This window comes from Hetaerina americana, unplaced genomic scaffold (assembly GCF_022747635.1).
Source record: "Hetaerina americana unplaced genomic scaffold, ioHetAmer1.1.p SCAF_4, whole genome shotgun sequence".
NCBI classification, from domain to species: domain Eukaryota; kingdom Metazoa; phylum Arthropoda; class Insecta; order Odonata; family Calopterygidae; genus Hetaerina; species Hetaerina americana.
This window is the reverse complement of record NW_027286985.1, coordinates 60,222,716-60,366,894: the sequence shown is the minus strand read 5'-3', so window position 1 is coordinate 60,366,894 and position 144,179 is coordinate 60,222,716. Positions and strand designations below refer to the sequence as shown.

General features: G+C 36.3%; 5 protein-coding genes across 9 annotated transcripts in view; 1 reads left to right on the top strand and 4 right to left on the bottom strand.

The window, feature by feature from the left end:
• Positions 1 to 29,372: 29,372 nt before the first annotated feature.
• On the bottom strand, positions 29,373 to 51,735 carry LOC139692133 (ATP-dependent RNA helicase DDX42). The gene is made up of 17 exons (XM_071590180.1): positions 51,630 to 51,735; positions 51,278 to 51,503; positions 51,047 to 51,197; positions 50,821 to 50,933; positions 50,443 to 50,545; positions 50,198 to 50,338; positions 48,912 to 49,068; positions 43,391 to 43,530; positions 42,964 to 43,192; positions 41,501 to 41,631; positions 40,488 to 40,628; positions 39,228 to 39,378; positions 37,667 to 37,759; positions 35,935 to 36,068; positions 31,882 to 31,998; positions 31,592 to 31,759; positions 29,373 to 30,946 (listed from the first exon to the last, which is right to left on the bottom strand). The coding sequence occupies exons 2-17, from the start codon at positions 51,481 to 51,483 to the stop codon at positions 30,791 to 30,793; spliced, it is 2,331 nt and encodes a 776-aa protein (XP_071446281.1). The 5' UTR covers positions 51,484 to 51,503; positions 51,630 to 51,735; the 3' UTR covers positions 29,373 to 30,790.
• A 2,821-nt stretch (positions 51,736 to 54,556) lies between these two features.
• Positions 54,557 to 80,536, top strand: LOC139692457 (neprilysin-1-like). Its single transcript, XM_071590672.1, has 14 exons — positions 54,557 to 54,625; positions 56,415 to 56,576; positions 57,783 to 57,866; positions 60,256 to 60,461; positions 61,989 to 62,234; positions 64,216 to 64,468; positions 73,040 to 73,254; positions 74,528 to 74,704; positions 75,435 to 75,535; positions 76,238 to 76,296; positions 76,391 to 76,442; positions 76,773 to 76,989; positions 77,081 to 77,245; positions 80,168 to 80,536. Exons 2-14 carry the CDS (start codon positions 56,429 to 56,431, stop codon positions 80,342 to 80,344), a joined length of 2,100 nt encoding a protein of 699 aa, XP_071446773.1. The 5' UTR covers positions 54,557 to 54,625; positions 56,415 to 56,428; the 3' UTR covers positions 80,345 to 80,536.
• Positions 80,537 to 80,682: 146 nt separating this feature from the next.
• Positions 80,683 to 88,816, bottom strand: Pym (partner of Y14 and mago). The gene is made up of 4 exons (XM_071589837.1): positions 88,767 to 88,816; positions 88,597 to 88,693; positions 88,327 to 88,472; positions 80,683 to 81,621 (listed from the first exon to the last, which is right to left on the bottom strand). The coding sequence occupies exons 1-4, from the start codon at positions 88,801 to 88,803 to the stop codon at positions 81,284 to 81,286; spliced, it is 618 nt and encodes a 205-aa protein (XP_071445938.1). The 5' UTR covers positions 88,804 to 88,816; the 3' UTR covers positions 80,683 to 81,283.
• Positions 88,817 to 92,692: 3,876 nt separating this feature from the next.
• Positions 92,693 to 137,698, bottom strand: dre4 (SPT16 homolog, facilitates chromatin remodeling subunit dre4). 5 transcript variants are annotated; one of them, XM_071590211.1, is made up of 26 exons: positions 137,543 to 137,698; positions 132,450 to 132,542; positions 131,900 to 132,085; positions 131,312 to 131,464; positions 129,771 to 129,917; positions 129,505 to 129,656; positions 129,279 to 129,393; positions 128,234 to 128,382; positions 127,343 to 127,529; positions 124,752 to 124,958; positions 117,924 to 117,938; positions 113,368 to 113,566; positions 112,783 to 112,981; positions 110,677 to 110,915; positions 110,224 to 110,366; positions 109,909 to 110,091; positions 108,542 to 108,673; positions 106,428 to 106,597; positions 104,659 to 104,848; positions 102,910 to 102,985; positions 100,441 to 100,538; positions 99,131 to 99,201; positions 98,955 to 99,029; positions 96,160 to 96,228; positions 93,870 to 94,004; positions 92,693 to 93,545 (listed from the first exon to the last, which is right to left on the bottom strand). In XM_071590211.1, the coding sequence occupies exons 1-26, from the start codon at positions 137,609 to 137,611 to the stop codon at positions 93,539 to 93,541; spliced, it is 3,459 nt and encodes a 1,152-aa protein (XP_071446312.1). In that variant the 5' UTR covers positions 137,612 to 137,698; the 3' UTR covers positions 92,693 to 93,538. The 5 variants fall into 5 exon arrangements, with proteins under 5 accessions (XP_071446312.1, XP_071446313.1, XP_071446317.1 ...); XM_071590212.1 differs by having other exon boundaries at positions 124,752 to 124,955; XM_071590216.1 differs by lacking the exon at positions 96,160 to 96,228.
• A 6,287-nt stretch (positions 137,699 to 143,985) lies between these two features.
• Rpt6 (26S proteasome regulatory subunit Rpt6) overlaps positions 143,986 to 144,179 on the bottom strand; it is a 9,707-nt gene continuing 9,513 nt past the window's right edge. The window contains exon 8 of the mRNA XM_071589967.1: positions 143,986 to 144,179. This exon is cut by the window's right edge and continues 790 nt beyond it. The gene's annotated coding sequence lies outside the window, so the exon portion shown is untranslated.

The following is a 144,179-nucleotide window of genomic DNA, read 5'->3' as shown; positions in this document are numbered from 1 at the left end:
TTTTCCATCAGTTTTATTTCACATTCACGACTACTATTTATGGCATTTACGACTTCTATTAAAGATAGTTTATGTAATTTTTTCTCTACCTCATCAGGTAACCCATCATATAAAAGCTACCTGAATTTCCACATTCGGGATCGAGATGGTGCGGGGGCTAACGTACTGGCTTCCCACCCTCAGGGCGCGGGTTCAAATCCCGGCGGTGTTGAATATTTTTCAGAGGTATCTCGATCCCTACTTGAGGTGCTTTGTGGAGGGCACTTTGAGTGAGTACGCCGTCCGTCGGATGGGACTTTAAGCCGAGGACCCCTTGGCGCCTTTCGTAAAGAGTAGGCCAATGCCGACGCCGGGTTTCTCTCCACCTTTCATCCTTTCCTGTCCATCCCCCATGGCGAAAATGACCTTAGCTGTCGGTCGCCTCCCCTAAAAACTACTACTTTCCACATTCGCCAATAGTGGTTAGCACGAGTGGCTCGTTTTCAAACAGAACATGAATAAATCAAATGAACTCACCGCTTCCAGTGGTTCCTCAGTGAATACTGCAATCGGCTGCCGTTGGTGATTTCAGGGTTCAACACCTCAAACTTTATTATGAGGAAAACGGTCCCTTTCCTTCGCTGAAGCCAAGATTTTCCAACGCCACGCAGCATTGGTAATAAGATAGGCGAGTTTTCACTTATCAAACCAACCATCGAGTTGATAATCTTGGTGAGGTGCAATAATTCTCCCTGAAAAACGAAGAAACGTTTGAGGACTCCTTAAACAAACGGAAAAGGCTTTCTTACCATTCAAAAATACTGACTCTAAGCTATTAGAAGAGAAATGATTACACTGAATACATCATTAACCCCGAGGGATAAGCTTTATTTTTGCGGCATCTTTAAAATAATAACCGGAGAGCATTGCACCCTTTAATGAATTGTGCAATAATAGTCCATGTGACTCTCTCTTTCAAACACATGAAAGCCGAAAAATCACAAATTTACCAGTTATTACTTTGGTACCACGAGAAATGGCTATTATATGCACCCGTATTGGTAGAAAATCGATGACGAAATTAAGCAGCAGTTGCATTTGAGGCATTTGTAAACAAAAGTTGCCAAGATGGTACGAAGATGGTAAGTTTTGAAAAAATGCAAAATGAATGAATTTCCGAATAAATTTTCTAACTTAAAATTTATTTTTTTATCGTTGCTCTTTTTCATTGTATATATCTGACCGCACATCAAGTCACGGAAGTAACTAGGAAGCCATGAATTGTAATACATAAGTCTTAGTTATACAACGCTTCAAGTATCACTTCTTTGAAATGATTTAATTTCAGGTTTCTGAGATACATGAGTTAAACAGGGAAACACCATAGTAAACCAAAGGTTAATGCATATAACCACGCAGCTAATTAAAGACGAGGAGATGTTTCGTCATCGACGTTACGTTGTGTTACGTTTGGGGTAGTTGATACTAACCGAGTGTCACGATGTCATGCAATACACATCAAATTCTCGTAGATGAAAGGTTTGAGGGCTACCTTTTAAAAGATTTATACTTAAAATAATTTGATGTTCAAATGGCCGTAGCACATTTCTTGTTATAGGTTTACGCAATTTTTCCTGCGGGAAGCAATAAAGCGTCTTCAATTCCTATATTTCACCACTCAAGATTTCTCTGAGCTCCTTTAGCATTCACCTTGACCGGGATCTGAACCCGAATCCCTCAATGCCAGCCGAGTGCTTCACTGCTGGGCACAAATATCACTTATGATTATGAGATAGATGCCTAGGGCAATGTCAAGAAAGAATTTCGGTAAGCGTTAAGGGAATTCAAGGAGAAAATATTAGCAGACAATTTGAAAGAGAATCCGAAAGCATTTTGGTCGCATGTCAGAGAATGATTTTTAGAATTTCATATAAATGATCCAAGCAGCCAATTTTTGTTGAATTGAGAATAGTTAAAGATACCTCCGCGCTGAATAGCTACATTTGTAAAATGCCGTCATGAGAAAATGAATAGCGTATCAAAATTATCAGAGGAGCTAGGGAATCACTTACGGAACGAATATTAGATTACAGATTAAATCTCTTGAATAAATTCGAAGGATACCCTTTTGGCGATAATGTTGAAAAGTGTTATAACCTCCATCGTACTAGGGTAGAAGAGATCATGTAAATAAAATTAGAAAGATTAAAAGGCGACAAGATAGATTTAAAGTGTCATTTTTCCCACGAACGATAAGGGATCGGAATAACGTTGTCCGACCGCGATAAGGTGAAAAGTATTTTGGGTTAAAAGTAGTCTGGTGTGTAATCACCCCCTGCCATACACGCTAGTGGTGGCTTGCAGGGTATTATGTAATAATTAAAATAATAAATAATAATAAAATCAAAGTTTTGACTAGTATTTTTTAAACATCCTAACTTATCCCACCAGGGTCCTTGTCATCAACTACCTCCCCCTGGCCAAAGCTTCTATGCCTAACGAGTCTTCTTCTACTATTTTGATCACTTTTTTACCATCTGAAAGTCCTACTTTGACCACCTTAGTAAAATCCAATATCGGCAAGCATTTTCATCAGCTCTAGTGTTTACCCTCTTATTTTAACGTCAACTTAGCTTCCCTCTATCTCGAAAATCGCATAAACTTTGTTTTATTAACATTTATTTTCATTCAATTACTATCGTATTTATTCTCTAATACATTCAGCAATGATTGTAACCCCTTGGTTGGCAGGTTAACTAATTTATCATACACAAACAACTGATTTAATGAATTCCCCGCCGACTTCCATTCCTATCTCCACTTCTCCCAGGCATTTTTACCAATTACTCTACATATAAGTTCCAAATCATGGGTGACTATGGACATCCTTACTCCTCTTCATTACCCTACCCACCCGACTGCTCATCTGCCATTAGGACCTGGGTATTTTAACTCATGAACAGGTTACGGAGAAGTCGCTTATCTCTCCCAGCTACTCCTATCTTCTGTGATACATTCCCTTATACTACCAAGTTAATTCTATCAAACGCCTTCTAGAAATCTACGAAACAACAAATACATCCTGATTGCTCTCTATGCTCCTTTCTATTAGTTACCTCATGACTGCTATGGCATTTCGTAAACCCTTCTTCCTCAACCCAAACTGATTAATTTATTCAAGAAGTTCTTCCGGATTTCCCACCGGGTCAGGTTGCAGCACACCGACGTTTCGAAGGCTGACTCTGCCATCGTCTTCAGGGTGAAGTTCAGAGCATAGTTCAGTTTCAGTTTTATAGGTTTTTATTTCCGTATTAGAACAGTATACAAGAGATATATAAAATATATGGAAACATAACAAAAACAATACGGAAACCCCGTTTTAGGATAGACTCCTCTTCGGGGTGGAAAAAATAAATATTGATAGGCTACAAAGATGGTAGCGTTTGCGGAAAATTCAGAGCATAAAAAAGGCCTGGTATTTATACACTCCGCCGAGGCTCAGGTGTGCCCTGATTGGCCGGAAGCGTTAGTGTGCTCCGCTACGGCCAATCGGGTGCGTTCCCGTGCATTCTTTATTTTCTTTAGCACTGGCTTCCAAGTGTTACTGATTTGGAAGCCGTTGTTTAATTTATGTAATTATTATCCCTCCTCTACATCCTTTTATTGATGATCAAAAATACCAATTTTGCTGCGTGTGAAAACAAGCCTAGAGCTCTTTAATCATTTCATACGGCTGCCTTTCCCATTTTTGGGATGAAAACAAACACTGATATAACGAAATTTGCCGGCCAAATTCCTTTCTCAGAATTTCTATAAATTAGCCCATAAAAACTCTTCCTTCCACGTTTTCTTAAGCCCTTAAGTCGTTTCGGGGTATTGTCACATCCCCACGGCTTTATTTGATTATAAATTCCTCAATGCCGTTATCAAAATATTCAGGCAAACCCTGAACGGCGGAAAATATTTTATACATCTACATAATACCCCGCAAGCCGCCACAAGGGCGTGTGACGGGGGTGTTAGGTCACCACCCGTAAATAGGAACAATACCACATGCAAAATCAACAACATGCAAAACTACACCCACAGCGTCGTACACACACATGCAAAAATCCCTTAATCCAACACTCATGCAAACACATATACCATAAACCAACAAACAATTGAACCCCAGGATGCAGCATGAAATTCATCCAGCAACGCGCAAACCAGAATATGATGTATATCGCACATATATTATATACGATACATAAAATATTTAAGTATTTGCGGACAGCTAAGGGAAAGAAAACTTAATTTTCAGAGGTTTAAATCCAATTTTTCAAATTTATTCCAAGTCGTTTCAAGCTACTTTATATTTTAGCAGCATTGCTCAAAAATTTGCATAAAATATTTATCACTTAAATATAACAAAAACTACGAAGAATAAATATCAGACAGGTATGCCGATAATCGCTATTTCCACTTCAGCGACCTACGTTTCCACAAATTCTGTCATCGCCAAGTGTCAATATTTGCCAAAATCTAGGACGTGGAAATAGGAAGAAAATTTATCGGTGGAATAAAACACCACAAAGCTCTTCTTTACATACTCATTGTTACACAACACAAAATTACCTTAAATTGCGTGAAAGCCCCCATAAGCGAGTGTAAATACGAGATAGGTGAAAATAAAATGTTCGTTAGGAACTTCTCCCGATAAGAGTATCTTGATAGGTTACATAATTATTGCTCAATCCTTAAATTATCTAATCATTGCTTGCTCGCTATTTTAATATATTCTTCGGTCACAACTCGCATGTTTGTGATCCATTCATTTTCACGAGTAAAATAATTCCATGGGCCAAAATTAGACTTGTATTTCATATGTATCTATTATATTATCTAATAAATCACATGAATGTACCTGGAACAAAGTAAATTGCGCGGGAGCGTTTTATTTTATTTTCATGTACGGTCACGGTTTGTGACTATTTTGCGACCAAGTAACACGAGAAAGAAAACAATATATCAATTCTCACTGTTATGCTGAAACATGGGCAAGCAGAGTTACGAAGTCATTTCATCAACATTTTCGGGTGTAGATTTTGCATATCTCTAAACTTTTAAGAACTCAAAATGTATCCACGCACGCCTACCATGCGCCGGCAGCCTGTATTGATCAAGAATTCCCGACTCGTTCACGAAAGCACCTCCAGCTAGTCTATTCTCTCCCCCCCAACTAGCGCCGCCTAACGCCCACGTCTCCAAGCTGACCATGCTCTCTGATACACCACGCGAGCGCCTTGGAGGGGTCCACTTCAGTACCCCTTCCCCTCAAAACCCCTCCCCATTCACGTATACAACTATCGACTGGTGGCGGGAGAGAGAGTGTGTCTGGCGCCTCGCGTCGGGAGTAGGCTGGGCGAGAAGCAGGCCGTTCGACCGGGGCGGGGCGGCTAGTTGGGGGAGGGGGCTTGGGAGCTGTCCGGCCGAGCTGGCCTCGCGCGCGCACCTACTACACAGGAGTGTGAGGGATTTGGAAGTGGACGTTCCACGCACTCGACGGAGGAGCTCGGGAAACCTCTCGCCACGCCGTGTGCCCGGATACCGGAATAAGTGCACGGGGTCCACGAGGGAGTGCGAGTTCCGACGACGAGGAGGGACAGACAGACAGAGAGAGGGAGTACAGCGGAGAAGGAAAGAAGGCCCTTGTGCTCCTCCGACTTCGCTTTCACCATTTGAGGGGAGGGATGGGGAAACGAGGGACGAGAGTTGGGGAGTGGGGAGGGACCCTTGGCATGCAAGGGGAATAGGGATGGTCAGTCAGAAAACTGGAGGGGGGAGAGGAAGTCTTGAAAGGGAAAGGAGGAAGAGGGGGGGGGACTCTCGGGCCCTTTGACTTGGTGTGAGGGGTGGTTACGTGCGTGCAGTGGTCAGTTCGTCCTCCCTTATCCCCCCTCTCTGTCCCTCCCTCTCCCCTTGTAGCGCTCGCGTGGTCAGCTGTGTGCCCGGTGGGGAAGGGGAGGGGATAAGGGTGGATCGGTGAGTGACCATGAGGGGGAGTGGGGTGAATGGTCATCCCCTGAATCGGCGCACGCAGGCACACATGCAAGCTACTACCAGGGAGCGTAAGAGACTACCTCCCTCCCTCCTCTACCTTCCTCCTATCCGACCCTTCCTCGGCAAACGGACGCTGGCCCTTGCTTACCCTGCGTATCCTTCCGCTCTCTCTCCAAGCGAGCGGGAACCGTCCTTTCACGATCGCTCGCAACGAAATTCTAACTACTGGAAGAATTCGTTGCCGGACCACTCGACTGGGCGATGGGTTCATAATTTATAGAAACCAACAGGACTTTCACTCAGACGCTTGACTACTTCGAAAATTAATCAAACCTTTCCGTTTCAAAATGCATACGACAAAAGAATTATCCCCGTACTATAAAATAATGGTTTGGAGTGAGAGAAAGGAGAACGCAAAGATAGTTTTTCAAAAAACCAACGTTTTACTGCGCCAAGTTAGCTAATGAAAAAGTCTAATCTGAATTCAATTCCAAATGTCGATTCGAATCCGAGAAATTCAGCCAGCAAGAAATTACACTTTTCGTATCCTAATGGAGATATTTCTTCAAGAGTGTGATTTCTAAAAAAGGTTCGTAGCCTTATTGGGTTCGATTAGACTAATAATTGTTCTTGGACAAATTGTTCGGTTAATGCAAATTCTCAAGAATATATGAAACACTGCCTTTACCCTGCCCATAATAAGCATATTAGTCTCATTACCGCAGCAGCACATTCACTATTTCGTTCATTGGACTTAATAAACATATATTATTAAGCCTTTACTTCCGAAAATAATCTCGGTAATAGCAAAAAGCAAGTGAGAATTTCAAACATGAAAATAGATGTCACAAAGCAGGAATGCTAGCAGAGGGAGTATTTCTAAAAGCATCTCGTTCACAAGCAAAGAAAAAACGAATTACAGAAGCGTGAAGACTTGATGACGTGTTATATTCATTAATTGGCCGGTGGAATTAACGCAAATGAGAAAATACTATGATGAACGAAGTAAACATTTGAAGATTTTAGAGAGGATGAAATACGGCGATGTTAAGAAATGGGTATCATACGAGAGGAGGTATACCTCGTATTGAGGTCTGGAATCGGGGAAAAGAGAGAAGCCCTAAAGGTTGTAAGGAGATGAAAAACATTTTAGGGATCGTACATATCAAGAAGTTATTGAACATTGGAGCAGTAACAAGAGAAAGACAAAAAGAAAGGCAATAAAGAGAAAAAAGAAATTGAGTAATATAAGGGAAAGAAAAAATTACAGGACGGTAAAGATTGACAATAGGTGGGGCAGGATGGATTCTTCGTCAAAATTCAAAGAGATAAATTCTTTGTAACTCGTGATGAGAAAACCGATAAGTGTCCATTAATTTTGAAATCCTATTTTAGGGGTGCCTTTACAGGGTCACGGTGAATCTTAATCGTAGGGAGGAATTTTAAGCAAATATGACGCGAAATTTTCTCTTCCTTTAGGGTAAAAGAAACCAACGATGCAAAAAACTTATACAATATCTTCGCCCATGAAGTTTTAAATTCGGAGAAACAAGAGAAATATTTCACGCCAAAATCCAAAGTACATGGAAACCATTTAACACCCGTTAGGAGTGACAGTATTATGCAATTTCACATTTACAATATCTAACAAGGTAATATTCACGTGATACAATGATAAATTAAGACAATATCGCAGAGCATCAAAAAATGTGAATAGGGGGTTAACATTTTTTCTCGAAAAGTATCGGGGATTCAGTTTCCGACAGTATTTTTGAAGTTATGAAACAAGCCACTTGAAGTTTGTTTAAATAATAAGCAATAGCTCAATATACATTCTGCCTGAAGAGGAAAACTAAAGCATATATACTCCTGCGTTTTCCTATGAGGCACCACGAGATAAGGAACGCCAGAGGCGCCCAAACACCTCATGAGGCACCAAATCAACGCCGAATGCTGAGTTCCGTGCCGTGCTATATAAAAAATCCCACACGGCTTTGCTTGCCGAAATTAAGGTTACGTCTATCAGTTTGGCGTACGATCGTGACGTGTATGGATATTCGGTAGAAAGTGGCATACAATTCTCATTGTAAGTACGATGTATTGCGTTTTGGTTTTCGCGACTTCGTTTTCAACTGTGAAGAGAACAAGACTGCAAGGATATGAAAACTATTCATTCGTTTCTCGATTTCAGTAATTTGTTTCAGTCTCCATTTTTCCCTGTCCAATGCTCTCTCACATCCTAAGTCTTTCATTCTCACATATCTCATCTCAAACGAAAACTCATCACTGGTCCCATTCTCTTTGTGAGGGAGCTATTACACGTATTATATTGTTAACAAAATTTATTGTCGCAAAAATGTGCTTAACCAACAGCCCCTTCTTTTCGGCACGGTTTCTCTTAGTTTCCGGTGCGATTCTTGTCTCTCATTGTATCCGTTCGATTATTAACATCAGCTTGGAAGCATAAGGTTTCGAAATTTCTTGTACTTCTTTCATTCGCTTTTCCCATTGTCCATGTCCCCACCTCTAAGTGTCTTATAGAGAATCTACCGAACATGCTTCCTTCCCCGAATTTACAATGTGCATCTGTCTCGAGTCCGATAAGTTTTTACTAGTTCATTGAAAGTTGATTTTTTTCTGTAGTGAGGCTCATGCATTATGCGTCACTTCGTCTGTTTGTGTGCTGTGCATTCCTGTTATAGACATACCCCGTGCCACACACCTTCCCGGTGGCCTACAGGGTATTATGCAGATGTAGATGAATGTGCGAATTTCATATCACTTAAGACCGAGAAAGAGGTGAAATTTACCCTTAACCTATCCCACCCGATTTTATAAAAACGTACGTAAAAATATTTATTGAATAAGGAGGCCAATTTTAAAGTAAATTTGCGATTAGTCACCTGGTATTTGACGGAGGTGGCTTCACAATAAATTTAAAGCCTTAGTACCTATGAACGATAAGCATTTAAAATAATTACGTCAACCAAAGAACAGCTGCTCATCTATTTCAATTTTCTAAAGGAAACACGCAGGGGCGTATTACTCCTATAATTCGACATTTTCGAAGCACCTCGAAATATCGTGATTTTCAAAGCCCATAGGGATTTCGTAAATTCAAAAAATCGAGAACAACACATTTGCAAGCCGCCGCCGTATGGCAGGGGATTTCAGGTAACCAGCCATGAGATCGTTTGGTTATGTGATTAATGGTATTCGAGGAGTTCACTTAGCTGTCAATCATGCCTTGTGCTGTTACGTTCTCTAATTGTGCACGGGAAAATGACTTATATCGACAGTAAATTTCCTTTATCTTCTCATCGAGATCTAACCAATCAATAAAATGTGGCGCTAGGATGTTTCTTGGGTCACCTATGAACTCATCTGACTTATACTTATGTAAAAGCTTAAGTTAAGGTCATGCCTGTAATCTTCGTCGTTTCAGTATCTCCTAACCCAGAGTTTCTAGGAATCACGCGTACATGGATGGCGTTTTCTGCGCGCTCATAACGACTTCACGAAATGGGCAGATTTTCTTTACTTCCTGTAATAATTGCATGACAACTATGACCTTCAATATTTCCTGGCGATATAGTAAGTAGATCTTCCCACCTCCTTTATCTTTCCTGGTTACTGAGCAGAAAATTTTGATTACCGAAACCAACATGCATTTTGCACGATGGAAATACATGCTGGAATCTCTTCGGGTCTAAAGTTTAGACGGAAAAAACTATAGACGCTTGCATTTCAGAGGCAGAGAAATGCATCCCGGCTATCGATCAGGACGGGGCTAATATGATAAGGATTGATACCCAAGGACGAATTCCTCTATTCGAGACTAACAATAGTTCCAGCTCTCTCCGAAGGACTGGACGTTAGCGCTGGCCACGCGGCCTCCTTCCAAAAGCCTCCCTCGTCCAGGCGCAAGAGCAAAAACTGGCTTGCCTCAACTCGCCCACTTTCTCCACACGAAACCTGCCCACCGACCAACCGCCGGGCACTCCATGCGAGCCTGATATCAAGCGGAAATAAACTGGAAAGCAAGAAAAGACAAAAGTTTATGTTCTCTCTCTCTCTCTTTTGCTATCCTCCCTCCCGCCTTCAATTATATGTGCGGTGCTGCTTAAACATTTTGGTTGCCAAGGCAAGTGGGCCGGAAGGCGGTTCAATGCTTGGAAGGGCAAAGGGGACACACACAGCCGAGAAGGTGTCTTGAGAAAAAACCTGCCCACCAGGCGTTAGGCCTAGGTTGGCCAACAAAACAACAGTAGAGCGGGCGAGCTTTCGAGAGGGGAGGACGGAGCAGGCTTGACGAAGGCGCGCGTCGGGTCGAGAACACCGCCGCCGCTGCCTAGCAACGACAAACAAACGCCAGGCAGCGAGTCATTGAGAGAGCGCGTGTTGTTTCGTCCACCTTCTACAAACCAATGTCTCCCTGTATCAAAAAAATTCATTCAGCATTCCCCTACGAGTTTTCCCATTCCTTACGCAAATTCAAGCAGCCTCCGACAAATTGGGCGTACTGAATGAGCCATCTTAATTGTTTACGACTGCCATATTAAAAGAACGAATTGTTCCTTTAATTTTGAAGGGTGAAGTAGTAACACTTTTTAATAAAATAAAATTGTCCAAGAAAAATTTTCGCATACAGTTCATGTCCATTATTATTTCAATTGTTTTGTAACCCAAAAAGACGCTTGGCGGCTAAACGAAAAAATAACTGATGAAAGCATTAGGTATACTTATTAGGTTACTTTATACTTATTTAAAAACATAATAAGAAAATATTAATATACTTATGCAATTGATTGTGAATCTTACGTTTCACAGTTCTTCCCTATTTCGCGACAAAACATTTTACCAGAAATGATATTTTAGTTCATCATTGACTCTAGTATTCTGTTTTCAAGTTTAATATTAAACATATAATACTTAAATATTATAATATTGGACATTATGGCGGGTCAAGAAAAAATAAAATAAGAACACAAACTAGCACACAAGCAAAATCAAAACTTGTCCAACTGCAGGAAAATTAGTATAAAATAATATCATACTTCTAGCGAGTTCTACTCGTATCAGAGTTTTAGTTAGGGAGCACTATCGGAGCTTATAATATAAATGAAGAGGCTACCAAGTTCCAGGTATATTCTTTAAACATGAAGGACGCATAACTGGCCTAATAAATATTGAAAATTAAGAAATACTTATACAATATTTTCATCGACATCCTAATCTCTCAGCACCAATCTATAGATTAGAATGTTCTTACATATATGAGAATCTGAGGGAAGACACACAGGTCACTGTCAAAGAACGAAAGAAAGATGGAAATTATAGCTTTGAAAAAGAATAAAGGTAGTGGAAAAGACTTCAAAACCGCTGACCTCTTAAAATGACCCCAACCGAAGATGGTGAAAACTCTACAGATGATTTTTGAAGATATTTATAGAACACAAAAGATTCCATGAGAATGGGGAGTGGGCTTAACACTTGCATTGCACTATTCAGGAGACAAACAAGAGGTCAACAACTGCAGAGAAATTTCCCTTCAACAAGTTGCATATCAAATGTAAATATTTTATTGAATATATTAGAAAAAACACTGGATATCCATTTAGGTGAATTCCTAGGTGGCTTTAGAAAAAGCAGAAGATCTTGCGCAGAACAAATATTCAATCTCAATCCAATAATCAATCACAGGCTCCTGAACTCTAAAAACACAATTGTAAAGTTTGTAGATGTAAAAAGAAAGCATTTGATTCTGTTGGCAGGTAAACCTTAGATAAAATAATCTGAAATTTTGATGCTAAATTCAAATTGGCAAGACTAAGTCGTGAAGGAGCGTGGCAGTCCAGTGGGTAGAGCGTTGAACTATTAACCGGAGGGCCCAGGTTCGACTCCTGGATACTCCTCTGGGAACCCAAGCTGTGTGACTCTTCGGGTACCAGAATTTCCTCGAAAAACATTGGCAAAGAGAAAGGAACGGGCCTCCCTATCCTCAGTGGTGAATTTCACACGCCGTTGGGCTTGGTAATCGGTACTGTACCCTCCCCCTAACAAACCGACCTTTGAATTGATAACTGTAGTTGGTAATTCCTGAAGCACGAACAGACACTATCTCAAAAGTAAATTTTACAGGAGAAATATCTCAAAATTTCAAAATAAAAAAAACACGTGCGAGGCAAGGGTGATGGTTTATCACTATCCTATTCCACTGTGCCTTAGAAAATAGAATTGGGATTGACAAATAAGAGTAGTATGAAATATCACCAATAATATTAGGGAGAAAGAACAATGATTTGAAATAAACTGCTTAGCCATTGAAAAAGTTTCAATAGTATTAATAACAGGCATTGGCCAAATAGAGAGGGCAAAAAATTCTGGTGTTTAGTAAAAATAATACAAGAAAAATATTTGGAAAAATCTGTCACCGAGGAAAGGATTTACGAAATTCAAAGAGCATATAATGTAACCAGTGATATACAAAACAAAAAGTGCATATCTAAGAATGCAAAAATTATATGCAATACAGAAAGGAAGCCAGAATGTCTATATACAAGCGAAAGCGTAGCATTGAACTATTATTTAGACAAGTTAGAAAAAACTACAAAGAATGGATCGCAAGTAAAATACTACGAACATGAAAAACGAAATAAAAAGGTAAATTATGAAGAAATGAGTAAATACGTCAAAGTATAGAAACTACAACGGAAACAGTAAAAAAAAGAAGGTTGAATTTTTTTTGGCAGTTGCACAGGATAGATGACAACAGGTTAACAAAACGGATTTTCAAATATCCTTGGGGAAAGACAAGGACAGCAAGACAAACAAGAAGTATCTCTCCGATACTCGTATCTCATTTCATCGGCGTGATGAAACGAGGCATCGGAGAGAAACTTCTCGTCGGTCCATTAGTGAAGTCCATTCAACGAACCACGTCACCATCTCTCCACAATTAAAGTCAGCAGTAGCACGAGTAGAGCGTCAATGGACAATCTTATCTTGACAGTTATTAGGATTAACCATGAACTCGTCTATATAGATCACTGAACAAAGTACAATAACAATTCCACAAGAGATCACTTTATTTTTTAGGCATAATTTTCAGTGTATGAGGTACGAAAGAATTGCTGCATTCAAATGTGTAACCTTAAAAGGGTGAAAATATTTACGATTTCAAAATAATTATTTATCTCAAGGAACATCAACACATATTTAAATATATCATAATTTTACATGTAAACACATTTAGTGCGATTATTTTGGACAGTTTGCCGGGAGCGGATGTCGTAGGGAAGCGGAAGACGATAATTTAGCAATAATAAAGTGTAGAGTCGGATTCAAAAAGATACGGTGAAGATGCGTAAGGCAAGGAAGACGATTTAGGAAACGGAATGTAGGAGCATTAATAGGAACGATAAGAAATGAGCAACTGGCTTCAGAGAATATTGTGGGGAAAGGGAGCTACGAGTAGTCTATAGAGGAAAAACGGGAATATATAAAAAAGGAATATCGAAAGCCACAAATGTAACTATAGGAAGAGTAAATAGGAGCAGCACAAGGAAAATATGGACTTTGGACAAGATGTTTAGAAAGATAGGCCAGAGAATAAATGGAAAAATGTAAACACAGAGTTAGGTAGAAGGAATTATAAAGAGTTAAATAATAAACTGAGGCGGGAAACAAACTGAGCACAAAAATCGTGGTGAAAGATGCAGTGTGAGGATATGGAAAGTTTACTAGGGTTTAATCGGTGCGCTATGCAGGAAGGTCAAAACACTGTCAGGAAGTAAGAAAGGAAAATCTGTGAAAACAATCAAAGATAAGTCAGGAAAAATATTAGATGAACCATAGAAAATTCCAGAAAGATGGAAGGAATATATAGAAGAAAGACATAAGACCAGCAAGCTTAGACATAGAAAGAGAATATGGCATAGATTAGGTCACTAATAGAAAGGAACATAGAATACAATAAGGATCCATTCATTTGTTTCGTAAATTTCGAGAAGGCGTTTGATAGCATTACTTTGGTAGTCAGGCAGTGAATGTTCTACAGAAGATGGGAGTAGAATGGAGGGATAGGCGACTGATCCGTAACCTGCACACAAACTCCCTCCCTAGGCGTGTCTGGGGATGGGCAGTGTTCGGAAGAGGATTGAGTGAGAGGACGTTCATTAACATCCATTATTTTGAACTTAGCTGCAGAGAAAATTGAACACATATTTGCATTATCAAATAACTTACATATGTGTTATCATCGTGCAAAATTCCTAAGAGGCAATAATTCGAATTGTTCTCATCCATAGAAATGTTACGACCATAAGAGTACCTACATCCGAATAGTAACCTAGGAAATATTCAGAGCATATCTATAAAAAAACTTGCGTCGTTATGAAACATGATCACGTAATTTTACCATTTCTCAGGGTCGATAGCATACGAAAGAATTCCCACAGTGCACAGTCGTTCACGAAACATCCATATGAGCTTTGCGTACATCTTAAATCTGATCACGTAATTTAACCATTTTTCAATGCTGGTAGGGTACGAAAGAACCCCCAAATTACATAGTGTTCACGAGATCCTTTTATTCGAACACCGCTGGTAAGCAATACCTAATCTTTTTCTCATCATAGCTGAGATGAATATCCTCACATGTGTTTCAGATGTGGCATTTTCAATTAAACCTTAATTGGTTTACATTCCATGAATGTATTTTACCTATATATACCATTCCTAACTGAATGTGCATTTTAGAAAAGTTAATTTTTACCCCATGAAATTAGTGTTCACATCGAACGCATTGCTAGGTGTACAACGCAGTGGAAAAATTAAAAATTCATTCAACTTTCTCTAAAACAGAATCGTGTGAGGTATAACTTAAAATCGTCCAAGTTCTCGTGGAATTCAAACTTTCAATTAACATAGACCTCAATACGAGACCTTATTAACATAGATCTTTGGTAACTTACGTGCCTTAATAAAACCGTGACAATACTGATTATTTTAAGTGGTTTAGAACATCATCGTTACGATCAATTTCACTTGGCATACTGATACAGGTAAGAACTCATAGAAGTACAACATTGGTATGATCCAAATTATTTGTGTATTGGTCCCTACAATTTACAACGTATGAAATAATAAGATGAAGTTGTTTATTTCTTGACACGGATGCATTCAGAGACAGTCTCGAAAAAGGGTCCCCTGGTTCTCAGGAAATGTTAATAAGTAGATGATTTTTGAATCAATACGATCTTTCGGTTTCAGGAGATTTTATAGATGAAGTTTTCGAAGTTTTTTTCAAGCTCTCGAAGTGTAGAAGAATTCTTTTCATTGTTGGCGCGAGAAGAAAATACGAGGGTCATCCGGAAAGTAGTACCCGTTCGTGAAATAAAGACACAAAAGTAAATATTAACAAACATAAAAAATTTTATTTGAAAGAGGATACTTTAAACTACTTCTCAACATAATCTCCAAGCAAATTAAGGCATTTGTCATAACGTGTGACAAGTTTCTGTATTCCTGCTGCATAGTCCTTCGCCGCCAGCTCATTGAGATACGCGAGGGACCCATCTTGCACAAATTTTTGCATAATGCAGATGGTGTTTAACAATTTCATGAACAATTGTTCGAGAAACATTGGGAAAATGCTCACAGATGTCATCAATTGTGACGCGCCGATCGTTCCTCACGAATTCGTCAACTGAGCTCACCAGTTGGTCTGTAATGACAGACGGTCTCTCCGAACGCTCATCGTCGTGTGTGTTCCCCCTCCCCATGTTGAAGTTGCGACACCACCGCCGAACAGACGACTCGTCCATTACATTGTCTCCATACACCTCCTTTAATTGGCGATGAATATCACATGGGCGAACGTTTCTTGCATTGAGGAATTTAATCACTGCCCTCACTTCACAACTGGCGGCGTTCTCAATTTTTTTAAACATTGTAAACAATCACAGAAACAACACAGGCAATGCTAGCGTCACGCAACTTGGCTCAGAGAAGGCAGACAAGCCACTGAAGCTATCTGACCTCGTCCAGCGGCTACTCGCGTCGTCAGCACTTCATGCGGCACGAACGGGTACTACTTTCCGGATGACCCTCGTACATCGGAAGCCAAGTTCTCTTCCGCCGGCCGGAATCGCGGTTGGGGAGACAAGTCGAGTGCGGCCGTGGCGCCACCTCCTTGCTGGGCATGGGATCCGCGTACTTGGGCACTACCCCGCGGAGTAAACACGAGAAACGGTCGGGGCGGAACAACAACCAGACGCACCGACGTCAGATGATGGACGGACACGTTGGCTAAGGAATCTAAGTTGCAGCCCCTGACTGAGCTCCGCTAAAGAACATTTAGAGACCGAAGCGACACGCTATATCGTTAAAAAAACATCGACGTCATATCTCTAGCATTGAAATTTACTACATTCCGCTTCGATATCGAGTAAGTATCGATATTTCATAGAAAATAATGCATGCCTCCGCAGAATTTTCATTTACCTAGGGAATTCCGAATTAGGTTCAGATTCCAGAAAACCAAGTTTGTTATTTCGATGTTTTTAAGACGGGATATTTTTTACTTGTTCATTTTTTTTATCCACGCACCCTGCAAGCCACCGCTAGGGTGTGTGGCCGAGGGTGAATACACACACCAGATTAATTTTTATCCGAACATGACACTACCGCGGGCGGGTAATGTTATTATGATCCGCTATCGCTCGTGGAAAAAATTACATCGTAAGTATTTCTTTTCTACACTTAATCTTTCTAATATTATTACCATGATCTCTCCGACCGTAGTACGATGTTAATACATTTTCAACATCACTGCTACAGAGACTCCCTTCCAATTTATGCAAGAGCTTACTTAGGTGCATCTTTCTTTATTGTTGAAGACGATATCAATTGCGCATTAATATACTTATTACTTTGGCTAGCGATAGGCACGATCGTTTGTCTATTTATAATGACAACACGTTAATTAATAATTTTCTTATGGGCCGTACGCCCGAGACCCTATTCCGAATTGAAGAGTTTTTATCGCAATCCTCATTCCATAGATTTCCTTTTGAATATCTCGCGGACTAATTAAAATTCGCAGTTTATTGCGTAGTTTACTTAATATTCTAACGTCAAAAATGATGCATTCATAGTAAATTCAGGGAATTATTCAACAAAGTGCAGGTACTTTGATTCTGACTTGACAGTCGGTTCAGCCAACAAAATGTCGCTCCACTTTTTCGACCGGATACGTCACACGAAAAGACGCATGCTCACCCGGAAAATTACAGAGGAAAATGAATAATGGAACAAAAGATACAAATTATGACAATAGAAAGATCGATGAACTATAAAAGCAAGCATAGGCTAGTTGTGTGAACCGAGTGGTAAGCTGAGACCAACCAATCTTGGGACTTGAACTTTGTCGACGCCTAGAAAATAAAACTTCGTTTAAAGAATTTCATCCGAAAATACGGCGGATCGAAATTCAAATTGTAAGAAGAATGTCTTCCAGTCAAATAATACGCAACGGAAAATTTTCAAAACTTCGCGTCACGTGTAACTATGGTTATTTAAACTAGTGTGTCACTAAAACACGATGAAATCATAGCGCAGCGAGCAGTTTAGTCTAGATCTACCCAAATACCCAGCGGTTCTCCGAAAAGATGTGTGGCAGCGGGTGCAAACACCAGGTGGAAACGGCAAGGGATGAAGGAGGACGTTTAAAGGGCGAGGGAAAGGAGATACATCACTTAAAATTCCTCAAAAACACGTGTAAGGTGGCAATCAGAGGGAGGTCCAAAACGAATGAATACATATATAGTACATGTTAGCGCCAAGCTAAGTTTTAAACAAGTGATATTTTTACCCACTACAGAATTTTGCTAGCATATTAAATAGGCTGGGATACAAAAGTAACATCAGCCACTAATATGAGAGACCACCACCATAGTAAGATCATGCAGAACTGGAAAGCATAAAGGAGAAAATATTCTTTAATACTGTACACTCTTAATAATAGCCTATTATCCTGCGTTATATCGTATTTCGTAAGGTAAGTCAGCGCTCATATTGTTAAGAACAAATTTTCCCAAATAAAAGATTAGAAAATAATTATATTTGATGATTTCACCAACGGCAAAAAACACTGCTAAGATCGATACATGCTGATCAATAAATTCTTGTCTGGACAAAATTGCCAAAAAATACTTGTCTGGACGTCTAGACAATGTATTGTGACACCCAAGTTACGAGTCCATCATAACAGGAATGATGCTGCTTCAAAAAGAAGTACCATCTATGCTAGCTAGCCCTAATCTATTAATTAATCTTAGGGAAGAAGTAGAAAATCATATTAGCAGTTTATAATTATTAGCACTTTATATAATTATATAAGCACTTCATCACAGCAAAACGTAGAAGAAAAAAATTTGCATTAATACGAGTATGTGATGCAGTATACCAAGGCTAAGATCTTACGCGACGCCAAAATGTAACGCAACCTCAACTATTTTCGCATTGACTCGTTTATCTTAGGTATTTCTAAACCACCCAAGCAACGATAGGGACGAAAAAGAAAGGAAATACGTATAAATTTCACTCAGTTGACTGAATTTCTTACTTAACGGAAGCTATATATTCATAATGGCAAGTAATTTCTATATTAAAGCAGTGCAAACTATGTACACATTTATTACACTTGAGTAGATAAAGTGGCTATAGCTACAACTCAGTTAATATTCCTGACATTTGCAACGGCATTGGCTGAGTTCTGCCGTGACATATGGAATCAAAACATTTGTTCTTAACACATATCAGTAAAAGTATGTGGATTTAAGTTGTTTAACTCACTACCAAAGGTCTTCAAAAGAAAGAGAAAACATCGCAAAAAGGGAATGTGTTAATTTTGCAAAAATATATTTGTAAAATATTGTTTTAGCCAGTTTTATGGCGGTATGAATTATAGATAATATCTAAATAAATGTCTTATCGATTATATAAGCTAAAAAAATTAAATTACGTACCTTTTACAATCTAAAAGCTGATTAAATAAATTTCAATTTCTAAATTTCGCCTTATTCGTGAGGAACTTGGGCCATAAGTTATGTAAATGCACTATTTTATGCACAAATCAATCCAAGATTGAATATTTTCATCAAGGTCTAGTCCCACCAAGGAACTAAAGTCCAGGGACTGACCGTCACAGGATCGATCGTGTACTGAAGAAATTTCATCCCAGAAGCCAGTAAAAAAATTCAAAGATTTCTTGTATGAACATGAAATTTCTTTTTTTTCTCGAAAATCAAATAATGAAACCGCTAAACAATATTTACACTTTTAACTGTGATAAATATACTAGCCGAAACGCCCGGATTCGTTCGGAGAAGGGAGCCTCTCAGTGTTCAAGATTGTAGCACTTAGGCTAGTCGACATGTAATTAGTGGTCACACTACGAATTCTACAAGCATGAGCAAAATAATAAATTAGCACATATTTGTCCTGTATTGAAATGAGGTCCAGAAAACGAAATACTAGCATGTCCAATATGGACACTTGAACGCCAAAGTCGACTCGTTAAGTTACCATCTCGCAGGGAAAGACGGGAGTTACTCATCTTCCCACAGTCGATGATGCAGCACGCTGCTGGCAAATTTGTAGTACCATACTATAATACAACCAAATGATACGAAAAATAGTCACGCCGGGGAATCAGCATACAGGTATTAACCCTAGAACGGTAACTTGGGCAAAAAACACCCCAGAGCGGTTAAAAATATCGCTATATAAAATAAATGCTCTCTCATCCGACAAAATCTTGAAAAAAATCCTTGTGTCATGCGATTCTACATTAAAAAACGAAAAAAATGAGCCACCATAGGACTCTCATAGTCATAATGGGTATGAATACGAATTTTTTTAAATTGCTACCAGAATAAGTAAGTTAATAAAAAAGTAATAAAAAATAGCGTTACCGTTCTAGGGTTAATCAACCCGAAGGATTTTTTCGTCAAGTGAAAGTAGGCCACGCCTTGAACAAAGGTGTGTAAAATAAAATACGTACATTCAAGTGAGAGCAGCCAGATCCTTTCCCTGGACACCATTTATTTTCCCAAGGAGCCCTAATAAATTATTGGTTATCAATATATCGAATCAACAAACGGGTTTGTCGTAAGACAACAACCCAATCAGTAACCACCAGGCTTTTTAGACGCCAGACGTCTAGATAGATATATGTGGGGCTGTCCCACATTAATATTCCGCGGGTACATCATCAGTTTTTTTACAGTACGGGACACCATCGAATAATTGGAGACCAGAAAAGGGTACACACCTTCCTAAACCACGAAAATAATACAAAGACGGAGAAACGGCCCCTAAAAAGCGGCGCAGGAAAACCATAGTACGCATCATACCTACCCAGATACATGAAACTGCATTCGCGTTAGGTATAATGTCACGTCAACTTTATAGGGATTGAAACATCACTGAAAATATTTCAACAAGGACAAAAATTTCCCCTTCCTCAAACCAAGCCATTTCTTCAATTCGTCCAATGAGGCTTAGGGTACTTTCAACTCATGCATTTGCACTAGTGTACAAAGCAGAGAGCTGCTCCTATTTCTTTTTATTAGTGCAGCCTAATCGCCTTTACCACCAACTGTGATGAGTTCTGCAATGTATTAAAACGTGAGCGCCGATAACGCCCGTCGTTTTTCATTAGTGTCACGGAAGTGCTTTATTTTAAGCAAAGCAATGATTCAGGTGAAATAATTCAATATCATTTAATTAAGAAGATTATCAAATCAAATTTCAGCGAAAGAATACAATTTTAAAATATTTCTTATCACATCTAAAGAAATATTTGTAACTCCCGTACACTGTTAATATTTCGAACTACTATCAAGGTTGAGTTGTGATGAGAAATGAGAAGTTTATTGTTTAGAAAACTATAAATATTAAGCATATACTAAATTCCAGGAAAGCAAAATTTAGGCATTTGAGGAGTATCGGGAGGCAGTTGATAAAATACTAATGAGGATAAGGACATGGGCATAGTAGAAGAAAGGTGGAAATAACTCAAACCAGAAATAAAAAAGCGCAAACGAACTGATAGGAAGAGTAAATATTAAAATATTTAGGAAGCCACGGATTACAGAAGATACGATTAGGAAGATGAATTAAAGAAAAAATTAAGACATTATTAATGGCAATGTAGTCTAATTCCACCATGTCACTCATGAATCTGCATAATTCAAAATCGATGAACGTGAACACGGAATTTGGCAGAAGGCAAACAGAGTTTATCAATACTCATAAAGTGATGCAAGAAACGAATATGGTAAAGGACACGTGGTGGAAAGATCAGTGCGAGGATATGGAGGGTTTAGCGAGACGGCAAAATGAGCCCGCTATATAGGAATGTGAAGGAACTGTTTGGATATAGCAAAGGAAATTCCGGTTGAGTGGAATCAATCTACTCAACGTCCTCCAGGTAATTAATGGAAGAGATGTCTATCGAATATTCGACAATGGAAGATCTGATCCAGTGGAGAACCTAAACGGAATACTTTATGTACGGAAGCAATAAATAATTTACGTTTATTATATGAGATATATGAATACAAGTCCTAAAAAAATGTCTTGAACGAAAATAAAAATTAATTGTACATAGGCCCAAGACAGAACTAATCGCTCAGATTACAGGCAAAAGTACTGCAACCTGACACGCAGTTCCGCTCCATTAAATATCGTTCGTTTTCTATTTGACAACTGCACATTAATATGATTAAGTAATCCGGCGAAGTTCTCAGGTAAAATCAAACAAAAGAGACTCATTACGATATTTCCCACGGGACAATGAATTTTATTTCCCGATGGATAAACGACCGTGTTTATCTGTAAAACGTCACGAATAGAAAATCCTTTTGTAGATTAATTGATGTCAGGTATTTATTAGCATAATAATGAATAAATTATCCCGCCGGTAGGAAAATATCTTTGGAATCTTCTGATTCAAGCGCTCTTGCACACCGTCACGATGCATTTCCTTCATTATTTAGGAAATCTCATCAACTCTTTGGTCCCGCCACCATATAGACATCTCTGCAGTGGAGTGTGTATTCCAGCCATCATAACGAGGGTACACTTGTGTTTTTCTATCTTTTGCAGTGTACGCTACCCTGCGCAGATGGATTGGAAAGCACCCCTCCTCTAAAATCTAGCATTTCTACTACAAACGCTATTCAAAAACACGGAACAACAAACTTTTAAGCATGCAAATATCACAGCGGGAAGGACAGATACTTTCCTAGTGCCACCTGTTTTTTCCCAGTAAATTCTAACACACAGCAAAACACTTAGTTTGTTCACTATTAGCAGGCATTATACCAGAGTATCACACTAATTTCAACCATTGACATATCCTAACACAGTAAATCAATGCGATAACCAATGGACTGTGAATTAAATTCTTTCGTAATTTATTGACCTTGATAAGCCTTAAATTGTAAATAAAACAAGTACAACAACATAGCAATATGAGACTTTTTGTGTCATTCCTATGTGACCTATTTGTTATAGTTCATGTTCTCAAAACTTAATGCTTATCTTAGACTTTCCTACCTCTTGATAATCTCATTATCTTCGCTTTCTCGTGATTAATTTGCATCCCATACCTATCACATTGATTCTACAACATGCTAAGTCATATTTGCAACCCTTTGGCCGACAGGTCAAATAACCTTGTATTCGAAATATACTTATGCTAAAATGTCCACTGTGTAAGTATATAATTAGTATTTGGAACTAGACAGTAAAGAAGCATATGGACAATTCGGATGATCATCTAAAGGGAAAAAATTCAAACTCATTACTCTCATTTAAGCAAAACAAAATATGCTAAAAATTTGAAGAATTACTCTTTTACACGTAAATATTCACAAGTACTATCACAAATGAATTTTGGGAAAATAAAATAGGGATACAGATATTAGGTACGGGAGATGAGCTACTGTGTATACATAGTAACACAGAATAATTTCACTGCACACAATTCTAGAAGTTGTAGGTAGAATTGTCAGTAAGTACAATTAAAAATCACATAAATATTATCCCAGTTGTATATAAGTACATGTGATGTTCATATTTGTACAGAGCCACAAAATATGCATGAAGTGCATCTATAAAAAAAATATATCCCAAATTTTTTGCACATTCTTTTTGCACATTGTTCTTCATTCAAGAACACAATGAGTCACAGGATGCTCATCTGGTCTAACAATAAGTTGCGCCCGCTGGGAGGTAAAAGAAACGGAGCACGTGGTGTTGAGCAAGGCCGCCCCCACAAGGATCCGGAGCACTGGAGGGGGTAGTCCCCCTCCCACGCACCTCGGCGGAAGAGAGAGAGCGCGCGCATGTGCCGAGAAGGAAAATAGCGACAGGTAGGCTCCGGAGCCACCTCCTGCGATAACATGTTCCCCTGGCAATGGAGGCGCACCTTTCGCCTTTTTCCACTCTTCTGAGGGTGAGCCTACTTACTGCATGTACATACATTTTTTATTTATTTATAAAGCCTCCCAAAACAATCTCCCACCACCACCCCTGACAGGGCTCCATGCTGGAGGATAGGATAGCTTCGGCTTCCCGCTTTCACCACCTTTCTCCGCTCAGGTGGGTAGAGAGGGGGGAGTGACAGTGCGACGGCGTTCCACCAGCCTCAGCGCCACGTCGAGGCGGTCGATGAGACGGCCTACGCTACCCCCACCGACCTCCCCTCAAGTACCACGTGGGTGAGGCGGCCGGAACACACACCTCGCATCCGAGTTCGTATGCAGTGCGGATTATATACGGTGTACGAGGGACGTGCCCGTCTCCGCCAAAAACAGCGTCCAAATGGAAACACACACTTGAATAGCATTTCGGGTGCGCCGCATCTCGTTCGACCATAGCTTAAGTTCGTATTAGTCGTTTCTCGCAAATTAAGGGATCATATTTTGTTTTGAAACGAGCAGACGTAGAGTGAATTCCTCTAACGATGTTCTCCGGAGCGTTAAGGTTGACTATTGATCGAGGCTTTTGACTGAAAAAGGCCTCATTTGGGATATTGAGAAGATACAATGCATGGAAGCCCGTTTAGTTAAAAACTGTAACGATAAATCGAAAAGATTCACAGATATGCTTTTGGAGTTGGATAGGGAATCATTGGAAGAAAGGCTATTCAATGATAGGAAAAACTTATTAAATAAATACAGTGCCGCATGTTTCAGCGCCAAGGTCTCGAAAATTATTCCCACTCCAACATACATTTGCCGCATGGACCATGAATATATAATTCGGGAAATAGATGCTAGAACTTGCAGACTCAAGGACTCCTTCCCACGGACAAGGCAGGATAGTAACTCCATGGTTATGGATAGCAAAAATCCCACTTGCCACCCAGAGCGTCTAGGGTATAATTAGTTTTAATCAAATGCACTTTCAATAATCTCGTGTGATTTATTGTGAAAACCTTTCCTGCATGGGACTGCTATTAGAGAATTATGTGCTCTTTCCAGTATTTCTTGCCCTGCTTTGTTTTCAAGTTTCTCCTTCCATCCCTTGTCTCTCTCGGTGGGGGAACACTTCTGCCGCCTGCAGCAGTGTGTCACATTCCCTACCTGTTGGTGCTTTGCTGCTGGGACCATGATTTGCATGTCCATGTGATACTTTTGCATGTCCACTTCTTACTTTTCAATTCCAATTTGCACATTATTGGATACATTTTTACTACATTCCCAGGTGCATGTGTACATTAGTTGATATCATATGTATTTGCATGAATGAAGTTAAAAAGGTTTTTGAATATATGCCATTGTGGGAGTAGGTTTGCATGAATATGTTGTCTTGTAGATGGTTTTATTCTCTTTCATTATTCTACCTAACACCCCCTGCCACACGCCCAAGCAGCGGCTTGTGGGGTATTATGCAGATGTAGGTTCTTGCCTCCTCCAAATTTCTTAGTTTTTATTCGCACATTGAGGCCGTGCCTAGAATCTACTGTAGTTTGCATAATTCTCAGGTGCCCGTTCCTCAAAGATACAAGTCAATTAAAATATAAAAGCAAAAAAACCCTTGAAAAGTGGTGAGAGAAATGACAAATTGCATAATGCAAATTTCACCGCCAGATGCTGTACCAGATATTGTTGCCGCTGGTGCAAAACCTATCAGTAAATTTGAACACTTAAAAACATTTTACTGGGCATTTTTCAAATTCAAAAATACCAATACAATAAACTGTGAGACAATCTTGCACATTGGAATTGGATTGTTACTTCACAGCTTAATTTACATTTGAACCTCTAATAGACATACATTGAACAGCAACAATTTGCAATTTAAGTGCATTGCATTTAGTAAAGTGGTTTCACCAGCGAAAAATATTTCTTGCATAAGGAAAAAACATAATTACTAAAGCAATGGAATTCTTTCTCAGATTCATTCTCTATTCACCCTAGCAGCTGCAAGCATGTAATTCAAGTAAGCCACTACCCTATACATTGCCCTATTGATTTCAGTAAGAGTTTTTCCAAAGTTCTGAGTTTTAAATAACTTTTAGTATAAACCAAGATATAAACTTTAATACCTAAATTCTATTGTACTAGAAACATGAAGACATGGCAGTAACCCTCACCAAAAATAATATAAAGAGATAGTAAATTAATAATAGTCAAAGAACATTCTAAGTGTTATCAAAACTATCATGTTCATTACCACATCTCTTGTCAATTTTCTCATTTCATTACCTCCATTAAATAAAATTGTATGGAATACTTGACCATACCATTCTAAATCATCGAGGAACAAATTTTTTGCCTTATGTGACTGAATATAAGGAAAGCACTCTCTCCCAATAATATATTAAGTTAAGCTAAAAAGTAGCCATTCCAGCAAAAAATGAGTACATTTCATGGTGCTTTAGTAACTGAGCAGTACACATTCAGAGGAAAGCCACTGAATTCCAAAAAAAATGTCAAAGTAGAGACAAACCTGTAATCTGTTTGGTTAGCGAGTGAATTATACAGCAAGCTATAAAGATAGGCACAAAAATATTATTAATTAATGGGTGCTGTTTATGGGGACACTTCGCCATCTATGACCACAGTAAATTTGTTGGTTCAACAAATTTAAATGTGGGCAGACATCTGTTTTTGATGAGGAGCGACCAGGACGCCCGGCAGACGTGGTTACCGAGGAAATAATTCAAAAAGTCAACGCTATGATTCTCGCTGATTGACAAACGAAAGTGCACGAAGTAGCAGAGGCCATGGGTGTGTCAACCGGAACGTCAATTAATATTTTACATGATTAGTTGGCCATGAAAAAATTGTCGGCCCGATGGGTGCTGTGATTGCTCACAGTGGACAACAAGCTGATCCAGAGTTCTCGCTGCCAAACTGCATGAACTACATTATGAATTGCTGCCGCACCCCCCATATTCACCCAATCTAGCTCCCTGTGACTTTTGCTTATTCTCTAACATGAAGAAATGGCTGGGGGGAAAAAAATTTAGCTCAAACGAGAAAGTTATCGCTGAGACAGAGGCGTATTTTGGAGAGTTTGACAATTCCTATTTTTTGGAGGGGTTAAAAAAATGGCCGGAACGTTGGGAGAAGTGTATCTTTCTAAAAGGGGACTATGTTAAAAAACTAAAAAAATGGTTTCTTCATTTCTAATGAGGATTGAACCGCCCTCGTACTCTAGTATGATGCATATTTCCATAAATTTAAGCCCATAAATTTTAAACCCATAAATGAACAGGTAATTCAGTTTGTTTGGCAACTTCCTTCTACAATTTACTGAGTTAATATATCTTAAACAAAAGCTAGAGTCATAACGACAACCTGCAACCACAATTACTTCAACATAAAGGGTCTACTAAGATGGCTAATCAAGGATAGAAGGCCTGAAAGTAGATTAATGGAAGATTTCACTGAAATGCCCTATACCCACATTTATTGGTATTAGTCAAGAATACACACAGAATTGCTTACAAAGCCTAATTTTTTTACTCAACCGCTTATATTTGTGTGTAACAAAAAGTGCCCTGTTACTAATAGCTATTTTAGATTTTTGGAAGTCTCTGCATTTGTATGGCACAATATTTAGAGGAAGCTGACTTTAACCTAGTCAATTATGTTATGGTGTAACAAATACGATGTCCTATTTAATGTAATCATCAATTATCATAACCAAATTCTCCAAACTTCTTTGGACTCCTCGTTGCAAAATGGTCAACCACTAGATATAAAAATGTAAAATCTTGACTAATAGTGTTCTTGTCACATGGGTGGTCTGGTTGTTAAGATCACACCATTTGTCACCATAAAAACCATTATATCGCAAACTCAACATTCAGCCACTGTGCACAACATGGACTCATAGTGGGCACAGGTGAATACTTTACACTGGACTAATGTATAATATGGTACTTAAATCAAACTTGAAAGTGCTCTCTATTAGCTACAGAAGTCCAAATTTTATCCCAGGTGGATATAAAATAAAATATTAAAAGCAAATAATACTGAAGCCTTTTAAATATAGGTTCCCTGTCAAATAGCTAGAGGCAATCAAGGTCACCAGGAGGTGGCCTTGATTACCTATAGCAATTTTCCCAATGTCATTGCAGAGGACTAAATACATGAATAAGCCTTTTAGTTAAATTTACTTCCATTGCCTAGCTAAAAATTTACACCATATCTAAGGCTCAATACTAAATCTTTAAATAAAATACTTCAGGGTCCAAAAACTAAGCATACACAACAACTTCAACCTGGATTGCAAAACCATTTTTGGATTTTTCAAAATCAGAAGTTTTAAAATTGAAAGATATTTTCGAAAAGTGAAGAGTCAGGCGTGATGTTGTGGAATCGAGACATAATGAAAACTTCGTTGCAATTTTCCACAGTTAAAACTTTATTGCCGACCATGGTTTCGATACACTGTATCGAAATTACACTATTCTATACACTGTCACCTGATGATGATACAGTGTATCGAAACCATGGTCGGCAATAAAGTTTTAACTGTGGAAAATTGCAACGAAGTTTTCATTATGAAAGATATTTTAGCTGCTTCACTAGTATGTGCCGATTCGAAAATACTGAACTCATGGATTCTGACACAATGATAGAATGACTTAAAATTTACTTTTAAGAAAAGCTTATATCAAAATACATTGCTCTGTGTATAGCATACTGGGTCTATCCCAAAAATAAGTAGTCTTTTTTGACTCAAAGGGTTAGACACAAAGAGCTTGCACCTCAGGGAAACACAGTTAACAGTAAGTTTAGCGTAGAAGTCCTCAAAAGACGGTGGAAAAGAGTGCAATGCATCAGGAAGAAGATATTTTCCAACTAGAGGTTGCACCACAACAACACGCCATCCCACACCGCCTTCCTCATGACCAAATGCCTAGCCACATAGAACGTTGGGAACACATTGAAATGAAATGAAATTATTGAATTTGTAATTCCACACATTTTATTCAAAAACATGACCCAGGTTTCAACGTTGAACGTCATCATCAGATTCAATGTCAAAACCTGGGCCGTGTTTTTGAATAAAGGGTGTGGAATTACAAAGTGAACAACATTTCCTTTCAGTATGTTATGCAAATTCCATAAAGTTATCCATAAAAGGAAGGAACCTTGCCCCAGCCTCTCTGGAGCCCTGGGGTACTGTCGGACTTCTTTTTGTTCCCAAGAATAAAAAGGAGCTTGAAAGGCAACCGTTTTGGAAAACTGAACAATGTTACAGAGGTTGTGATTAGGTGCATGAACAAGATTCCCATCGACGCCTTCGAGGAAGAGTACTGCGACTGGCAGATGCACTAGCATTGGTGTATCGATGCAAAAGGGTGCCATTTTGAAGAATTTTAGTAACTTATACTCTGTTCTAAAGTAACTGTTTTCATGCATTTATTTTAGTTATTTTTCGGACAAACCATGTATTTTCAATAGATGAATTGATTATTTGGACAAGCAATTACTGTCACTTATTTGAAATTTTGAGAGGTAATTCCATATGATCAAGTCCATATTATGAAATAAAATTAAAGTTGAAATTTTATAAAGCAGAAGTGTTTTTGAGTTATCAATATAAATCACTTGAAATGTGTATATCAAATCACCAAAAGCAAAACCCATAACTGCAACACAGAATTCCAATTGCCTTTCACTAATCTGAGCAGCATAATTACATCCAAATAATCAGGTAAATGTAGCTCAAGATTAAGATTATATTGTATACGAATACGAATTTTAATTACACCAGTTATGAATTTTAAACACAAAATTGTTCCTATGACATACAATTATAAGGTAATTTATTTCACCCAAAGTATACTTTTTACAAACCAATGACAAAATTCATACATCTCATAAAACTCAGTGTAAACATTAAAAAAATTTTCTTTACAGCCACGTTTAATCAACTATTTCAAGCAATCATTCAAACAAGTCTTTTATGCACACGAGTTAAGGCTTTTTCCTTCTTCACTTAAAAAATGATTATGCCCAAACACCACAGATTTATTGTAAAGTCAGTGAGACATCTGTACCTAAACCCTATGCCATGTGCTAGTATTCCTGAAAATACAACACTTCAGAAAAGGACATAGCATACTGGATTATACATATCCATTAATTTCTCTTTGTTTGGCTGAAAGCAACTAGATGCTATAGCAGCTTTTTCAAATTAATACCACATAATTTAAAAATTGCATACTTTGCAAACGCACCTAGTTTTACTTAATCAGTTGAAACGTGAAGTAATACCTTTTTATTTTGAATAATTTTTTTGTATTTATTCAAAGCAACAGCACTTGAAGACCAATTATGAATATTTTTATTGCCAAGGATATATCAATAACAAACTTGATAGGAGTTCAGTCATTGAATGTTTAATGTAACAAGATAACTGATGAAGACTGCACCACAGATATTTATTACAACACTCATATGAAAAGGAATAACTTTACAATTAACTATGAATACAAAAGGTAGAGTGTTATTGTGCCCAATTATTGGGCAACTTTGTCTATCAAACCATATGCATAATATTTCCCCATCACTGAGGATTGTTATATCCTAATAAAGGCAACAACACAAATGAATCAGACTTATTGTCCATAAGAACATAGGGAAACAATGTCGATGAACTGACCACTTATTTCACCAAAATATTAAAGTTCTCAAGTCTCAACTCTCCAAATCAGCAAGGTACACATAAGGAAAAATTTTAAAATATACAACGGCTGACTTGTCCATCCACTGAGAAAAAAATCTAAAAAACAAATCATCATCACAACTGAAACACACTCACAGATATTGTACACCAGCCCAATATGTTATCATTTCTGGCAAGGTTTCACCAAAATGATGGCAAACTGGTGTTATAGACTTTGAAGACGATGGTTTGACAATGAATGTGGAAAGGGCTGTCAACAATCACCTTATGATATCCACTATGCCAGCCAATAATGGCAAGCTTTAGGCATATTACTTCCCTCCTTTTCTTGATATATACATTTATAACATCAGAAGATATGATGCACCTCTCTCCACAATCAAGCAATCTAACATGAGGAATTTAAATATTAGTCAACGCTGTATACTTTTTAAGGTGCACAATCTTTGCTAATTCTGAAATTCTTCCACCCACCACAAGGCTCACAGAAAGATGCTCAAAACTAATATATTTCCCTGTCCTTATAGCAAAACCCTTCCTACAGGTCCCACCTACTCTTCCTCCGCCTTTCCCGCTCTCCCGCAGGTCGTCCATTGTTAGCTGTTGACGTCCCTGACGGCACTTCGACAGGTGGCGGGGGAGGTGGTGGTTGGTGCCTTGTCTGCTGCCATGATTCATCAGTTGATGCCGTAAACTATCACACACAGAGACATGAGGACATCAACACTTTGCATTTAGATGTAGTGGCTTTGAAAAACATGCTCATCACTGCTATGGGAAATAATATTTGCCTCCAAAAGCCAACTTTTGTTTTTATGTCTTTGAGTGAGGCATAATAATTAGTACGACTGATAATAGCTGATAGATTTAAAAAAAATTAATTCTAAAAACAGGAGATATTAGTAATGAAAAAATGGTTCATTTACTTCTACCTAAGAGCTGTGGTAAAGAAGTGACAAATGCCAATCCCTTATGCAAGAAATATTGAGACTAAAATAACCACCAAATCCATGCACTTATTTCAGGCTCCTAGGGCTGGTGCTATATGATATGCCCCAGAAGAAAGGTTTTAGCTTAGGTTTAAAAGGCACTAGAAACCTGAGAAAGCTGGACAGAGGCAGGGAAAACAGATAATATGAGGAAGTATGAGAGGAAGGAGATAATATATTAATTCTAATAAGACACCATTCCTGATTATGTGCCACTCAGATCACCTTTTATTAAGTAGCCTTTTAAGTACCCAGGACGTTTAAAGGTCATTTTAAATTTCCAGGGTTATGATAGCCACCGTCTTAAATCAAGCATTATCGAACCAATCAAATACTAAAACATAACTCACTTGACTTTGATACTGGGCTCGAAATGCAGCCTTCATCGCTGATAGTCGATCACTGCCTGGACCTGTTCGGGGACGGGTCACCTCTGGAGTACTGGTACCAAGAGGACCACTCCCTGATGAAAGGCCGGTGCCGATTCTTAATGTGGCTGCAGATCCAGTAACAGAGCCCTGATGAATGGGAAGACAACGTTTACCTTACAAGTTTACACAAGTCTACATTAAATCATGTAATTTAGAATTCAAGCATTTGCTATTAACAATGTTGATTTAAAATGAACACTAAAACATACCTCTGATGCTGCAGAAGCACCAAGTCCAGGTCGCTCCCGATAGCCTAGTCCTCGCCCTCCAACGTTTAATTTTTTCCCATGGCCACTCTTAAATCTGCTCTTTCTAAACCAGGAACTCTTAAATTTCCAAAGACAAAAATAATAACATGAAGGATGTGAAATCAGGAATGAGATATAGGAGAGAAGAGCTAATCATTATGGATTAGACCAAAAGTGCAGCATTTGATACACATAAGAATACAATTAAGAAAACTTGAGACATTAATTCATGCAGTGCCTAAAAACTTTTCATAAAATAAAACTTTGATAAATAATAGATTTCAAAAATCAAAAAATTAAATTTTTCAGATCTAAACTACACCTTTTTTAACAAATGAAAGCTGAGGCAATCAATTTTTATGCGCAAATTCATTGGCAACTTTTAAAAGTTTCAATTAGAAGATAATTAGGAAATGAATAGCACCAGAGTAGACCACACTGATGAATAGTACCACACTAATGACATTAAAGGAGCATGTGTACTGTAATATCTGACTGCAGCTGGACTGTATTATAAATGAAATTCACAATTGGCAGACAGAGCTACATTAGTCAACCTTCTCTTCTTTCCTGGCTATTCATTGCCATTTTATAATATAAAAACCTCATAAAACCTAGTGTAGAGTTTTATCACATTCACCTGCCAGTACAATAGATGGAAAACAAATTACAAAAGTTGATAACTGTGTGGGAATGAAACTCAGGCAATTTCCAGCAGGAGGAGTGAGGAAGTGTATGGAGGATCTTTTATCTAGCAACACTCAATTTTCAACCTGATAATCAAATAACTATTTCAATAATAAAAATTCTGGGTGCCACATCAATGATTTCAGGAGGCAAGTTCAAACAGTAAGGTGACTTAATATTTTTATGAAAAAATATTTATTTATTCTTCAATATTCAAGTTGTTCCCTTCAAAGTAATCCCCCCCCCCAGATAAAATGCACTTGGGCCAACGCTTTTCCCAATCCTCGCCAGTAATTCTAATAAGCACTTTTTGGTATAGCCTTGAGCTCTTCCAGCGATGCAGTCTTTATCTCCTCATTTGTTACAAATCTCCATCCTTTCATAGGTCTCTTCAGCTTTGGGAACATGAAAAAGTTGAAGGGGACCCTATCTGGTAAATATGGTGGCTGAGTCATGATTGTGGTGTTGTTTTTGGCCGAAAAATCTCTCACAAGCAACGATGAGTGAGCGGAGCATTATCCTGATACAAAAGCCATGAATTTTTTTTCTGCAATGCTGGACTTATTTTTCGTATTGCTTTTTGCAAACAGCACATAACTTCAAGATAATACTCCTTATTGACCGACCATACAACCTTGTGATAAGGACTCCTGATGCACTAAGCCACGGTAAACGAAGAAAACAGTGAGCAAAACCGTGACATTTGAACAAACTGAGCGTGCTTTTCTGAGGCTTGGTTCTCCTGGGTTCTTCCATTGGGACGATTGGGCTTTGGTTTCAATATCATAACCATATACCCATGATTCGTCACCAGTTATCATCCTTTTGAGCAAATCAGAATCACCATTGATGTAATTCAACATCTCCTGATTGATGCTCATGCAATGGTTCTTCTGGTCAAAATTAAGCAGTTTAGGAACAAACTTTGCTGACACTCGTCTCATGCCCAAAACATACAAAAAGAATGCATGGCACAATCCAACCAATATGCCAATATCCTCAGCAACTTTTCCAATAGTGAATAGATGATTTTTAAAAACAATTTTCTTCACTGCTTCAACGTTTTCATCTGTTATTGACGTGATGGGGCATCCAGAGTGAGGTTTGCCATTGGCATCTTCTCCACCATCTTGAAAGAGCTTGTGACACTTATAAACATTTCTTTTACTCAGAGCAGACTCACCATATGCCACTGTCAACATTTCAGGTGTTTTACACTTGCACACATTCCATTTTTTAAACAAAATTTGATGCAAATTCTTAGATGCATTTTTTTATGGTAGAAAATCACTGAAGACACCAAAACAAGTCTAACATTTGTACCTTTCAATAAAACAATAAATATGCTATATTGTGGAAACGGTAAGCAAATTTATTTATTTATTTATTTATTCAGTATCAGTCTGAAAACAGCGCATTCTGGCCTTTACATCGAACTATTAACAACGATAACAATTATAACATTTACAAACACCCAAGCCCCAGGTGGAGAAAAACTCACCCAGGCGGGAATCGAACCCGCGACCCTTGGAATGGCAGACGAGGACGTTACCCCGCCGCCACCGGGGTCGTGTGAACCAACATAACAAAACAAAAAAATCAAATGCATGTTGCTCGCAAAATTTTAATTTTGGCATTTGAAATCTGGAATTTGATTTGGCTCATACGAACCTTCCAAGTGACCAAAGACAATGCTACAAGTATGCAACATAGTATTCCTTCCCAGGCTCTTACGTTGGTATAAAATCCCTGCCCGCGAGGCGAAAAGCAGTTAGTTGGTTATCTGGTGGTGACCAGTAAGACACGAGCCTTCGGCTGTGTTGCGCTGGTCGCAACAGCGTGTCCTATTGCTGACTTTCCGACGGACGAGGGCCTTGCCCGTGTTACAGTGCCTGTGACAGCATCCGCCACTATGCACTCTTTGTCAGACGTTACCTTTGGACAAGGGCCCTGTCTGGGTTATGAGTGTCGTGACCATGTCTATCCTGCATTTACCCCGTCCCAGGCAATGTTCCACCATGCTAATGTTGTCCATTCTCATGTTAGATTACCAAGCATCTAGCCATCCATAATACTCATCTGCTTATGCTTATCTAAATAGTGTAATATGATTGATGCTGAATAATACACGATGTTTTTGGTAAGACTCGGCATATTAAATGTGAATTTCCCCGATTCCCTTTGTGTCGCATTCAAAACGCCCCTTGCGACACATTAGTACTTCAATCCTGAGATTAGTTTAATGCAGCCCTCCATTTTTCTCCATTCAGTGTTAATATCCTCATCCCCTGATAGCATCTCTGTTTTACATCCTCCTTAATTTCTACATCGTACCTGTCCCTTGATCTTCCTTTCAATTTTCCATCCTATTATGTTTCTAATTAACCAATTGTGCATCAATGTGTAGCCAATCCATAGAGTTCTTCCTTGCCATATAGCTAACTCTCCATATGGTCCTTCCCGTTTCTGCCCTTCTTTAAGAGTGGTCTGAAAAGTTTCCGACCTAACAAAGATAAAAGACATTTTTTCTGAAATTTTCTTTTTCTCTAATATCTTAGACGTCTTGTTCTATTTGAAGTTGTTGAATGCCTCTCTAAGATTATGAATACCACATAATAAGGCTTTCTTATGTGCACCATTTGTTAAGCCATTACCATCAAACAGTATTGCCTCTCTTGTTCCTTGTGTTTTCCAGAATCCAAATTCATTTCCTCTGATGATTTCTGTAATCACTCCTTGTATTCTTTGCTAATTATCCAGGTATGTATGAGACAACAGGCTTAATGCTTTGTGTTTTTTGCATTTCTGTTCTTGATTCCTTCATTATTTCAATTATGACATTTTCCACTAAGTCCTCAGGTAATTTTTCACACGGGGTGGTAATTTTTAATAATTTCCAAAGAGGATATATTCACTTTGATTCTAGCTGGCTTGATTATCTCTGTTTATTTTGCCAACTCCTAATGCCTTCTTGTTCTTCAAGACTTTCACCACTTCCAAATTTTCTTCTCAATATCTCCAGGCCCCACTATATTTATCTATCACAATATCTTCTCCAATAATTGAGGTGATAGCATAATAGAAATAGACTGTGCATCCAAAAAAATCATGGTATCTCAGTTGCTGAAGTTCCCTAACTATCAATAAATTCATCTTATAGCTTCATGCCAGAATAAGACAGCTAAAAAATGGAAAAGGCAAGATATGGTTTCCAAGAAGAGGGTAATTTTAATAAAACAGCTGATAGGAAGTCACTGAATCATCACAGTGAATTTGAGTGCCAACTTCATTTATAACAGAACCACAAGAAATATCAAATCAAATTACCTGCATGGCAAGATCCATCAATTCCTTTGGAACTTCCTGATTAACACCTTCCAAGTTTCTTACAAGGTGACCAGCAAATTCCTTGTCTTTCTCAGTGACAAGTGTATATGCTGTGCCTTTTTCTCCAGCTCGACCTATAAATCAGTGGGTTGAGTCATCTCATTAAAGAAATGAAATTAGTTTGAATTAATTAATTATTTCAAAAAACTAATTATTTTGTGAGCCCATCCGAAACACACTAATGTAGTCACTATGGCAGCATGAAAAAAAATATGTAAGGTACTATGATGCTTCCAAAACAAATCCAAATAAAAATAATGAATAGAATTCAAAGTATATAAGTCATACATTGGAAAGAGCTATAAATAGCATGAAAGATTCAGTCTTGAAACCATAAGTAAAAAAATAGTATCTTCTCTAATTATCACTACAGCAGCTTATGAAATATGAGTAATCTGCACTAAAAATCATCATTTTACTACATTGATTTATGATTTATTTTTTCTTCACTAAAAAAATTGCATTTAACCATTATTCCTTATTTATTCTATTATTCTGTTCCACAGAACATTAACTAATGGACATAAACTGCTTTAAAATAATAATGCATACTAACTTGACTGTATTACTTTACAAATATTACAGGTAACTTCATTATTCATCTTTCCCATTAAATCAACCAAATAATATTAAACATTCTCTTTTCACTTCTGAGCATGGCCTCGGACTAAGAACACCCATTTTCATGATTAATGCATTCAAATATAACGTTCCCTCAATTTTTCTCCAACAACTGTAAATGCATGAACTTCCCCGACAACAGGTCTCTAATGAGATTACAGCCTATTATGAAGATGCATTTGCGATACTGGGAATTCATATTTTCTCCCAAAACTGCCATAATCAACTAAGGACTGTTTGTGATTTGTTCAAAGAAAATCTGAAACTGAAAAATCAAGCAGTTTGGGCAAAGCTATGGATTCCCAGATGATTCTCACTAATTGACACTTGATTCATCTGACCAGCAGCCAAATGCTCTCCTAAATTGGTTTGAACACTGCTACGTGCTTTGAATTTTTGATTACCCTAGTTTTTTAACTAGTAAACTACCATATTTGATGGCATATAAGACACACATTATTTTCCAAAATTATAGTTAAAAAAAACCACATGCATCTCATATGTGAAGGTTCAAAGTCCATGGATTAACATTCAATACTGAATTTCATTTTCAGCCCAGAGAGCAGTACTACCTATCATGACTCCATTATATTTACTTGTAATATTTATTATTCAATTTAAGAGTGCTCTAGCAGGATTGTTCATATTAAGCTCATCACTATGATGTGACCTGAATATCATGTTGCTTGCTCCTGCAATGTCAAAAGAGCTGTAAGCGAGAGATCAAACAAACTTTATTGTATCTAACTTGGTAATTACATCAATGATTGTGCTATCTACTCAGCTTTTCCGAAGCATAAGAATTAAAAGGAACTATAGCTTAAATTTGCGAGATGTTGCGCTTCCGCATGGACTATTAAAACCTTTTTCTTGAGTAGCCCCACTGAAATAAGGGTGTGACTTATATGCCAGTGCATCTGATATGCCATAAAATAAGGTGAATATCCAAATATATTGCATTCCCCCAAATAAAATTCAATTTCCAAAACTTAATCATTATAGATGATGAATGAAAAGGAAACATAAAATCAGATCTTTACAGCGCACATACCTGTTCTGCCGATTCGATGAGTGTGTGTATCAATGTCCCTAGCCACATCATAATTGACCACAGTCCTAATATGAGGAATATCCAAACCACGAGCTGAAAGAATTAAGAAGGCAATGTTTCATCACTAAGGAAAACAGTAACACATTAACATTTAATGTCACATAATAGGGGTATAAGTTTTATACCAACAAAGAAGAAATTTTTATTATAATAATTAAAATGCACATGTGCATATAGATGATGTCAGGTGGCACACAAGTTCCAACTGTTACAATCAAACTTGCCTTGGAAAAATAACATGACATCTCAAATCCAATCAAAATCACAAAAGATAATAAATGAAATCAGTTTAAAAAAACAATAAAATTTAAGAAAAATTCCAAACACCAATCTCTAAAACAAATAAAAGAAATCCCCATCTCATCAACATCAGCTTCCCAATCAGCAAGCAAAAAATCATAACTAAGCTGTTACATACAATTTTACCCAACACATCAATCAAATTATTATATAAATTATTTACATATTTTCTCAAAGTTATTTACCCTGTTAGGAAAGGGCTACAATAGCTTTGCAGGTTAACTGTTCCAATCAACAATTTTTTCATTAAGAAATGAATTGTTTTTATTTGCTCTTTGTGCCTGGCATTTTACCTTGAATTTGTGATCACTCCTCCCTATAAAATTTGGATTTCCTGCCTCTTTCCTTAGTTCTGCCCAAGCTTTATCTCCCTTCAGAATGTGGCACATTCCACAAAGTCTGCTTATTTTTCTTCTACTTTGTAAACGTTCCCAGCCTAGCATTTTTAACATTTCAGTCACACTCTCCATCCTCCTATGCTTCCCCAGTACATATCTGGCAACCTTTCTTCGTACCTTCTCCAGTTTTCTAATGAGTCCTTCTTCAGGCAGGTCCCATACAAGTGATGAGTTATCTAAAACTGGTCTTACCAGGGTCTTGTACAACTCTTCCTTAGTTATTCTAATGCTCCCTTTGAGGTTTCTCATAACCTAATGCAGCTTTGAAAGCTTTCTTAACAATATATTCCACGTTTAGCCCCCATCCTAAATCCTTGGTTAAATATACAGCTAAGTATTTACAGCTATCACTTCTAGGGATGACATTTCCTGCGAATTTGTAGTCCCTATTGTTTCCATTTCCTTGTTACTAAAAGTGATGGATTTGCATTTGCAAACATTAATATCCATCCCATTATTTGTCACCCAATCCGCCATATTATTAACGTCCCTTTGCAATACATATGCTGTCATTCTTGACTTTCCTGTAGATAATGCAGTCGTCCGCAAAAAGTCTTATCTGAGATTTAATATTTTCCAGGAGATCATTTATATAAACACATTATCCACCATAACATGAAGAGATGTTGTCTTGACATCATGTAATTTACTACCTAGCTAAGGTATTTTTGCAGCATATTATAACCAAAAATTCAATATAAAAAAGGCACTTAGTGGATGAATAGCCCAAAGAAACACCCAGAACAAAGTCCTGTAAATTAATGAGTTAGCTTTACCATAAGTTTACAAGAGGTATACTGTACCTGCAACATCTGTAGCTACTAGAATCTGGACTTCATTTTTCTTGAACTGGGTTATTACTTTGTTCCTCTCTGTCTGATCCATGTCACCATGCAGAAGCACAACCTCATGCTCTTTCAACTTCAAATTGTTAGCCAATTCATCAGCGTTGGCCTGTGGAAAGGCAGAGACCCAAATAAAGACCTAAGACACAGAGCTGGCACATTAAAATTTTCTAATTCCACTATTTTTCGAAAACCAAATCTGTAAGAGCATGTTAAACTTCTATAAGAACTTCCACATAGGGGATATTTTCCATTACAGCAGTGGAAACTAAATATAAAGTATTAAATGAGCAAGAAAAGATTTCCATAATGCCCACAAGTCCATCAAAGTGACAGATGTGAAGCAGTGACTACTCATTCTTTCACTGAACCACTATATCCAACACTAATCATAGGAAGAGAAATTTAATTCTTTCCATTTAAAGTTTTGGTACAACCTGCCAGGCATTACAACTGATACGCGATTACTCAAAGCTTAAATAGTTCAGCATAAGTGCTCAACGAGTTAGGGAAAATTGTATATTGTTCTAATCAGTGCATTGACCAGGGTATTGCGGGCAGTAAATGAACACATTAGCATTTTTCATGAAGAAAAGTGGGCTTCCTTTTGCTTTAGCTCAATTGAATTCTGATTAAATCATCAAGTTAAGTAGAGAATTACTTCTTTAATCATCATTAATGAAATACACAATTTCAAGTATCATGACCTGGAAAACCTGCTGCATATATTAAGGCAATATTAGATTGTATTACATCATGACCAGAAAGGTATTTATGCAAATCCCAATACATATATATTGCACGACTATCACACATATGTAGGAGTTAAAATGAGTAAATTTCTTTTTAAAAATTTACATAAATCACTCGAAATATTGATGGCTTCACTTTAAACTTAAGAAACTTTATTGTTCCCCGACCTAATAAAAATGAAGAACTTGATGATAATTGCATATCCATCAATGACAAGTAAAGCTGCAAAATTTGTGTGTTTATATGCTTAGGAACCTCAGGAATTCATCACCATGAATATATCAATATTGCTATAAAATGGAAGGCTACATCTTCCTTTGCAAATCTGTTGCAGATAGTTCTTTTCCTTCACACAGAGCATCCTTTGCAGATCTTTAACTACAAAATGTCTTCCACCTAAGTTCCTCAAGCACATATAAAATTAAACAAGAGCAATGCATTCACATATACACATTAAAAACTTACCTTCTTTGTCACAAAGATTAAAACACTGCCTTGAGATAAAAACTCCACAATGTGTGAAAGCAACCAATTCCACTTGGCTCCACCAAGATTCAAAACTTTCACCACCTGAGTGACATCTTGATTTGCCTCTCCAACATCTCCCTGAAAAATTCCAACATATTCAGAATTTGGATAAACAATACATACAATAAGTAGTACATGATTCCCACAGAATAACTAGTTTAAAGAGAGCACATAATGGCCCAACTTCTTCCAAGCCATAAAGGTGAGTTAATATTGTAGGTAACCTCTACTAATCCACCAGCATGCAGGCTCTGTACACATTTAGTTACTTAAGCTTACACCATGCTGATCATTTTTTTTCATTTAGTCTTTGACAATTACTAAACTCATGAGCTTAAATTAGCAATACAAGAATTTCCTCCTGCCAATAAGAAGGGGTACACGAGGCTTCATCATTGGCTATTATGAAATAAACAGTACAAATCCTCTGGAATCTGAACGAACTTTTAAAAAGTAATAGGATTGCCAACCAATACTTACACCCAAGAGTAAACACAATTTAAAATAATATATGAGTACATGCTAATCTCCTTGAACCTAATATCTTTCACTGTATCACCTTACTTTGACAGTTTTAACAGCATTTAGTATCATCCTATGCCGACATCTGACAGGCAGAATCATCTCTATTTAATGGATAAGGCACAAGCAGGCCAACACCAATTAATATGCTGTCAAACAGTATTAAACACTAAAAAAATGTCAATCGGCATGATACCATTTTAAGGATAGTTTTACAGCATTTCAAGTATTAGACAAAATTAGCAATCCAATTATATTCTTTTAAAGAGGAATATTTGATATATCTGATCCACATTTCAATATTCTGGCAAAGTCTTGCTTCATGCACCCATAAAGAGTTTTCAATTAGTTCATCTATTAGTCTTTTGTATACCTTTAATTTTTACATCAAGGTGAGGGCAGAGAAAATATTCAGGGATATTAATTACCTGCACTATCCTGATTGGGTCAGTAAGTACATCTCTAGCCAGTTTTTCCACCCTCTTCTTGAAAGTCGCACTGAAGAGAAGGGTCTGACGATCAGGACGAACATGGTTGCATATGGACCTAACTTGAGGTTCTGTAAAGACAATAGTTATGTCAATTAAAAGGAGGCAGGAATTGAGTGTGAAACAAAATGAAATGTTTCAGTACTTGTGGCTATGGTTTTTCTCGGCAAAACAATCTTGATCACCATTGCAAGAGGTGATGCAACAAAAATGCCAATTACGAATAGCACACTATGGACTTTTTAGATTTTTATACCATGTTCATCATGACAATATCAATTTGGATTAGCATTTTTCCAAGTCAAATAATTAAAACACCATGCTTTTAATTAACCACTCTGACCTGCATTGTATGAAGTTTGAACACTTCCTCATTTTTTGTGGATTAGACTCCAAGGTTATTCTGAAAACAGGGGATTATGATACGTAGTATGTTCACAGTAAGTTACATATGACCATTTTTGACCTCCATTCTTGGAGACACAGTTATATATTATGAGCCTATGTATTTACCAAACATAATTGCTGAAGAATCAAAACACCCTTGAGAGTACCAAATTATGTTTGCTTTCCATTACAATCTATCACAGGGCAATAATAGATATTCTTTTGCTGTTAAATAGCATCGTGCAGTTATTGGAGACTACCATGAAAAAATAGGGGTTGAAGAGAAAACTGAATCAAAAGTTAAGTTAAGATAAAGGGAAATTTGGTTAAAAATTACCATATTTACTGATGTAAAATGGCTGAATGATAATATTTACTATTTATCACATTATCAATCAGTGATCATTTATAGCTTTTTACAGTGTATAATACATTGATTAATACCATAGCACAACAAATAAAATAACACCAAAACTACAACTTGCAAAATATTGATAAAAGCAGCTCAAAAGTCATTTTAAAATTCAGTTTATTATCCACTCAAAATACAACAATATCCAATAGTAAAAAGATAAAAATAATTAAGTGTGCATTTCATGTTTTGGGAACGAACTGGCGGGTTGGTTTGATGGTGGTTAGGGGCTGAGTCATGGAGTTTGAGAGGTCAGACACCCCTATCGTTACTATTACTGAAGTCTAACCAATGATCCCAGAATTTATAAATTTGACGCATCAATTTCCTATCAGTGTATGACAATTTTCAGATGGCACATCACTTTACCATTGGAATGAATGTAAAATGATAACTCATTTAAAGACAGTTCACATAACATGTTTAACCAAAATTAACCATTAAGTAACATGGGGTAAACATATTCTTGAAGATTAACTTAATAACTATGCTGAATCTGAAAAACATGTCATACAATTTGGGTTGGCAGTTGCCTCAACAAACACGAGAACTATGTCCATCATATTAACTTCTTACTGATCAAAATTCTTAGAATGTTACTTACCAAAACCCATGTCAAACATGCGATCAGCTTCATCCAGAACCAAAAAGGTCACACGGTTGAGATTTGTTGCCTTCATTTTCACCAAGTCAATCATTCTTCCAGGAGTAGCAACAACTATCTCTGCACCTCCTTCTAAAGCTTTCGACTGCTCCCATTTTGAACCACCTCCATAGCAACAGACCACTTGGATGTTATAAACTTTACCAAACTTTTTGGCTTCTTGGTATATCTAAGGAATGGTGAAAGATCAAACAAAGAAGAATCACGAACAGAGCTGTATAAAAGAAATAACTTTTGTAATATTTCCCTATGACAAGCATTTGGCAATTCAAAACCTGAAAGAATGCTTTACTTAGGTCGTAAATACTTGAAATTAAATTATAAAATACAGCGAGCAGTATTATGCAAAACAATGAACCCAACATACCTGCTGAGAAAGTTCTCTGGTTGGAGCTAAGATCAAGCCAATTGGTCCATCTCCTGGCTCCAGCTCTTTCTGATCCATTATATGAACCAACATTGGCCATATGAACGCTGCGGTCTTACCACTACCAGTTTTTGCAATACCTACAAAAAATTATTTAAGATTATGTTTACAGACACCATACTTAAGGACTGCCAGAGAGATCATAAATGGACACTCATGCAGGAAAAATAGTATTAATCCAAAGTGGCATTAAATAATTCCACTCACGGTACACTCTACAAATTCAGAAAATGCAAGTCAACTAACTGACGATTTATTCTAAACTCAAATCCTATTTATGTTCACATTAAAAAAAAATAGAGATAAGCACCTAAATATTAATGGCTAAACTAACTCTAAAACAGAAGTGGAAACCCTTTACATCAACAAGTACTCCAACAGACACAATGATGTAGTTATTACAAGCTAAAAGAGTTTGACATATTTTCTGAGAAGATGGAATGATATTTAGCTCATGAATATCTATTTCCTAACCTATAAAAACTGCAAGATTTCACACTGCACACCAAGCCACCCTAGTAAGAAGGCCCAATTAACCAAGTAACCATTTGATTTTGTTTTTGACATATGTATATTTTTAATATCCTTATTGTTTCAACTTCAAAGGGAATTGTGAAATACATAATTATGATTTCAATGTGATTTATCTATGATATATGATGTTTGTCAATCTGCTAAGTAAACAGTGGATGAATGTTTTGTAGACCACTGATAATTTAGAGCAGAATGACTATAGTTCATTCTCCACCTCTTTACAAAAATTTGGCAGAATTATCCTTTACAAAATACTGATGTTCATGATCCCACGGATAGAGGTCTTGAAGATTGGAGTTTTTTGTATATAATCATAAACCAGAGTTTGGTTTGTTAGGCAAGGGCAGAGCTCACATAATTCTAAGCCCAATAGTATGTAAAATTCACATATTGGTGGAGCAGTACCTTTCCCTTTGCTACCGAAGGAGATAGGCATGTGTCCTGGCAGTCACCTACTCATTCGATGTGGATTGTTTTCAACCAAGCCATTTTTTCAAGTCTGGGAATAAATATAAGACACTAGAGGCCAAATCTGGTGAATACGGTAGATGCTGCATATTAATGTATAATAATTCAAACTTAGTTTCCATAATTTTTGCCATCAAACTGTGGAGTTATGCACGTGTGCATTGCCTTGATGGAAGAGAATTTTTCTCCTTACCAAATGAGGGCATTTTCTCTTGATTTCTTCGCTCAACTGCTGCAATGATATACAATACTCTCCATTTATCATTTGTCCTTCTTGCAAGTAATAGATTTAAAAAATACCATGTGCATCCCAAAAGCCATAGCCATCACATCGTCAGCTAATTTCACAGTCTTTGGCTTCTTCAGCGAGCCAGATGACCTTTAGAAACCTATTGTTTCGACTGTTCCTTTGCCCTTGAAGGGTAGTGTTTCATCCACAATAATTTATTGATGCAGACTCATTCCGATTGCTATGGCAGAGTGCCAAACAAGGCTCCACATCAGCCACATGATTGCGTTTAACCTCCAATGAGAGCAAGCGTGGCAGCTACCTTGCCAAGATTTTTCCACACCGAATTGTTTGGGCAAAATTGAAAACATTATACCTTGTGATATGACCATAGCCCCAAATATTTCGTGAACCTCTATTTTTCAGTCGCTCAAAACCATATCGTGAATTTTATCAATCCTTTTTGAGGAAGTCACTTCCACTGGACATCCCAAATGACATTTATTACATTTTGATGCAAGGCCACATTTTAACTCATTTACCGACTTGAAAACATTCACAAACACAGGAGCAGATGTGCCATTACTTCATCCAATTCAGCTTTGATCTCTTTTGGTGTTGTGCCTCCTAAATGTAATGTTTCATTAGTGAACTAAACTCATTTTTTTTTCATTTTTCTAAATAAAAAAGTTTGTAGCTTCAATCGACAATGAAACCACAAATGGATATAGCTGAAACTTAAACAGAAGTCTGGTGACAGAAGAGGCTTAATAAAAGCAAACCATTCCTAATGTCATGAGTCCCAGCTCTTGGTTTTTCTAAGGAATAATTGAACAACCAACAGTCCACTCTGATGACTTTTCGAATCTCCAGTGGGATATCTCTGTTCTGATATCACATTACCAATTTGGCAGATTTACATCTCTCAGCTCAACTCTAGCATTTTTTCTTTCAGCATTCTCCTGAGGCCTACCTCACTAAAATACAATATTTTTCCATGCTCACCCAAACATTCCTGTCTTCAATTCAGCAAAATATTAAGGATAAGGTGGAGAAAGGGACTTTTTAGTCCCAATCTGGCCCAATTAAGATGTCTTATTAATATTATCTTCCGCTCAGCCCCCTTCAATACATATTTGGTCAATGCCTTTGCCGCATGTGCTATGAAACTAATACTATGCTTCAGCATTACATTTCTTAGTCAGGAGCCTCATTTATTCCTTTGAGAAATACTCTAGACATGCTTGTTTCATGTCTTTTTGACTAGTTTGACTGACTATATACACTGGGAAAATCCCTAAAGAAAAGGGTGTCTCCACCAATATGTACAAGGGTAGTTTGCAAAGTTCTTGGAATGGAATAGATATAAACGACGTACCTCAGTGAGACTATTTTATTTTTCAATGTAGTCTCCCTGTACACTAATGCACTTGGCCAATCGCATTGATTGGCCAATTGATTTTCCAATGTCTTGATCTCATCTCAAAACTTAGTTTCCTTCAGGCCTACAAAATAACCATCTACTTAGGCTGTTAGTTCTTTGTTTGAAGAGAATCTCCATCCACCAAGGAATATTTTGAGCTTGGGATGAGATGGAAATCTAATGGAGCCAAATCAGGCCAAATGGCAGGTGATGGAACAATTTGTAACTTAGTTCATGTATTTTTGACAAGGATGTGTGGGCGTGCATTGTCTTGATGAAAGATGACTTTCTTCCTTGCCAATTCTGGCCTTTTTTTCATGTATCTTTTCCTGTAGCCGGTCCAGGAGTTTAGCGTAGTATTGTCCAGTGATTGTTTGACAAGTAGGAAGATAATCTATCAGCAGAATCCCTTTTGCATTCCAGAAAACTGAAGCCATCACCTTTTCGGTCGACCATTTTGCCTTTGTATTCTTTGGTGGCGGTAAATCAATATGTTTCCAATGCTTTGACTACTGTTTGTCTCTGAGGTATATTAGTGGATCCAAAGTTTCATCTGTGGTCACAAATTGATACAGAAAATCTTGTCAGTTGCTCTTAAAATAGGTCAAACATTGGTCACAAATTTCCACTGTGATGCATTTGTGATCTTGCATCAAGAGTCGCTGACACCCATCTAGCAGATAATTTTCACATATCCATCCCACTATTTAAATGTGATTTTCTTATTTAGATGACGTCCCTACAGTTCCAGCAATTTCTCACACTTGCAATTGGCAAACCTCCATTACCATTTTATGCACTTTTGCAACAATTTCTGGGGTAGTGCCATGTTTTGGCTGACCACTAAGTGAATCATCATCTAAGCTGTCCTGAACAAACATTAACTCATTTGTACACTTGGCAACAGATGAATATGAAGCAGCTGAGTCCTCTAAGAGTGTTCTGAAAGTCAGCATGAATTTAATTTGATCTTCTACTTTTATTTACCAAGTATTTAATCATTCCTCGAATCTCAATTATTTCCATCTTCACATATCACTACATGGAAACAACAACAGAGAGGCATCCACACCACAGATCTCTTCCCAGAGTATTGACACATTATGTGTTTACCCATGAAGGATTGCCTATTACTATGCAAGAAACTTGTTGTACTAGGGCTGACATCTGGTAGTGATTCTGAGAACCTATCAAACTACCCTCATACAACTTTGGCAAAGAACACATGCGAGTAAATCTATTCCAGAGGCTGAGGAAGGCCATTACATTATTAGTTTGAGAAATTACTGTGTGGAAACCTGGTCAACGAAGCAAGGCGATAGGTGCAGATTGGAGGCTTTTGAGAGGGGGCTGTGGAGAAGGATGGAAAAACTAAAATTGACAGAAAGGAAAACAAATAGAGATGTTCAAAACATGGTGGAGGAGGAGTGAGGATTGTTACAAAAGGAGGCATGAAAGGTGGATGCAGAGGATTTTGGTAGGTGAGGGAATGCTGAAGACTGAGATAGAGGGGAGAATATTAGGCAAGCGGGGAAGATGGGGGAAGGAGGATAGGCATTTTGGTTGGAATGGGGTAAAATGTATGCAGAAATAAAAAACCAGTGTGGAAGTAAGGAGTGCCAGGTTATATCTTCTTAAATGAAGCAAAAAAACAAGCGATTCTAAGTCAATGTCCACCCAAAATCTACCTTTAATAGTAGACTGCCAAATACTAATAATTGGAAAATACACTAATGGAACCAGTTGTATTCACCCAGATGACCCTTTGTATTGTATTTTTAACCTTAAAAGATATTATTATAAAATAATTTAAAAATTAACCTTAAAAATCACAATTTCTAGTGCCGATGGCACTATTTAATTACAAAAGGAAAATTAGGAGAGCCAAGAAAAAACAAGAGTTTTAGCAGATTTCTGAAATCATCTCTGAATGCTATGATAAGAATTCTCCTTTCTCTGAACAATAGGACTTCATATATTTTCTAATTTCCTCACTGAGCACCCCGAGGATTCATCAACAGATTTGGAAAAATCAAAATGATTAGTCTTGAGATTGAGCTTCATGTCAAAACACTAGTCATTTCCTCACATTGGAAAAAACGGGCTCAAGACTTCATTATATCTCTTTAAACTACCAACTCTTTCCACATTTACTACACAAATGGTGTTTCCACCCCAATAACATTCTAGGATTAATTATGTCAAATTGTTCAATCTAATTCTATGATAGAAGTTTTTATATCCTTCCTATAAAATTAAATTATGACAGGCCATCTGCAATGAGCCCTTATCAATACCTATATCAACACGTCCCACACATTTAAAACTCACTCCTCAACTTGAAAGAGCACATAACTTTTCATTTTGACATTTACCTGCCAGTCATTTTATTTGTATCTTTAATCTGTTTTTGCAGATATTCAAAACTGTTTTCATCATGTTAAGTACTGTTATTGTGATACCAAACAGTTTTCATTTGGTCCGTTAACTCCATTTCAGAGCCAATTCACTAATTAATTAGTGTAATTTAAATTAAATATCATCAATTCATCAAATGCCTGCTGTGATTGAATCCCAATACACAATACTAAATGTATATCTATTTCATTAGTATGGCATTGCTCTAGAATTATTACAGCAAACAAAAAAAATGAGGTAATTCAACAGAAACGAGCACTTGATGATCACACAATGAATTTGCTCTACACTCATTTCAATAGCCAATCAGTGTGCTTCAAAAAACTACTTTCAATCAATCAGTGAGCAGGTCTTAGTTGGTCTGAATATGCCCTAATGTCAAAACTTACCGATCAAATCACGCCCGCCAAGAGCAGCTGGTACAGCTTGTGCTTGAATAGGTGTTGGCTGTGTATACTCCGACTTGCGTATAGCCTTCATCAATCCTTCATCAAGGCCAAAATGAGCAAAGCTAGTTACTGGGTAGGGTGGTGAAGGTCCAGTTACCTAGAATATACATGAATCTCTAAATTAAAAAAAGTGACATCATTAACAAAACAATCAAATCAGAATTCTTCAAAAAATTAGAACTATATGGAGCTGCACTTTTGTTGCTAGATGGTTTTATATAAATGGTCACCAACTGATATGTATTTTTTGGGGTATGCAGAACAAAATTCATTATGCAAAGAAGCTCTTACAAATGGGAGGGAGTTGATGACAAGGGTTCAGGGTAAGGATGTAAACAAAAGATTAGTGATGAAATGGATCTTGAATGTTAATTTGCACAGCATGGAAACTTTAAGAGAAAGGCAAGAGGAGTTGCTGCATAGATTAAAGGATTTAAAGATGCGGGTATTGAGACAAATGGGAAACCTAAAGCAAATGGTAAAGTAAACAAGTGAGGGAATACTAGCCATGAAAGAGGAGAAGAAATAATTGTTTACTTTAATGTAGACTTTATTCGTGGTCAAATTAGGGTCTTTTGGCCCTCTCTTACCTTTCTCCACTTTGGAAGCATTATAAACTACTAGGAGCAATCACAAACATCCCAGTACTATGTGAGGAAAAACCACCCATGTGAAAATCAAACCCACAACCTCTGGATTAGCTGGTGAGGATGTTATCTTGATTCCAAGGATGTCAGCATCTCATTGTTTTTTTATTTCATTTATTTAATGACTATCTAATGATCAATAGCAGAAATTCAAAGGGCACACAAAAAGTTAGCACAGAACATTTTGATTGTGATGGAATGTTGAAGACTGTGATAGTGCGGAGAATGTTAGGCCCCAACCAAAAGGATTACGGACCATAATAATAAATTTCTAATGAATAAATTTGTGTAACATTATATCAAAGACCTTACAGAAATAAGTTCATTATTACCTGAATATAGCCAGATTTATTTTGATTACAATGTCATGCTTTGCTTGTCACAGCTGATAATATCTTAACCAGTAAAAAATCTAAAAAAATAGCTTTAAAAAACAATGCATTATACTGACTGAAACCATGATTTTTTTAAAACATAAAAATGTTTCTTAGCACAGAGTCATCCAAGCCAAAATCGCAGTAAGATGGAATTGGAGAGGAAGCTCTTAAAATAAAATTATTACTTTTTGCTACCATATACCTTAATTCCAAGTTTCGCTCTCAATTCATTCACAACCTGTGGTGTAAGATTTTTTATTTCTTCATGGACATTATAAAAGTTCTTCTCGAAGTCGGTATAATCAATTGTTGAGTGATCAATTGGTGGCAATGGATCAATATCCTGAAGAAATATCAACATAATAAATTATTAATAATGTTTCGTGGAAATTGCTAATTACATTTATAGCCATTATTCACAAATTACATTCGAAGGTGAACACATACCTTGGATTTCTTTGGTGCAATAGGGTTCCCATCCTCATCATATTCAATCTCTTGATCTGACTCATCGTCCACTACTCCAGCATTAGGATTTTCTTCCATATACCTGAGCAATATATATCAACTTAGAACTAAACCAACGTCAATTTAATCTAATCATCTAATTCAAAGTTGCCATGCAGTCAATACTCATGTTTAACACTTACTAATTGCGCTAATACTAAAATGCAATCTAATTATTCACGCGCATGGTTATGGAATGACATAGAATATATAACTGGGTACCTTCACGAAGAAAGCATAAAACGATTCAATAAATGTGAAAACTTCCAAAGTTGGATTATATGCTTTCACTAAAGTTGGCGATCTTTGGCAGCATACCTATAATATGACTCTTCATCATCTTCTTCTTCTATGTCATCACGAATCCCCTTTCGTAACTTATCTTTGTCTTTTTCTTCTTTTTCACTGTTGGAGGTGCTCTGTTTCTTCACCTAATGGCCGTCAAAATTGGTTTAAATCTGTTCGATAGAACAAATTGAACTAAATAAAATATTTCGGCAAAATTCGAAAGTAGTTTTGCCTTTGGTTGACATGACTAAATTACCTGGTTTTCAATCCCTGCCATGTATGCGTCTAAAGGATCTTCTTCAGAATCAGATTCCTCTTTTTGCTGAAAGCTAGGGCTACCAGGTGCAGGAATGTACTCCAGATTAGATGTGGTGGTGGTAGTACTTTCATCATCTTCCTCAAAATACCTGCTCAACCAGAGATAACCAGAATATTAAGTATTGGAAGTTGCCAGAAACTAGCATCATAAACAACAAAAGATACCGACTCATCTTCGGTTTTTGGCCTCTTCCTGGGAAGGCCATAGCTTGCTGCAAGAGCATTCTGACTGATCGCGTTCATAGTTGAATAGCCATGCTTACTGACAGCACTAGTAGGCGGCGGAGGCAACTGACCCTTTGAATCCCGCTTTAGTTGAAATCCAAAAAAGCCGAAACCTCTCGGTCTGCCATCCCCTCCACGATGATAACTCATCTTGATAACTGAAGAATCACCTACAGTTTAAGTGAATAAAATCATTTTACTGATCAACACAAAATGCAAACGAAAGCAAGTTACAGCTAAAGGCAAGCAATTGATTATTATCGCAATTACGTCCATAATTAAAGCACACAACTGACCTATACAGCTTTCTAAATACAAATGTATTGATTTTTATCTATTTAATAATGCAGAAACGGACGGCACAGCAAAACAACAAGCCTTTGTTGATTGCAGCCACCAATGATAGAAGCCATCAACTTATTTCGATTTGCTGGATTCGCATTCGACCAATTTCGACCGCATAGACTATCGATAGAACAGTAGCGCTAAATTGAATCTCCCCAAAATGTGACCAAATAATTGTTGTTACAATGATTACATTGTCTCGTGTATTCAGAAATATTAATGAAGTAAAAGGGCTTACGCATGCTTTAAGTATAAATATTTTATATAGACCTGCGTCCGAGATGACTTGATCACACCTCATAAGTGTTTTTATGTGTATGAATATATTTCTCATTTTCTGGATGTACTCCAAAACCTTTGAAGCGACTTCGGGTTTAAAATATTTAAGAGGCACCAAAGTACAATTTTGAAAAATTTGAACGTGTATGAGACAGTAAAATTTTTATTTAGTTTTTGTAAAGTATGCTTAAGAGGATAAATTACCGCCTGGCGCATACACGGACGAAGTCCATAATGTGTACACGAAGGAAATGGGGAGATCAAAACTCACAGATACTTACAGGGCTCATGAATAAGTTCGATGGGTAGGCCTTGTATGCACCTTCAGTTTGTATCTTTATTGAAGTGATTTAATAAACAACTATGAAAATACTTGGAATGATAATCAAAATGATAACACAAAAATGAATACAAAAATGATAAGCACATATGCTGGTGGCCAAATCTAAAATAGTCACTAAAAGTGTGATATTTCCCTAATTAATGCCTTCAAGAAATATCGTATTAAACCATCGAAAAAGACAGATCTAATAAAAAAAACTTTAAACGAGGAGTTTCAAAATTATTAGAGGAAATGTCGGGGGAATTTGTTGAAAAAGAAAACAGTATAAGAAGCACGTAATGTTCTGCTATAATGGTATCTCATTTTCGGAATCGCAAAAGAGAAATTGAACATGGAGCTGTTCGGTATGTTTCTTATTTTCTTGGTTATGTTTTATTATAATTAGTCAGAGTAACCTTCCAGTAATTTGTTTCATAATCTTGCATTAAGAAAAATGGATGACTGGATAGGAAGGCTTTTTCCTCTAACCTCAATTACTGGATATGGATATACGCAACTGATTCCAAAAGCTTCATATATCCATCATATCTATAGGATAACATTAAAGCCTACATTTTCATTCCCTTTCACAATTTAAAACAAAACGAAAGGTCAGAAAGCAAGCCAAAGTACCCATTTATATACAAATAAGTTGAATTTTTGCTATAGAAGATTTTATCGTATTCAGAAAAGAACTACATAGCTGTAATTAGTCTCAAGTGGCACACGGTCCCCGCCTTCCAAATGTTGAGTAATATAAATTGAAAATTGTAGGTCCATGTGCATGAATATTGATTATATTAGGATATGCTGATATTTACGTCAAATCTAAATTAGTTATTTCAATTTTCATTTTTTCTCGTAAAGCTTTATGCATTCTTTGAAATATAAACAAAGCAAAAATGTGAATATAAACATTGTTTATTTGCGCTGAAATATAAATTTTAAGTAATATACATGCAAGCATACAAAGCATATATATATACATATTTATACAATGCAAGATAAAAATTTAAAAATATATGTAATGTTATAACCAGCTGAGTTGCACCGATCAACTTCTCATTTTTTAAAAGTAGTTTGTGCATTTATTACGGAATAATTATCAATAAAAATATGGTCGCTGAAAGAGTTAGATGCAACTATATTAATAACACACTGCTGATAGCTCAATTTATGAACTTTAAAAAAAAGCAGCTTCAGTCAAACAAGAGCATCCAGAAAAGTGCCGGAGAATTTTTTCTGCGTAAATTGTGCATCTACACGCTCATAATTATACAGTTTGTCAGGTTATACGTCCAGCTTTAAATGATCACCAGATACATTGTCTGGGATGGTCGAAGTTAGCTATGAGGCATTTTTTATGGGAGTCCACAATTAACTTTGAAGTTACCAAATTTACAAAGCGACAATATTTTTTAAATCATGGATTGCTGTGTTCAGCTATTGGGTGATCAGGCACTATATTTATTTTTTAAATGTTACAGTTAAGAAATCACGTAGCATTTTTAATTTATTGTGATTTTCAGCTGTCATGGCAACTGATGACAAATGCGAAATGAATGGAAATTGGTGCTCCCATTTTCCCAAATCTTTATGTGGGAGGATGCTTTCCCGTTAATCAGTTTTGGAGGCAGCGAGGTTCAAGATTGGCTGGAAAGTTCCGGTAGCGATAGGGCAACAACGGGCAAAGCTGAATTCCTCGCCCAGATGCAACAAAAACACTTGAGCCGCCAAAGAGTGGAGTTAGTGAAATTTGAAATTTGAAAATCGCTCTGCAGAGATGCGGTAATTTTACATCATGCTTTTTTCACTACCTATGGCCGTTTCAAAGTTATGAAAAAGATATCAAATACCTTTTTTGACCTTTCATTCAACAGGGTACTGGCAGCGGAAATTTTGGTCTTCCTAATCATGGTGAACATAATAAAAAGTTCTCACATAAACTTGAAATCGTTCATGATGCCCGAAAATAATTACTTAGGTATGTAACTATAAAATGTACACAAAGATGCTTGCTTATGATGTAATATCTATTTATATATAATGTATTTGAAATAATTCTGATGCATATTTATGTACAAGGTAACAAGCTATGGATGGTAATATAACAAACATTTAAATCTTCGTCTTCATTTGATATATATATATATATATATATATATATATATATATATATATATATATATATATTACTCGTTCTAAACCCGATAGAATATTTTTGCTACACACAATGTTTGTTTTTCCTTGCAGGAAAATTATCAAAACTCATAGAAGATGAAGAAAATAACATAGCCCAACTGCAGGATGAAGAAATATGCAGATCAAGTGCTTGTAAAAACACAGGTTAGTGAACCAATGAGTTACGGAATGATTTGCAGAGTTATGCCTCGACCAAGGACATTTCATCGTCAGATCATTATAACCTCAGCAAAGCATGGCGTCGAATTTTCTTTGCGATCTCTAATTGTGAATCACTAATTGGGAAATCTGAAAGAAATTATATCACTATTTGTAAGATTTGCGTACTGGAATTCTGTGTAATACCTTCCTCATTTCCGATTTCGTTCGTAATATCAGTTAATTTTGAATTTACAAGGTGTGATCTAAAAAAGATAGGACTGATTTTATAACTTCTTTATTTCGACGGATACAGCTTAATCGAACTTGTCGCCCTCAAAGTACAACCCTTGGCCGAAAACACGCCTTTGCCAACGTTTCTTCCAGCTCTCGAATCCTGCCTGGTAAGCCGCCTTAGGGATCCTCTTCAGGGTCACCGTATAATTACTTTTAATGTCCGCAATACAGTCGAATCGGCGCCCTTTCAAAGCTGATTTTAACTTTGGAAACAAAACAAGTCTGATGGAGCAACGTCTGGAGAGTAGGGTGGCTGCGGGATCACGGAAGTTCCCGTTCTGGCGAAAAACGCTGTCACGATCAGCGCCGTATGAGCCGGTGCGTTATCGTGGTGGAAACGCCATGCATTGTTTCTCCACATGTCCGGCCCCTTTTGGCTCACTGGGACCCTCAGCCTTTTCATAACCTTTAAGTAGAAATCTTTGTTGACGGCTTGACCTTGAGGGACGTATTCGTAATTAATCAGCCCTTGCCAATCGAAGAAGCACACCAGCATGACCTTCACATTGGACTGGGACATGCGAGCTTTCTTTGGTCGCGGGGAATGAGGACCTTTCCACTGAGAAGACTGGGCTTTTTTCTCAACATCATAACCGTAAACCCAGGTTTTGTCACCGGTTACGATGGTTTTAAGAAACTCTGGGTCGGCATTGGCTCGATCCAGGAGTTCCTGACTGATGTCCACACGTTTTTGTATCTGTTCACCAGTCAGCACCCGCGGGGCGAATTTTGATGCTGCGCGCGTCATGCCTAAAATGTCTGTCAAAATTGTCTGACAGGATCCAAAACTAATGTTCACTTTCTCGAATATCTCCCTAACAGTTAAACGGCAATTTGCCCGCACCAAATCGTTCACCAATTTGACATGGTTGGAGTCTGTCGAAGTGAAAGGCCGCCCCGTTCGCGAATTTTTCATCTGTCGAGATTCTGCCCGATTTAAGACGACTGTACCAATCAAAACACTGGCTTCAACTCATAGCTTCATTAACAAAGGCTTGCAGAATCAGTCCAAATGTCCCCGTAGCACTTTTGTCAAGTTTGAAACAAAATTTCACGCACACACGCTGTTCCTCAAGCTCCTTCATTGCTGCGGTTGCACGCGGCGACGACCAGGTCAAGACACGTACCGCTGCTGCTGCGTAACGACTCGACGTAAACAAATGCAACACCTCTCGTTTTAGTCGTCAGATGTGTCGCTAGATGGGTAACTGTCTCGTTTCTATCCGTTGAACGTTTTGCGCAGAATAAAATCAGTCCGGTCTTTTTTGATCACACCTTGTATGCACACACATGTACAAAACAACAACTCTCTAAATGACAAAACTCTTCCAATGTTGAAGTCGTTTGATTTTTTAATTCACCAGCGACAGTTGAAGTGATCACATTTTGTATTGTTTTTCAAGATAGAAAAATAGGTGACACGTTCGAAAAAATTACGGATTAAATCGAAGAAGACTACAGAGAAAGTAACTGTATTATTTTCCCAATCTTCACGCAGCCAACGAAATACTGATGAACATGAATCGGTCCGTGGATCCTTGCGAAGACTTTTACGAATTCGCCTGCGGAGGTTGGATTGCGAGAAACCCGGCGCCACCCACAGAGGCACACTGGAACCAATTTGACCTCATCAACGAAAAGCTTGACTTGCAGCTCAAAGGTTTGTGAAGTAAATCATTAAAGACTAACGTTTAAAATCAGATAATTTAGATAACTCTGATGACAAATTTTAATTAAATTACCAAAAGCTTCGCGCAATAGAAAATCAAATAGTTATAGTTTTTTAAAATAGGTACTGATAGAAGTCCAAATTTATTTATTGAAATACCTTCATTTTGATTTTCACGTATGCCATAACTTTTGCACATCAGATAATACTTGCCAAAAGTAAAAACCTTCAAACATTACTTTTTCAAAATATCTCCACAGACTGAAGATTTAACTTAGAACCTATTCTTAAAATGACCAGTGTCTTATGAAAAGCACTATCCGCTAAACTCGGGTTGTGAGATTTTCTGGGAGAAGACTTACGATACTTGGCAAGTCAGAGAAGGCAGAGGGAGATGATCGTTGGCAATAATCCTCAATTTGGAGAGTTGTATAGCGATTATCAACAAATTAGGGGTATATATTCCTCAGAGAAATTAAGTTAAAAGTGAAGCTGGTATTATCGACTGATCCTAAAAAAGACAAGGAGAGCTAATTGTTACAAGGATTTTACAGATTATAGTTGAATATTTTTTTGAAAAAACCTCTAGAATCTCCTAAAATGATCTCTCCTGTCACTTTGAACAGAAATCGTCGTGATAATAGATGTAACCCCTACACTCACATGCCACATTTACCTAAGAGTAAATATCTATTGGTTTTTATGATAAATTAGGCAATTGATGGTTTTCCACGGAAATAAAATACAGAAATGGAAGCCGAAATTGTGCATAGGTAAAAATAGGTGGATTCAGGGTCGACTTTCACATCTTAAGCGCAATGTTAAGGCGCGAGAGAAGACAAATCAGTATGACTTAAAATACAATAGTTTACTTAAAGTCAAGTTTATTCTTTTATGCTTGGTAATTAAGAATGAGTTGTGACCGAAGAAAATAAATATCACGAAAGGAATCTCTGGAAAGCCATGGTACCCTCGGTACCATTTACATTATGGATACAGCAATATCAATATGAATAGTGCATTCAATTAAAATCATAATTTTATAAGTAAGACAATATAAAGCAATCATCCTCAACTTAATACAGCATTGTGGTATGAATTAAGTCAGTTTGTTTTAGCATCAATCGATATGTTTTAAACTTTTCAGTTAGAAATGAATGGTATCCATCACCTTTTGCTATATTTCTATTTTCCAAGAGATATTTGAAGAGGAATACAGTGACGCAGATCCGGGACCGGTAACCTCAGCAAAGCAGGCTTACAGGGCATGCATGGATGAAGGTTAGTGCCTCTCAACCCCAAAGATCTTTTAATTATTCAAGATACTAAGTTTTGATGAGTCATATGACGAAATAAAATTTTTTTTGAGTCTGAAAAATGATGCAAACGAAAATTACGATCTTAGAATCAAAGTTTTACCTTTAGTAATGACGGCTACTCTTTGAAAGAAGAGTCAGTACTGACTTGAGCAGACTAAGATATTTTTGAAAATACGTCTTTGCTAAGAATAATTCGGAAGATTTATCCAAATATGATAATGGGGTGTTTTCAGTGCTGCTTGTCATTATTAAAGTTATTTATATCTACCTTCCCAAAGTACATTTTTTAGATGAATCATCAAAACAGACGTGATGTTAAACTTGCCTTAGATGTAAGACAAGTTAATTTTCCAAGCAAGAAGCATAATACATGTAATATGAAACGAAATAACAAAACAGCACGAATACGCTGTACCCTGCGAAACAAATTCCTCAATGCTTAATGACTGGAAATACATTTTCGATGAATTACGCCTCGGGAAGTGTTATTGGGCTTGCAAAACACAATATTACATGTTTATTGCAGATTTCCCCCGCATTCGAAACGCCACGGGCCACTGTCATTTTTCACAATATTCCACACGCCAACGGAAAGACGTGTAGCGGGGGTGTCAGGACAGCAGTCAGGATAAAGCAAACATGGTCCGTAGAGGAATGTACTTCAATATGCTTATTTTTCACTCGGTTCTAGTCGTTAATTGCGCGAAGGGAAAATCAACGCTTGAATTTTTTATACTCGAAAACCTCTCCGTTTTTGTCAACTTCATCCGACCAGCTTACGCAGAGAACGGCTTATCGCATTATTAACTCGATGCTACCTATTATGTCACTCGATAGATACTTTTTTTATATTTTAATTTAGCTTGAAGCCTTCAGGGGCTGGAACCTCAAATTTTGTGGAACTATGAGCGGATTCGCGTCGTCTTAAACCAGTTTTTTATCAGTCGGGCTTTGTTATCTCTTTTTTCCCACAGTAGTTCAAGATAGATTTTCGAGTGATCCAGGGCGCAGTCTGCAGAAAACTTAGTTAAAACTTCACTTCTACCTTTAAAAACCCCACCTAACACGACACTATATCCCCATTAAGAAGTAGTGAGCATATACAGGTAAATGAGTAGTCGCAGCGCTCTTTAAAATAAAACATTTTTCAGCTCTATATACGAGGGTCATCCGGAAAGTAGTACCCGTTCGTGAAATAAAGACACAAAAGTAAATATTAACAAACATAAAAAATTTTATTTGAAAGAGGATACTTTAAACTACTTCTCAACATAATCTCCAAGCAAATTAAGGCATTTGTCATAACGTGTGACAAGTTTCTGTATTCCTGCTGCATAGTCCTTCGCCGCCAGCTCATTGAGATACGCGAGGGACCCATCTTGCACAAATTTTTGCATAATGCAGATGGTGTTTAACAATTTCATGAACAATTGTTCGAGAAACATTGGGAAAATGCTCACAGATGTCATCAATTGTGACGCGCCGATCGTTCCTCACGAATTCGTCAACTGAGCTCACCAGTTGGTCTGTAATGACAGACGGTCTCTCCGAACGCTCATCGTCGTGTGTGTTCCCCCTCCCCATGTTGAAGTTGCGACACCACCGCCGAACAGACGACTCGTCCATTACATTGTCTCCATACACCTCCTTTAATTGGCGATGAATATCACATGGGCGAACGTTTCTTGCATTGAGGAATTTAATCACTGCCCTCACTTCACAACTGGCGGCGTTCTCAATTTTTTTAAACATTGTAAACAATCACAGAAACAACACAGGCAATGCTAGCGTCACGCAACTTGGCTCAGAGAAGGCAGACAAGCCACTGAAGCTATCTGACCTCGTCCAGCGGCTACTCGCGTCGTCAGCACTTCATGCGGCACGAACGGGTACTACTTTCCGGTTGACCCTCGTATTTTCTACTTCCCTTCATTCCACCCCACATGACTACTGTTTTATTACCTTTACCCAATATTCTCCCTCTGCCGCAATATTCGGCGATCCACTGCCCCTCAATATGCCCTATATCCACTTTCCCCGATTACTTCGAGGCTCGCCCTGCCAACACTCGCCCCAGGTTAATTCCGATATGACGGCTCAAATATTTTACGGGTTGAACTACTGTCTCATTCGAATGTGTCACTAGTTGCGTCTCTTACTCTATATTTCAATTGCATCACTACTCATTTTTTGGATTCAATAATCTCAGGTGCCATTCAGTTCACCAAACGTAAACGGTGCGGTTCGTCAAAATTTTCTCACCCACGGCTTCGCCAAGGGAATCAATCGGGAAAGGAGATCCGCTCGATTCCCTATTCTGATCGGTTTGCCGTTCCCTTTGGGCTTCTCAGAGAGCGTTGAGCGCGGCGGCTTGCTCCCCCTCATCGAACTGCTCGACGAGTTCGGTGGATGGCCGATGGCCCAGGGGACATGGACAGAGGAGCACTTCGACTGGCAGGACATGGTGGCCCAGGGGACCCGGCGGACCGCTGTCGCCCCGCTTATATTCGCCTATGTGTACTTGGACCGGAAGAACTCCAACCAGAGCGTCATCACGGTGAGTTAAGAGAGGTTTATTCTGAATTCTTCATGCTGCTTCGGGAGATCTGTCGCGAAGGCTGCTTAAGTGATGTTACTCTAGGAAGTGCGTACGCAGTGTGGAGCCTTAACTGTGGATTGTGCTTATTTGGAGACAACACCGCGATATTTTTTAAGTATCGCGATACTTTCACACCTTTAATATTGAAGGGCTTCATCATGGTAGACGACAACACGTCATTTTCCCGCATTTCTGTCGGCTGGAAGAAAGAGGACAATTAAGAACATTGAACGACAGTTTTATCATTATTTATGCTAGGGGGATCAACAGACTTTTTGGGATAAACTGCTGATATGCCGCGGCACGAACAATGCAAACATTTAATTTAACTGCCGGACGACGGAATACCTCGGGGAGCATCTTTTGCCGTGGAACTCCAGTTGAGTCTCCTCTCCGGAGGATGATGCTATTGAGACTCTTTTAAAAAATTAAAGCAACCGTTAAAGAGGAGAACACCGATAAAAATTCTAACTTTAAATTTGCGTTCATATGGTGGTGGCAGTGACCCTTTATTTGGGATAATTGACAAGAAGATAAAAATTGAACAAATAGGCTTACATCACAGAAAATTGTTATTCTATTGGCGCTATGGAATCGACTACTCCCGGATACACAGTACCTCCTCTACCTCATTAATTACTGCGCCGGGCAGATAGATTTTCCAGGAAAGTTCACGATTAAAATGCACTCTTGATCGAGGCTTGGTTGGAGATAGAAAATGTTATCCAAACTTACTACCTATCCTATTCACTCCTAGGTTGGTGGTATCCCTCTCCCATTCGTGGGTGGGATAGTCACTGTTTAATACGTTAATTTAGTTGAAAATGTGCCATTGCTTTTCACTAAATAGAAAATTTAATTTAATTAGCTTTGCTTTTGGGTGCTCTGACGATTCACGCCCTGTTATTACACCGGTGTCTAAAATGAAAATTTTAAATTCATATTTCAACATGATAATACTTAACAGGATTTGAACAATTCATCTCGGGGATATCTTTCGAGCGCAAAACCTAGCATCCAGAAAGATTGAATACGCCTCGTGAAAAAGAACACGGCTATAGATCGATACTGGCAATGACAAAAAATTGGACATTCGTAAAAATGTCTTATTTTTTTATCTATGCAAGCGGATTTTTTCTACGTCATTCTTTTCAAAAATTAATATTTAAAACCCAAGAGTGAATAGCTAAATGAAATTACTCCTGAATAGGTATCGAAAACTGTTTAGGCCGTGAGCCAAAAATCAAGAAATATTTTCGTTGATGGTGTATGATATTCAATGTATGAACTGTTTAAGGAATCACTTGTGGATAGCATAATCCGAAATCACGCCTGAACCAACACTTTATCGAATGCAAGGTCTCACCTTGCGTCATTTCGCATCCTATCACCAGAGAATCTGTGTGTGCATGTCCTCATCAAATGAATGAAAGCAACACAAGTGGCGACTATTAAGATTCGAATCGCTTTCGCCATCCCTTCCAGGTGGACCAAACTTCGCTGGTGCTACCGCGATCGATGCTCGTGGAACCCCTAACGTACAGCAAGCAGATCGAGGCTTACCGACAGTGGGTGGCCGCCTCCGCGTGGGAAGTGAGCAAAGCACTGCGGAACTCGACGCCCAGCTCGAAGAAAGCCGCCACGAGGTCGCGGATCGCCGTGGAATCATTCAATCTCATCGAATTCGAGATTGAACTGGCCAAGGTGAGCGAAAGGGGCTGGAGTGGCCTGGTGAGCATTTTCCGGCGGACCCGGTGCCCACCGACCCTAAGTGTTAGACGGTATGATACTTTTATCTTTCGCATCACCTATTCAGTCTCCCATGACTAGGGTTGCCATACGCCCTGAAAGAGTGGGATTATTCTGATGTTCATCATCAATGAAAGAGCCCTGACCGACCGGAGAAATGAAAATGTCCCGAACTTGGAAATTGCTGTTACTCGTTATTATCGTCATCCCAAATAGCATTAAACTGATGCTTTGCTACGAATAGCTAATATTTATCACGACGAAAATACTCGGAGCTATTTTTGTTCTACTGCCGATCGAGAGTGAAATTACGGCCTCCGTCTCCTATTGCTTGAGACCCTACTTGAAGCGGTAATGTAGCGCCCTACTCACGGGGCTATCATGCCACACCCTAATAATTCATATGAGCGCATTGATTACCCCGTCAAGTTCCATTATCGTCCACTAAAAATTATCACACAATTCAAAGTGGCAGTGAAGAGACCAATAATTAATTTTAAAGATCATTATTTATGCATGTATGTTTTTTGAAGCGCGACCACCGTTTACCCTCCAGGGTACTGTCGAAATGACATCTTCAGCTGTAAACTACTGAGACTTCAGCGGGCTAAAGTGATGCCTTAGTTTCGTGAATGATATTTTGATGAGAAAGGTTCACTTAGAACTGATGAATGGTTAAACAGCAAACGATAATGTACGTAAAAAGGTATATTCGCACCCTTTTACCCCGCTCTTTTACAGCTACACCACGGCGAAGTAGTCGCAGTATTGTTTGCAGTAGGGAAAGTGAAGAGCAGGAGTGCTGATGTCTTTCAAGTTATTTAGGATCGGTTGACAGTTATACATTACTTCTGCATAATTGCTGCGAGTTTATCGATGAAATATTCGGACAGTTTCCCAGAGTTAGGTTTTTCGTTCGGAGGTGAAAAGAACCTAGCGTTTACCACACGAAATCCGAGTCGGGATCGAAATATAGTATTTCACAAATCTAACCAGGGCCCATGACGTGTAAAAACAGAACACCACCATCTTTGAAAATCTGGTATCCTTCAAGAGTAAATGAAACAATTGTAACATTTCTTCATTGATTCCCGGATTTATAACAGAAAAAGTAATTTTGTAAAGATAATTTTTCCTGGTTGTTTTATGACTGTCGGGTTAGAACTGAGTGCTCATCTCCTCTTAAGAAATAGACCATAATCATCTATTTCCACCCTACACAGGCGCTAAGCTCCAGGTCATTGACTTTTTTCAACTTATCGTCAGGAGAACATCCGGCGGATTATGACCTTTCCTCTTTTTTTCTATGACGTAACATAATAGAGAGAAAAATGACATACGCAGTGTCGCCTCTCGTAAATTAATATATAACACTATACTATATTTCTGAAAGCATAAACAAGTGTTTGACGGAACGGCCAATTACTTCTTGCGTAAAAGCCATTGCATTCAATACAAATGTAACGCAAGGGGGAGGTAAACAAAATAATAACAGACACTATAAAGGAAGAGAGAAAGCAATTGAATTGCATACACCATGTGACAAAAGAAGAAATGATTAAAGGAAAACTATAATGGAAGCCTAAAAGAGAAAGTTCAAGGAGTAAGACTAGTGCTGACTGGCAAAATGAAACAAAGGTACGAATCTAGCGAGATGTCAGTGGGTAAGAGAACTAAAGTGAACATGGGAGAATAGTGGGTTGCAAAGGTGGGTGTAAAGGTGGACGGGCTGAAGTTACCAACTTGTGAACAGAAGAGTAACTAATTAATTAATTTAAACGATATTTTAACCAAAAATAAAATATTTTTCACTTGTACATTTCCCAAAATTACCCTTCAAGAACTAACTGGTTGATACTAAGAATAATAAATCCCCCGATTGTTTTTGCTTGTTGACGTTAAAACGACTGATCTAAATGCACAATTTTGACTTTCGGTTTCCTGACTGCCATCTTCTTTCCAGATTTCCACTCCCAGCGAGGAGAGAAGGAATGCCTTCAAACTTTACAATCCCATTATCCTCCGAACGCTCCAGAAGTGGACGGACACGGCCGAAGTGGTGCATCCCCACGCCCGCATAAAATGGAATCGATTCCTCAGCCACCTCCTAGCAGGCGTGACGAGCGTTGGACCAGACGAGAGGATCATTGTGAGGGAGGTCGATTACATCTTCAGGCTTTCAGCATTATTGGACAGGACCCCCCAAAGGGTTATCGGTGAGGCCATTATATTCACGTGACCGTTTCACCACTGGGGGGTTTCCCTATAAGCCGTCGAGGTCAATCTCACGAGATACCTACAGAAAATGAAATGCCCAGAAGGTTTACTCACAGAGCTCATTTTTCATTCGTTAGCTCAGTGATAATGCGGATGTACTACACCCGAATTGGGATCTTTTGGGAAGATAATTTCATGCATTGAAAATCCAAACCTTGTCTCTAATAAATACTGTACAGAATAGACTTTGAGGCAAGTTAACCCGGAATTTCATTGGCACAGAAATTTGAAGCCGAAACGACACTAATAGCTAAAAACGTGAAATGCCGCCGTACTGCCACACGATAGGAATAACATCACATTCTTCGAATTAATTATCTAGATATTGTTATAAGATTGATATATATAAAAAGATAAGATATATATATATAAATATATATATATTAATATATATATTAATATATATATATATATATATATATATATATATATATATATATATATATTAATATATATATATATATATATATATATATATATATATATATATATATATAAGATAGATAGAAAATATCTAATCCATTCTTACGAGCTTGCAAGTAATTCATTCAAATTTATATCAAGCAAGGAGCTTACGCAACTTCTGAAGGTTACCAATTACAAGTTTAAAAGGGTATTTTTACTCTCCCCAAGCTAGGCTAGGAATAGGTTTGAGTGAAGGTACAGTCGTATCGGATGGTTTTAATCTAGGACAATATCAGGCCAACAGCTCAGTGCTTATTCCCTTTACAAAACCTTGCAAGTACTGTGCTATACGGCACTTAATGTACTGAATTCGGTAAAACAGAAGTAGACTAATAATAGCCAACCGAGTTGGCAAGTCGACCACTCCAGCCCTCAAAAGTATGTGGGCAAAGGAAGAAAAGGTAAGAAATAAAAGACAGAGCTCGCAAAATATTTAAAATAACAAAACCTATGCTATATTACTAACGGAAGGAAAATAGCATACATGTTAGTAACATTATTTCCACATGACTTCTTGAAAATTGCATATCCCATTAATGAAGGATGCGTACGCTGAAGTACTTTCCAATAATGTTTATAGCATATGCACCGCACCACAAAATGGTAACTATCTACAAATACTGACTAATGCGTGACAACGTTGTTGCCAGCCTTTGACTTCTCCCTTAAAATCACAACATATAGATATCAGCAAGGCCCCTCCTTCCGAGCCACATTCCTATAATTGGATGGTGCATTACATTGTTAGTAATAAAATGCTACGATTGTAGGGCCCGGAAAGATCCCGAGTCGATTAATAACCTATTTTCTTTTGAAAATGAAGGTGCGTAATCGGTGGAAAAAAGCCTAGACAAAAGTAACAACTATGTACTATAGTTATTTGTAAATCAAACTTAATAATAACCGCACATCCGAAACGCCGATGGTCATCGAGCGCTTATTATGCAGAGATCGTACAACAGCTGTGTTATGCCACACTTTTTGCGGCACCATGTCCCAATCTCGGCGAGATCTCACAACGCGAAACATGCTATCTGGTTCAGGGTCGAGTCCTCGGCACCCACCGTACCAGATTTTCAGGGGGCAGCCACGATGCATGGGCGTCAGATTGGTTGCCTAAAACACGGGATGTCCAACGTGGCCGATCACTGCTTAGTAAACGGATGGGGAACTACTTCTTAGGATATTTTATTTCCCTCAGGAGGAGGGAGATACCGAGAGTATAAGGAGCGGAGAGAGGATGGCTGAATAGGTTAATGCCGACAAAGGGTTTCTCTCTACCCTCCCTCCATTCCTATAGCATCCTTACCCTACCAGGTTGCCCACCCATCTTTTCTGGTGCAAATGACCTCAGCTGTCGGTCACCTCCCCTGATACTCGTGATTACTACTGAATAGAAATCTGGTGAATCCAGCATTGGCTTTACAAGGAAATTTGTTTATTTAAGTACCCTGCCAGCCACCGCTAGGGTAAGTGGCAGGGGGTGAAGGTACACCAGACTAAATTTTACCAGAACATGACATTACCGCGGTCGGACAATTTTATTATGATCCCATATCGTTCGTGGAAAAAATAACTTAAATCTATCTGTTCTACCCTCGAGTCTCTCTAATATTATTACCATGATCTCTCTTACCGTAGTACGATGGTGGTAAGAATACATTTTCAACATCGCTGCTAAAGAGACCTTCCAATTTAGAGCTTCAATCTGTCATTTAACCTTCGCTCCGTGATTGATTTCTACCCTAGCTGCTCTAATATCTTGGATACGCTCCTAAGTGTATCATAACAACGTTTTACAAATCTAGCTCCCCCACGCTGCACGCGATCCAATTCGGCTATCAATCCAACTTCGTTAGGATCCCATATACTTGCAGCATATTCTATATTAGAGGCCTAACCAGCGACAGATAACATATCTCTTCGACATTTCCATCACATTTACCCTGTTCTCTTCTAATTAATTCTAATTTTTTACTGTCTTGTCCACATACTCCCCGTATGTGTTTCACCCAGGAGAGATCGTGAGTGTGGGGAACGCCTAGGTATTTAATTGAGTCTAAACATTCCATTTCGGTGGACCCAATACAGTAGGTGTTCGGGAGGGAGCTCTTTTTCCAAAAATTCTTCACTATGCACTTTTTTTAAGTTTAATTGTAATTGCCAAGCCTCGCACCAGCGTTGTATAGCATTAAGGTCATCTGAAAAAGCTGCTGTGTCCTCAGGATCACGGACATCACGGTAAACCACTGCATCGCCGGCAAATAAACGTATCTTACCAGTGACTACGGAGTCAATGTCGTTAACGTAAAGTAGGAATTAAAGAGGTCCGATGACACTCCCCTGGGGAACACCTGAAGTAACTTCTACTGCATTTGAGCTAACTCCACCTGTCACTACTCTTTGAACCCGACCATTCAAAAAGTCTTAAATCCTACCCCGGATATTTTTATCAATGCCATGTGCGTCTCGCTTTGCGAGTAGTTCACTATGAGGTACTTCATCGAAGGTTTTCTTAATTTCTAGAAAAATCGCTTCCACTGGAACATTGCCCTCCCTCGAAATAAGAATATCATGAACAAAAATAGCCAGTTGTGTCTCGCAGGACCTACCTTTTCGGAAACAGCCATTAATAACTCTTGATTATCGCGGTGTCTCATGATCGAACTGGCAGCTATATGTTTCATAACCTTGCACAAAATGGATAAAAGGCGCTATTGAGACTACTGTATAAAGTTACGTCGTACTGCTAGTGTATTGCCTGAAATAAATCCGGGTTTCGATCATCATTTGAAGGAAAAATTCACCATCCCTGAGGATTAAACCTGGGCCCTTGATTATGGACACTTGTCACTGCGCTGAATCAACCCTCTTAATATTTGCTACAGGCCCAACGTGAATAGCATTTGACCAACTCTTGCAATGGTCAGCGAGTTGTACGAAATGTTGGTAACCGAATTAAAAGAGAGCATGATTTAGATAGATTTGTGGTGCATAAAAAGCCAGAACGGGATATTTGGAGTGAGCTTTCTCAAGCTTAATGCCACTTAGCTTCCAAGACATCATTCGCGTACCAACGATTGCCAAACACCAAATCACATATTAACACAACCTATCATACTAATTCTAAGAAACTGCGGAGAATACCGAAACAGTAACTTCAATGGAGTCATCCGCTATTATGCATTAAAAATCACGGTCAAGGCGAAAATAACTTTGGAATACATAATTTTCTGTACTCTTTGATAGGTGTCCCATGTCCCTCCATTCCTCCTGTAACCATTAGATCACCTTCCCGCAGAAGCATAGAGTACAACGCAAAGACGAGTTCCTATGCAAAAAAATAAGAGAAAAGTCATTTTAACAGTAAAATAGGAAATTCGGAAACACTTAATTGAGTGTGTGCATATCCTTGACGCTCGATAACTTGCTGCGGTCGAATTTTTTTGAAGGACGTACGGGTGCATTACGCTGATAAGCGAATGGCAAACATCCGCTCATATTCCAAGAAATTTCGGGATAAAACTCTTTTAAATGAAAAACCTTGACATGAGAGATTTTGAAAGTGTCCTCGCGCGGGTCTATAGGAAAGGCTAATCGTCTAAAAATATTACTTTGCAAATTATCAAGAGGAAGAGATTTTTTCTTGGATTTAATTGTATGCATACATTTTCGAACATCAATATATGCTTTTCTAAAATTCCAGTATGTCAAAATCGGTGAAAGTTCCACCAACTATCCATTTACTCTTAAGTCGTTGGTACTATGTTTTATATGAAGTTCATATGTTCCGTATAGCGACGCCTGAGATATTGCATAGACTTTTTGATATATTTTTCCATGAAAACTGGAGTTAGACGTAACCGAATATCAAGATGAGACTTTAATCTCCATGCCTAAAAGCATAGGAGCAAAACAAAAAAGAAAATGACATTCCGGCATCAAATTTTTGTGTGTAGGTTACGGTAAATCTGAGCTGAAATTTAATTTCGCTTGTGTGTTTTCTGGAGAATTTCAAAGGGTCAAAGGCACCATATTTTACTGAAGGAATAAAATCTTAAGGAATTATAGGCGCCATGATTAGTCGACGCCATGAACTTCCGGCACGTCAACTCTCACCCTGATGAAAAAAAGGATGGGTTTAAAGGGGCAGAAAGTAAATAGCTGTTCTACGTCTAATTACAGGTGGAGAATAATTTACGAATTTTCTTCGAGCCCGCCATTGTGCGTGACTAATGACCGAATTTTAAAGTGGGCTCAGATGTTCCATAACGTGTCTCAGTCCACCCCAAAACCTGACTGTATAATCCAGGAGCAGTGTACTGCCATTGACAATTGTACCAACTACCGTAACCCTAATGGCCCTGAATGAATTTTAGGCTTGATCATACCTTCTGCAAGTGGAATGAAAAATATCATTCTTTTGTCATTCTAATTTCATTTCGAATTAAGGTGGTGGATCCACTGAATGTACTCGTATGTAATGACAACACACACATCAAGTCCATTCGTGAAATCCATCATGAAAGACCATTGATTTGACTTCTTTTATCAGATATGCACTCATGACCAAGGTGATTCTATGAGTCCAACATGCTCCGTGTACCATTAAAATACATGCAATGATTGGTTTCCCATTTTCAGAGATAACTCTGATGCAATGCGGAGAAGAGACCTACAACTTTTGTCTTTTGAAGCAAATACATGCAGATCTAGATTGGCAAATAAGAATTTGAGCACGAACAACACTTATTTTTCATGGCCCCTCCAATCACAAGGCCATTTCATTGAAATTTTTGATAACTCCATGTTTGTGAAATAATGATCACATATAATATTTTGATTCATTCAATTTAAAAATTCTGCTTGCAGTAAATTATATCCCAGGAAGTCAGAAGGGAAAATCTGTGAAAGCAGTTAGAGAAATGTTGGGTAAAATAGCAGTTGAACCAGAGAAGACTCGAGAGAGATGGAAGGAATATTGAGTAACTGTATAACAGAGACATAAGGTCAGCAGAATTAGATATAGAGAGAGAATATGATGAAGATGAGGATAGCTTAGGTCCAGCCTTATTCAAAGGAATGAGAGAAAAGGCATTAAGGAAATTGAAATCAAATATGTCCGTGAAGGTAGACAATATCACGGCAGAACTACTTTAAGGTTTGGGAAAAGGTGGGAGGAAGAGGTTTTTCTCACTAACTCATAGCATTTAAGAGAGAAGAATTTGGCTGGAAGGCTTCATCAGAGCAGTGCTAGCCCCTATTCTGCAAAAGGGACAGGCAGCCATATGCGAGGACAACAGAACAATAAACTTGATTGTGCATGGAGCTTAAGAGATTCTCAGGATCATCGATAAGAGGATGGAGAGAAGGGGAAAAAATACTTATAGGATCACCAGTTTGAGCTCAGGAAGGGGAGATGAATTCATGATGCCATGCAGTAATGTGATCAATGATAAAGAGGAACATAGAATACATTCAACATGTATCTTAGTAGATTTCAAAACGTGTTTTGAAAAGAGTGAATTTGGTTGAATTAATTAATGCATTAGAGAAAATAGGAGTAGATTCGAGGGATTGGTGACTAATCCATAACTGTGCATTAGGCAAATCCTCAGGTGTGTATGGCAGATAGAGGGTTGGGATGGTCAGTGTTAGGAAGAGAAGTAAGGATTGCCATTATCACCTGTACCATTCAATGTATATTTTTTTGGAAGTGTTCAAAGAGGTATGGGAAGAAATGGAAATATGAATGAAATTCGGCATGGAATTCAGAAAATCAGTTAGGCTTGCAGATGATCAACCTTTTTAGTTTTCCAGTCAGCCAGGGGATTGCAAGGATCGCTGAGTGTACTGGGAAGTCAATCTGATAGATATGGGATGAGAATTAATGAAAACAAAACAAACATCATGCAAATTTCAAGAAAGAGAAAGGCTAAGTTAAATATTAAAGAAGGAGTTCATAAACTACAGCATGTGGAAGAGTTTACATATCTCGGCAGGGTGATTGATGAAAATGGTCTAAGCAGTAGGGACATGAGTTGAAGATTTGCATTCTGCAAAGAAGGTACCACAAGGAGGAGATAATTGATTATAGGAACACTGAATAAGGATGTTACAAGAATCTCATCAAAACCTTTATATGGAGTGTAGTTTTGTATGGTGCAGAAACATGGTCACTGAAGTAGGATGATAGGCACAGTTTGTAGGCTTTTGTAATGTGGGTGTGGAGAAGTGAAGTGCTAGGTATTGTTAGAGAAGAGGGGATGGTTGGGAGAGAAATAAAAGAGGCTGAAATGATGGATTTGATTGACAATGGGATGTTGAAGACTGTGATAGAGGGGGGGAATGGTAGGCAACCATGGAAGGGGCAGGAATAGGATAAGTATGTTGGGCAGTATGAATGGAGGAAGGAAGTATGCAGAATCGAATAGGGGCTTATTATAGAGCTAGATGTTGGATTGTGTTTTGCTAGAAGAGGCAATGAAATAGTCACTGTACTGTTGGTTAGCTTTTGCCCATCAAAAATCTACCTTAACTGGTAGGTTGCTGATAAATAAAACAACATGATCCTAACTATATGACCTCGTGTCAATTTCACCAAAATATGGGATTCCATACCATGAATATGTTGTTTATGAATCACAAATCCACTAAATGACACTACAAGAGCATGAAATCAAATTGGCATATCATTCATTTTCACTAATTCCTGTATGAAATGTATTATATTTGTCATTCTGGAACATTTTGTCAGCCCAACACTCATTACAATCAAAGCTTATGAAACCAGTAACTACTTGTCAGGGACTTTTCAATGTGATCTAATTATTAAAAATGGATACATATGGTTTTTATTTGGTTTAGTGATAATAACCGTTATGTTTTTTGTTGTCTTCGGCGTAACATTAGCGTAACATACATTCAGCATTGGAGGGCATCATCAGTCAGGTGACTGATGATGTCAAACATTAAAACTTAGGTTGTGTTATAAATAAACAAAGTGTGTGAGGAATTAAAAAAGTTACTTTTTACATTTTAATAATAACCATTATGTTTTGACTACAGGATGACCAAATCACAGATGTTTTTACAACTCTTGCTGATGCATATGTTAAACAGGAATGATTTTAGAAATGCAATCCTTTATAAAATCCCAACAGAAACTGCATACATCAAAACCTAACAGAATTTACAATGTAACAATTTTAGACTGTAAAAATAATGTAATGCCCACTTAGGATGACACCGCTAAAAGTTACTTAGATGGCATCTCACGCAGTTTCTAGGAATCTAACAAAATTTGCTTGAGGTAATATTTTTATATTCTATTTTTATTCAAGACATACATCACGGGTACAAGTCTCCACCAGACTATTCCCAACAAAGAGTAGACTTTAGCAGAATATACGTGAGAAATATTTTGTCTGCAATGACAAAGCCATCAATACTCCATGCCATATTATGAGGCCTTAGAGTCACAGGACTACAGGTATGTAGTCATAAGTCACATATACATGTAATCGCAAGACTACATTTATGTTCCAATTTATCAAGAATTTATGGAGGATTTTAATAAGAGATATACAGAGTTTCCTTCCATAATCTAAAACAGTTTTGTTTACCAATGTCTACCATGAAAGGGACCATTGTGATGGGTATATATATTGCATCATTTTCAATATTTTTCCTCAACTCAATTTGTTAAAATAATTGACTGCAGACAGGAATGTTCCGCATTCATGTTCTGGAGTTACCCAGATAATTTCAATGCTCAAGAGAATATTTGGGGTCCGCCTTGATATGTGTTCAGGTTTTAGCCCCTGGCTTCTGAGAAAATCAGTCCAAACTTCTAATTTAAGATGCACCGCCACAGATTGATTTAAAAATTCCTTCCTTCATGGCAATTCAGTCAACTGCCATTTTCAAAGGATTACTTATGCATTTACGACCATGAATTGATTTGTGAGTCGGTCAATTTCATGAAAATGCCATCTCATAGTTTGAAATCAAAATCTAACAAAAATTACTTTTCTTTATTTAAGCCAATTACCTGCATTGGAGAATTGTTAAATCTCTGAGCCGAGAGACAACACAGCGCATGCGTGACTTAGCATTTGAGTTTGATCGAGTCCTAAGTGGAATCAAAGAAGACCAGCCTCGCTGGAGAGACTGTGTACTTCGTGTTGGAGGATCACTAAGCTTTGCAACTGGGTACCAGTACGTCCACCAGTACTTTGATGTTGATGCAAAGAATTCGGTAAATAAATATATACTAAGAATGGCCAAGCCACAACACATCTGAAATATTAATACTGACTTCCACATTCACTTAAATCTAAAATCTATGATTTTTTCTAAAGTTGGAAGCTTGTAGTTATGGGAGATCATCTTACATTTACAGCCAAGGTATTTAACATAAAATAATTTTGCCAAAACAAATTGATGGAAAAGAAAGGATATTTTCATATCTAACATATCCACGATGCATGAATGAAACAAACGGAAATTTAAGTACAATTACTTTTTCATGTTCACAGAACTCTTGTCTACTTTTGCAGTGCTTTCAAAATCAATAAGCTTCTCAAATGGTCATCTTAAACCAGCACTGTTGTAATAATGATTAAACTGAAAGTATACAAAATAAAGCAAGTGGCATAAGGATATCAGTTAGGTTGCCAGTAGGGTGACAATTGGGGGAGAGGGGGAAATAGGATAGGGGAGAGCCAAAATACATGTGAAGCTTTGCAATTTAGCATTTTCTTCCCCATTTCCTTCATTTTGAAGGGATGCCATTTTCCCCAGACATATATTGTTCAATGATTTAAAGGCTTGGGTCAGCAAACTAAACCTAAGGTGTACATTAAATACATGAGTATACCCAAAATCCAGAGGGGTACATATAACCCATCATTGACCATACCTACTAGCAACCCTAGGTACCAGTTCGCAACAAGAAGCAAAAGTGCAAATGATAAGTACAATGGTATAACAGTCAAAGGCAAATGCATTGCTTCCAAATTGACCTTATTTTATGGGTAAATTGTTGAAATACTATTTTCATAAATAGTTTTAACAATGCATAAATTCAATTCTACATTATTAGTTCTAATGTGTCTTCAAGACAAAAGCAAACAAAGAAACTTATCTAGTGACTGTTTGCTCTCATGGTATTTTAATAGCGAACACAAATTTAGCCTGAACGATTTTCAGCCTACACGTTTTTGCAATAATTGGCCATAGAAATCCTTACTATGGATTGAATAAGAGCTTTAGTTTATAATCACGGCAGGAGGACAATTAATTACCAAAAAAAGAGGTGGGGGTAAACAATACCCTTGGATCAACCTTTGCTTCATAGTTTCAATTCCAAAAATAATTATTTCATCTTTTAAGATCTATTAAAAATTCTTGTATGACTTCATCATTTATCTTACCTGTTCCTTCATATTCTCAATTTTCATTTGGCATTAATTGTTTCTGGAGCAATTAACTATTTCTTAAGTTTATCTAAATCTGTCATTTACAAACAGGCTGATAACATGGTTGAACACATACGCGAGGCATTTAAGGAAGAAGTAGGAAGACTTACATGGATGGACCACGAGACAAAAGAGGCTGCACGTCAGAAAGCAGATGCTATGACTCAGTTCATTGGTTATCCTCCCTGGTACAGCAACATAACAGCCCTTGAAGAACACTACAAAGGGGTATTTATGAGGAGAAAATTTCAGTTTGTTATCATTGTAATTTGTGGATAAACTCCATTTAATTTTAAATGCCTGCAAGAGAATTTTTAATATGTTCTAGTTCATTATATTTTAGAGATGATCAAGTTCTCAACAGGTATCAGAGGAATGCATAGGGGCCTACAAAACTCTTAGAAAAAGGAAGATCAAATAATTATGGGGAATTGCTCACGAGTCCCACTTTGCATTTTTGTACATTATATATTTTTACATGAGTTGGTTAGTAAAAATACCATCAGAGATATAAAAAACTTTGTTAGCATTTATATCACCAAGCGATCTGCAACGTTGCATATTCATTGGGACTGAGATTATTCCTCATCTGAAGTTCATTAACATAGAGTAAACAATATGAGAGGAAATGAATGAATTTAAGCTCAGTGAAAGATCATTTTAATGCAATCACAGTAATGTGACAAGGAGAAATTTTAACATTTCCCATCTTAAATATCTTTGCTAAATTGTCAATGACTCAAAAATTATTTTAGAATCTGTTATGAGATAGTGTGATCAATATGTTTCATTCAGAATAAGCTGAAACTAAGGTATCCCAATAAAGACCTTGATTTTGGAACAAAATCATCAGATGATCATAAGCCACACAAAAGTGTCCTAAGGTGCATTTGCTTCCAACTCTAATGTTACCTTTTCAATTTTTAATATTTAAAGAGATATACCTACTTTTTTTCAGTTGACTGTGGGGAAAAACCATTTCAAAAATGTCATCTCCGTCACCACTTTCCTTGTGAGACAAATGATGAAGAAATTAAGGGAACCTACTGATCGAAATGAGTGAGTTTTCCCAGTTGATGAGAATAGATGGTCTGGTAAAGCTACAATGAAGGTACTAACGGAACCATCCTTATGTGATTCTAATGGGAGGGGACAAGAATCAAAGTGTACTCTCTAAAGGAGAGACCAGACCTGCTTAATACATTCTGATAGCACTTATCACATTAAAATATGTACTCATGTCAAGCCTTCCATTGCATGACCACTAAGTTTTCATTCATGTCATTTGTACTCTTACATCAAATATAACTTCACAAACTTCCCAGCTAGTAAAAAATCACTGCTGCAATGGCTTTTTTATCCACCGTCACTAAAGCATCTCCAAAACAAATAATGATTTCTCACTGAGAACTTGGTCTCTATAATTTTCATTGGCCATTAGTAATGATTAGCACTAATTTAGTTGCAGTGAACCAGATACTAGCCATAACATTTTTGCAGCATTCAGCCCTGGTTAATAACATTACATTATAGTGCATATATAAGAAATGCTGGCAACCTAATTCGGGAGGGCATTACAGATCTAGGTCTTCATATAATATTTAGTAATCTATTTTAGGTACTTATTCAACAATAGTTTAATAACCATAACATTTAAGTCCCTAGAAATGGGCCAACAAAGTTATCCAGAATGTCAACTCATATACCAGCTGACTTAGATATCAAGCTATATCCTAATTTCATTTCCAAATATTATTTTAGGTGGACCACTAGTCCAGCAGTAGTTAATGCATTCTACAATCCTCAAAGAAATTCAATAAGTAAGCGTGGAAATTCAATGAGTATAAAATGACAGCATAAATCTCGATAAAATATATCTATTTATTGAATCAAAACTACTTCATTTCCTTACAGCTTTCCCAGCAGGCATTCTTCAGTCTCCATTCTTCAAAAAAGGCCGATTGCAGTGAGTATATACCAAGAAGTGTAGAATATTACCTAAAAATAATAATTGATGAAAACAGTATAATATTAAGAAAATAATAATTATGGTATTCCTGTCCAGCCAATTTTTTTCAATCAACCTTTTCAAAGATTAGCTGTGCATGTATACTCTGCTACTAGGTATACATTTGAAAATAATATTTTTAAAACCAACTGCATACATGCAATAAGTATTTACTTAGCTATGTGGCAATTGATTGTATATATAGATACTTTGCTTTGACTAAAAAAAATATGCCCTCATGGAAAATCATCAAAATTACTTGCCATGTTCTGTTAAATCTCTGCTTAGGGCTTTGAATTATGGCAGCATTGGAGTTGTGATAGGGCATGAGATAACTCATGGATTTGATGATATGGGGCGACAAAGTGACCTTCATGGGAATTTGGCTCAATGGTGGTCAGAGTCTACTATTGAAACATACCTAAAAAAGGCTCAATGTTTCATTGACCAATATGGAAACTACAGAGTGCCAGAACTAGACAGTTTGCTGGGAAGTGAAGTAATGGTAAGGCAAATATTAATTACTTCCACTTAATGTCCCAAATAAGGCACCCACATTTCCAAAAGATAATATTCTGGACTCAATCTCTTACCAGTCAAATGGTGTCATCACACAAGGAGAGAACATTGCTGACAATGGAGGAATCCGGCAGGCCTTTCTTGCTTACCATCGATTTGTACAAAAACATGGCCCAGAACCTAGGCTGGCAGGTTTGGAGGCCTTCACACCAGAGCAGCTCTTTTACTTGGGATTTGCCATGGTTAGTACTCTAAAACTTGATCCCTAGTTTCAAGTTTTATCAGTTTATATTTCATACTCTTTAGCATATGGTACAAGGGTATCCAATTCAGAAACTTCAAATTTTGAGGGATGAAATAAAACCTAATTATAAAAATTATACCATAAGTTTTGAAGGGCACTCTTGAGGGCAGAGATTGCACATACTATGTGATCACAAAATTAAGGATTAATCTTAATTCAGGCATGGGGATTACCATAACCATGCTCTATTTTTAGAGAATTTGGTGAGAATACAGGTATCAGTCTGCATTAATCAGAGCTTCAACACAATGTATTTCCCAATTTCTTATTTTAATAAAACAAGAAACTGGAAATAAATACAACATGAAGAAAATAGACCAGTGATTAATATCTTTGGGTCACATTTAAATTAAGAGTTTTTAGAGCTTCTTTGAGAGATACAAAAGATGTAAAGTTCTAAAGTAGGTGGGGAATAGAGGTGGAGGTGAGTAGTGCATAGGCTGTTTTAAACAATTAATAGACAGAGAGTTACTAGTGGAAGAAGTTTTAGCCATACTTTTTCTATGACTTTACCTTCAAAATATAAATGAGCTTACATGCATGCACTAACTACAATCTAGGAATGTTGAAGGCAAAGAGAGATGGATTATCTAGAATGGAGAAATTCCTACACAAGGAGAATTAAGTGAATCAAAAATTCTGACTTAAACCTCATCTAACAACTGCTTCCCAAATTACTGCAAACAAAAAACCAACACAAGTCTCTTCTCCTTTCCATATCACAAGCAATACAAATTGCTTCCTTCTGCTGGAGATGAAGCAAAATTCCAATAAAAATAAAATTAAATACATATGGGAAGCATTCAATGTTCATTATGTAGACTTAAAATCACATTTGTAGACTTCCACCATTAAGTCATCTACTGATCATGGCTTTGAGAGTGTCATTTTTAAGGTGTTTAAACCATTTTTAGTAGAATAAATTGTGTGGAAGTATGCCATGTGATTTTAATGCTTCATAACGAACTGCTCTAGAGCCTTTCTTCAATTAATTATTTTATTTTTCTTCATGCTCCAGTTATAAGCAATTTTTTGAACACTCACACAAACATTAAAAAAGTCCATGACTTTCTCCTGCTGGAAATATATGGATATGTACAGAATAAGTAAATGGCTTGATGAATAAATGATTCTTTGACAAATCATTAAATTTTACCATCAACATTCAAAGCGAAAATTCAATTGTGACTTGATTGATTTAATACCACAGGCAATGAAACCTTCCTCCAGCAATATGGAGTTTTCCCTTTACTATTAGAAGTGCAAAAAATCTTTATCCATCCAGGAAGAGCTTTAGAGGAAACTGGGTAAAAAGTAAGAGTTGATGAAAGCAATATTATAATTTAAAGAAAAGGTTAGAGAAAATATTTACTGATATGGAGCATACTTTTGTATAGCCCTGAAATACTGAGGACACACATAGATGTTTTGGAGATGTGGGCACAGAGAAATATTGAAACAATAAAATGGAAAAAAAATACTTTTTACAATATTCCAAATTGCTGCTACACTTCTAGCCACATTTCTAACCTCGATCGCAGTTTTTGTGAATAACTCCAAGAGGTTTCAGAAGTCCATTCTTCACGTGGCTATACAGCATTATGGTACAGCTGTCTCATGTAACACTGAAATATATGCATGATAAATATTTCCTCCAGCATGCTCACCAAGATTTTTATTCACATCCTTGATGTTTTTTGGGCTACCCCACGGTGGCAAACTGAGCTACTGGGTATGCATACATGCAAAGAATTTCCAGAAACTAAATACAACTTCTTTGCCTACTTTACCTGTACAAGATTTTACCGAATAAAGAAATATCAAAAAAAGAACATAAATACAGTTAAGTAGCATTCTTGAACAAAGGCACAAACAATTTCAATACAATCTGGGGTGGGAAGAATACGGAGATTAGCCAAGCAACAGGTAGTCCATATAGTATCAGGGTCTCATATTACTTTTCTCCTTACAATATCCAAATAATTTGACTGTTGAATTATTTACCAGGGAACTGGGAAATACTCCATTTAAGCCACGAATTCAGTACAACCACATTCATTACATCAGGAGTTTTTTTATATCATATGCTTGTACCAAATTCAAAGGGATTTAGGAAGTTATCATTATTGCCAGGATTTTGTTGCATGGCTAACTATTGCAAATTTTAGTGCTTGTTAAAAGACTGAGAACATAAGAAAAGATCATTAAAATGCATTAAATCATTCATAAATTTCAGAGTTATGTACTTGCTAATGTCCTGATGATATTCTGAGAGATGTTCAAAATTTCCACAGCCACTCTTTCATAGATGTCACAACAAGCAGAGCATGTACTTTCTGCAAAGACATGTATGCATACAAATTATTACATGACTTTCAATTCTGTCTTTCAAAGGTGGTAAAATTTACATGGCATCCTAGTACATATTAACATTAAATCCATTGTAAATATAAAATGAACATACCTACGGTCGTGAAGCAATGAAAACAAGATAGCCAGGACCGTGAATTTGATTGGCACTTGGTTATAAAGGGGGTGGGGGAATAAAACAAAGTTACAAGTAAGGGGAAGGATAGGTAACACACTCGGCTATCTCGTTTTCATTAATTCCATTGTCTGGAATGAATACTTCAACTTGAATTATCATATGTGATATCTAATGCCTTGATGTGTCTTGACGTGCCTTGTTATATTTAATATAATATGTCATTTTAATGCCTTAATGTGTCTTGACGTGCCTAGTCATATTTAAAGCCTTGACGTGTCCTATACTATGTGTACAATTTTTTGTATGATGCAGTCTCTGGACAATTAAATTTATTATTATTATTATTAACTTAAAAACTTTTATTAATTTTAGGTATGGTGCGAGTCATCAACTCCAGAGTCATTGCTACAAGAGGTGTTATCAGATCCCCATAGCTTACATCGATTGCGTGTGAGAGGAACTTTATCCAACTCAGAAGACTTTGCGAAAACTTTTCACTGCAGCAGCGGATCCACCATGAATCCCAAAGAGAAGTGTATCATATGGTAGATAATTAAACCATTGCCAAAAATTATGACGTGCTTTCAAAAACATTAACCATGAACATCAGCCTTCCTATTATATGGACTGGCAGACAAACAGTACTGTAAAAATGGGGAAAAATTGTAGAACTCATGAAAACTTTTGTATCATCAGATTTGTATAATTTTAAAATGAAAAATGTTTGCATATCATTTCAAACACACTCAGAACCTTGGGTACATTTTCAATATATGAGAGTTTTATGCAAAGAGAAATTCCATCAAAACATATCTCTGATTTTGCACATTGAAAAGATGAAATGTTTTTATTAAGCAAAACATATTTTTAAGTTACAAAATTTTCCACACACTACTCTATGACAATATGTACATACATTTTAATGATTTTGAGATAATGTATAAATTTACATTTAAATAAAATAACAAATATTGTACAGGAAAATTGTAGCTCATTTCTCCACTGAATATCAGTGGCAGAATTACTAAGAGTATTCCAAGAAAAAACATGAAATGATCCTCAGCGATCTAAAATGTTTAAAAATGACAACATAATTGGAAAAATGTATCTACACAATTATTTGATCACACACAGATGTCACAAAAATTCCATTCTATGATATAGAGAATAACACATTAAGACAACTCTCTCCACACCAGCACTGTTAATGTTGCTGAGGTTAATAATTTGATGAACTGTTTTTAACCGGAGTCAAACATTCCTTCCTTGATAACAAAATGAATAGTAGTGAAAACATTATATGCACATAAATGCGATAACACCGGTAAGTAAATACTCAACTGTTGAACACAATAGAATTTTAAATAATTTTCATTCTTCTGAAAAATTATAACATTTTAATCCATGCTTTTGTGAGACAAGTTTAAAAAAATTATCACTTCAGAAACATTATTTGACCACGGAAATATGTCTTCCATTCATTACAACTCAGTCAACTGTTTCAATTTCCAACTCCAAGTCCTCAATTTCACTCATGATCTGCTTTTTCCTCTCAATTTTATTTTTCTGTTCTTTTTCAGGATTTTTGAGTTCTCCTGAGGCTATCCTCAGCTCTAGAACTTCAATTTCCTTCAATTTCTTCTTCAAATTTTTAATTCTTTTCTGTGGATCGGTGGTAACTGCCTGCTCGGGTGGGGATTTCTTATTAGAATTTGCAGATTGGTTCGGACCCACACTGGCATTTTTTAAGGATGCTGTCACCGATTCAACTTCTGCCCCCTTGTTGGCAGATTTCTTTTTCTTCTTCTTTTTGGACGACTTCGAAGCTGCATTGTAGGGTTAAAAACAAAAATCAATGTCATTCCAAGCGATAATTTTAAAATTCTATCTCCTTAACCTATTCACAATAAAAATGGGAACTTCAAGCATTACCAGGTGAAATTCTTATGGTGTGAAAAAAGGTAAAGAAAACTTCCATACCTCACATAGATTATTTCCTTTTATTTAGGATCTATGAATGCTAGTACACAATTAAAAGAAATATTTTGTACATGGAATAGCACTGGGTTTTAAAAATGTGAGGTATTTTACTAAACAAGAATAATTTGAAATAATTGAGCAAGAGACAATCTGCGTGTAACTGTAGCAAGTATAAGTTGAATGCATGGAATCTTATAGTTATTTGATGATCAACATGATTTTTATGACATTTGATATATATACCAATAAATAAATCACATCAATATTAATACTTAATGGCAAACATTTATAACAAATAATTTTTGAATGGGGGATGTGCATATTATCACAAATTTTCCAGCCACTGGTTTTTAATTTTATCACAGAACAAAATTTAAATGCATATGTTTAGTAAACAAACCAGAAATATATCTGCAAGGTAATGTATCAGATTTTCTATGCCTATCTGAGCATTGGATAAGTAAGGAAAAAATAAGAACACGAACTAAGGGTAAAAATGGTGGCGTCTCTATTTTCGTAAACGAAAATGTGGCTTTGGATGCACGTGAGATGAAGGTACCCTATACTGATGAATTATGCTTGGAATGTGCAGCTTGTAACTGGAAATTTGATAATTGCAAATTATACTTGGGGTTTATCGCTCCCTCTATAGTGATATCAAATTATTTACAGAACAGCTGGATCAAGTATTGAAATTAGTTTATCTTCCGGTGGGTATTATTAATATAACCAGTGACTTTAATTGAAATTTTCTTTTACACTCTATCCAAAAATTATAGCTGTGCGATGTTTTTACCTCTTATGGCCTGAAACCACTAATTTTAGAGCCTACTAGAGTGACAAAAACATTCAAAACACAAATAGACAATGAACGTACAAATTACAATCCCTTAAAATTTGTTTCACATGTCTCTGATCCACGACTGTCTCACCATTATATTCTGGCAACTACATTAACCTCGGACAGTCTGAATCAACCAGACAGGTATATTTCCAAAAAGGCTTATTCTGTGAGCAATACTGAGTTTTATTTAAGTATTGAAAAAAGTCTTGGGCAGTAATCTACTCAGCCAACTCTTTTGAAACTAGCTTCAATTATTTTTACTTGAAATTCTGTCATTTATTTGAATGTTTTATTCCAACTGAAGGAAAGGAAATTATTTGAAGCAGAGGAGGAAGCCTTGGATTTCTGATGAAAATTGCACTCTCTAGAAAAATCACAGAAAAAGCTTGATTTTTTTTATGTTTTCAAATACCCCAGATGTGAGGTCATATTTTCTCATAATGAAGAGAGAGTATAGTCTACTTATCAGGAAAAATAAGACATAGTACAATGACAATAAACTGCTCATAGCCCATAATAAAAATAAAGAAGCATGGAACATAATAAACAAGGCAGCTGGTAAAAGGGTAGAGAGCTCAATTCCTGATGTATATGATAGTTCTGGTACTATTATCACTCATACCAAACTGAGTGCAAATTGAATAAAGGAATCTTTCCTAAGTTTTACAGAAACCCATGGAAATATTCCAATACAGTTAACTGCTCATGAAAATAGGATGCCAGAAACATTGTATCTATATCCATGTGATCATAAAGAGGAGTTAGCCTACCTTTAGAAGATTTTGAAAAAAAAACTATCTCCAGGGATAAATGGAATACCTGGAAGATCACTGTTGGTATCCAAGGACGAAATAATTGAACCCTTAACTTATTTAATAAATGAGTCCTTGAAATGTGGAATATTTCCACACCAATTAAAAATTAGTAAAATCGTAACACTATACAAAAATAAAGGCGAAAAAATGGAAATAAATCACTACAGACCAATTTCTATCTCTATTATCTTAATTTGCTACACTATTTGAGTTAACTTTTTATTTTTTATTAGTAGGGTTTATCGATAAATTCAAAGTTATCTCTTATTTCCAGTGGGATTATTGAAAAGGCAAAATGGAGTCAGCACACATGAGTGCTTTCAATTCTATAACCAATTTCTTAGATAACAGAATTTAGTCCTTTGTTTGTTTCTGGATTTTACTTGTGCCTTTGATCTGGTTGACCATCCCCTTCTTAAGAGTAAGGCTAATAGAATTAGTGTCAGAGGAATAGCCTTGCAATGGCTAAAATCTTATTTATTTGAAAGATAACAAATAGTGCCAATAACATCAAAATCTGTAAAATATACGTTAGATTCCTTTCATGTTATCTAGGGAGTACCAACGAGCTCGATATTGGGACCAACATGATTTTTGTTATATATTTATGACCTACCATTAATAAATAAAAATTATCAAAGCATTAATTCCATAATATTTGCAGATGATTCAAACTTTATAATTTCTCACAAAAGTAGTCAAAGGCTTGGTTACAATGCATAAGGTTTTAAACAGTGTCTGAAACTGATGTTGTGACACAGACAAATTAAATTGCAAAAAGAAACAGGTCCTTGCATTTAGTAGTAGTAGTTTTGAGGGGAGGCGACCGACAGCTGGGATGGACAGGAAAGGATGAAGGGTGGAGAGAAACCCAGCGTCGGCATTAGCCTACTCTTTACGAAAGGCGCCAAGGGGTCCGCGGTTTAACGTCCCATCCGACGGACGGCGTACTCACTCAAAGTGCCCTCCACAAAGCACCTCAAGTAGGGATCGAGATACCTCTGAAAAATATTCAACACCGCCGGGATTTGAACCCGCACCCTCAGGGTGGGAAGCCAGTACGTTCCTTGCATTTAATCCACCAATATTGCAGGAGGATATTGATGTAGATCTCAAAAATGAAAGAATTATTTATGCAACCAACACTAAGTTCCGAGGTCTACATGTTCAACAAACTGGTGGATGGAATATTCATGTTAATGTGTCTTAACAGCACACTGTGATGTTCACTATTCGGTTCCTGCATAACACACTGTCTTTAGAGGTTTTAAAACTCTTGTATTATTCTAATATTTTCTCCAGGGCATCATATGGAATCATGTTCTGGGGATCATCTGTGAGCATGCTGCACAAAGCTTTCTTCATAAGTTAGTAGATGTGTTCTTGATGCTACTCATAGATTACCATGAAGACCCTCATAAAAAAAATTAAATGTTCTTACCATTCCATCTACGCATATATTTGCCTTGTCTGTCTTCATCAAAAATAATATCCACCTCTTTCACGCAAATAGTGATATTCACTCTTATTCAACTAGATACCATCACAACATTCACACAAGTTACCATAAATCAGCACTTACATTTAAAACCCAAATTACAATGGGTGTAAGAATTTATAACCAATTGCCACAACTCATTGAAAACAAGTGATAAATAATGAAATTTCAAATTGAAACTCAGGAAACTCCTTCTAATAAAATGTGATCATTCATTGATTGAATTTTTAAATGACAAGCAGTTATAATTGTGTTTTTATTAGATACTTTAATTTATACGCTCTTTTTAAGCATGTTCATAGCATCATAATGTACCTTTATGATTTGTATGATCAGTTGACAATTAAATATTATTATTATTTACAAATCATCACTTTCAGGAACATGGAATCAGCAAATGAGCACCATTGGGGATGTGAAACTTAAGTTGATCCATACCAATTTTGATCCATATACTACCACTACTTTGTTAATTAGTCTTTGGAATTATGATAGGGATATTTTCATAGTACTAAAACCTAAATGTACCCAATTCGAGCCTAGGAACATACACAATATGCCCTGATAAAATGACTGGAGTCACATAAATTGCAAATTAAGGTGTAAACATAAACTGAAATCATAACAACTAAATTTATAAAATGTAATTGCAAATGATGATATAAAAACAATATACACAACTTGGATACTGTGGCAGTCTTCAACTTATGGAAATTCATGGTAAAAAAAAACTCCTTGGCTCATTTTCAAATGAGAATCCTCAAAATAAAATGGATAACACAAGAAACTTATAACATAAATTATTTCATATACTTGTCCTATTTGCAATGACTTTTTTTTTGGTCCAAAGTCATAAAAGAGAGTGACAATTATTACTATTGCAACAATGTGATTATGAGATAGCAAAATCATGAGTGAGTCAATGTTTTCAACTGTTTCAGGCTCAATTTTCAACTGGGTGAGTCAATGTTTCGATGGAGTTGGTGCTGAAGAATTGTAGTGTAAAAAATACCAAACTGAATCAAAATAATCAATCTGAAGGTTGATTCCACAGGTGAGGGTACAGCTCACCTAGTACAAAGCTCTGGATGTTATATTCACTCATCAGGGCGGAGGATCCTGTTCCTTCTTCCGTGACATCAGCAGATTCCCACGAAAATTAACATAAACTAGTTTTGTTCTAGGATTTTTTTTCCATTTAAAAATCAAAAAAGTCTTCACTGTTGATTTGCAAGGGGAAAGAAAAGAAATGTAGTTATATCCTACTTAATAACCTATCTAACTTTGACAGAATTATCAGTTTTATCCCAAATAGTATCATAATTCGGTTTCACTGTCATTCCAATTTTGTTCCGGTTCCTTTTTTGGCATGGTTACAATGAACAAAAATTTTGATCCAAAAAATACTCTGAACTATTCTGAAACAAAAAGTGTATAGTTTTATTTGGAAGCTCTGTCATTGTTCACTCTACTATGAGGATTTCAGAAAAAATATATCTTCACCACGTTTCAAAATTCTTAAAAAAAATAAGTTTTGCTTAGAGCCTCCTTTTTCAGCAGTGAGTGATATAATCCCAAGTTCTGATCAAAAATTGTCACTAGAGCATGCTCTATCTTCCACCAAAATATTTCCAGATGTTCCTGAAGAAGTGATAGCCAAAGCCATGCATTATGGCACGTTATATTGCAAAAACAGCTAATTTCCTTTCTGAAAAAATCTAGGACGCAACCTTATGAATTTCATTTGAAAAAAATTGAACTTTTTTTGTTAGAGTTTAAAGTCACTCATTAGATTAGTTTCCTATTAACTTAGAATTGGAATATGTTGTATGATATAAATATATTAATTCATTGCAAATAATGGGAAAGGATAGCACTTCCATTATGAGAACATTGAATGTTTATTTTAAAGTGAATATCAATTTGACAATTTCTTAGCAGGCATTTGGTGGTCATGTTGACATGTAGTCAACATGACTATCTCTATTGCAAAACACTGCATTTTTTGTATATGAGCATTGTTTTGTCTAAGGATTCCACTAAGCAATATAAATGTCTTTGGCTACCAAATATTTCAGGGGAAGCTCGAAAAAAATTCCAAAGATAGATGCGATTATGTTAGTGGAGTATTTTTTGTGAAAATGTACCATATGAAATTTTCACTCATCCTCTGTCTGAAATGTTTATTTTAATATGTCTTTATTAAGTTGATGTGAAATGAGTGTCACTTTCATGATTAATTATAGAGGCATTTATTTGTACACAATACCATCCAGTTCACAGCCATAGTCAATCTGATAAGTAAACCATAAGGAGAGTAGAAGGGAAATGAAAATAAGGAAATACTAGTCACAATGAAGGATTCATAGTTAGATAAGCAAATTTGAAATTTAGGAACGACTTCTATACTTCACCTTTAAAATCTATCAGGTTTCATGAAGTTTATAATAGGCCAATTTTTGCTCAAATACAGATTGGTACTATGAAAACCTATGATCACCTACAAACACACTTCAGCTCATACCAGCAGGAATGAACCATATTATTTTATGCAATTAATACATTAGGATTCTCCAATAATTCGGTTCGTTTGAATCCGTTAATTGGTGACGCATATCATTGCTTAAATGAGATAAAATATGATATGAAAGCAAAGAGGTAGTTATGCAGATAATAAAAATCTGAGCTTCAGTTAATTATTTCATGACATATAGTTGATTTCGAAGCATTGACAATTATCTTCCGACTTGCTTTGAATACATGTGAAGGCGATGGAATATCAAGATCAAGAAAAAAACAAATTCTGCCGGAGAATAATATTAAACCAAAGCATGACATTTAGAATCAAACTGTGTTTTATTTTATACAAACACCAGGTAGCATATAAAATGAACTCATAAAATGTTATCATTCCAACGTACATGTATTAAAGCAGTTTTTGACCAATCCTTTCAATGTGCTAGGGTGGCAATATTAAATGGTACTCCACAAAAAAATGTTAATTATTCATGGCAACACCAACCACATTTTTACCAACCACCAGTCATTTTAAAATATTGACTGAATATACCTGAAGCTAGGAGGCACATGTCATGACAATAGAAATACCAGGAAATTTATAATTCAACATTTGTGAAAGACATGTATTAATTGATTGCATTATGTCCAATAAATGGTACAGTTAATTCCTATTGCTTTCCGAAAAAAAATACGACTGCTTTTGGCTATTACCCCACAGTTATTTGAAAAAAAAATTATTCTTAAAATTTCTGCTTCCGGCATGTAGGTTATTGAACGACTTTCTCTTGCACACGCTTAATAGATAGTGGCTATATTCACGGAACCTAAATATTAACCACTGTCTCGCACCTTAAGCATTTAAGAATACAATTACCTTCTGGTTTGGGCTCTATGTATAGACCTGGGATTATCGGTCTAGTCGAATCATTCACTGCTTTACTTGCATTTATAACCTCTGGAGACATGCCCACGGGATATTGAGGTTTACTCATTGCCCACTGTTTACCTTTGCTTTCATATCTGTAAGGGAAATCGGATGATCGTACCCAAACTGTAGAATTTCTACTTCATTGTTATAATATAAAACTTCAATTTACAACCGTGCAAGGTCATATTAGGGAAGAAAATATTATTCTGATCTTACAGTGGCACTTCTTCTTGCGGTACGTATCCATCTCTAACCCTCCGTGGTTTACGCCAGGTACCGTCTGGTCTTTGACTTGCTGGTATAAATGTCGCCCCTGAAATATATTACATTAATCTAGAAACTTTTATTATTTATAAAATTTTAATGACAAAAAAAGAGCTTCTTACCCGAATCATCCTTCACATATGTAGAAGACGCCATCATCCATATATCGACATGTGCTATGAGAAAAGCGAATACAAAAACAATGAACGATTACGGTACGTGCCACTCGATCGCTTGGGGAATGATAGAGACATTTTATAAGTCAATTTGAAGAATATGCAGTCTTCCGACAAATGACTGAGAAAACATCGCTGTGTAATAGAATAACTCCTAGCCGCTCATGTAATTTAGTTTTAAATGTAATATGCTGAAATTCCTGACTACGAAACCAATGTTTTGGCTGGAGATGCTGGTAGAAAGAAAGTAAAACATTTATTGCACTCTGAAGATATATTTAAAGAATTAATTTATTAGAAAATGAGGGTTTGTTTGAGTTCACCGGAGACAAATGTTTATTTAGATTTTCTCTTACAAGTAGCGGTATAAAATTGTCACTGTGTAGAATCCGAACGTGTCATCATTGTACCACCGAAGGTGATCATAAATCTCTGGCTTGGCTGCTTACTGCTCTGGTTTAAGAACTAAACTCAAGTTATTCGCAATTTCTGTAGGTATGAGTTATGCATGCATTAGCAGATTGTAATTGAAGTTTAATTTTTGTTACCCTATAATGCATTGCCTATTTCACTTCCATATTAATTTGACTGATTATTTTTGCCTTGCATTTATGCGACGGAGAAACTTCATGCACAGACATCTGGTTTACATTGTTCTCGTGAGTCAGCCGAACATCGGTAGTTGACATGTTTTCTAAATTGAAGTGTCATCTACCCTTTAGGGATAGCCACTAAAGATATGATTCCTGCTGCTTCTAATAGTCTGTTCAACAAAAATCACTCCAATATTTTTGGTCTGTCTCATCCTCTAGAAACCATTCAATATTCTCACTAGAAATTCCCACGATTTTTTTAAAGTTATCAAAACAATACTGATTAATACTAAAGGGATTAGGTAAATCTCTCTAGCTCCAATCTTTGGGAAAGGCTTTCAAATGAAAAATTATTAAATATCAGTCATAAACTGTTTGATTTCATGCCTGGTACAACTACTTCCCAAGCTGTTGTGGGGTTATTCTTGATTCACTTGAAGATGGATTCGCAGTGTTTTAACAATATATGATTTCACTAAAGCCCTAGTTATATTATCTTGTAAAATTTGGGGAGCATGCATCTAATAACCTAAAATTACTTTTAAAGTTGTTGTGTATGCTCTTGAATGTTTAATGACTGTAATGCATGTGCAATTGTGATGCATTTTTCATGAAATGTGTAATTTTATTACATAGTAGATAAAATATTACCATTATACAAGTAAGTATGTTTCATGAGTTGACTGTCATATATTCTCTCAACATAACTAATCAGCTCACACTTTCATACTTATCTTTTACCAAGCCATCTAAATCATATTCTAAGATGGCTCACTCATTCTCCAACATGTCATAAAAACTGCTACCACAAGTATCCCATACCCACCGCATTAATGATTATCCTGTCATTCCCAAGTTGTGCTTCCATACAATAATGTGGGATGGGCCACACATTACTATACTCTATTAATTTTGTTGAATTAGATAAACCTTAATGATGGCATTCACCTACCTACCTAATATCAGCTCTCTTACCAGCTTTCACAAATGTTCTCTCAATATTTAAAGAAATGATCCTTTAGTTCAATTATTTCAATGCTCCCACTATTACGGAATCATTCTTCCTGTTCATTCTCTTTATCAAGCACAGAACATCATAGAAAATGAGTAGTTTCACTTAGTTTTAGATGCTTTACTCGTGATTTCATTCTCTGGTACCTCATTTGAGCTATCCAAGATTCCCAGTGAATCCTTTGTGTTCTCATCAACACTCCATCATTGGCTTACTGTACCATTTACATCTACATTACCATTGTACCCATTTCCCTCATATCTATCCTAACATTGAACAGCTTTAGTGAAGTTCCTTCACACCTTGCGTTATTTCATACCAATTTGCCCAAGCTATTGTTAACTGTCCTCATTATTTCTGTGTTTTGCTTTTATGGCACTATAACAGCAAATGTATACCATATTCTCTCAAAATCTTCTGTACCTTTTCCCCATTATAAGTCCACTTCAAATCAACAATAAACTTTCTTTCGCACATTTCAACAGTACTTACGTAAGTGTAAAGAGGTGATCTAAACATCCCCATAACAGGAAAATATGCATCACTCTCCCCTTATGCCATTCAATGCTACATTTTGTAATCATTCAATCAACACTTAACTGGACACTTTCCCCAGGCTGCACGGAGCATTGTAGGGATGGTGAGAACCTAGCCCTCGTGTAATGGTAAAGGTGGGGTTGGTTATATTAAAGTGTCATTGTATATAAGAGCATTTTTTCTCATATCTGTTCTTCTTTGTAAAAGTGACCATTGCCACTGACAATTGCCTAATAGCAACGAGGTTTATGCAATAATAATCATAAAATAATTATAAGTTTTAATGCTAAATTATTCTTTCAGTCCCTTACTATAGAGGTCATTCTAATACATTCTCCCAAACATTTGCAAAATTAGAGAATTTGTAGCGACTAGTTTTAGGTCATTGGCACCCAACCTTTAGCATTCCACTACAATCTACATATGTCACTTTTATATTCTTCACAATTCTCCCTGCATTTACAACCTCATTTTCACTTTTGTTAACCTAACTGGATTCCTTATTCAGACTGGATTCAACAGTCTCCAATTCCAAATTTATTTTAGTCAATACCACCACCACTCCTCTCATATTCATTCCTTTGTCCTCTTTTGCATTCTCCTGTATAACAGATTCCAAAAGCACTTTACTTCCTAAGAATTTATACTATATTTTTTATGCCATTGATATTTTTCTTAATTTTCATGGAATGTTTGCATTTATTCTTTTTCCTTTTTGTTTTATAATCTTCTGAGCTTCATCTCCTTTAGTTGCTATCATCCTTGTCTCTTTTTTTCAGCTTTCACATATAATGGGAAGAGTCCACCCCAGCTGTACTCTTATAAATGGGCAAAGGATGGGTGAGGGAAATTGGAGAAGATACAAGCAGTAAATCGATAAAAATTATAAAATTAAATAATTAACTGAAAATAAGACCAACAATAAAAATAGTAAAAAACTGACAATAATTGAAATATTTAAATACCGCAAACGGTTAGAACAATGAAATGGAGGACTGCAAATGAATCACGTACTATCTAGCTTGGATATACTATGCAGCATTGATCCATGCTAGTCTCAAGCACTCAAACGCACGTAGTAAAATTTAGAATAATACAAAAATTTTTGAATACTAAAAAGTGAAAATTAATCACGCATTCTCTAGCTTGGATGTACTATGCAGCAGTGATCCTTGCTAGTCGCATACACTCCCACTCTATCAGGGCTTGCAAGAGGTTTCCCTCTGCGTCAGGGGCCCACCAATCACACGTAGTGAAATAAAATTAAGAAATATAATGAACGAAAAATGATCACGCACTCTCTAGCTCCGATGTACTATATAGCATTGATCCTTGCTAGTCACAAGCACTCACCTTCAATCAGGGCTTAGGCGAGGTTCCCTCTGCGCCAGTGGCCTGTCACTCACACGTATAATAATAAAGGCAAAATAATCACGCACTCTCTAGCTTGGATGTACTAAGCAGCATTGATCCTTGCTAGTTGCATGCACTCACACTCTATCAGGGCTTACGAGAGGTTTCCCTCTGCGGCCAATCACTCACTTGCTTGGGTATGCGAAGATGCCTTAACCCTAGCAAAACTCACTCACTCACTCACAGGTCTACCGTGGAATTTCTTCCGACGTTAGTACTGTGACTTGCACTTGGTGGAAGGGTAAAGGGAGTGCCCAGCTTTCACATAGTCTCTGGCATTGCACACCACAATGTTAATCAAATTCAACCAGCATTATTCAAAAATTTATTTTTTTCAGAAGTAGCTTGAAAAAGTAAAAACATCAAAATACATAAATATTAAGGAGACTGACATGTACCGCATTGTAGTTGGCTTCTCAGGTTAGAATTAAAAGTATAATTTTCCAAAACTAAATTCATCTTCAACAATGAGTATACATATACGTATACCTTGCGTGTATACCTGCTAGTCATAGGCTACAATGGTTCTACTTTCACTAAGCTACAAAAATATGTACCCAGGATTTTAAACTAATACAGTAAATAACATTTGGAATGAAAAATGGTCTCCGGACCCTATTATGTCACAAACAGAGAGAGAAAAAGTCTCAAACAACTGAATAACTTAGAAACATGTTCAGATCCATAAGAGGGGACAGACGAACATAGGACTGCACATATGATATAGGCAACTAAAATAATCATCAAACAAAATTATTAATGGTTATCATGAGTAAGAAAACTAAATGGATGATTTTAACTTTACATACTCCTAAATGAATGAACAACCTAACAGATGCTAAGAAAGAATACTGTAGCCATGGCAATGCAAGAAATATTGATCAAGTAAACTAGCATTACAATAACACCAAGGTAGGTATACAAAAAACCCAGGAGATGTATAGGAAAAATATCATATGCATCACACACAATCAGCAATAATGTCCAAGTCACTCTATTAAAATACACTTCATAAGACATTCACTAATCTAGAAGGCTTTCAGTGGGGCATCCAACTTGGCCCACACCAATAGTTATAGTTTGGTAATGAATGCTTCTGGTCTCTTGCCCATCAGCAGATAATGTTTATTCTGATTTGGTGAAGTCTTCTGGCATGATTTCATTTATTTCCTGAAATTAGAGAAAAATTTTTAGTTATGGATTGTTTTGCACAGTTGGCACCTAATGGTTATTTCAATTTGATATCCTACACGGTAATGCTGTAAATAAATAAAAAAATATAAAAAAACTGCAGAATTACAATTTTTTCCTGTGATACTGTAAGTCATACAAAAATTTGACGGAAAAAGTCATATATGTTGAAGAAAAAGTATTGATGTTTTAGTATGCATATTTTTATTTAGTTGTACGAGTATTCATTTGCTCACTTAACTTGTGTTTATCTGTTAAAAAGGAAATGCAAATGGACAATTTGATACCTTTCAACAGACTTACTTGCTTTTCTTCTTGTCCCTGCCATCACTACTACTCTCTCTCGGTCGCTTCTTATCTTTGTCTCGGCGATCATCTTTTGAAGAGGAACTCTTGCTGTCATGCTTATGTCTATCTTTATCCTTACTCTTGGCAGGACTGTGAAATCAAAAGAATAAAAATACCATCTTAAGGAATCACCATATGATTACAATCATACAATTCACTAGCAGAAGGTATCAACTTCAAGGCTCGCATTCATGTCACCTACAAGGAAATCATACATAACAGCTTTACTTGACAGATAGCTTTTGATATAAATGTCTGGCCTCCAATCATGCATATATTGAGTATGGCTACTAGTTCCGGTCAGGTGTCATCTTAGAATGTTTGTGGGACTATTATGTGGAATCTGGCTGAAAAAAGTGTCACTAGAGATTAAAAGAAAACTAGCAATAAACCTTATAACAAAATACGTATTTTGTGTTTTTGCACAATTCTTTCTTTAAGGCCTGAGACTGACATCTTTCACAAAAAACTTAGAAGTATTACTCTGATTATTATTTATTTAAAAAATTTTGATGGGTTAACATCTCGGGTGTAATGTGTTGTGTAAGAGTCTTCCTTAAAAGTAAATTTCTAAAAACCATGTTTGTAACAGGATTGAATAGAATTTGGTGCACACAATTCACCAGTCAACTAATTAGCTTGGACCAATTAAATTTTGTTTAAGAAACATTCCCGATTAAATATTCTACGTGAAATTACGGAAAAATTCATTATTTTACAAATAAATAAGCCTGATGTTATATAATTGTTTTGCAATGTATTTCATTATAATGATATGTGTATCATTAAAATGATACTGTATATCATTATTGAGATGGAAAAATGCTCCAATAAAACAAGTGTTTCTCTAGCTATACAAAATGCGGGATGCTAAAAATACCAATTTTCAATACTAAATATGACAATATATTAAAATGATCCCGGCAACATTTTGCCCTGAGTTATTCACTGGCCTAGAACTTATCATAAAGACATATAGTAGGGGCACTGAGTTGCCAAACCCAAATGAAATATTAGTAATTCCTACTTATGATTAACTACTAAAATCTAAGAATAAAGCATGTAATAACTGAAGGTACCAATGCATAAATTACAATCTAAATTAAATAAGCTTTAATAAGAATGTGTTATTTCAATGCAACAGGCAATATGTAGCTAATAACACATGCAAGACTAAACTATGAATATGCAAATAAATGACACCCTGAGTAAGAAAAATACCATTGAGCTTTTTGCACAGATCAAGCGTCTTAATGATAAAGATCTCATATTCTGAGTCTTAAATATTTGAGGAAGTAATTAATCTCACATATTCTGTTGATAATTCAATTTCCTTTAACTACTTTTAGCAACACACTAAATGCGGGCAAACAAGGAGAAGTATGCCATTGTATATAAATTTGGTATCTTTATTTTTTGAAGAGGATTATAATGCATGAGGCTATGAACTCGCTAATGGATACTAAAAATTCAATGATTGCAATTTTTATGGTTTCAAGAGTTAACTTGTTGATCTATTTCAAGAGGTCCAGAAAATAATTAATTCAGTTATTGGCCATTTTAATGCTTTTGCATTATTTATTTAGTTATCTATTTAACAAATTTAATTTTTAACGCATCCCATTTAAAATTGGCAAGCATTTTTGGGCGACAAATAAGAGACTTTGCTGTTTGAAGATGTTTACACAAATGTTAATTGCTAATGCTTACACAAATATTTAAATAAAAATGCTAATTATCAGAACTGGTTTGCCCTAGATTCTTCTAAAATACTATTCCTTTTGTCACAATTCACCCAAAAATTTGACATTATTTTGACAATTTTCTTCCTAATTTTTATCCCTAGTCCATCATGGCAACTGTAATTGATCAATAAAATGTCGGAAAAAAAGGAGACATTTGTTTTATAGGGGTAACACCATTGAGAAAAGTTACAATTGCCTACATAAGATAAGAATACGATGTCCGAGTTCAAGGTTCCTGTGGCTGACTTTAAAATATGATTTCTTTGTACATTTTTGAAAAACATGGAATAGGAATTACTGCAACATCCACAAATGATTTCAATGATTAACTTCATCTGTCATTAGTAAGAAGGGAAAAATAATGTGTGTTTAAATTAAGAAGAAACTAATGAATGTACAGAACATTTGACTACCCAATGGCAAAGCATTTATCAAGCATTATATCATTACATATGATAGCATACATTAACTACAACACTGACATATCTAACAGGGCAAACCTGTGCTTGGAGCTCTTGCTACTGCTTCCACTCTTAGAATCCCTGGAACTTTTGGCCTTGTTGCTAGGCCTTGTCCAAGGGTAAGCAGATAGAAGATAAAAATTATGGTACAGTCATAAAATTATGCCCTCCAGGGAACCACACCAAGTCTTCTATTAACCCTATCACAATACACTCATGAAAGTTAAATAACCATTTAAAAAACTATTGACTACTCTAATGAATTGACCAAACCATCCACACCACTGAAAAATAAGTCCCCCACATAATTACTGCACTCAACAACAATATTAAAAACTTTTTGTACTGTAGTTAGTGCAAAAACTGAATTAGAGTGCTTTATATAAACGTAGTACCTACCTCTTCTGTTATTTACTTCGATATTAAACAATTTCAGGGTTTGCCCAACTGTATACAGACATACCTCATTTACTGGTATTTTGTCTATTGATAATTCTTTATTAAGGCAATTAAAAGTAACATCTAATGTTTCTTTGATGCATTAACTAGTTTAAGACTTACCTTACCATTTTGGACAAGTTGAAAGACTACATTAATAAAACTGGAGCATTTATGGTATTTTTATCAATATCATAAGGCGCATTGCTAAACCCCAAAATATTTGAGTGAATTTAATGGGAGGTTACACACTGAATAACTGGAGGCATCAGGACATAATTTAGCTGCTTCAATTGATAACTACATTCACATCTTTCAGTTTCAGTAAAGCTGCAATTTTCAGATTAGGTTCACAATAGATTCTCTCCAGTAGGACCTAAAGATGCTTTTTGACACAAGAAGAAAAACCTCTTAACCCAAAATAACAAATGTAGCAACCCAAAATGTGAGACATTACTTCAAGATGCTGCAGAAGCCTAGGAATTAGGATGGCTATATCATTTCATGCCTGAATGTAATTTATCAGTGGGTAAATATATTTTGTTTCCTTAAAGCTCTATCGATGCATACATATAAATTTACTACAGAAGTTTTAATGAAAATTCTCATTTCAATTCACCCCCGCTCAATTTTTATGGGCAACCTATCACTGGATGTATTAGTGGTGCTCTAAGCATTTGCGTTAAATCATTCCTCAAGGCAATATTATACACCTTTACTATTATCACTTTATACACACCCACCAGTGTGATCTAATTCATGAAAAGCAGAGCACTAATCTTCAGTTATCAATATTGTTCTGGTAAAAAACATAAGTCCGCAATAAACAATTTCATAATGGCATTTGAAACTGCAACAATTTTTCAGTTTGTTTTGCAGTCCAGTATATCTTTCATCTCATTAAATGTCCCAGTCACTAGGTCATCTAATAAACCTAAATGTTAAACTCCACTTAGAAATATGTTTAAAAGGTTTTCTTAGCTGAGAATAGAGGAAATTCAAATATTATACACAAAATTGATTTTGTGACTGCTATTAAACCATTATCTATACTCTGTGAGGCCATGAACTACATATGCCATAATCTATAACAGCAACTATTTAACAGTTTTCAAGGAAAGTACTACAAGAATAAATATAAAATAGTCTCTCATTTAACAAACATGTTTTCAAGGAACCAAACAATGACCTAAGTAATATGTATATATACTCTTATTTGCTACATGCAATTTCCATTACGAAAATTGTTTTTTCATGAGATAAGAAATATATGTGATACATATGTTTAGGCTATGCAAACTATTGGAGAGACTTCTGCTACAGACTTAAGTGTCGTGGGTACAAATCCCGTCTCATGTCTTTGGACAACATTATTTCAAATCCCAAGTACTGAGATTCTGTGGCTAGCAGAACTTTTCCAGAAACCACAGAAGTCACAGGGGAAGGTACTGGGCCTACATCAGTGATTTTTACAGCCAGAAGGCATACTGAAGTTGAGTAAGGTCTACAATTAGCTATAAAAAGAAATATTTGTATTTATTATTGCATTGATGGATAAATATTTGATGGATCTCATTTTACAAATCAATAAAAATTCTCACTTCAATCCATCCCTGGTTATTTTAGGCAAACCCAGACATCAGGAAATGAAAACATTTTAAGTAAAGAAAATGCAAATCATGGGTTATCTCTATGGAATCACAGAAACGTCATATTAACTCTAAACAAGATTCACCAACAAAACAACAAAATGGATGATGTATTTGTCTGCGAAGCTATAGGGTTCAGGTATGCATTTGTTCACACTAAATGTTCTAACTAACTGAAGGAAATAACAAAGTAACTTTCAATCATATGAGTCATTTAACAACATACCAAAACCCACAGAAGGGCATCCCCAATTTACTTTCAAATGGTCACACTCCACATATATAATAGTTTCTAAGCTATAATTTTACATTAAAATGGGTAGTTTATCAACACACGCTAGTTCTTCTTTTAACAATAGGATAATATGGTTTCCCAAAGGCATTAGTTTTCTAATCATTGACATCAATCAGGTATCATTTAAACAAACTGAGATAAAATTTAATTTATCATTTCCATTCTTTTAAGTGTGATAAAACTTATCAGTACAGGCTAACAAATAATGATTAACACTCGAGTAAAAGGTAAGCAAATTGCCTAATATTAGATACAGCCATGAGAAACAGGACATTTTACAAATAGAAATCGTGTCAATGAATTGTAGTACTAATACATTTTATTTTCACATTCAGTTTGCAAAAAACTTGAGCGTTTTAAGTCGGTGTTATGAATGTCATTGTTTTGCATGCATATGTTTTTTGGAATGTGAAAAAATAAAGTTTTGGTAAATAATGCAAAAAAGAACTCACCTGCTATGCTTATCACTTGAACGTTTGTGGTCACTCTTATGACTGGAACTATGCTTCTTGTGGCTAGATGAATGCCTAAAGGGCGGAAATTTATTAAAATGAGAATAATGTTACTCAAACAACATTTTCAAAAGCCTACGGCAAATCATTCAAAGCAAAAAAAATATTTGACTCACTTGTCATGGCTTGATGACGACTTCCTCTTGTCAAAGCCAGGTTTCTTCTTCCTGTTGTCTAATGTATCATCCTGAATGAAAACCATGGGAAAAAAATAACTGATTTAGAAAATTTCATTCTATATGCTCAAAAACTGAAGCTTTAGTAAGACTTGTTCCAATGAACACTATTTGCATTAAGCTTTAGCCTGGGACTTCAAACCCATCAAAGCTTAAATCTATATCAATTAAAGAATTATGAATTAATTTTTCATAATTTAGTGCAATGATCTCTGGAATTTGTGTAAGAAAATTGCAAGTTTCCTGGTTCGGTACTTTTCTATGAGAGTGTAAAATTTGGTCATTACAGAAAAGAGAGAAGAGTTTTGAGAAATGCATTAAGAGAAGACTTTTAAAATTTCAAGTATCAAATGATAACATGAAAATATACCAGGAAATTTTAAGAACAGTTGGTGAAGTACGAGCACTGATGAACACAACAGATGACTAGGAAAGAAAAAGGATTGGAGATGTAATAGGAAGGGAATGCTTGTAAATAGATGAGCTCGGAGGTACAGGAAAGAGAAAGGTAAGGAGATAATGGAGAAGAAAGAAAATTATTAACAATATCAATGAATCTGACAAGGAGTGACTAATAGAGGGCATAAAAAGCTTGTGGAGAGGCACCCTGGGACCTCCAGAAACATATGACTTCTGATATATTAATTTCTTACCATACAAAGTCTCGCGTACATGACAAATTTCAACCATTTTAAATAAAATGAAGTGTTCTGGTCACGGAAAATTTTGGGATAAATAAAAAAACTACTATAAAATTGCTGATTAGCTGGCTCATAACATTATCATAGTCTCATACTGAATTGAAGTACACTGGATCACAGTCAGGATTACCCATTATATGAACAAAAATCCCGGACAAGGTCCTGGTTATACACATAAAAAATTAAATAAATTACATTTTACACAGAATTACTGAAAAAAACTTATACAAACAAGAAGCTGCAGAGTAATGATGCATTTAACTTAATGGAAACAACACAATCTTGGAAATCAGTCAATGATTGCTTTTTCTATTTTGAAATAGTGTGCCCATGCAACTGAGTCATCAAATGGAGTTACAACAGTAAAGTATTTTAGAGTATTTAGTCATTATTGCCAATTACTAAACCAAACTCATGAATGGATCGGACCACACAAGATCAAAATGTAATGCGCCTCGTCCATGATGTATTATGCTTATATTATATTATCAGGATTATGCTCAATCCTGAAAAACAGGCGCAAGAACAATGAATCATGAAAGGACCAACCTGGAAGTCCTGTCGTTCCTTGTCAGCAGCAGCAGCCTCCCTTTCCAAGTCAGACCAGTCTTTCCCAGATTCCTCAGAACTATTAAGTTCCTCTTCACCTGAAAGGTGAATTAAAAAGAGGAGATGATCAGTATCCATCAAGCCTATATTGTACATGCTCATATTAGATTTGGTCTCTTCATCATCATAGGCTAGCAATCTGGCAATTGGTTAGAAGCAGCTCTCCCAACTATCCTGAACACTGCCAGTTCCTTCATTCCCTCACAGTTCCTTACACAGACATATTGCATTATTCACTTTCCATTCTTCATTCTAGGCCTTCTCTAGACAGTGACACAGCGGTGAAAACATGGTTGTCAATAAATATTAATTGTGGAATTGCTATATTTCTGTTACCTACACAATGGAAACTTTCCACCAAATAATGGATAAAAGTGTCATATAATAAAGAATAGGAGGATAGATTATGAAACCTGCATAAGGGTTTGTGCCATCTAATGATAAAAAATGCCAAGGAGGTGAAATAAAAACAAGCCCTCCTTCATCTTGCTTATATCCTGGCCCATATGCTGCTTACTCATTCACTATGTGTATGGGTCAAATGTTTCCCACGAATATTTGGTTTCTGTTCCCCACTCTCATCTTCAAATAAGTCAAATTCATCAGATGGTCGACACAAATTGGAATAGAAGGGGAGGGTTGTGATGGAGAGGAGGCAAATTAGGAAATACAAACCTCACACATGGCTGCTGCCCAGGGGTGTTTATTGTCGCCAAAAGTAGTGCCATTCCAGCAGGGAAAAATTAGACCAGACCGCCCACCTTACTCCTTGAAGCCCATCACTATCTCTCCTCTCATTTAAATATAAAATATTAGATTTTATACCTGTGTTAGATTATCCCCTGAATGTCTCTATTATTTTCGAAGGTATTTAATATACTTCTGGTGCCTTTCCAGTCCTTACGTTCCTTTACTGCAGCGTTACTTTCATACCCAAGTTTCTAATCAACTTTTTTTATCATCATAAACAGTATCCTCTTCTTCCAGGATTCTAGCATGCATTTCTTTTCCACCATAAAGACTATCCAAATATTCTCTCCATTTGTTTCCTTAGTCTTCATCTTCAGTAAGAATTTCACCATATCCATCCCAAATGGTACTGATACTTTACATTTGTTGAAATGGTGTCTCTGAGTTCTGTGAGGAGCTTCAACTATTCCCTGGACAAGGTCATGCTGTGATTCCTCCTGTAGAGAATTCGTCCATTCTGCTCAAGACTTTTCTTGCTTGACAGCTGACTTCATTCATCAACCTTGTGTGCCATAACTTCCCTTTCTAGGTCCATAAGTTTTTACTTTCTTTTTTCTGCTGTGAGCTTCAGAAATTTGTTTATAATTCATGTTTTCCTTTGGCCTATAGTTTTCTTCCCTTCTATAAATCCATTCTTAATTTCATATCACCTTCTTTAAATTGATCTTGTTTTCTTTTTGCCATTCCCTTTTCCAGCTTCCACTGGTAGTTCACCCTTGAGTCAGTTTCTTTCCATCTTCCTCAATCCCATTGATTCTTCATTTTCTTCTTCAGCATCTTGAATTTCAAACGACACTATGAGCACCAAACTGTGGTAGCTGTCTATCTGCTCCTGCACAGCTTTTAAAGCCTTTCATATGATTCCTAGTTTTTCTGCTTCATGAGTATGCAGTCAATTTGGTGTTTTCTTGCTTAACTTCTATATTTTCAACCATAACGACCATATTTTCAAATTCAGCAGCCCATCAATGCTATATCTATTGCATTGAAGCAGTGCAAATGATCCCAGTTGTCAGTCAACAGTTCTTCCTTTTTTCTTAGAGTTTTTTATAAAGGCTTACATGAGTGACTGTTTTACCAGTATAATTTGAAATGATTCAAACCAGCACATAGTGTTGCGAATAGTGGAAAAACGAAAAAAATCATGTAAAGATGGGATTCCACATACATTGTAAGAATAGAAATTGTGTTGACTGTTGGAAAAATGTTTCCAATTTGTGAGAAAACCTATATTCTGATAATGCAAATATGGAGTTTGACTGCATTTGGTGCACTTATCGTAGTTATTTTCTTCATCGGTAACAATAAAACAATTATGACGTATTGAAATGTAATGAAATAATTGACTTTGTAATTCCACACACTTTATTAAAAAAAAAACACGATCGATGATGACGTTCAACGTCGAAACCTGGGTCGTGTTTTTTTAAAATAAAGTGTGTGGAATTACAAAGTCAATTATTTCATTACATTTCAATATGTTATGCAAATTCCACAAAGTTACGCCTGAGACAACAAATTTTAATTTAATTATGACGTGATGGAAAATTTACAATACAAAAGTTCCCCTGGGTACACCACTGCATAAGAGGTATTTCAGCCACATGAATCAACAGCTAATTGAAACTATGACCTTCAAAAAACAATAAATTAACTTACCATCACTCCCATCACTTTCAGAATATTCTGAGTAGTCCGAGTCACTGTCTGATTCATCAGATTCTAAATCTTCCGGCTAGAAGAAAAAGATGCCTTACTTAGACTCAACTCCTTACAGAAATAATGGGCAACATATTTTAGAACAGTGAAACTTAAAATTGACATTTTTAAAAGGACCAGTGAAAAGACATACATATGAAAAATTAAGGTTGAGAGGAAACATTATTTTTAATGCAATTTGACCATCGTTTGATTATCATGATACCTTTGATTTTTTAATAAATTAACAGCTCAAAGAATTCATATAACAAAAGCTGTTAACATTAAAAATCTGTTCATACAAACAGTGCCAATAGACCTTAATAAAATGTTTGACTGCAGTACACCTACAATTTATTGACTCTGGATTTACTGGTTTTTACGTGTCCAATCAGCTATCTATATAAATCAATGCTACCAAAGTATTAAGAGTACATTCCTGTATCCTGGAATTCATATTCTTTACACCAACCAGGGACAACAGGATGATTTTTAAATTTTTTCAAAGAATTTGGTTAATAACTGTTGAAATTACATTTATAGAATCTCAAATTTATATTATAACAGGAGTCAAAGAAAAATATGTTAATTTGAAGTCGGAGGGAAAAATACAGTAAAAGTCCTTTTGTTTTATCATGATATATCTAGAATAATTATATAATTTTTTTTACTACAGGTAATCTACCAGCTAAGGCAGGTTTCGGACCAACATAGCAACCAAATACTTCTCATGCCTTGCCTACCATAACACAACCCAACGTCCCACTCTACAACAATTGTTTTATCTCTGTTTCCTTCCTCCCTTCATTCCATCCAACATCCCTATCCTATTCCTGCCCATTCCTCATTTGCCTAATATTCTCCCCTCTCAGTTTTCAACATCAGGATTTAAGCGATCACTAATGTTCCATAGACTAACTACATACTTCCTAGGTTTTAAAGGAATAGCTATATGATGCAAAAAGCAGTTTCTTAAACTTTGGTATTGGTGATTCTGTTGTGCTCAGATTTCAGATTGAAAATATAATTGTTCGACTTTCTGGTAAGTCCATTTTTATCAGTTAAATTTTTCTTAAATCTTTCTTATCAGTTAAATTATAAACGCATCGTGCCATATAATAAAATCTGTGGAAAAGTATGAGTCTTTCTTTCTATTTCAATAATGGATAGTTAAATTTTTGTTAAGTTCCATTCCCTACTTGATTTTAATGTTTTTATAATCTTTCCACCTTTTTATAACTATGCACAAGAATAATAAAATAATAACTGAAACAAAGATCACTCAACAGATAGGATGTAATTTTAAATGATAAAAAAGTTGCTCCCACTGAAAAAAAAACAAAACATAGTATCATACTGTTCAGGATCAAGTAATGGCAGATAGCTTCTCCAATGATAATTTTCCTTTTCAATATTGATTAATATATTCCTTAACAGGCAATTTATTCATAAAAATAAACATTAATGAAATAATACAGGAAACCTTAGAAAAACATGATGAAATTGCTCCATCATCGCTGATATTTTAGGAAAATTCCAGGTCCAGAAGTGTAAATTTGAGGTTCTTACTGCACTCATTTATATATAGAGCAGTCCAGACTACAAAAAATAATGTAAATTCCAGGTTTCACTGTATCCCATGACACATCACGTCTATTGTTGTTATGAATTAATTACTAAATATTATCTCGAAATGAAGAAATGACGAACCTCATAAGCATCATCACCCTCAGATTCATCATCTGAATCCCCTCCTTCTCCATTCTCATCATCACTTTCTGGATCCAGGAACGACCAACCACCATTTTCAAAGAAACCTTCAGCATCTTCTGTTATAGTCTTCATGATCTTGGTCCAGTTGAGTGACTGAATACCTTCAGTATAGCGGATGTCACATGAGCTTCATTCAAAAGAGAGACAATTAATTATTAGGAGAAGCCCAGAATTTGATACAATGTCACCAGTGATTATTCTTAAGCTTTCAGTATAAAAGAGGATAAGAAGTGACAGTACGATGACTATTCCAGTTTTAGAAAACCAGAAATCAAAGAAAAATTTATAAATTATAGAATGCAACAATTTCATAGCACAGAAATCATTTGCTTTGACCGGGATTCGAACCCGGATCCCTCAATGTCCAGTCGAGTGCTTCAGCCAGTTAAGCTATTGAAGCATCCTCTTAAATTCTGAATTTCATCCTCCTAAACCCTGAAATGCATACTCTAAGAGGATGCCTTGATAGCTCAACTGGCGAACGCACTTGAACAGACATTAAGGGATCCGGGTTTGAATTCTGGACACGGCTAATAATTTTTACCCTCTGAAATTGTTGCACATTAGCGGATGACTCCGTCAGAAGTTACTGTTGTGGCATCTCCCGCAGTTTCTTTAGAATTTAAATAGTTGAAATCAATGCATTAATACGTGCATTTCTGAGTTGGTCAACTGAACCAGAAAAATGACTACTTAAGATTGAAAATAGATGCTAACGAACCCATTAGCACTTGAAGTAATATTATTTCTCTAGAGATGAATACCTAACTTATCAACTAGTCAGAAAGTACAATATTTTTATTCACCATTGACCATACACATCATATATGGTATAGAAATCATCAAAAAATTAACTTAACAATTAGATTTTTTCTTTTCACAAGATCATTATCTTCCAGTTTTGTTTACAAAGATGAGTGTAAACAAAAACAAGGTGACAAAGAAATTAGAATTAATTAAGAAAGCTACAAGCCAAAATAAACCTGAGAATGGATAACAATGAATCACAATATAATATAGTGGACTTAATAGTAAAATGAAATGATACAAACACTCAAGGACTGATAAAGGGCAAGCATGTTATCACAGGCTGAAAAATGAAATATGCTGAAACAAGGAAAAAAAATTAGACGATTCTGTGAGAAGAAGTGAGACATAACCTATTCCAGGGAAAAGTTGAAACAACTTACAGAAAGAACTAAGAGACACCATTCAATTAACCCAGAGATCAATGCAATTAAGGTAAACAATGGCGAAATTATTAGTGACGAGAAAGACAAATTGACGAGATTGAAAGAGTATTTTGAGAATATTTACAATGAAAATAAATGAAAGCCAGAATAATGGAAGAAGAGGATACTCTCACCAATTACGAGAAGGGAGATTACATCCTCTGCTGAATTTTATGTAATAAAAAAAGGACTAAATGGCAAGCAACGTACCAGGGATACCAGGAATTGACATTGAAGCGAAAAAATAGTAATTATAGCTCAAGGAACAAAATAATGAAAATGTAGAAAAAATTTAAGATCGAGAAATTTAAGAACAATTTCATTGTTACAGATCACGGTGACAAGTTAGCTTATTGTCCCAGGGAGCCTGATTCCCAGGTGAGTGGACATCCTGTAAATACTCAAATTTCATCTACAAGTACTCCTATATATTTAGAATTATTATTCTATTATGTTAAGCCTAAGCTCACTTACTTAAGCCATTCCTTGACATGGTCCAGCATGTTCATGGGGATTGCATTGACCATGGCAACTTTCCGTTGATAATCTTTGAAAACAAATATCATGTCAAAATTTTTTAGGTGAAACTGCACACGTTCAAAGTGGACCAGCTCTACATCTTCCAACGTGATGACAAAAGGAGGCTGCAAAAGAGATCATGGTCACATAAATGGCAAAACTCACAATAAAATATTTCTAAAAATGACCAGGGTGGCTATAAAAATGCACATATTTCAATTCCCTGTCTTATTCTAATTAAGAGACTATTTTCCCTTATTTCATTTCCTGGGTAGATGTCGGACCTTTCCTTACCCTAAGCAAATCTTATACATCTAACATCATGATGGGAAAAATAATTTCCAAAAATACACTAAACAAGAATTTTTTAAACAAAAAATCTGGAATTATTAGGAATTTATTTTGTATGCAAAGAACTGAACATTTAATTTAATTTAAAATAAAGCTATTTAACTTAAAACTACTTCTGTGGGATGTAAAAAATTTAATCTATCGGAAATCTACAACAGATTAACTTATGAAACTATGAATTTGGATTCGCTAATACATGCAGCTCTGAAAAAAATACAGGAAATATACGGGGCAGAATGGATAAAGAAGAGAACAAAATTCTGAGGATGATTCTGGGATCAAAACAGGAAGGGAAAGATGGGATGAAAAATCAAGGTAGCAATTTTAATAGTAGTAGTTTTTAGGGGAGGCGACCGACAGCTAAGGTCATTTGCACCATAGGGGATGGAAAGGAAAGGATGAAGGGTGTAGAGAAACCCGGCGTCGGCATTAGCCTACTCTTATCGAAAGGCACCAAGGGGTCCACAGTTATACGTCCCAGCCGACGGACGTCGTACTCACTTAAAGTTCTCTCAACAAAACACCTCAAGTAGGGGTTGGGGATACCACTGTCTGCCGCCACCAGGATTCGAACCCGGGCCCTCTCGGTGGGAAGCCAGTACGTTAGCCCCCGCACCATCTCGATCCCCCCCAATTTTAATGAACAAGATTATGATCTCAGATAAAATCAGAACCAAAAGGGTAAAATATGCATGAAATGCAATAAGGATGGACATGGACAGATTGAGCAGAAGGATATGGCAAACAATGAATAGGATGAGAAGAAAGGTCATTAAACTTGGAGGGGACTGGACTGAGATGGAAATTAATGGTTGAAGGAAAGAAAAATTGGGGAAAGTGTGCAGCAACTAATATTACAGAGGTCAAAGACAAAAGACAGAAACAGGTTGGAGAAATACAGATGCGAAATATTAACAGAAAGGGATACTACAAATCTCAGAAGAAAGAGGGAAGGGAGGGGGGGGGGAAGAGAGAGAGGATGAAGAGGTTCTGGGAGCATAGGAGAAAAACCATACGATGGTGGAAATATCTGTGGCACAGGCATAATAGAAATAGGAGGTGATGGCTGGAGGTTCATGATCAATGCTGGGCATTAAGCTTAATCTTGTTGCAATCATTGCAAAATAACTTGGAAAATTGAATTCAGCCATTCGTAATATGAAAAGAGCTTTCCTCAATACCAGCAAGATGAAAAATTTGCACTTGCAATTCTTAAAGGAGTAGCGAGGAGAAACTACTTTTTTCCCTAAAAGAGAACAGTTCAATTATGATGTGCAACATCAGTTTTTTTAATATCTTGCCAGTTACTTAAATCATTCTAATAATTAATGTAAAAATTATAGGCCTTATTTAAGTAATTATAATCATTATATAAAGGCAATTTACAAACAATACCATGCTCCAAGGGAAAACTTTTTTAAGCCAAAAACACAATGGCACACACAAATGAGCCATGAAAATAAAAACAAAAGAATATTTCAACCCTCACATGACCTTTACTCGTAAATTTACTTTCAATGAACTCCATCAGTTACAGAATTTGAATTTCATCATTGGGAAATTCCATGGAAAAAAGAAGTTTCCACGGATTTTCCGATTTAAAACATTTCTGAAATGTAACCACCCTAACTTATATCACATTGATGGAAAAACAACACCTAATAATTTCGTAGATACATCATGAAAAAACAGCAACCAACAAAAAAATATCCACTTACCCATTCTGTGAGGTTGACAAGACAACCACTAGTGGGCTGCAGGAGCACCGTAGACCTGTACGGTGCACCAGGGAATCCCAGCTCTCTGAACGGCGTGTCAAATTCAACTTCTTGTTTAGTCATAGTTTCAACCTATTAGAAAACACACAAATTCTCTGTCATTGGTGAAGTACTCAATTGAGGAGTCATAATTATAGCAAGCACACACAGCCTTTCAACTGACATCCATTCTGAGATAACCACACTCCGAAAGTTGGAATCCAAATCCATGGAATCCACGGGATCGATGAAACCTGATACAACCTCAACCCCTGAAACATCAGCTTTGTCAGCAAAAAAATCTTGCTGGATTTGTGCTATTACTTCTGATTTAAACAAGGCAAAACCAGGGAATTAAAACGATTATACAACTATTGTGTTCTACACTGTGTAAAAATGAAACAATATATACAGTGCCCTTGGAACACAGAAGCTAACCTATGGCAGATATGAATGTTGAGACATACTATTTCTGGAATTAGGCAAATATAGTGGTGAAAATCAGTATTAATAAAATATTCCAGGTTCCTAAAATTATTCTCACATTTTCCCCACTTTATTAAGAATACAGTATAAATACCCATACAATTATTGTTTTTCCTGATTTGTGGAAATGGCAATAATAGAAAAATTGCACTGGTCAGTGAATTCAGCTCAACTGGAAAATTCAAACCTGAGAGAGATGGGGGACAGACATGAATTGGACAAAGTTAACCCAATGCTGTCTTGCAACGAGATTATTTATTGAAACTTATTAAATATCAATGCTCAAATTTCATCACAAGATAGCGGGAACCGACTGCAACCTCAGACCTACAACTTTGCCCCGGTTATATAACAAATGTATGGCTTTTTTGCAAGGTTTTTTACATATTTTTCATCAGCTTTGGAAATGGGACTCAAACAACTGTTAAACAGATGCTTTTTCTGACATGGAGACACATATATTTTTAAGATTAACTGTAACTGCCACTTTTCTGCTTATCACTGGATCATTCACAGCTATGAAAAATTGCACATCTAAGAACTGCGATCCTACCACAACGCTTCTTTGGTCTTTGATGACATACATGTCACTTTCTCTAGAATGGTGCCTAAAAGACACCAGCGTATCTACTTGTGGCCACATACGTTTCTCCTTATTTTTTTTTAAATTAAAAAAAAAACACTTTTTCCTCCAAAGTTGGAAAAACAAGATTTATGTTTTACAAGAATGAAAAATCACACGTTAGATAAAATACAAGTTCATGGGTTATCAAGTTATATTTGGCAATCCAACATGGCAATGCGTAGCCATTCTAGAATGTGATATGTATTGTTATCCACACCTTTTCACAGAAGCTTTTGAAGGCAGTCTTGAGCTTGTGCCTGAGTTCTCTTTCAGCTTGCTCAGCTGCCAAGTCATCTCTGTCGTGCATGTGCTGGTGTTTGCCCAAATCAGTGGTGATTTCACCAACCTCAGTGTAAAACTGCACATCAACATGCTTCTTCTTTCCAAACATGATGGCATTCTAATGAAGGGAGAATTTTGTTAAGATTGACCATGTGAATTAGTATCATTTAAAAAGAAAATAATTATGCACTTGAGTTGTTTACTTAGATTTGACAAAGGATCACACATCAAAGGTTGACATGATGATTACCTTGAGATGAAAGTGTAACAAGATAATCATTTCACCATCACAAGGCTGGAAGAATGCATTCCTAATGTTGTTGTACAAAATGTCCACCTTGTCTCCTCGCACTGATGTGTAACGGAAACCATTTACATGAGCCTCCAATGAACCTGAGGAAAAAATAGATATCAACTTAATGCACTCTGAATTTGATAGGGTCTTAACTGGTGTAGCAACTCTGTAATTGTGCCTGTCTAGGCTATTGCAAGCAATGTGATTTGCTCCATACATGTCTTTTAGGAACCAATAAACATCAATCAATCAACATGCCTTATTTCTGAATGAGGCTTTACTTGAAATGCATTCGTAGAATTTTTTTATTTGAACATATTTTTCAGAATAGTTAATTACTCACTATCTAAAACTAGATATCAATTTTTCATAATCAGAGGAAACAAGCAATGAAGAAAAGATTCTCACCAGTCATCCTTTTCGAAACAATGTTTGGTCGAATGTATAAATCTTTGAGTTTTGGATTTCCTTTGTTTTGAGAGAGGACAAGCGAATCTTGTTTCACAAGATCTTCCTTCTCCCTCTCCTCAGCCTCTCGGTTCCTGAAACGTTTCTGTACTTCTTTAATCAATCGGAATGCTGTGCTCAGGTTTGTAGAGAGTGGGTTGATTTCTCCTGGCTCCTTCACATTAGTGCTGCGGTATGTCCTGTTAAAATTGAGACCATTTATTGATTGTTGAACTTCACTTATGACAGCTAATAGAGCATTATACCAGTCCAAATTTAAGACGGCACTGAGTATATGATGGCCTAGTTTTTTGAGCTATCATTTTAGGGAAAAAAAACTTTGAATACACAGGAATGGGAAGAGAAAAATATGTTTGTTTATGAAAAATAAATATAAGTTTTCCACGAAGAATTCAACAAACTTTATACGCGCATGGTTTCATACGATAGCCATTAGATGGGCTTTTCTCTAAAATTAAAACATTTTTAGCAACACAAAGGCATCAAAAATATGTAGTAAAATTATCAAATCAAACGAGGCAGGAAAGATGGATTCAGAGCATTTTGATTAGCAATGGGATGTTGAAGACTGTGATAGAGGGGAGAACATTGGGCAAACGAAGTAAGGGAAGGAATAAGTCAGGCCTGCTGGATGCCAATAATTAGGCAATTGCAATTTACGAATCTATGTTTTGAGTGAAAGTGGAAAAATAACAATCTCATATTCAGACAAAAAAGTTGAAATATTCCACTTCATAAGTTCATGAATGACATAATGTAGAATGGAAAGGAGGCTTCAACATTTGGCAATAAGAATTTTTTGACATTATTCAATCACAAAATAATAGCACCATGACATGACGATACAATTGTTGTAATATCAATTGAAAATGGTTCAATTTTAGATGAAACAAAGCAAAATGTACACTTATAGGGGTTTATTCTGCTTTTTATTCATATTTCCAAAAATAATGATTTGCTTCTTTAAATTAGTATCTGACACGAGAAAATATTTTTCAATGAAGAACCTATTTTGGAAAACATCACCAATTGATGAGCAAAAGAAAGACAGGATGTACAACTGGGGCCTGTCTTCAGGAGAATAGATTGAATATCTTTCGTATTGTCTGAACCCCTACCCTTTCTGGGCAGTGATTTGGAGTAGAGGAGAAAAGATTCTCATGCAAATACATTCCATTTACTTTCTGAAATAATTAATACCTGCAAATAAACATGGTGTCAGTGGGAGTTTTTGCCTATGTAACCATGTACTACAATTACCTTCCACAAGTGAAGAATTTTTCAAGATATATTTTGACAGTACGCCTCCCTTTTTATTATAAAATGGGAACTTTAAAATCATTATATGACAGAAAATAATTTATTATTAATTACACATAAGTTAACTTTCTAAAAAATTTCAATAGCTCAGAATTAATAACTAAATTTAAAATTGATGAACATAATAGAGAAGAAATATGGTTGTATTCAATTAAAAACAGAGATTTAAAAGACCGACTTTTCTAATTTACGCTTCTTTAATAAACGCACAATACTTATCTCTCCGTAAACAATGACCAAAATTTACTTCCTTTCTATAACGTTTTTGGGGGACATGTTATTCCAGCAGGTAGAAAGTTGAACTACTGACCAGAATGGCCTGGGTTTGATTCCAGAACATGCCTCTGGGCACCCTCAGCTTCTCCTAAACTGTTTCCAGGTACCAGATCTTCCTAGAAAACCACAGGCTGCAAACACAATGGAACTGACCCCCTACCATGGTGTGTGAATTTCACATGCGGTTGGACTTAGTACTAAGTGAACTCTACTCTTACCTACCACATTAAACCAAATTTCAGGTTGAAAATCGTCATTTTTCTGTGATGTTTATACAACAATACTAAACTTAGCATGCTTCAAAGAAATCTACTGGAAACTAAGAGACAGAAGTCTTCTTTACATTTAGAAAGGCAACTTAAAAGTCCAATCATAAAGAATCATTCTATAACTAGACGTTTAACATGCATGTTTGACGAACATGCTTATATTGTACGAAATAATACTAACACTTCTTTAACAAAGGTTGCATCTGGCTGTTGATACACTCCACCTTCATTTCTTCCAAGAGCTGTTCCAGGATGGAAGAAGTTTATCCTGAGGTATGTGTAGTCACCTTCTACACTCTGAGATATGTTCTTAATCGTTGAAATGTGGAATGGAACAGCTATTCCAAAGACTGGAAGGATGACTGTTTCATACTTGCGATCTATTCATAATAACAAAAATAGGAATTAATATACAAATTGATGAGAGAACCATTGATGATCAACTGTAAGCTTAGATTTTTTCTTCGAAAAGGTCCTTCAAAATTCAGAATTCTATTTAATGTTGATATATAAAAAAAAGTTGGCAAATGCACTTTCCATTCAAAAGAGTCACCAAAAAACCAAGATGAAAGGACAACAAAGCATGGTTTACGAATACAGTATTTTGCAATATTGATAGCCAGAAAACCACATTGCATGGATTTGGCTGGGGATGTGAAGTCAAAACATCTGAGCTAGAACAGAGGATTCTTAGGACATATAAACTCTTCATTACCTGGTAAGCCATAATTAAATTCTATCACTTAAAATGAATGAAAATACTCACCAACAAAAATTTTCAATTCTTTCACTTCAGGCTCCCTTGGCACTTGTGAGCTACTCTTGTATGATACAATTGACTTCCTCACCCTCTCCTCAGCCTGCCCACTCTTCCTCTGGGCCATCCTTTGCCGTGCTGCCTCATTCATCTGAGCAGCCAGCTCCCTCTGGTGCTGCTTCCTCTTCTCTTCTGCCGAACCCTCTTGCTGAAATTATCAGAATAGCACCCTTTGTCATCCAAAATTTAACTTGAAACTAGAACTTAACTCATAATTCGCTACAGATGCAGGCAATCAAAATCAACTCTTTATTTCAGATACTAATATGCATTAATTAATACGTTCCTCTCTCAACTTATGTAATAATCCAAAAAAATATATTTTTAATTGTAATGGCACTTGATTCACACTTTTTCCTGGAAAACAAGAGTCCTAATGTTGAGATTGGTCTGATAGATCTGGTCTTATCTTACAACATAAATTCTTTGGCAAAACAATTGGCATTTGCACTGGATATTATCTAAATGGAATCAATTTCTACAATGATCATCAATGCCAAATTTTATTCATTGATCCCAAGTCACTTTCCTCTTTACAAGTGTATGGTAAGTTATTCATTTATATTAACAACAAAAAGACTCACTTTATTTTATACATCAATCTTCATTCTGCGTGAGCATCCCTACTCAATCAATCTCAACAATGGTATGTTATGTCAATGTCAAAAAAATTAAAAACAAAAAAAAATGATTGCATTTTGTGAATATGCCATTAATGTGATTCCTTAGTCAATTGGGTAAGGCCTCACAAAACTCAGAATTATTGTATTTTCCGAAGAAACTTTTTGGAAACACACACACACGATTGATCGTTTCATTTCACATCCGTAATAAGTGTTTTTCTTAAGAGGTTCATTCCCACAATAACCTGAACCTATTACTTTCCCTTTTTCATTTGAATGAAACAGGAACAGGATGATGATTAGACTTTTTCAATTTAATATGAAATTTCAATGCTGAGATTGACTCAATTGATCTGGGTCAAATTTACACCTAGCATAGCAGCTCTCAGGATTGCACACTAAAGCAGCTTTCTCAACTAAAATCAACTTCACAATCGACTATTACAAAACTTCGTTTCATGAGGAACTCTATTTCCTACATTAAAAACAACCTGATGCGTATTTTGAACATGTATTCAGGTAAGCAGATTGTGGGGAGGTGATCAACAGCTGAGTTTATTTGAGCCGTTACGGATGGATGAGAAAAAAGGAAGGGTGGAGAGCAGCGGAGGCATTGCCATTAGCCTACTCTTAACGAAAGGTGCCAAGGGGTCCAAATTTAATGTCCAATCTGATGGACCATGTACTCACTTAAAGTGCTCTCCACAAAGCACCTCAGGTAGGGATCGGGATACCACTGAAAAAAATATGCTGTCTCCAGGATTCGAACCCAGGCCCTCTGAATAGGAAGCCAGTACTTTCACCACTGCACCAATCCGATTCCGTACGTATTCATATATCCCTATGATTAGAATTATTTCGGCTGAATATAGTTGACTTTATGAGTACAACCCCAGTGTACACTGAGAATAACTGTATCCTACCTACATTAGTTATTAAAATATACTCATCATTGGTCAAACACTGCATATGATGAAATTTTCACACAAAAAGAGCTCACAATTCTTCAAAAATTAATTGCTAAATTGATTTCTTGCTATGAAGGATTAGGCTTTTAAATCACTCATTAGCTTTTTATCTATAGTTTCTAGTGTAGTATAACACCCATGGTAGGCTTTCAAATGGAAAGTAAATTGATTTTCAAATATTAGCCTTCAAGTGGCAAGCACTAGTGCAAATACGTTACCATTGATCAACAGTTATGACATTTGTTTACAGCCATACTCGAGCATAATCATGGTTACTATCTTCAAATTATTTGTCAGACCACCATTTTGCATATGCCAATATCCAACAATGGTGTTTGTTCATGGGCAATGATTTTATGCATACAGTGGATCCTCCTTAATGAGCAACTCGCATAGCGAGTGAAAATAGTATTTTAAAAATGACTTGTTTTACAAGCAAATTTTCACATTATGAGTGATGAGAAAGGAATTCTTAGAGTCATTGCATGCCTCCTGCTTCAGTTTGTGTTTAGTACTCATTCCACTAGCATCTTAGAGTCACTTCTTATGGCGCATTTTCCTAAACTTGTTCAGAAATATTATGTGATTTTTTGTGTCAAGTTTAACAATAATATTTTATGCATAATTTTAAAAACATCCCCAAAGAGAAATCAGCCAGATACCCATTAGAGAATAAAAATAACCATAGAAATGAAAAGTAAAATCATGGAAATGTGAGAACAAGGCATGAGCATGACTGATCTAGCAGGCACATACAATTGGCTCAAATCAATAATTTACACTATCCTCAACGAAAAAATTTAGGTGATAGATGTTTAAAATGCAGTAACAAGAATATCTAAAAAACGGTTACGTATTCTCAACGATGTTCAAGGGTTGTCTCTCATATGGATAAATAAAAAGCAATTTTAAGGTACAATGCACTATTAACAAGAACATTGCTCAAGAGAGCGTGAATGCGATTTTCGCTTAGTTAAGAAGAGGCCAGGATCATCAATGGCCAAAGAATAAATGTTTGAGGAAAGCCATGGGTGGTTTTAGAAGTTTAAAACAAGAACAGACATCCACAGAATTGAGGCATATTGAAGCAGCAAGGTCTGCCACAAAGGCAGCAGAGAAATTCATTGGTGACTCCATGAAGCTCATAGATTCTGAGGGCTACCTGCCACAACAGGTATTAAATTACAAAAAGATAGTCCCTTCTGGAAAATGATGCTGAAGCGATCCTGTATAACAGCAAAAGAGAATCCATTGCCCAGCCAAAAACATGAAAGATTTTCCCATCCTCTATTTTAATGATTAATTGTATAGAATTATGACTGACATGATTTTTATGAATTCATTTTGACATTGAAAGAAAGAGTGGTTAATCTTTGAGACTTAACTAGTTTCATATCATAACTTAATGCATCATTGGCTAGAGATTTTACATCCTTTCTTGGAACAGGCTAAGAATGCAAGAAATAAGTGCACTTGACAATATATCTCATGTCAATTATATCTTAAAATATCACAAGGGTGATAATTTAAAAACTGCTTGTTAGAGAAAGTTTCAAAATGTATTGGCAGATACTGTGTTATACGTACCATAGTTCCATAAAAAATAACATACTTTCTGCATTCACAAATACAATGACCAAAATATATTAATATGTAGAAAACTCTAAGCAGTACGAAAACCGTAATTAATGAACCAATGCAAGTAACATAGAAAGAGGCTGGTAATATTTCATTCATTCAAATTCTGTCCTATACTTGAATTAACCTCATGCTCTTCACTTGAAATTTGCCATGGCTAGGCAAGGCCTATCACTGACCTCTGACAAAGGATCAATTCTTCATGATATGCATAGTTCCACAAAAAATTTTCCAGACAAACGTTGTTCTTTGAGGAAGTACATCCCAGTAATACAATGACTGAAATTTTTATCAAAAAGTTTAATTTAAACTAAATAAATTACTGTTTATGGAATTAACTTGATAATATTAAAACATAAAATTCATGAAAATATTTTAATTCATTCACTCACCAACAATGTCTAAATTGAAGTAAATAACATTTTTACACAGTTTCTAATTCACTACACATAAAGGGAGCATTCTCATTTCAATACCTTCAAATAAAGTCTGAAAATCATTTTAGGTAACACAAATCTTTTTCCAACACTAATTAACTGAAATGGAATGGGATCAGGCTGAAACAGGACAAATTACAACAAAAAGTGGGGAAAATGACATATATGTATGATTGACTAAATTTCCAATTTTCATTACAACATCTGGGCAGTTCATCCCACAACTGGAGGGCAAGAGCAACAAGACATATCGTAAATTCTGTGTACAAATGAAACAATGATTCACAAATGGGACAAGAAGTTCAAGACAATGTACTACTAACCCATTAAAAGCTGGATTAGAAAATATCTAAGAACACAAAACTTGGCAAAATATCTTATTTGGTGATAAAATGAAAAAAATCTGCTAAATTACAAGAAAAGATTAAGTTTTGCACATACACAGCCCTTTAGCAGAAGCAAAATAAGACAGAGTCCTGGAGACTTTTCCCTTTCTCAGGATACACCAACAACCTATGGTCTCTTGGAAGATACATAATACTATTGTGCCAACCTTTTTCATGCGAAAAGGGGCTGAAACTCAAATCCAGAATGCATCTCATGCAACAGAAAGATGAACTGTGCCAACATAGATTTGGCCAACATTACAGGGATTCAAAAATACACAGTTACCTACTTCCGCAGGGATTTTAAGACACGTAAAGAAAAAAGTTACCATGAGATTAAAAAGACAGCTGCTTTTCATGCACAATCAAATAACCTCATCAATGAAAACAGAATTTTACTCTATTTTTTTTATAACATGCCAGCCTTGGGAACTTCTCAAGAAATATACTCACTGAATTTCCATTGAACTATGAAAGAGAAAAAAAATTTACATGCAGCTGTAAAAATGTCAGCTATGGTAATTCCTAATATTAACTATAACTTAAGTTAATTTGATACATTTCTGGCTGCAAATTTATCGCAATGCCTGAGATACCATTAATTCAGGTCCAGTCAGTTCAATTTCTTTGCCGATGCTACAATATTAAGATATAGGGGGTCCCCTCTAAATACACTGCAGAAAATTTCAAAACAACAATATTGACAAGCGGAGGACAGTGATATCTAGTTCACCTAAAATTACACAAACGGCTAAATTTGCGGAGATAATGTCTCTATAACTTCAAGTCTAGCACTTTCACTTTTAAACTGTAAATATCTACCTTTGGACTCATCAGTATAATATTTCTTGAAATATTATTGCGTTAAGCAGGAAGAAATGAAATCGAAGGATTAATATGAGAGGAGAAGTGGACTGATGATCTTTGCCCTATTGATACAAAGAAACTAGACTCAAGCAAGAGCCATAAAGGATGATTGAATAGGCAAAGATAGCAAAGAAGAGAGATTATCAGAAGCTGGCTTGATTTTTATTCTAAAATTAGATCAAGTTTTAAACTTTTGCATAAGCAGGGGAAAATAAACTTGAGACAAGCTTCTGAAATATTTTCTCATTAGCAAGCAAACTGAAAAAGTTACATATGGATATAATTGATCAAAAATGGGTGCTTAATATTATTAAGTTATCAACATTAAACATCTCTCTATAAAATTTCGTTTATTGTTTGCTTCAGTGATCATCACTGCAGCACTGGGAAGTCTGGTTTGCAGTCATTCACTGATTGATAAAATGGCAGGTAGAGATATGCCAAAAGCAAACTTAACATTGAAAACATTAAATAATTCATCACCATTATACAAGATCTTTTTGAAAATGACTTGATGATCCAACTATGCTATTCAATTAGCTGTTTTGGGAAGGCAGGATGCACTTATATGCTCAGGGCATGATCTTCACACTTTCAATTCTGATAATAAAAACAGAATGAAAGAGAGAAAGGATGATGAGAAACCAAAAAAAAATAACTTGAACCTGCAAATTGAAATAATGTAGCATATGAATATTGGAAATGCTGCACACACTTTTTTCATTGAAACATTAAGGGTGAAGAATAAAAAGTGAAAAATTACACAGTTTACCAATGGGGGTCATAACATGCCTATTTTGCATACATTCCATTATTTTCTACTTCTGAAAGAAATTCATGTTTTCTTGATCTAATAACTTATTTTTAAAGGGCTTTTAATACTTGCCACTAGGTTAGATAGTAACTATTGGAGAGTAGGAGAGTCCTACTCTCAAACTTCAGGCATTAACGCAGGGCTTATGGGATCTTTGGTTTCTTGAAGAGCACCAGATGATTCACTATTTATCTGCAAGTCACAATGCAGCTTAACTTTGAATACATTCCAATATGCTCAGTTTCCTCCTAAGAGATACTTTACGTTTTTTGCAAAATCACAGACAATGATTACTCCATTTGATGGGGACCCCTGTATGAGATACACGATTGAAAAAAGCACAAAAATAAATTCACAACAGCTGCCACCAAAGCTCACAATGAGAGACCAAAAGGTCTCCCATGATTGACTTAAGCATCTGATGAAGCAGGAACCAGTGATGATGGAATCACTCAAAACTTTGCGATTGAGAATGGATCATTTGCTGGAAATGAAATGAATAGCAAACCTGATTTTACATACTTCATCACACTTCTGAAGCATTTCCTTTCAATTACAACTACTTCTCAATATTCACTGAAAATAAAAATTTTAAGTGGCACTTTAAGAATCTATGGCAAAGAGTCTCAATAAAGAGAACCCAATATGAACAAACCTTTAATGCAAATACATTTTCCCCTGCTGCTTTTACCACAATTTTATCATTCTGGTGCTACAAAAGAAAGGGACCTAGAGTCAATCAGAAGATGAGGCTCAAACTTGGTAGGATGAACGAAAATTAAAATCAAAGAGAATCTTATTTCCAAATGGCTCCTTTGGAGGCAGACTGCATTATAGAGGGAGAGAGTTGAAATTGCAAGCATCGGGAGTGGCCAAGCATGTCGAAAAAAGATGCATTAATACATCAAACTTTTTCTTTTTCTAGAAAGTCCACGAAGGTTTGACATAAGTGTTTTTCACTTTGATTATCTGCTGTTCACTTCAATTATGCATTTGCACTCAAAAATGTACACTATTCTTAGACCTCACAGTATTTCGGGCACCAACATCTATAATATCACATCTTAAGTTTAATGAATTGCTATGCTGACACAGCTGAGTTTCTGCATAAAAAGCATTTCCTGATTCTATATTTATCTAAGATTGCTGTGGATGACTTCACGAGAACTGGTTGCCCACTTGATTGATGTCACGACAGTAACTTTTGACGGAGTCATCTGCTATATGTGCATTACAATGCAAAATTTTCAGACTATAAAAATCATTCACCTTGACTGGGATTCAAACCCAGATCCCGGTCAAGGTGAATGATTTTTACACTCTGAAAATTTTGCATTGTAATGCACATGTAGTGGATGACACAATCAAAAATTACTATCGCGGTATCTCCTGCAGTTTCTTGGAATTCATAATTTCAGATTGAATATATTTCCCAACCATTTGCTACTGAAACATTATCCCATTAATAACTACTAAGGGCAATTTTTGCGGGCATCATGCTGTACTGTTAACCCCTGAACTTTATTAGATTGAATTCTGTTGAAAATCAATACCAAATGGCATATGGGTGGAATCTATGACATACTTCATAATTTTTTTATACAGTCCAGAGACAATACCTGGATATGTAGATATTTAAATTCTATGACTGGCAGCTATAATATTAACCCATTGCCAAAGACATTATAGACTGACGTTAGAGCAAGTGCCTATCAATAATTTTGACTTGAAATTGATTCCTGCCATTATCAACTTCTTTTATTGTTTTACAGGTATCCATCATTAAGCGTGAATGTAACTTTCCTGAAAAAAAACTTCTTCCTATGATCGCAAAAAACACTACTACTAAATTAACCAAGTGTATAAGACATGGAGGGTTAAGCTTCATGAACCCACCTCAGTAAGTATGAGGGTAGTTTGAAAGGTTCTTGGAATCACCACCAGATGCCAGTGCTAGTGCGAAAAGTTTCCTCCATAATAATAGGTAATCCTTTATGAGTAAACACGTAATGCATCGGTGCTTGGGAAGAGATCTGTGGAGCGAATACCTTTCTATTATTGTACCCATCTAGTGATTTGTGAAGGTGGAAAACTGAGATTCAAGCTGTGATTAAATACTTCTAAAAGAAAGGTATGAAAGCAAAGGAAATTCATGCTAACTTTCAGAACACTCTGGGGGACTCCTTCATATTTAACTGTTGCCAAGAGAACAAAAGAGTTTAAGGTAAATCGGGATAGCTTAGATGATGATCCATGAAGTGGTCGGCCTATATGTGCCACTCCCCAGAAATTATTGCAAAAGTGCATAAAATGGTCATGGAGGATTGCCAGCTGAAAGTGCTGAAATCACTGAAGCTGTAAGGATGTCATCTAAACGGGCAGATCGCATTTTAATAGTGGCATTGGATTTGAGAAAATGCTAGATGGGTGCCGCGACTCTTGACAAAGGATCACAAACAAATCAGAATGGAAATTTTCTAACAATGTTTGAACCATTTTAAGAGCAACCAACAAGATTTTCTGCACCAGTTTGTGTCCAAAGATAAAAATTGGGTCTACTATTATACCCAAGAGACAAAACATCAGTCAAAGCAGTGGTAATACGAGGTCTGTCCAAAAAGTACCTTGAATTTTGAATTTCTGACCATTACATATATTTGATTTTTGATATTTTTGTGGTGTGATGCATGGTACTTATGTCTACCCCTAATGCGGAAAATTTTAGCCATTTTGAATGTTCAGTTAATTATTGACAGCTATTTTGCTTGGACTTGTTTTGGCTTGTCTTGGATTTCTCCCTGTTCCACAAAAATGGATCAAAGAATCTGTATCAAATGTTGTGTCAAAAACGAAATTGAGCAAATGCATTCCGAATATTGACTGTGGCATATGCAGAAAGCCAACTTGGACCAAAGCAACGTTTATCGGTGGTACAAAATGTTCTCAGAAGGCCGAGAAGATGTGAACGACGAAGAGCGAGATGAACACCCGAGCACGTCAACAACAGACAAAAACATTGATGAAGTGAAGAAAATAGTATTGGCCAATCATCATATCACCATTAGAGAGGTTGCTGAGGACCTTAACAAATGGATTGGCTTGTGCCTTTCGATTTTTAACAATAATTTGGGTATAACATGGGTCGCTGCAAAATTCGTACCAAAATTGCTCAATTTCAACCAAAAACAGCAATGCATTAACATTACTAATGAGGTGTTGGACTCTGTCCGCGACAACCCAAATTTGCTCCAGAGGGTCATAACTGGTGACTAATCATGAGTTTATGGTTATGACGTGGATACTAAAGCTCAATCATCCCAATGGAAGCTGTATCACAAGCCAAGACTGAAAAAAGCGTGCCAAGTTCGGTTGAATGTGAAAGTTTTGCTCACAGTTTTCTTCAATTGTATGGGGCATCATGAGTTCATGCCAGAAGGTAAAACAATAAATAAAGAATAGTACCAGCAAATTATGCACAATTTTTGCCAAGCAATCCACCAAAAATGCCCGGAATTGTGGAGGAATAAAAATTGAATTTGCACCATGACAACGCCCCTGCTCACACATCGTTACTTAAGCACGAATTTTCAGCCAAAAACAACACACTAATGATGCCGCAGCCACCGTATTCCCCAAACCTGGCCCCCAGTGACTTTTCCTTGTCTCCGAAACTGAAGTGGCCCATGAAAGGACAATGCTATGCTACAATTGACGAGATAGAGACTACATCGAAGGAGGTGCTGAACAAGATCACCAAAAATGATTCTTTGAAGTGCTTCAAAGATTGGAAAAAACGTTGGCACAAGTGTATAATTTCTAATGGGGATTACTTTGAATGGGACAAAATAGATATTTATGAATAAATAAAAATATCTTGAAAAAACACATAAGTCGTGATACTTTTTGAACAGACGTCGTATGTTGATTTACCACCACCAAAGAATGAAAAGGAAATAAGTTCAACTGGAAAGGTGATGCCTCAACTTTCGGGCATGAGAAAGGCATTCTGTGGATATATTATCTTCCCACTGGTCACACAATCACTGGACAATACTATGTTAACCTCCTGGACTAATAACAGCAAAAGATACACAAAAAAGGCCTGGTTTGGCAGGGAATAAAGTCATCTTCCATCAAGACAATGGACCCCCACACAAAAGTGTCACGGCCATGACAATAATATGTGACCTAAGACATGAATTGTTGCCATACCCACCCTATTTGCCTGCTTCAGCTCCATCAGATCTCTTCCCTAAGCTCAAAAATTTCCTCGGTGGATGGAGATTCTCTTCAAACAAAGAACTAACAGCTTAAGTATAAATTTATTTTGCAGGCCTGAAGGAATCTAATTTTTGAGATGGGATCAAGACATTGGAAAATCACTGGGCCAAGTGCATAAGTGTACCGGGAGACAACATTGAAAAATAAACAAAATTCACTGAGGTAAGTTGTTCATTTCTATCCCGCTCCGAGAACTTTTCAAATTGCCCTCATAACAAGTTTTCCTAAGATTACTTTTACATTAGTTATCAACATAAAAATTAAGGCAAAATTTTCTCTTATCTATTTGAACTCACTTGATATCACATGATCCGCCAAACCAATTCACCAGAAATCTGCAAATCGATGAAGTTTGCATATCTTCTAAAAACTCTCATCCCAACACTTACTGGCACTGATTTCCTTACTCTCAAAAATGTTCGCTAGACGACAAGAAATGTTCTTAGACCCCGAGAGGGATTAATCAATCATTAGATCAAAATTGAAATACTTGACCCTTTAATTGCTTTCTGAATATATGCACTTCGACATTTTTTCTGATTGATGCCTATTTTTATTTACCCTTATTCATTCCTTCCCATTAATCTTTCAACAGGGATATAGAATGCACTCAATTGTTTCTAGTGATTCGCACATTTTATATAATTCCCTAATATTTTATGCTGGTTTTATCACCCACACTTTTTCTGCTTTTACAGCACAACAGAAAACTAAACCCTGATTCATGGGATTAAACACTGGAGCCTTCAAAAAATTCACCATTTAATGCATGTGATCACTTAGCTAAGGGGTACTGCCAACTACTGGAAGTGTTTTTTACGGACTCAGCTACCTGTTAGTCCTTGCGAACAAGGGCATAATGGATATTTTTCTGAAAATAAAGATTTTCAACAACTTTTAGCTTTCTATCATCCTACAAAGTTTGCCTTGGATCAACCATTTATTTCTTGGAACGGTCACTAATTAGCTGAATAAAGTTTATGAAAAAAATGAAGGGCATTGAATTATATTGTGTAAACACATGATTTAAGTTCAACTTCAAATAATGCACATTAAACAACTGCAACGAAAACCAATAGCTTACATGTAATAAGTGTGGGAGAAATATTTTCCTTTCCATTCAACTTTATTGAATCCAGTAATAACTTTTATAAATTATTAAAGCAGTTTTCACCACATATTTGATGGTGCTTCAGTCAATATCTAATAATATTTAAGTATTAGGCAGATTACAGAAGAATTAATGAGAGAGAGCTGTGGAGAAAACCAGAGAAGTTGTAATGAGGCAAATAGATTATTGACTCATAAGAGCGACTCACCCTAAGCTTAGAGTCGAGCACAGCTGTTCGCTTCCCCCTGCCTGTCAGCCCTTCCATCTCCTTCTTCTCCTCGTCTCGACCACCACCACTCACCACCTCATCGCCCACCTCATCCTCCTCTTCATCTTCCTCTTCATCTTTAAGGAATATACCCACATTCTTCATCTTCTTCTTGGATGGAGTCAATACTGTACAAGGTTGGTCCTGCTGGAGGGTGAAAAATAAGTCACAATTGCGTATGCATATTGCAAGTAACAGATGAGTACTGTGGATTCACATTCACTTCCTCACAAGCTTCAAACATCACAACCATGGTGCGGAATTGAGCCATTTAAGAGATTTCTTTTCAATTCGTTCAAAGTTTACATTTATTCCTTAGTGCACTGAAGAAATATCACGAGTACACATTTTGGACTGACTGGCAATCGTAGCCCGACGAAACAATTAACACCATCACACATTTGACTTATTCATGTGATAAAATAAAAAATGTTCAAATCGACACTTCAGTCAAATTCATCCATCCCTGATTGCATGGGACAAAAATTTTAAACTTTCACCAAACAAAATGTTAAACTGGGGAATGATAAGAGCCCTTATATTGAAATTTGTTGTCTCCAGCATAATTAGAAGGAATTTACACAACATATTGAAATGAAATACCTGTAAGTATCCCTGTAATTCCACACACACTTTATTTAGAATATGACCTAGATTTTGACATTGGGTGTCATCATCAGGTGGTCCTCACAGAATCAAACTTTGTATTTTACCTTCGGATGGGGAATCGGGACGGTGCGGTGGCTAACGTAAAGGCTTCCGACCATGAGGGCCCCAGTTTGTATCCTGGAGGAGGCAGAATTTTTTCAGTGGTATCCTGATCCCTACTTGAGGTGCTTTGTGGAGAGCGCTTTAAGTGAGTACGACATCCATCAGATGGGACGTTAAACTGCAGACCCCTAGGTGCCTTTAGACAAGAGTAGGCTAATGCCGACCCCGGGTTTCTCTCCACCCTTCCTTTCCCATCCATCCCTAATGGTGCAAATGATCTTAGCTGTCGGTCGCCTCCCCTAAACTGGTGTGGAGGAGTAAAAAGGTTAAAATGTAGATGGGAGGGAAAGGGAAGCACAGCTTTCCGTGACGACCATTGGCTGTTGATGGGAGTTTGTTTGGGAGGGTGATACCCCTTGCAGGGAGCAGGAAGTGAAAGAGTGGTAGATCTAGGAGGGGGGAGTAGGAGGGATACCAGATTTCTTTAGCAAGTTTATCCTTGCAATGGACACATTTTAAAATTTCCAACTGCACCAAAGCTTCGAGTCTATGTTTTTAATTTACAAAATGGACAATTTCAGTCTCAAAGTCACTTTCACAGTCAAAGTGACTGAGAGACTGAAATTCTCATTTTTTTCTAATTCTTCAACTTTGTATCCATCCCACTCCTCCCTTCTAGATCTACCACTCTTTTATGTCCAGTGCTCCCCACCAGTGGTATCTCCCTCCCAAACAAACCCACACAAACAGCCAACAATGGATACTAAAAATTGCACTTCCCTTTCTCTCCCATCCACATTTTAAACTTTTTACCCCCTCCAACTCCTTTCCTTTCCCACTCCAATAAACCCTTCCTCCCCTGCTCTGAAGGCACTATATGTACAAAGTAGAATTCTTTAAGGACCACCTGATCATGATGTCCAAAGTTGAGACCTAGGTCATGTTCTTCATATAGTGTCACTGGAATTACAAAGTTACTTATTTCATTGCAATATCCATATGTTGAATAGTCCCCTCGAGCATGCTTTCATTTCTTGGTGACAATATGGGAAGAACTTCTTCCTGTCTTCCTCCACAATTTGCATGCACACAGTCAGCTGACAGTGATATGTGGTGCAGTGGTGCAGTCAATTGCCTATATTAAACACCATGCACATGTGAGAGTTTTTTGTTAACAGTTTTCAAAGAACTTGTAAACTGACTTACTGATAAGAAGCAGGGTCCTTATCTTAAAAAAATAACACCACAGCACCAATTGTAGAACTATTCCTGTAGTAGGTATCAAGTTAAGACAAAATGAAATGAAATTATAATTGACACCCAGACTTTACATGTAGTCTTTCCACTCTTCAAGTGATTGCACTGGTTGTATATCATGATTGTTTTGACACAAAGATAAAACTGTTGAGTAAAAGTAATAAATTAAATGTGATGCAGTGTAACACCATGAGAAAAAGCAACAAGCATTTTTTCATAAAATAAAATTCATGCTGTAAACACATAAGAAGTGTTACCATTGAAGGTCTTTCGGCTCCATCATCCACATTGGTAAAACTGCTAACCTTAACAACATGAACTGATTCCAGAGACAACCAGGAGAATTGTATTTTCATTTAACATTTTTATTTATAAACTGGTTTCAATGAAATATATAATATCAAAGCCTAAGCATTTATACAAGACCACATTCATACCTGTCTTATTAGAATGGTAGTAAAAATAGATTTCACACACGCATAAAATAATCTATGCCAGAACTTACTTCCCTGGCTAAAAAAATACTCATTCATGGCATTCAAGAAAGCATTATTTTCACTCACCTCATTCACAATTGCTGTATCTCCAATAAACAGAGCATATGTTTTGCCTTCCTTGTCTGATGCCTCCGGATTACTCAGGCCAGACAATCCCACGTTCACATTGAAAACCATTCCCTTCATTGCTTTGGCATTAGTCTTTGGCCCAATGACTAAGGACCCTTCTCTGAATTCTATGCCCATGGCAAATCTATAGCATTAAATTATAAAAGCAGAAATGAGAAACGAAACCATGTGAGCCAACAGTGGGAATTATTAATAGTAGTAGTAGAGAGGGCGGATACCAACAGCCAAGGTCATTTGCACCATTAGGGGTAAGTGGATTATTTGGTCGGGATAGGATATTCCATGGTTGGAGGAATGGTTGAGAGAATCCTAGCTTGGCTCGCCTTAAGGCACCGAGGGGGGTTTAAATACATCAAAACTGTACATATGTGAGTGTTCTTTCTTCGTGTTTATGTGTTTAAAAAATATTTATCAATGTTTTTATAAATTTGCACGTCACCAAAGAGTATACTAATTTGAAGATATGTGTATATAATACTATATTCTACCGTGCATATACATATATTATAAAATATTTTCTGCATACAAATTAAATACCGTAATTTACTTAATGCCACTGAGGAAGACTTCCTCAATATTTAGACAAATTAAATGCGAATTTGTGCTTGCAGTTGCACCAATGAGTCCAAGAGAAAAAATTCCATTATTATTAACTAAAACAGCAAATACCAAATTTTAGCATTTTGTTTTTTTAGCGTAATGTTCACCATAAGACAGTTAAGAGGATGATCAAGGGAATTAATGCTTGATTCATTATAATAATAAATGGGTAAACTCGATTCACAATCTGCAATTATGAGAAATTTAAAGAAAAAAACTGGTATTCACCCAAAGTTTTTGGTCAGGTTAGCCAATAAATGCGGTTTTTCTTTCTTCACCAGAGACACACCAGCTTCATACACATCACTGAGTCGTGTGCCAGCCACTAATACTTTCAATATCTCCTCCTCCACACTTAGCAAGAAATTATAGTTTTCCTGAAATACCAAGGCAAATGAGCATCGTATATTTTTAAGGGAATACATCCAAGCATTCATTCATGTTTGATCACTGTAAAATTGATATTCCAATTCTACATAATACCAGCAATTAAACCAATATACACAATGATATTAAATATTTTTTAAATTAAAATTTTATCAGGGATAACCATTTAGTAAATTCTGCCTCGGAGGGTCAATTGATGTAATTCCCAAAGCATTGTTTTTAGGAGTTAGTATATATGGTAGTGGTATATGGAATAGGAGCTCCACTCTGATCTTCCAGAAAATATTTAAGAGATTACCAATTCAATAGAATTTCTAAATGAAGCCGGGAAGATTCAACTAGACATTGCATTGTCTTCATTATACAATTCATAAGCTTGCAAACAATTGAAATTTGAATTGCTGGGAAAAGTTTTTGTCTCTTTCTGGGATTCATTTCAATGGGTACATATCCACTACTAAATTGATCTGCTGTGCATTAAGTTTAAGGTATATTTTAGCACTTTTAGGTACACTAAAACAGGCCTTGTTGGGTCTGTTTTATGCCATGCCATGAGGGGCCTACATTTTTTGTAGGTCCATTGTAATTAGTGGAAAAACTAAACATTGAAATTCAAAAGTATATATTCACTATACTGTAAAGTAAATGAGGGAAATTCACAATTTTTTGTGGATTCTTACCCACAGGTATAATGATAGTCAAACTATATCTAGGGTTGCACTACATACAATATTTCCAATTAAGTAAATGACTGTACATCCTTTATTGAGAGTGAATACAAAATTCAATACCTCAGAAAGGGTCAAGAAATGCAAACAAAGAGAAAAAAAATGTATTTAACATCATTTAATAGTCATATTATTAATATTATATAAAAAAAATTCACCTGAATTGCATCTGTTGGGTTAACGAGCAATGTCCGTACAATATTGGAACAGTACTGCCTATACCTCGCTCCAAGTGAGCACACAATGGCCCCAAAATGAAGAATGTTCTTGTCACTAGAATGAAAAAATTCATGCTTGATTGAATTATCCTTTTAAAAGCATCCATGCAAATCCCTTCAAGAGCAAGCAAATTATTTGTAAGAAAGCCTAATGACAGAATCTTACCTAACCACACTGAATTTCAGGTTATAATTTCCACCACTCTGAACTATTGGGGGGTAGCACATGTCCACTTGAGTGGTATCGACACCTGTGACATACTTTTTATCAGTAATTGCTGACTCAACTCCTTCAGCTAGTTTTGAATGCTTCACTTTCTATTAAGAAAAAGGAAAGCATTAGCATAGCTGATATATGTATATAAATAAAATTCATTAAAAATTAAATGGAAAAAATTATTACTCACATAATACATCACCAACATAACTCACCTTATCTGAGTCAATAATTTCCATTATTTGGTCCTTCAGGTACTTGTTAAAGACATCGACAGAGACAAGGCAAGCCTTTTTCACTGTAGACAATTCTGAGTCTTCTTTTGGAGCCATTAGGTATGCAAATGAAGCACTAACATCCACCTAGCATTTAAAAAAATAATCCACTCCATTAGATGAGCACGAAGTTTAAAACCATGATATCGCTTTTACAATGTGTGTCATTAATACTGATAGCTATGGACTACAATGGATTTATATCTTTTGATAATTCATAATGTCACCAAAAGTAACTTTAAGTTTACTATAAAACCATTCATTGGTATTTTGAAACCACACTTCCTCCAGGGAAGTCTCAGCGAGGGACAACATCTGACAAGTTGCTGATGCTGCTGCTGACATTACAGACGAAAGCGTAGAGCCTACGGTCAACTCTCCATCTATTAACTGCTTGCCTGCCCAAGCAAGGCAAACGATCACCCGAAACTATGGCATGGCCTCCACATCGAAAGAGGAACCTCACAAAATCATGAAAAATTTGATCTGACTAAGCAACAGGAAATCCGAGAGGATTTTCCCTATCAAGATCTTGCATTTCAATATTCAATGTGTTAGAAACAAAACTTCTGAATTAGAAATACTGCTAGACAACTATCAAACTGACTTTCTGTGTTTATGTGAACATTGGCTGTTAAACCAGGAATTGCTGTCCTTTAAACTCTCAGGTTACTTAGTTCTTGACAAAATACCTAATTTTTGGGTTTCCACATCAATTCTCAAATCTCTTGGAGAGAACACATAAATACTTTAACCAGTAAGTTAAGCTCGGCCTGCTTTTTAATAAGGTCCATTAGATCCACAGTTTCAGGGGCTGTTCTCTTTGCACTATTCTACGGTGAATTTTATTCTCACATAGCCTATAGTATCCTTTCCTGGGGTTCATCATCTAAGGCCTTGGCTATTTTCAGGGTCCAAAAAAGAGCCATTTGGCTAATGAGTTTCGCAAAACACAATGCCCCTTGCTGTCCCCTGTTTAAAATATTGTAAATATTGTCAGTGCCAGTTGTATTTACATTTTTCATGTAGTGGTAAATAGAAAAAGAAATCTATCTGAGTATGTGAAAAATTGTGATATCCACAAATATTTTACAAGGGAGAATGAGCAGCTGCACGTTTTACATGTACATACCAAAAATGCAGGTGCTGGCCCAAATTTTATGGGCCATCCAACTTTATAACAAACTCCCAGCTGAGATTAAGGCCCATAAAAAGGTGGCTGCATTTAAAGTCAATCTACTTAGGTTCTTAAAATTAAAAATGTTTTATTCAACTGCTGAATTTCTTGATTATGCCTGATAAGTGTCTTGTATCCACGAATGTATTTTGTCACTTTCCCCTGTCGTGTCTTATATCAAGTGTAACAATTGTGACTACTTGATCGCTGGACAAATAAAATGATGTATTATTATTATTTCTAAATAAAAAACCTGCAAAGATTAACACACAAGGATCCCTTTCATGGATCTAAATTAACTTACAGTTTCGATGCTTTCCTTTTTAAGCACTGCTCTCCAGGCTTCTGTGAATGGCCCGGGGAAAACATCCTTTGCAAAGACTCCAGCTACTTTCCCACTTTTGCTACTTCGAATAGAAGCTACCAAAGAGGCAAAGTTGGCTTTATCTTCATCACCCTGTCAAAAGAAATCAGTGATTGTCAAACTCAGTCATCAACTGAAAATGTTTTTCAGGGATAACCTAAATATTGGTTAAGGTAAAAATCAATTTTTCAAATATTGAAAATAATACTCGACACTGTTGAGAGATATTTTTTGCCATGTTGTACTGAGCATTTATTATTAAAACCATTAAGTTCCATAAAAATTGTAAACATAAATGCCTTCACATACTGCACAAATAATTCATATTATGAACAATAGCTACTAAACACTTACTACTATTAATTTGAAACTTGTACCTCTGCATATGGAATAAAAAGAAATGTATTTTGCAAAATAATTCTTTTGCAAGTAATCAATGTAGCATATTGCAACAAAGTTTTGTATACTTCAAAGCTTTGGTAGATAGAATCAAACATAACTGCAAATATGTCAATGATTAACACTTACCCGATCTCTCACTAAAAGTTTGACGGGTGGAACAAAAACAGCATTCTCTTCCCCCTCCTCTTTAACTTTTCCCTTTCCTTCAATTTGACGGAGAAATCCAATTTTCTTTTTGCTGGCAAGGAAAACTACCTCCTTGTCTCCAAGCAGCATAATAGTATCTGTCAACTCATACCCCAGCAGCCAAGTCTTGAAATGTTAAAAGAAAACTATTAAGGATATAGGAATGAGCAAATTATTAAGAAATATTCCACAGCAAAAATCAGTTAATCTATTATCCTATGAAAATAAAAAAATAAAGCTTTATGGAATTTGGAATAAATTTGCAGATTTATTTATTTCAAACACCTTGGGAATCCAGTAACATTGAATTACCCAGCATGGCATTTTTGGAACGCAGGAAATTATGCACTTATCACATAATCAGTGATAAATAAAGAGTGGATTCATGCCAGAGCAAAAGGCAATGCACTTATTGTAACATTTCGCAATTGGAGGAAAATATCAAAAGAACAAAATAATTACTACTCTAACGGAATGAAATTCAGCCCACCTGTAAAGCAGTTGATTTACTGTATACCACCTCTTCATCAACACCAACAGCTGACACCAAGACATCAGCTGAAGATAACTCTTCAGCTCCATTCTGATTATGTAAAAGAGGATTCCAAAATTAATGATGAAATTGTTGAGAATAAATAATGCACATAAAGGATAAAATTAAAACCAATCAGTAACATTTTGGCAAGGTTATAGGCATCCTACATCTCTTGGATCTTAACTACTGGCTTAATTCTTCATCGAGAAGTATATTTTACTTTTAATTCTTCATCGAGAAGTATATTTTACTTTTCAATTTATAAACGTATATTTCCAAGATGCGAATTTGAATTACTGTTTTCTTTTATTTATGTAATAAATAGAATTACCATGCCCACAGTACACTTGGGGTATACTTGTACATTTATGAGCCTCCACAGGCATTTCAAGAGTCAACATGAATTTTAAACCTCAGACATTAGTTGGATTAACATACAGCCTATCCAAGTTAGCCAATGAAAATGTTTTCCACCCTCTGACTAACCCTACAGAAAATTAAATGGTTTTGTATAAACAAATAAGGGAGAGAAGAATGGGGTTTAATAAACCATTCATGATTGACATTGCCAGCTTTAAGGAACTGCTATACCATCATTTGGGGTATATTTTTCCTCGCTATTGCAGCCATCATAGGTTACACCATTAGGAACATTGTCAATATGCTATACTTGGAATCACAAATCCCACATAGGCTATGTGGATGAGTTCAATGGGATAACTTGCAGCGGGTGCATAAGGTCCAGGTAATTATCACCACTGGTTATTGGTCTTTTGATCACACATTTTTGCCGATGATTTTGGCTGACAAGTTGACAAATCAAATTTCCTGCCACAACATGAGCTGAACCCACAGCGGGCTTGGCTCATATCATGTAGTTGGGTGTCACTGCTCAGCAGCAATGACTCCCAACTACATGATTGATGCATTCTGTCAACTTCATGGGAGGCGCTCTTCTGTGTTTGTTTTAGGTGAGAACTAGGCTCACCTCTTATTCACATATTGCCAAATCTTTTAAATGAATCTTCACTAGACGACCAGTTGATTGAGCAAATGCCATTTTACCTTCACCACTCCAGTGAAATCTGTAACGTGCACATTGTCAAACGCGCCATCATCTTTCTGTGGTTTCGAAAACCATCCAAAATATTCCTGAACAAAATATCTTTTCCAGGGTTTTGCAAACCAGCACTCACCCTGATACTTTATCACAGATAGAATTCATTTAAATGGCCTTTTCTCAGAGGTACCAGGTTCCAATTATCACCGAAAATGATGAACTAAGTTCTCAAAAAATCTGTGTTCCATCATCTGAAAAAAGAATTCAATGCACAAACCTAGTTCATTGAAGAGAAGGTAGAGATAAGGGATATGGCCCTTTTGTGCATCCAATGGAAAATTATTGTACATATATCATTGCGTCTTGACTTGGATTTCATTTCTTATTATTACTAAGGAATAAGTCTCTTAAGGACACTTGTTTTTCTTTTAAACGCCATTTCAGTGTGGGCCTCATTTTTTCTGCCTTTAAATTGTCCTCATGTAGTTACACATGACACTTCATGGAATTACTGGATGCTGTAAGTTACTTTCCTCCCTTCTCCCTTGCTTCATGTTTTCTATCAATGGAGCTGTACTCATAGCATGCCAAGTGAACAAACCCCTTCCTTACCGCCTTGTGGAAGGAAATTAGTACTCACCCTGTTAACACATGTTTGAGATAGTGATCCAAGCTAATTATAGACAAGTCAATTTTCACTTCCATTTTAACTGTAAACATTCCAACATGCTCTGGGGTGATGCTATCGACCTCTTACTAGTCCCATAAACCCAAGAATTCTGTTAAATTTCCAAAATGCCTAACAAATTAAGGAGGCCTCAAACTGATGAGGATGTGAACATAAAATGGCCTGAGCTAACAGACCATTTCTGTCTTACTCTTTAAGTCCATCACCATTTTTACTATCTGCTGTGCTGTTCTTCTAAGAGTGCTGGATTGCCAACCTGTCAAGGGACACCCTAGACAAGACCACTGACCTTCAAGAAGTCATGCCACAAAAAATCAATAATTAAATTTGAAAATGCATAGTTTGAGAAAGGAATGTGGATTTATTTCTCAAAATGCTACACGATCCTAAATAAGTTACGGTATCTTTGTTTCCCTGGATTACAAAAAATATTGTAAATCAATGCCAAGGCACTAATACTATTTAGAAGGTCTTCGATCAAAATAGGTAACATGATTTAAGTGAGATCATTTTTGAGCACCTCATTATTTGTTGCGTTTCAAAATTGTTATGATGCCATAGTGATTTATTGTAATATGAATCCTCAGATTGTAACCTGTTGATATAATGTGTTTTTCATTCTTCTTTGAATGCTGTTTTTTCACCAAATATGTTTTTCATTTAGTTACCCTAAGGTTCCCCTCCAATGGACTATGACCTTGACATGGCAGAACGGTTTGGTCATTTCATTGACTCCTAGAGCTGTATTGACAGGGGCAGTGATGATAAACTCGATGGTTTCAGGCTTCACTTTGTGGAAATCCATTCTAATAAATCAAAAGAGAGATGGTACTTTTTTCCACACTTTATCCTTTTATTTTCCACACTAAAGTGTGGAAAAAAGTACCATCTCTCTTTTGATTTATTAGGGGCAGTGATATTGTCCTCATAGGGTCACCCATGCCAGATAGATCATAGTGTGGGAGACGTGTGGGAGACATGTGAAAGGTCATGCAGAATCTCCTCTTCGATGAGGTGGCTGCAAAGATTTCTGCCTCCAGTAGGGTGACCATTTTAGTAATGATGTTGCATTAAAAGCACTATTGAAGAAGGCATTGGGAAACCACCTCAACTATTTTTCCCATAATAAAATGGGTACAAAAGACGAAATGAAATAATTCATCAATTTCATAGGGTAAATATCATTTGCCTTGACCGGTATTTGAACCTGAACCCATCAATATCCTTACTAGGTAGAATTACAGCAGAATTGATGGAAAAAAAGAGATTCTTTGAATTTAGAAGGAAGTAATTGGGCCAGAGGATTTACTTGGATCAATAATATATCCCAATCTAAAAAAATAGTACAATGGCAGAATGTCATGACTATTGGATCACAAGTTTAATTTCACATGCAACAGAGGTACATATTTCTAAGAATCATCAAAAAAGGTTACAAACATCTATTTAGGCAGATTTCAAAATGAGTTTAGCATGGTGAGAGTGAGTGATGCCATTTCAATGATAAGAACATTAAAAAGGAATAAGAATATAATAGGGACATCTTTGAGGATTTTAAAAAATCATTCAACTGTGTAAAGCCGGCAAAGTTGAAGGAAATATTGCAAAATACAAGAGTAGACTGGAGAGTGAGGCCATTTATTCAAAATCTAAGCATGAATTGAACAATATCATTTCAGTTGTAACTGCACCGTGTACTTGGGGATTAAGTCGATGTGGTAGCTAGAGTTCTGGTTTCCCACTACAGCATTCTAAGTTTGAGTCCTGTTGGTGGCAGAATTTCTCAAAGGTATCCCAATACCTAATGGGTGCCATGTGGTGGAAAGCATTATGCATGAAGTACACTGTCCACCAAACATGACCATAAACAGGGACCCCTTAACATCTTTAATTATGAGCAGGCTCACGACAACAATCGATTTCTCTCCACTGTTGCCCCATTCCCTGAAACACTATCCACCTAAGTCCCTCAATTCCCAATCTTGCTCCTATTAATTACTACTACTGAACCATTCTTATAACATGCAGGTTGCACCAATAATCTAATTTTTACCAAAGCTTGTGGGCCATGTCTAGGAGTAATATTAATTACTTAAACACACTAGCAATGCCAACTAGCTCCAGATTAACAATTATTATGATTCTATGTACCCTGCAATTCTTTCCCTATCACTTGGTGGAAAACTCTTTTAAGAAAGAAAAATGAAAAACAGAAAATGTATCACCAGGGGCATGTTTCTCAGAGGTGGTACCAGCAATGCAAACCAGAGTAAAAGTATATGGCTGCGTGGGTTTTCGCGGCGGTGGTTTGAAAGCAGAATCCTTCAGAGTACAAGTGTTTGTAATTAGCACATACAGACTGTTGCTGGCAATAAGTCGCACAGCATTAACTTTTTACCTACATGACGTGGAATGGGAAGCTTCATATTACATTTAAGAATGTTTTCAGAGGACTACTGAAAATACTTTCAGATGATGCCTGGACTGCGTCCAGTCAGAAAATATTTAGTGCGGCAGTCTTATGCTCCTATTAGCTTTGAGAAACGGGCCCCAAATTAATATTGTAATCCTAATAAATGTATATCAAACAAAACATAAACGCTAACGATAATGATGTTTAATTGAAACATGAGAACCAAATGAGTCTAATTAATTATTTTTGAAACAAAATTGGGCGATGTTTTCGACAATATGTGGTAAAAGAGTTCTCAATCGGACATACAACTATTACAAAACTACTAAGTTAAATATAAAAAAACGACTTCATCGAGTTGGGGCCAGCAACAATGCATTAAGTTCTAGGAAAATCAAATTTAGGAAACAACCCTCTACTTCCTTTAAATCACCTCAACAGAATATTTAATATTTTTTTATATCTCTTTATATTAAGTTTCTTTAGGCTGAAAGTCATTTGAGAGTTCTGGACCAGGGAGGCAAAGACCACCGGTCTATTGGCAGTGTTAGTGGCAGAGGAAAGGATTTCATTATGTACCCATTAAATATTCTGGTATTAAATAATACCAGCCGTTCAACAGCATCTACCACAGCTATAACCCAAACATCGGAATAAAAGAACCTAATAACATAAGCTTTTTTATAAAATCCCCAATATTAAGATAAACGTCAACAAATTATGCATTGACCATAGTAGATTATATTTCCTAGACCAGCGAGAATGCTTCCATGAAATGCACAATACTTGGAGACTCAAACATATTTGAATGAATGGTGATACCATCCATACATAATTGAAGCCGATCGTTCATGCTTGACAGAGCTAACTTATTTCGACATGCTCACCTTCCACGAGGTGTAGATTCTTTTCAATCGACGAAAAAAAGTCTCTTTGTCCATCGTTATATTCGCCATGATGGCAAGATGAAATGCACTAGTTCCTTAACGACAACTTTCAACGTTCTGTTTACAGAGTTGTAAATACCACACCAGCCGGTTAAGGCGCGCAATGGGGTGAATTGCTTCGCTACTTGATGCTCATTTTATAAGTAATGAACGACTCTACCACTATTAAAGCATGGCTCGCAAAGAATTTATGACAGACTGAATCAGTAATATAGCATTAGAATCATCAGTGCACATAAAATATATATATTTTATGTACCTATAAGATATAATTTATTCATAGAGTATATATATACTGTACATGCATGTTAAAGGTCTATGGTTCTGAGAATAGTACTACCAACCTAGTTACATTAGAATTTGAACCAACAGTACCAAAGTAATAAATTTTGTTTGGAATGTTCAAATATTTTAAATACCAAGCCTTACGCACCTTTATGTTTATATACCTTCATCTCTACACTTGAAAATTAGTAAATATAAATTATCCAAACCAAACTTTTTTAAGAATCATACTTGATATTTAATATATCATAGCCAATGCGGTTTGTGAATCATTTACGACAGCAACTACTACACGATTATGCTATTGCAAGGCAAAATACGATTGCTACAACCTTTCTCAGCCTCTAAATCCAACCTAATAACCTACAGATATTGAAGATGTAGGATAAGTATAGTTGTAAAAATTGATGCATTTATTTCCGATAGCGCAAAGTCAATTTCATTATAAATGCTGGATTATTAAATGTAAACTACACATTTCAATTATTTTCTATTGCCCAGGAATATAAGACGGAGTTCGGTAAAAAAACGCATTGTTAATATTTTTTAAATTTAATTAGTAAAATATTAGCAATTATAAAAATATCATAAATTATGAGACGTACACATACAAAAACACATATCTTAATAAAAAATATTATAAAAACAAATTCTTCAGTTATTAACTAATCTATGTCTGATCAGGCACAGGGGATCTTTTAGTTTTAGCGCCTTGTTTTGCTTCCATCGTCGTCCCGATGATCTTATCAACCGTTGGCGATTTCTCCGGAATATATAGCCTGAAATGCACATTTTAAGAAACAGCAAGATCTAAGTAGACACTCAGAAAACCAAACAATACATTTATTCGCTTTAAAGAACATCGCCTACCAAGTCTCCTCATTTGAAAGATCTAAGTCGCTTAGTTTGATAATCATTTCGTCGCCAGATGAAAACTCAATATCACCTTTGGTAAAGACGTCATTGGAGTGATTTTGGGCTTTAACCTTTACGCTGTTTAGGCTTGCCGCTTTTTTCGACGGACAACGTTCACTCTTCATTTTCAACTTTTTAATTTGTGTTTGCAACTCTGTAACTTTCTGTTGAATAGATGCCCTTCTCTTTCCCTCCATTACTAACCGAGAGAACGTTTACCTGCCTCACTTTCTACTGAGGGTAAAGAAACAAACTCTCCTACACATTTTATAAGCCCACGTATTTAGAACCATACGGACTCACGGCCATGGAAAACCTGAAATGGAACTTCAACCTTTGAAAATGGCCGCCTTGACTGAAAATAGAAGTTCGCATTGGTAACACGGAAATAGCGCTTTTATGAAGGGCAATCAGTTCAAGTAAATACATTTCGTAGAAAAGCGACGTTCATGATATTGCATGGACGTACATATCGAGCCGTTGAAATGTCCATACATAATATAAGCAATAATAGAAATGGATTTTTAAGTGCCTTAGCCATTCGTTTCAAATTGAGGTCCCAGCCTCTGAAGCCAGACGTATCGAACAATTAGTTGTGTGCGAATATTTGATTTCATAGGAGTTCATTGCCTTGGTTTGTTTAGTTGTTAGTACGCATCTGGTACTAGAATAATATATCACCCTCATTATTTAGCTTGGCCATTTGTAGAAGCGGGACTTAAGCAGAGCTTACAGTTGAAAAGCTTATATCATGGCTAAATGAAAAATTACGAGAAATCCTATTTAATAATGCATTAGCGAGCCTTTTGAAAAGGTAATTGGTTATTAAGATTTCTAAAACTCATAACGGGATGCATTGTTTTACATACCATGTAATTTCTTTCCTGTTCGACCAACCGGTGCGAATTTTTTATATATCAACACAATTTAGACAAATACTGGGGACTATTGACGATGACAATCGAATTGTTAACGTCTACTGATGCTTCTCAAGTGCTTGTAACAAAGTGGATCATACTTATGAAATTAACATTCTTGGAGTATGTTTAGGATTATGCTCGCCCATCTTTTGGATTTCCAGTTGTTTAACCAAAATGTGGCGGTTCCATTTCTCAAAGCAGCAAGCCCTCTTAAAACAATGGTAAATTTTACATTGAGCATTACTCGAAAATTGGGTGTGTCGTTTCTTGAAGTGGAAATCCTTTACAAATAAACGATGAGAACTTGAGGCTTAGAGAATCGAATTTCAGAAAGTTATTTCTTTCCATTCGTATGGATATTCTGCAACGTGTATAATTTCCAATGGCTCTCATATTGCCCATTTCATATAATTATCGACAATTGTGTGAATTGTTTTCAAGACAAATATTTGTAATGTCTTATCTCGGATACTTGATCTCCTTGTGATTTCTAAGTGTAACAAATCAGCACAGATGAACTAGTAAAATGGTTGGAGTGAAACAGAATGAAGCTAAACATATCTCAAGTCACGCTACCTATCACTTTTTGTTAAATTCCAAATCATTACTCATGTATAATGGATGATTCCGATTACGCATTGCATGGAATCATGTCCTAAAATACATTAAGGCACTGCAACAAATTAAAGTTTTAAAATGCTAACATTCATATAAGTAACAATTTTAGTGGACATTAACAATTTCATATTTACACCGTATCAGGCCTCCTAGAGAGCATGCTTCCACCAGTTGATCATGGTTTTAAAAAATATTCACATTAATCTAATTTTAAGAGTTAAGCTTAATTTATTTATACAGATTTAAAAACCATCTAATGTTGATGCTGTGTATAGAGTCACCAATTAATCATTAGCTCATTATTATTTGCATTCTACTCTTTAAGGTTGATTTGTAAGATCAACGAGTACACAATAGTACAAGGGAACTTTTATTAGCTTGTTCTTACAAAACAACCTGACATGCAACAATACCAGTAACTTCAATTCCACATACTTCCTTCATTACATCCAACATACCCATCCTATACCCCTTCCTTGCTTGACTAACAGTCTCCCGTGAATCAGGGTCTCCAACATTCCATTGCCAATCAATCTCCTTTGGGTTTCTCCCACTCAATTTCTCTCCAGTCCATTTCTTCTTTTCCATCCTCCACATCCACGTTTCTAAGTCTTCAATCTATGCATATCATCTTCTTTCAACAACCATGTCTCCGCAATGTGCAAAACCATGCTCCACATTAAAGATTGAAAGAAACTTTCCTGAACATGCCATTATATTATCCTTATCATATATTCCCTCATGGTGTAAGCTTCTCACCGTAATGCATGGGTGTATGTAATATCTAAGGGTTAGGTGGAAGAAGGGACTTTAAGTCTCAATCTTACCCAATTAATTCGAATAACAAATAACACAATTCTTATGTTCCTACTACTCAGACCATTTTAGTTCAAAACATTTCCATAATAGATACACTGTTTTTTACCCACTAGATTGTATCTCCACATTTTAATATTGAACTTAGAATTCCTCTTTCTCAAAGGCTGCAAAATATTTATTTAGTTTACATTTATTCTCATCCCATCTCATACCTATCACACTTACTGTACTCTCAGAACTGCTTGCAACCCCTTGGCTGTCAGGCTAAATAAAGCTTGATCGTCCACACACCTTACTTCATCTATTTCCCATCGACTTTCATTCCTATCACCAGTTCTTTCCATGTCCCTTGAATCATTTCCTCCAAATATGTACATACAAGATGACAAAAATGGGTGATAGCCATTCTCCTCCTAACACTGATAATTCTGATTCTCCATCTGCCACTCATAAGTTGAAGATGTACTGGTTGTGGATAAGTAATCTGCCCTTCCATCTATACCTATTTTCTGCGACATATTCATTAATTCCACCAAATTTATTCCATGAATCACCTCAAAATCTACAAAATAAACATACATTTTTATTGTACTCTTTTATGTTCATCTCAATTAGTGGCCTCACTGCTTTGGAATGTTGGCATTACTGCTTTGGACCAGTCTCCTTTCTGAACTCAAATTGATTATCCATAAGTAATCATTTGTCCTCCTCTTAAGGTTAAACTTGATTGTCACTTAAGCTGCGAGTGCAATCCAACTTAAGTGTTCTATAATTCTCATACATGGCTGCATTTCCCTTTTTTATGAAACAACATTGGCTGCCTATGATACTATCAATAGAATGAGCAGAAGCAGCACTACAGCTGAAAATAGCTAGGCTACTCACAAAAAATGCATGCTAGGAATACAGGTCTCTAGATTAACTATTTTAAAAAAATGGTCACAAATAGAGGCTAGAGAGCTTCACAGATTCTTTTAGAACACTTATTGAGTCCATTGAATGTTACATACACCAGGGGATGGAATTAAATGCAAATGGCACTGAAGATGAAATAAGTGAGAACTCTAGCCAACAAAGCCCATTTTGCAGTATCATATAAAATTAGATCGAAAACTGTCTACCATAATAATTTGAAAGTATACAAAACAATCATAAAACTACTTAATTAATGAAGGTGAAGCCTGGATCATGATAGAACAGATGATAAGCATGCTTGACTGCTTTGACAGGAAAGTACTGGGGAAAATTCTAGGACCTGCAAGAGAAAATTATATCTGGAGAATCAGATTCAATACTGTATTGCATGGTCTTTTTTAAGAACTTTTTCAGTCTAAGTTAATCTGAATACAACTGCAGTGGGCTCAGCACATGGCTAGAAAAGAAATAAATGGACTGCCATAGAGAACAATATATAGCTGAATGTATGGTAAAAGTTCAGTATGAAGACCACATCAGAAAAATGTACAGGTTGACAGTGATATTTTAGGATTACAACTCAGGAGGGGAATGCCAATAGATGGACTAACAACAGAAGCTAAGCGAGGTCAATGTTCAATCTGGGCTGTAGTTCCATAGGAGAGGGAGAGAGACAATGACCTCATTTGAATTTGGCCACAGTAACACTCAAAAACAATTTCTGTATCCCGGGAAATACATAATATGAATGAATGATTTTAAAGTGCTCCTCTGATTTCATTTGGATACAGAATTGTGCCAAGAAATTCAACTTGCATGTAGCACTGTCAAATTTTAAAACCATAAAAATGGCATTTTTTTGTTCTGTAAGTTTGCCATTAAATTTATTTTCAATGAAGAAAATTTACAAATCTAACCCAAGTCAAATGGGAGAGAAGTTGTTGGTGGCATATCTCGACACCAGAGGACTGTTCATGAACACCGCAAATCAATGTAATAGTTCCTTGAAAATAACTGTACATGGGATATGAAGTATTCTGAGCCACAAACCTCTGTGAAGTAGCTTTCATGCATTGGAACATATCGATTTCATCCAGAGGTCCAGCTCAATTACCTAGAAAGACTTGCAAATTGATTTGTAACTTAGATAAGCTATATGGATATAAGGTTTTCCGGTACTGACTTCTTTCCACGTGACTGTCTCGGTATGAACGTCATGGGCCATTGTGGGTCATCCTTATGAGGACACATGACAGAGCACATTGGGTGCATTTATATCCTAATTTCTTGCACATTTGGCTTTAAATTTTATGATGATTGAAGGTTACCTGTCACAGGAATGAAATTGATGTAAATTCAGAGCAAGTGAAACTCATGTTACTGTGTATCACAAACCTGAGTGGGAGATTCTCTTTGTAAACCAAACTTTGTTCACTAAAGGTAATTTTTAATTTTAATTAAATTCCATCTTCTTCACCACTTTGTGTCCACAAATATTATAGCCTTAGGATCATTTTAATCCTTCCAACAGTTATGGATATTTGTAAATATTAGATTATCTCCTTCCTCCTTAACACAATTATCAACCTGAAGGATGATTGGATAGACAAGGACTCGCCCAATATTTAGCCCAATGGCATGTAAAATTCACACATTAGGGTTAGGAAGAAAGTTCCTTGGCCAGTGCCATTCGTGATTTCCAAGGAAGATCAGGTACCCAAAAAATCACACAGCTTGGGTGAAGCCGATGGTACTCAAGAGACATCCCCGGGATTTGAACCTGGGCTCTAAGATCAGCAGTCCAGCACCAACTGGACTTCTACAACTACTTTTTTCTCCTTTAAGTGAGCATTAATAAAATTACGCGTTAATTAAGAAAATATTTAATAAGGTTCAGAGTATGATCTGTATCATTACATAATTGAAGAAATGCACTTTAGATTTTCATATTAATAAACCAAGGAGACTCATGAATAGTAATTGCATGATTATTTAGAATTATATTAGGCAGGTACTTACTAAACAAACAAAACTTTCACAGACTAGTTTATTTAAGTCCACTTTTTCTCATGTGAATTTGAAAACTATTAGAAAATACAATATTG

Coding starts and splice junctions, on each gene's coding strand:
- LOC139692133 (XM_071590180.1), bottom strand. CDS start 51,483: ATGAGTTATCATCGTGGAGGGGATGGCAGACCGAGAGGTTTCGGCTTT. Junction 51,198..51,277: donor AGGCCAAAAACCGAAGATGA/GTCGGTATCTTT, acceptor CTGGTTGAGCAG/GTATTTTGAGGAAGATGATG. Junction 49,069..50,197: donor GAGCGAAACTTGGAATTAAG/GTATATGGTAGC, acceptor TGTATATTCTAG/GTAACTGGACCTTCACCACC.
- dre4 (XM_071590211.1), bottom strand. CDS start 137,611: ATGGCGAATATAACGATGGACAAAGAGACTTTTTTTCGTCGATTGAAA. Junction 129,657..129,770: donor AAATTATTGACTCAGATAAG/GTGAGTTATGTT, acceptor TTTTCTTAATAG/AAAGTGAAGCATTCAAAACT. Junction 108,674..109,908: donor TCAAAAGCTTCTGTGAAAAG/GTGTGGATAACA, acceptor GTTTTCTAATAG/GTTGAAACTATGACTAAACA.
- LOC139692457 (XM_071590672.1), top strand. CDS start 56,429: ATGAACATGAATCGGTCCGTGGATCCTTGCGAAGACTTTTACGAATTC. Junction 64,469..73,039: donor GACCCCCCAAAGGGTTATCG/GTGAGGCCATTA, acceptor TCTTTATTTAAG/CCAATTACCTGCATTGGAGA. Junction 76,443..76,772: donor TTCAAAAAAGGCCGATTGCA/GTGAGTATATAC, acceptor ATCTCTGCTTAG/GGCTTTGAATTATGGCAGCA.
- Pym (XM_071589837.1), bottom strand. CDS start 88,803: ATGATGGCGTCTTCTACATATGTGAAGGATGATTCGG. Junction 88,473..88,596: donor CCGCAAGAAGAAGTGCCACT/GTAAGATCAGAA, acceptor TTTCCCTTACAG/ATATGAAAGCAAAGGTAAAC. Junction 81,622..88,326: donor CATAGAGCCCAAACCAGAAG/GTAATTGTATTC, acceptor CCTACAATGCAG/CTTCGAAGTCGTCCAAAAAG.